Source organism: Triticum urartu, chromosome 2A (assembly GCF_056163025.1).
Source record: "Triticum urartu cultivar PI428250 chromosome 2A, HENAU_Tu73, whole genome shotgun sequence".
Classification (NCBI taxonomy): Eukaryota; Viridiplantae; Streptophyta; class Magnoliopsida; order Poales; family Poaceae; genus Triticum; species Triticum urartu.
The window spans coordinates 494,659,451-494,803,629 of NC_141874.1; positions in this window are offsets into that span (position 1 = coordinate 494,659,451).

Genomic DNA, 144,179 nt, shown 5'->3' on the forward strand with positions numbered 1-144,179 from the left:
TACGGGTCCATAGTTAGTACCTAGATGCCTTCTTCTCTCTTTTTGGATCTCAATACAATGTTCTCCCCCTCTCTTGTGGAGATCTATTCGATGTAATCTTCTTTTAACGGTGTGTTTGTTGAGATCGATGAATTGTGGGTTTATGATCAAGTCTATCTATCAATAATATTTGAATCTTCCCTGAATTCTTTTATGTATGATTGGTTATCTTTGCAAGTCTCTTCGAATTATCAGTTTGGTTTGGCCTACTAGATTGATCTTTCTTGCAATGGGAGAAGTGCTTAGCTTTGGGTTCAATCTTGCGGTGTCCTTTCCCGGTGACAGTAAGGGCAGCAAGGCACGTATTGTATTATTGCCATCAAGGATAACAAGATGGGGTTTTCTTCAAATTGCATGAGCCTATCCCTCTACATCATGTCATCTTGCTTAAGGCGTTACTCTGTTTTAACTTAATACTCTAGATGCATGCTGGATAGCAGTCGATGAGTGGAGTAATAGTAGTAGATGCAGGCAGGAGTCGGTCTACTTGTCTCGGACGTGATGCCTATATACACGATCATGCCTAGATATTCTCATAATTATGCTCAATTCTGTCAATTGCTCAACAGTAATTTGTTCACCCACCGTAGAATACTTATGCTCTCGAGAGAAGCCACTAGTGAAACCTATGGCCCCCAGGTCTATCTTCATCATATTATTCTCCTACTACTTTGCTATTTACTTTGTCTTCATTTTACTTTGAATATTTATCATAAAAATACCAAAAATATTATCTGTATCATATCTATCAGATCTCACTCTCGTAACCTAGGGCAATATGACACTAGCTCTAGTTCATAAATATAATGTAGGCATGTATTCCGTAAATAGTCGTACGTGCTTATGCAAAGAACTTCGATGACATCTTTTGTCCTACCCTCCTGTGGCAGCGGGGTCCAATTGGAAACTATGGGGTATTAAGGCCGCCTATTAATAGAGAACCGGAACAAAGCATTAACACACAGTGAATACATGAACTCCTCAAACTACGGTCATCACCGGGAGTGGTCCCGACTATTGTCACTCCGGGGTTGCCGGATCATAACACGTAGTAGGTGATTATAACTTGCAAGATCAGATCTAGAACATAGATATAATGGTGATAACATAAACGGTTCAGATCTGAAATCATGGCACCCGGGCCCAAAGTGACAAGCATTAAGCATGGCAAAGTCATAGCAACATCAATATCAGAACATAGTGGATACTAGGGATCAAGCCCTAACAAAAATAACTAGATTACATGATGAATCTCATCCAACTCCTCACCGACCAGCGAGCCTACAAAGGAATTACTCACTCCCGATGGGGAGCATCATGGAATTGGCGATGGAGAATGGTTGGTGATGACGAAGAACGAAGACCCCCCCTCTCCGGAGCCCCAAACGGACTCCAGATCTGGCCTCCCGATGAAGAACAGGAGGTTACGGCGGCTCCGTCTCGTGGATCACAATAATTCTTTCTCCTTGATTTTTTCTGTAAAAATAGGATTTTATAGCGTAGGTTTTAGGGTCTGCGGGGGCACCAGGTGGGGACAACCCACCTGGGCGTGCCTGGGGGGCAGGAGCGCCCTGTTGGGTTGTGCCCACCCAGGTGCCCCCTCTGATGGTTCTCAGCTCCAGAAATACTCTTTTATTGTATAAAAAATCCTCGCAAAGTTTCATTCCATTCCGAGAACTTTTATTTCTACAAAAAAACAACACCATGTTATTTCTGCTGAAAACAGCGTCAGTCTGGGGTTAGTTTCATTCAAATCATGCAAATTAGAGTCCAAAACAAGAGGAAAAGCATTAGGAAAAGTACATACATAGGAGACGCATCAACTCCCCCAAGCTTAAAACTTTGCGTGTCCTCAAGCAATTCAGTTGATAAACTGAAAGTGAAAAAGAAAAACTTTTACGAACTCTTTTGCTCTTGTTTGCATAAGTAAGCTTAAACAGCACCCAAGTTTTCAGCCAATATTATAACTAACCATGGCGACAATAACTCTTAAAAAGTATACTAACTCATATCAATGACATAATCAGCTAGCGAGCAATAATAAGATCTCTCAAACAGCAACACGTTGTCAAAACAACCATGATATAATATGACAATAGTGGTATCTCGCAAGCCCTTTCTGAGACCGCAAAACATAAATGTAGAGCACCTCCAAAGTTCAAGCAGCGACTAAACATTGTAATTCATGGTAGAAAAGATCCAGTCATGATGCACCCAACTTTAGGTACACACAATGCATCACCATGACAACAATGCTCTCAGGTTCTGGCGCTTATTTTAGAGGGTGATGACCCAACATAAAAGTAAATAGATAGTCCCTTCGCAGAGGGAAGCAGTGATTTGTAGAGGTGCCAGTGCTCAAGTTTTTAAAATAGAGGTAAATGAAATTTTAAGACATGCACCCTTCTTGTTTACTTCATGACCATCAGTTATCAATATCTTCGATGCTAAGCATGCTAGTGGCGGTTTCCAAGCGATAATAGCAAAGGTTTACTCCCCCTCGACCAACAATCACACTCCACGGCTTGTCCGAAACAATGGGTGCCGTCCATACCAACAGCAGTCCCGGGGGAGTTTTGTTTAATTATTTGCATTTTTGAGTTCGGGACTGGGAATCTCTATTGCCGCCATTTTCTCATGCGATGGTGAGTGAATAAACACTCAACCTGAGAATAACCCGCTTAGCATGGAAGATACGGACCACCTCCTGTCATTCCATGAACGATCTAGACACACAAAAGGGATATTTATTTGAAGTTTTTAGAGGTGGCACATGCAAATTTACTTAGGACGGCAGGGTAATACCGCATATAGGTAGGTATGGTGGACTCATCTGGAATAACTTGGGTTCAAGGTTTTTGATGTACAAGCAGAATTCCCATTTAGTACAGGCGAAGACTAGCAATTAGGTTGAGAAGCGGCCAGCTAGAGAGCAACAACGGTCATGAACATGCATTATGCATAAGTAACATTGGGCACTAGCATGAGTAGGATATGAACACCATGAACATAAATATCATACAGGCTATGTTGGTTTTGATTCAACTACATGCATGAACATGTGCCAAGTCAAGCCACTCGAACATTCAGAGGAGGATACCATATCATCATACTACATCACAATCATTTTAATGTAATGTTGATATCCAAGATAAATCATTATCCACCCCTAGCTACTTATGCATGGCATGAGAAACTATAATCTCTAATTGTCATTGCAAACATGTTTAGTCATAATGGGCTGAATCATGGATACTAGGTTAAACATATTTACAAAAACAGAACAAGTCAAGTTCATACCAGTTTCTCTCTGCCACGGCCAGTTCATCGAATATCGTCATTATTGGCTTTCACTTGCACGACCCAACAATAGGAAAATAATAATAGTGCAAGAGTGTCATGGACTAAGCTGGAATCTGCAAACATTTTATTCAACAGGAGAAGACAAGGTAATATGGGCTCTTTGTTAGATCAACAATAATGCATATAAGAGCCACTCAACATTTTCATCATGGTCTTCTCCTCGGTACGACTCAATAAAAGAAAGAAAAGAAACTCAGAAAAACACACTGAAATATTTTTGGAGTTTTTGGTTTTCTTGAACAAGCAAATAAAAGGGAAAGGCAAAAAACGAGAAAAACTATTTACACGGGAAAGCTCCCAACAAGCAAAAGAAGAACAAGGAAATCTTTTTGGGGTTTTGATACGTCTCCAATGTATCTATAATTTTTGATTGCTCCATGCTATATTATCTACTGTTTTAGACATTATTAGGCTTTATTACCCACTTTTATATTATTTTTGGGACTAACCTATTACCGGAGGCCCAACCCAGAATTGCTGTTTTTTTGCCTGTTTTAGGGTTTCGAAGAAAAGGAATATCAAACGTAGTCCAAACGGAATGAAACCTTCGGGAACGTGATTTTCTCAACAGATAAGACCCGTGAGACTTGGACCCTACGCCAAGGCACATAACAGGAGGCCACGAGGTAGGGGGGCGCGCCCTACCCTACCAGGCGCGTCCCCACCCTCGTGGGCCCCCTGTTGCTCCACCGACGTACTTCTTCCTCCTATATATATCCACGTACCCCCAAACAATCAGAACATGAGCCAAAACCCTAATTCCATCGCCGTAACTTTCTGTATCCATGAGATCCCATCTTGGGGCCTGTTACGGAGCTCCGCCGGAGGGGGCATCGATCACGGAGGGCTTCTACATCAACACCATAGCCCCTCCGATGAAGTGTGAGTAGTTTATCTCAGACCTACGGGTCCATAGTTAGTACCTAGATGCCTTCTTCTCTCTTTTTGGATCTCAATACAATGTTCTCCCCCTCTCTTGTGGAGATCTATTCGATGTAATCTTCTTTTAACGGTGTGTTTGTTGAGATCGATGAATTGTGGGTTTATGATCAAGTCTATCTATCAATAATATTTGAATCTTCCCTGAATTCTTTTATGTATGATTGGTTATCTTTGCAAGTCTCTTCGAATTATCAGTTTGGTTTGGCCTACTAGATTGATCTTTCTTGCAATGGGAGAAGTGCTTAGCTTTGGGTTCAATCTTGCGGTGTCCTTTCCCGGTGACAGTAAGGGCAGCAAGGCACATATTGTATTATTGCCATCAAGGATAACAAGATGGGGTTTTCTTCAAATTGCATGAGCCTATCCCTCTACATCATGTCATCTTGCTTAAGGCGTTACTCTGTTTTAACTTAATACTCTAGATGCATGCTGGATAGCAGTCGATGAGTGGAGTAATAGTAGTAGATGCAGGCAGGAGTCGGTCTACTTGTCTCGGACGTGATGCCTATATACACGATCATGCCTAGATATTCTCATAATTATGCTCAATTCTGTCAATTGCTCAACAGTAATTTGTTCACCCACCGTAGAATACTTATGCTCTCGAGAGAAGCCACTAGTGAAACCTATGGCCCCCAGGTCTATCTTCATCATATTATTCTCCTACTACTTTGCTATTTACTTTGCCTTCATTTTACTTTGCATCTTTATCATAAAAATACCAAAAATATTATCTGTATCATATCTATCAGATCTCACTCTCGTAACCTAGGGCAATATGACACTAGCTCTAGTTCATAAATATAATGTAGGCATGTATTCCGTAAATAGTCGTACGTGCTTATGCAAAGAACTTCGATGACATCTTTTGTCCTACCCTCCTGTGGCAGCGGGGTCCAATTGGAAACTATGGGGTATTAAGGCCGCCTATTAATAGAGAACCGGAACAAAGCATTAACACACAGTGAATACATGAACTCCTCAAACTACGGTCATCACCGGGAGTGGTCCCGACTATTGTCACTCCGGGGTTGCCGGATCATAACACGTAGTAGGTGATTATAACTTGCAAGATCAGATCTAGAACATAGATATAATGGTGATAACATAAACGGTTCAGATCTGAAATCATGGCACCCGGGCCCAAAGTGACAAGCATTAAGCATGGCAAAGTCATAGCAACATCAATATCAGAACATAGTGGATACTAGGGATCAAGCCCTAACAAAAATAACTAGATTACATGATGAATCTCATCCAACTCCTCACCGACCAGCGAGCCTACAAAGGAATTACTCACTCCCGATGGGGAGCATCATGGAATTGGCGATGGAGAATGGTTGGTGATGACGAAGAACGAAGACCCCCCCTCTCCGGAGCCCCAAACGGACTCCAGATCTGGCCTCCCGATGAAGAACAGGAGGTTACGGCGGCTCCGTCTCGTGGATCACAATAATTCTTTCTCCTTGATTTTTTCTGTAAAAATAGGATTTTATAGCGTAGGTTTTAGGGTCTGCGGGGGCACCAGGTGGGGACAACCCACCTGGGCGTGCCTGGGGGACAGGAGCGCCCTGTTGGGTTGTGCCCACCCAGGTGTCCCCTCTGATGGTTCTCAGCTCCAGAAATACTCTTTTATTGTATAAAAAATCCTCGCAAAGTTTCATTCCATTCCGAGAACTTTTATTTCTACAAAAAAACAACACCATGTTATTTCTGCTGAAAACAGCGTCAGTCTGGGGTTAGTTTCATTCAAATTATGCAAATTAGAGTCCAAAACAAGAGGAAAAGCATTAGGAAAAGTACATACATAGGAGACGCATCAACTCCCCGAAGCTTAAAACTTTGCGTGTCCTCAAGCAATTCAGTTGATAAACTGAAAGTGAAAAAGAAAAACTTTTACGAACTCTTTTGCTCTTGTTTGCATAAGTAAGCTTAAACATCACCCAAGTTTTCAGCCAATATTATAACTAACCATGGCGACAATAACTCTTAAAAAGTATACTAACTCATATCAATGACATAATCAGCTAGCGAGCAATAATAAGATCTCTCAAACAGCAACACGTTGTCAAAACAACCATGATATAATATGACAATAGTGGTATCTCGCAAGCCCTTTCTGAGACCGCAAAACATAAATGTAGAGCACCTCCAAAGTTCAAGCAGCGACTAAACATTGTAATTCATGGTAGAAAAGATCCAGTCATGATGCACCCAACTTTAGGTACACACAATGCATCACCATGACAACAATGCTCTCAGGTTCTGGCGCTTATTTTAGAGGGTGATGACCCAACATAAAAGTAAATAGATAGTCCCTTCGCAGAGGGAAGCAGTGATTTGTAGAGGTGCCAGTGCTCAAGTTTTTAAAATAGACGTAAATGAAATTTTAAGACATGCACCCTTCTTGTTTACTTCATGACCATCAGTTATCAATATCTTCGATGCTAAGCACGCTAGTGGCGGTTCCCAAGCGATAATAGCAAAGGTTTACTCCCCCTCGACCAACAATCACACTCCACGGCTTGTCCGAAACAATGGGTGTCCGGGGGAGTTTTGTTTAATTATTTGCATTTTTGAGTTCGGGACTGGGAATCTCTATTGCCGCCATTTTCTCATGCGATGGTGAGTGAATAAACACTCAACCTGAGAATAACCCGCTTAGCATGGAAGATACGGACCACCTCCTGTCGTTCCATGAACGATCCAGACACACAAAAGGGATATTTATTTGAAGTTTTTAGAGGTGGCACATGCAAATTTACTTAGGACGGCAGGGTAATACCGCATATAGGTAGGTATGGTGGACTCATCTGGAATAACTTGGGTTCAAGGTTTTTGATGTACAAGCAGAATTCCCATTTAGTACAGGCGAAGACTAGCAATTAGGTTGAGAAGCGGCCAGCTAGAGAGCAACAACGGTCATGAACATGCATTATGCATAAGTAACATTGGGCACTAGCATGAGTAGGATATGAACACCATGAACATAAATATCATATAGGCTATGTTGGTTTTGATTCAACTACATGCATGAACATGTGCCAAGTCAAGCCACTCGAACATTCAGAGGAGGATACCATATCATCATACTACATCACAATCATTTTAATGTAATGTTGATATCCAAGATAAATCATTATCCACCCCTAGCTACTTATGCATGGCATGAGAAACTATAATCTCTAATTGTCATTGCAAACATGTTTAATCATAATGGGCTGAATCATGGATACTAGGTTAAACATATTTACAAAAACAGAACAAGTCAAGTTCATACCAGTTTCTCTCTGCCACGGCCAGTTCATCGAATATCGTCATTATTGGCTTTCACTTGCACGACCCAACAATAGGAAAATAATAATAGTGCAAGAGTGTCGTGGACTAAGCTGGAATCTGCAAACATTTTATTCAACAGGAGAAGACAAGGTAATATGGGCTCTTGGTTAGATCAACAATAATGCATATAAGAGCCACTCAACATTTTCATCATGGTCTTCTCCTCGGTACGACTCAATAAAAGAAAGAAAAGAAACTCAGAAAAACACACTGAAATATTTTTGGAGTTTTTGGTTTTCTTGAAAAAGCAAATAAAAGGGAAAGGCAAAAAACGAGAAAAACTATTTACACGGGAAAGCTCCCAACAAGCAAAAGAAGAACAAGGAAATCTTTTTGGGGTTTTGATACGTCTCCAATGTATCTATAATTTTTGATTGCTCCATGCTATATTATCTACTGTTTTAGACATTATTGGGCTTTATTACCCACTTTTATATTATTTTTGGGACTAACCTATTACCGGAGGCCCAACCCAGAATTGCTGTTTTTTTGCCTGTTTTAGGGTTTCGAAGAAAAGGAATATCAAACGTAGCCCAAACGGAATGAAACCTTCGGGAACGTGATTTTCTCAACAGATAAGACCCGTGAGACTTGGACCCTACGCCAAGGCACATAACAGGAGGCCACGAGGTAGGGGGGCGCGCCCTACCCTACCAGGCGCGTCCCCACCCTCGTGGGCCCCCTGTTGCTCCACCGACGTACTTCTTCCTCCTATATATATCCACGTACCCCCAAACAATCAGAACATGAGCCAAAACCCTAATTCCATCGCCGTAACTTTCTGTATCCATGAGATCCCATCTTGGGGCCTGTTACGGAGCTCCGCCGGAGGGGGCATCGATCACGGAGGGCTTCTACATCAACACCATAGCCCCTCCGATGAAGTGTGAGTAGTTTATCTCAGACCTACGGGTCCATAGTTAGTACCTAGATGCCTTCTTCTCTCTTTTTGGATCTCAATACAATGTTCTCCCCCTCTCTTGTGGAGATCTATTCGATGTAATCTTCTTTTAACGGTGTGTTTGTTGAGATCGATGAATTGTGGATTTATGATCAAGTCTATCTATCAATAATATTTGAATCTTCTCTGAATTCTTTTATGTATGATTGGTTATCTTTGCAAGTCTCTTCGAATTATCAGTTTGGTTTGGCCTACTAGATTGATCTTTCTTGCAATGGGGGAAGTGCTTAGCTTTGGGTTCAATCTTGCGGTGTCCTTTCCTGGTGACAGTAAGGGCAGCAAGGCACGTATTGTATTATTGCCATCGAGGATAACAAGATGGGGTTTTCTTCAAATTGCATGAGCCTATCCCTCTACATCATGTCATCTTGCTTAAGGCGTTACTCCGTTTTAACTTAATACTCTAGATGCATGCTGGATAGCAGTCGATGAGTGGAGTAATAGTAGTAGATGCAGGCAGGAGTCGGTCTACATGTCTCGGACGTGATGCCTATATACACGATCATGCCTAGATATTCTCATAATTATGCTCAATTCTGTCAATTGCTCAACAGTAATTTGTTCACCCACCGTAGAATACTTATGCTCTCGAGAGAAGCCACTAGTGAAACCTATGGCCCCCAGGTCTATCTTCATCATATTATTCTCCTACTACTTTGCTATTTACTTTGACTTCATTTTACTTTGCATCTTTATCATAAAAATACCAAAAATATTATCTGTATCATATCTATCAGATCTCACTCTCGTAACCTAGGGCAATATGACACTAGCTCTAGTTCATAAATATAATGTAGGCATGTATTCCGTAAATAGTTGTACGTGCTTATGCAAAGAACTTCGATGACATCTTTTGTCCTACCCTCCTGTGGCAGCGGGGTCCAATTGGAAACTATGGGGTATTAAGGCCGCCTATTAATAGAGAACCGGAACAAAGCATTAACACATAGTGAATACATGAACTCCTCAAACTACGGTCATCACCGGGAGTGGTCCCGACTATTGTCACTCCGGGGTTGCCGGATCATAACACGTAGTAGGTGATTATAACTTGCAAGATTAGATCTAGAACATAGATATAATGGTGATAACATAAACGGTTCAGATCTGAAATCATGGCACCCGGGCCCAAAGTGACAAGCATTAAGCATGGCAAAGTCATAGCAACATCAATATCAGAACATAGTGGATACTAGGGATCAAGCCCTAACAAAACTAACTAGATTACATGATGAATCTCATCCAACTCCTCACCGACCAGCGAGCCTACGAAGGAATTACTCACTCCCGATGGGGAGCATCATGGAATTGGCGATGGAGAATGGTTGGTGATGACGAAGAACGAAGACCCCCCCTCTCCGGAGCCCCAAACGGACTCCAGATCTGGCCTCCCGATGAAGAACAGGAGGTTAGGACGGCTCCGTCTCGTGGATCACAATAATTCTTTCTCCTTGATTTTTTCTGTAAAAATAGGATTTTATAGCGTAGGTTTTAGGGTCTGCGGGGGCACCAGGTGGGGACAACCCACCTGGGCGTGCCTGGGGGGCATGAGCGCCCTGTTGGGTTGTGCCCACCCAGGTGCCCCCTCTGATGGTTCTCAGCTCCAGAAATACTCTTTTATTGTATAAAAAATCCTCGCAAAGTTTCATTCCATTCCGAGAACTTTTATTTCTACAAAAAAACAACACCATGTTATTTCTGCTGAAAACAGCGTCAGTCTGGGGTTAGTTTCATTCAAATCATGCAAATTAGAGTCCAAAACAAGAGGAAAAGCATTAGGAAAAGTACATACATTGGAGACGCATCAACCCCCCCAAGCTTAAAACTTTGCGTGTCCTCAAGCAATTCAGTTGATAAACTGAAAGTGAAAAAGAAAAACTTTTACGAACTCTTTTGCTCTTGTTTGCATAAGTAAGCTTAAACAGCACCCAAGTTTTTAGCCAATATTATAACTAACCATGGCGACAATAACTCTTAAAAAGTATACTAACTCATATCAATGACATAATCAGCTAGCGAGCAATAATAAGATCTCTCAAACAGCAACACGCTGTCAAAACAACCATGATATAATATGACAATAGTGGTATCTCGCAAGCCCTTTCTGAGACCGCAAAACATAAATGTAGAGCACCTCCAAAGTTCAAGCAGCGACTAAACATTGTAATTCATGGTAGAAAAGATCCAGTCATGATGCACCCAACTTTAGGTACACACAATGCATCACCATGACAACAATGCTCTCAGGTTCTGGCGCTTATTTTAGAGGGTGATGACCCAACATAAAAGTAAATAGATAGTCCCTTCGCAGAGGGAAGCAGTGATTTGTAGAGGTGCCAGTGCTCAAGTTTTTAAAATAGACGTAAATGAAATTTTAAGACATGCACCCTTCTTGTTTACTTCATGACCATCAGTTATCAATATCTTCGATGCTAAGCACGCTAGTGGCGGTTCCCAAGCGATAATAGCAAAGGTTTACTCCCCCTCGACCAACAATCACACTCCACGGCTTGTCCGAAACAATGGGTGCCGTCCATACCAACAGCAGTCCCGGGGGAGTTTTGTTTAATTATTTCATTTTTGAGTTCGGGACTGGGAATCTCTATTGCCGCCATTTTCTCATGCGATGGTGAGTGAATAAACACTCAACCTGAGAATAACCCGCTTAGCATGGAAGATACGGACCACCTCCTGTCATTCCATTAACGATCCAGACACACAAAAGGGATATTTATTTGAAGTTTTTAGAGGTGGCACATGCAAATTTACATAGGACGGCAGGGTAATACCGCATATAGGTAGGTATGGTGGACTCATCTGGAATAACTTGGGTTCAAGGTTTTTGATGTACAAGCAGAATTCCCATTTAGTACAGGCGAAGACTAGCAATTAGGTTGAGAAGCGGCCAGCTAGAGAGCAACAACGGTCATGAACATGCATTATGCATAAGTAACATTGGGCACTAGCATGAGTAGGATATGAACACCATGAACATAAATATCATATAGGCTATGTTGGTTTTGATTCAACTACATGCATGAACATGTGCCAAGTCAAGCCACTCAAACATTCAGAGGAGGATACCATATCATCATACTACATCACAATCATTTTAATGTAATGTTGATATCCAAGATAAATCATTATCCACCCCTAGCTACTTATGCATGGCATGAGAAACTATAATCTCTAATTGTCATTGCAAACATGTTTAATCATAATGGGCTGAATCATGGATACTAGGTTAAACATATTTACAAAAACAGAACAAGTCAAGTTCATACCAGTTTCTCTCTGCCACGGCCAGTTCATCGAATATCGTCATTATTGGCTTTCACTTGCACGACCCAACAATAGGAAAATAATAATAGTGCAAGAGTGTCGTGGACTAAGCTGGAATCTGCAAACATTTTATTCAACAGGAGAAGACAAGGTAATATGGGCTCTTTGTTAGATTAACAATAATGCATATGAGAGCCACTCAACATTTCCATCATGGTCTTCTCCTCGGTACGACTCAATAAAAGAAAGAAAAGAAACTCAGAAAAACACACTGAAATATTTTTGGAGTTTTTGGTTTTATTGAACAAGCAAATAAAAGGGAAAGGCAAAAAACGAGAAAAACTATTTACACGGGAAAGCTCCCAACAAGCAAAAGAAGAACAAGGAAATCTTTTTGGGGTTTTGATACGTCTCCAACGTATCTATAATTTTTGATTGCTCCATGCTATATTATCTACTGTTTTAGACATTATTGGGCTTTATTACCCACTTTTATATTATTTTTGGGACTAACCTATTACCGGAGGCCCAACCCAGAATTGCTGTTTTTTTGCCTGTTTTAGGGTTTCGAAGAAAAGGAATATCAAACGTAGTCCAAACGGAATGAAACCTTCGGGAACGTGATTTTCTCAACAGATAAGACCCGGGAGACTTGGACCCTACGCCAAGGCACATAACAGGAGGCCACGAGGTAGGGGGGCGCGCCCTACCCTACCAGGCGCGTCCCCACCCTTGTGGGCCCCCTGTTGCTCCACCGACGTACTTCTTCCTCCTATATATATCCACGTACCCCCAAACAATCAGAACATGAGCCAAAACCCTAATTCCATCGCCGTAACTTTCTGTATCCACGAGATCCCATCTTGGGGCCTGTTACGGAGCTCCGTCGGAGGGGGCATCGATCACGGAGGGCTTCTACATCAACACCATAGCCCCTCCGATGAAGTGTGAGTAGTTTATCTCAGACCTACGGGTCCATAGTTAGTACCTAGATGGCTTCTTCTCTCTTTTTGGATCTCAATACAACGTTCTCCCCTTCTCTTGTGGAGATCTATTCGATGTAATCTTCTTTTAACGGTGTGTTTGTTGAGATCGATGAATTGTGGGTTTATGATCAAGTCTATCTATCAATAATATTTGAATCTTCTCTGAATTCTTTTATGTATGATTGGTTATCTTTGCAAGTCTCTTCGAATTATCAGTTTGGTTTGGCCTACTAGATTGATCTTTCTTGCAATGGGAGAAGTGCTTAGCTTTGGGTTCAATCTTGCGGTGTCCTTTCCCGGTGACAGTAAGGGCAGCAAGGCACGTATTGTATTATTGCCATCAAGGATAACAAGATGGGGTTTTCTTCAAATTGCATGAGACTATCCCTCTACATCATGTCATCTTGCTTAAGGCGTTACTCTGTTTTAACTTAATACTCTAGATGCATGCTGGATAGCAGTCGATGAGTGGAGTAATAGTAGTAGATGCAGGCAGGAGTCGGTCTACTTGTCTCGGACGATGCCTATATACACGATCATGCCTAGATATTCTCATAATTATGCTCAATTCTGTCAATTGCTCAACAGTAATTTGTTCACCCACCGTAGAATACTTATGCTCTCGAGAGAAGCCACTAGTGAAACCTATGGCCCCCAGGTCTATCTTCATCATATTATTCTCCTACTACTTTGCTATTTACTTTGCCTTTATTTTACTTTGCATCTTTATCATAAAAATACCAAAAATATTATCTTTATCATATCTATCAGATCTCACTCTCGTAAGTGGCCTCATAGGGATTGACAACCCCTATTTGTGTTGGTTGCGAGGATTTATTTGTTTTGTGCAGGTACGAGGGACTTGCGCTTAGCCTCCTACTGGATTGATACCTTGGTTCTCAAAAACTGAGGGAAATACTTACGCTACTTTGCTGCATCATCCCTTCCTCTTTGGGGAAAACCAACGCAGTGCTCAAGAGGTAGCAATTTTATTTTTAGTGCTACAGCTAACAACTCTAGAAAGAAAAATAAAAAAGAAGCAGGAAATATTTTTGGATTTTCTCAAAGTTTTTCAAACACACAGGAAGAAAGCGAGAAAATGAATTTAACATGGATAATACAATAAAAGAGTGTGGACACCGACAAACGAAATATGTGAACATGAATATAATGTCGGTGGAAATATGTACTCCCCCTGATAACCCACAAGTATAGGGGATCGCAACAGTTTTAGAAGGTAAAGTATTCAACCCAAATTTATTGATTCGACACAAGGGGAGCCAAAGAATACTCTCAAGTATTAGCAGCTGAGTTGTCAATTCAACCACACCTGGAAACTTAATATCTGCAACAAAGTGTTTAATAGCAAAGTAATATGATAGTAGTGGTAACGGTAACAAAAGGTAACAGTAGTAAAACCAATGTTTTTGGTATTTTGTAGTGATGATAGCAATAGCAACGGGAAAGTAAATAAGTGAAGAACAATATATGGAAAGCTCGTAGGCAATGGATCGGTGATGGAGAATTATGCCGGATGCGGCTCATCATGTAACAGTCATAACCTAGGGTGACACTGAACTAGCTCCAGTTCATTGATATAATGTAGGCATGTATTACGAATATAGTCATAAGTGCTTATGGAAAAGAACTTGCATGACATCTTTTTCCTACCCTCCCGTGGCAGCGGGGTCCTTACGGAAACTAAGGGATATTAAGGCCTCCTTTTAATAGAGAACCGGAACAAAGCATTAACACATAGTGAATACATGAACTCCTCAAACTACGGTCATCACCGATAAGTATCCCGATTATTGTCACCTCGGGGTTAACGGATCATAACACATAATAGGTGACTATAGACTTGCAAGATAGGATCAAGAACACTCATATATTGATAAAAACATAATAGGTTCAGATCTGAAATCATGGCACTCGGGCCCTTGTGACAAGCATTAAGCATAGCAAAGTCATAGCAACATCAATATCAGAACATAGTGGATACTAGGGATCAAACCCTAACAAAACTAACTCGATTACATGATAGATCCCATCCAACCCATCACCGTCCAGCAAGCCAACGATGGAATTACTCACGCACAGCGGTGAGCATCATGAAATTGGTGATGGAGGATGGTTGATGATGATGATGGCCACGGATTCCCCTCTCCGGAGCCCCGAACGGACTCCACATCAGCCCTCCCGAGAGGTTTTAGGGCTTGGCGCGGCTCCGTATCATAAAACATGATGATTTCTTCTCCCTGATTTTTTTCTCCCCGAAACTCAATATATGGAGTTGGAGTCAGAGAGGCAACAGGGGGCCCACGAGGTAGGGGGCGCCCTAGGGGGCCAGGCACGCCCCCCACCCTTGTGGAGAGGTGGTGGCCCCCTGGCCTTCATCTTTTGCAGGTATTTTTCTTAATTTCTGAAAAGTGGCTCCGTGAAGTTTCAGGTCATTCTGAGAACGTTTGCTCCTGCACATAAATAACACCATGGTAATTCTGCTGAAAACAATGTTAGTCCGCGTTAGTTCCATTCAAATCATGCAAGTTAGAGTCCAAAACGAGGGCAAAAGTGTTTGGAAAAGTAGATATGTTGGAGACGTATCAACTCTCCCAAGCTTAAACCTTTGCTTGTCCTCAAGCAATTCAGTTGACAAACTGAAAGTGATAAAGAAAAACTTTACAAACTCTGTTTGCTCTTGTTGTTGTAAATATGTAAAGCCAACATTCAAGTTTTCAGCAAAGATTATAACTAACGACATTCAGAATAACGCATAGGTCTCAAGTTTACTCATATCAATAGCATAATCAACTAGCGAGCCATAATAATAAATCTCGGATGACAACACTTTCTCGAAACAATCATAATATGATATAACAAGGTGGTATCTCGCTAGCCCTTTCTGAGACCGCAAAACATAAATGCAGAGCACCTTTAAAGACCAAGGACTGACAAGACATTGTAATTCATGGTAAAAGAGATCCAGTCAAGTCATACTCAATGTAAACTAACAATAATGAATGCAAATGACAGCGGTGCTCTCTAACTGGTGCTTTTTAATAAGAGGATGATGACTCAGCATAAAAGTAAATAGATAGGCCCTTCGCAAAGGGAAGCAGAGATTTGTAGAGGTGCCAGAGCTTGGTTTTGAAACATAGATGAATAATATTTTGAGCTAATCAAGAGATGGCGATATCTTCCATGCTACACACATTATAGGCGGTTCCCAAACAGAAGGGTAAAGTTTATACTCCCCCTTCCACCAACAAGCATCAATCCATGGCTTGCTCGAAACAATGAGTGCCTCCAACTAACAAGAGTCCCAGGGGGAGTTTTGTTTGCAATTATTTTGATTTAGTTTGCATAAAGCATGGGACTGGACATCCCGGTGACCAGCCATTTATCTCGTGAGTGAGGAGCGGAGTCCACTCCTCTTGAGAATGACCCGCCTAACATGGAAGATACAGACAACCCTAGTTGATACATGAGCTATTCGAGCATACAAAACAGGATATTTATTTGAAGGTTTAGAGTTTGGCACATACAAATTTACTTGGAACGGCTGGTAGATACCGTATATAGGTAGGTATAGTGGACTCATGTGGAATAACTTTGGGGTTTAGGGGATTGGATGCACAAGCAGTATTCCCGCTTAGTACAAGTGAAGGCTAGCAAAAGACTGGGAAGCGACCAACTAGAGAGCGACAATAGTCATGAACATGCATTAAAATTAATCAACACCGAATGCAAGCATGAGTAGGATATAATCCACCATGAACATAAATATCATGAAGGCTATGTTGATTTTGTTTCAACTACATGCGTGAACATGCGCCAAGTCAAGTCACTTAAATCATTCAGAGGAGGATACCACCCTATCATACCACATCATAACCATCTCAATCGCATGTTGGCACGCAAGGTAAACCATTATAACTCATAGCTAATCAAGCATGGCACAAGAAACTATGATCTCTAGTTGTCATTGCAAACATGTTTATTCATAATAGGCTGAATCAGGAACGATGAACTAATCATATTTACAAAAACAAAAGAGGTCGAGTTCATACCAGCTTCTCTCATCTCAGCCAGTCCATCATATATCATCATAATTGCCTTTCACTTGCATGTCCGAATAGTGTGAATAATAATAATAGTGCACGTGCATTGGACTAAGCTGGAATCTGCAAGCATTCAATAAACAGGAGAAGACAAGGCAATATGGGCTCTTTTGTCAGATCAACAATAATGCATATAAGAGCCACTTCAACAATTTAATTACGGTCTTCTCCTATCGACCCCCAAAGAAAAGAAATAAAACTATTTACACGGGAAAGCTCCCAACAAACAAAAGAAGAACAGGAAATATTTTTGGGTTTTCTTTTTAATTACTACTACAAGCATGGAAACTAAAACTAGCTAAAAGCTGCAACTATTTTTTTTGTTTTTCTTAAGGTTTATTAAACACACAAGAAGAAAGCATAAAAGGGAAATTAAACTAGCATGGATGATACAATGAAAAAGTATGAGAACCGACATCTAGCAATGAGTGTGTGAACATAAATGTAATGTCGGTGGGAAATACGTACTCCCCCAAGCTTAGGCTTTTGGCCTAAGTTGGTCTATGGCCACGGCTGGCCTGGCGGGTATCCATAATAATAGTTTTGGTTGTACTGAGATGAAGAAGAGGAAGATTTCAATTGCCACTGGCTGACAATCATCTCCGGATCCCACTGGTAATTAGACTTAGGATCAACTTGTGGTTCCGGCTCTGGCTCCTCGGCTGGTGCATGGTTCCGGTAGGTGTGAATAGCCTTCAATGGAACAAGGTACGTGCCTGAAGATAAATCAAACAAAGAAGGAGCAGGCAGGGTAATAGTCTTAGGATGATGTTTATTAAAGAACAATTGATATTTAAGCTCTCCTTCCCTATTCTTAACAATAAAATCATGTGCCACCACACTTCTATAATCTAGATAAACACGAGGCAGCACCTTTTCTTCCTTCTCAAAATGCCTAATAGGTATGTTAAAATGTGCAGCTAGGCGTGAAGCATAGATGCCTCCAAAGATGGGGCCCTTGGTACGGTTCAGGCTTAACCGTTTGGCAATAATACCGCCCATACTAAAAGTGTTATCACTGTATAAACTGTGGAGCAGAATAATAATATCAGGGATACTAAGGTTTCCACAGTTTCTGCGACCAATTAAGCAACGACTAGCAAATAATGCAAAGTAACGTAAAACAGGAAAATGTATGCTAGTGATTCGTGCGTCGGAAACCTTCCTTCTTTCCCCTACAGTGATAGTATCAATAAACCCCTCCACATCATCATGATGTGGTTCGTCTATCTTGCCCTCAAAAGGGACTAAACAAATCCACAAAAATCATAAAGTGACATCTTCTTATGCTCATCATATAAATGAAACTCCACCGTAGGTGGCGAGTTCCTAGAATGGAAATGAAAGTTTTGCACAAAGGTATTTGTGAGTAAGAGATACTGATCGCGTTGGTCGTGGAGGAAAGCGATGCAGCCTGCATTCTAAGCCAATTCATGAAAATCTTCATAAATACCGGCTGCTCTCAAGAAATCATCGGAAGGCCATTCACACGCCCGAATCTCCGCGGTGCGCGGCAAATTATACTTAGGCTTTGGTGCCTTTTCCTTCGAGCTTTGGCTCGATGAGCCCCTCAATAGTCTCCTCATCATTTTCTAAAAAATTCTGAAATTTTTAGTGACTTCAAAATAAAAGTAAACCAAACTCAATAATATTGATAGCAACTACTCCTACAAGTGCCTATGGCCTATATCATGCATCAAAACTACTTTTGACCATATAAATTTGACATGCAAGCTCAAGAATAGGGTCACCTAAGCAGCAAAAATTTGCAATGAATAAAACACTAGAACAAAAACTATTGGACCAATGGAGGAGTCACATACTAAGGAACAATCTCCCCAAGCAGTTTTGTGAGAGGTGCTTTGATCAAGGAGATCGAAAATGGCAGCAAGATGAGCTAGAACTCGTGCTTAAGCTGGATATTCGTGTTTGTGGGAGGAAGGAGAAGTGTATGGGTGAAAGAATAAGTGGAGGAGGGCCACCGTGGGCCCACGAGGCAGGGGCGCGCCCAGGGGTTAGGGCGCGCCCTCCACCCTCGTGGGCAGGTGGTTGGCCCCCCTGTTGTGTTCTCAGTGCCAAATATTCTCAAATATTATAGAAAAAAATCATATTTAAATTTCAGGGCATTTGGAGAACTTTTATTTTCGAGGTATTTTTATATTGCACGGATAAGATAACAGACATAAAAATATTTATTTTTATTTTATTTAATATAAATAACAGAAAGTAAAAGTGGGGTACAGAGGGTTGTGCCTTCTAGTTTCATCCATCTCATGGTCATCAAAAGGAATCCACTAACAAGGTTGATCAAGTCTTGTTAACGAACTCATTCCGAATAACATGGAACCAGAGAAATTTTGAGTAACACTATGTTACCTCAACGGGGATATGCACATCCCCAATAATAAGAATATCATATTTCTTCTTGACAGTACGAAGAGGAAATTCAAAACCTCCGAATATAATCGATGGAATTTTTCCAATAGAGTTGATACTATGAACTTGAGGTTGTTTCCTCAGAAAGTGTACCGTATGCTCATTACCATTAACATGAAAAGTGACATTGCCTTTAGTGCAATCAATAACAGCCCCCGCAGTATTCAAAAAGGGTCTTCCAAGAATAATAGACATACTATCGTCCTCGGGAATATCAAGAATAACAAAGTCCGTTAAAATAGTAACGTTTGCAACTACAACAGGCACATCCTCACAAATACCGACAGGTATAGCAGTTGATTTATCAGCCATTTGCAAAGATATTTCAGTAGTTGTCAACTTATTCAAATCAAGTCTACGATATAAAGAGAGAGGCATAACACTAGCACCGGCTCCAAGATCACATAAAGCAGTTTTAACATAGTTTCTTTTAATGGAGCATGGTATAGTTGGTACACCTGGATCTCCAAGTTTCTTTGGTATTCCACCCTTAAATGTATAATTAGCAAGCATGGTGGAAATTTTAGCTTCCGGTATCTTTCTTTTATTTGTAATGATATCTTTCATGTACTTAGCATAAGGATTGGTTTTGAGCATATCAGTTAATCGCATACGCAAAAAGATAGGTCTAATCATTTCAGCAAAGCGCTCAAAATCCTCATCATCCTTTTTCTTGGATGGTTTGGGAGGAAAAGGCATGGGTTTCTGAACCCAAGGATCTCTTTCTTTACCATGTTTCCTAGCAACAAAGTCCTTTTTATCATAACGTTGATTCTTTGATTGTGGGTTATCAAGATCAACAGCAGGTTCAATTTCTATATCATTATCATTACTAGGTCGAGCATCATTATGAACATTATTATTAACATTATCACTAGTTTCAGGTTCATTACCAGATTGTGTTTCAGCATCAGAAATAGAAATATCATTTGGATTCTCAGGTGTTTCAACAATAGGATCACTAGAAGCATGCAAAGTCCTATCAATTTTCTTTTTCTTCTTTTTAGAAGAACTAGGTACATCTATATTATTTCTCTGAGAATCTTGCTCAATTCTCTTAGGATGGCCTTCAGGATACAAAGGTTCGTGAGTCATTCTACCAGTTCTAGTAGCCACTCTAACAGCATAATCATTATCCTTACTATTCAATTCATTGAGAAAATAATTTTGAGCTTTAAGTACTTGTTCTACTTGAGTGGTAAGCATAGATGCATGTTTACTAATAAGTTTAAGTTCACCTTTGACATTGGCCATATAATCACCCAAATGTTCAAGCATATTTGAATTGTATTTCAATTGTCTACCAAAATAAGCATTAAAGTCTTCTTGCTTAGCCATAAATTTATCAAACTCAACTAAGCATGGGATAGCAAATTTAGTAAATGGGATTTCAGCTTTATCATATCTATAGAGAGAATTTACCTTTACTACCTGTGTCGGGTTATCAGGACCATGAGTTTCTTCAATAGGAGGAGGATTTGGATTATATGTTTCTTCAACAGGCGGTAAATTAAGACCATGTATTTCTTCAATAGGAGGTAAATTCTTAACATCTTCAGCTTTAATACCTTTTTCTTTCATAGATTTCTTTGCCTCTTGCATATCTTCAGGATTGAGAAATAGAATACCCCTCTTCTTCAGAGTTGGTCTAGGAATAGGCTCAGGAATTGGCTCCGGAGGTGTCCAATTATTTTCATTTGTCAACATATTGTTCAATAAAATTTTAGCTTCATCCTGTGTTCTTTCCCTGAAAACAGAACCAGCACAACTATCAAGGTAATCTCTGGAGGCATCGGTTAGTCCATTATAAAAGATATCAAGTATTTCATTTTTCTTAAGAGGATGATCAGGCAAAGCATTAAGTAATTGGAGAAGCCTCCCCCAAGCTTGTGGGAGACTCTCTTCTTCAATTTGCACAAAATTATATATATCCCTTAAAGCAGCTTGTTTCTTATGAGCAGGGAAATATTTAGCAGAGAAGTAATAAATCATATCCTGGGGACTACGCACACAACCAGGATCAAGAGAATTAAACCATATCTTAGCATCACCCTTTAATGAGAACGGAAATATTTTGAGGACGTAAAAGTAACGAGTTCTCTCATCTTTAGTGAACAGGGTGGCTACATCATTCAACTTAGTAAGATGTGCCACAACGGTTTTAGATTCATAACCATGAAAGGATCAGATTCAACCAACGTAATTATATCAGGATCAACAGAGAATTCATAATCCTTATCAATAACACAGATAGGTGAAGTAGCAAAAGCAGGGTCAGGTTTCATTCTAGCACTTAGAGATTGCTTACTCCATTTAGCTAATAACCTTTTTAGTTCATTTCTATTTTTGCAAGCTAAAATAGCGAAAGAAGCTTCTTGATCAAAAACATAACCCTTAGGAATAACAAGTGATTCTTCATCATCACTTTCATCTGTATCATCAGATTCAATATTTTCAATTTCTCTAGCCCTAGCAATTTGTTCATCGAGAAAATCACTAAGTGGCACAGTAGTATCAGGCATAGAGGTAGTTTCATCATAAGTATCATGCATAGCATAAGTGGCATCATCAATAACATGCGACATATCAGAACGAATAGCAGAAGAAGGTGTAGGTGTCGCAAACTTACTCATAACAGAAGTTGAATCAAGTGCAGAGCTAGATGGCAGTTCCTTACCTCCCCTCGTAGTTGAGGGATAGATCTTGGTTTTTGGATCTCTTAAGTTCTTCATAATGATAAGCAGATATATATCCCAAGTGACTCAAAGAATAGAGCTATGCTCCCCGGCAACGGCGCCAGAAAATAGTCTTGATAACCCACAAGCATAGGGGATCGCAACAGTTTTCGAGGGTAAAGTATTCAACCCAAATATATTGATTCGACACAAGGGGAGCTAAAGAATACTCTCAAGTATTAGCAGCTGAGCTGTCATTTCAACCACACCTGGAAACTTAATATCTGCAGAAAAGTGTTTAATAGCAAAGTAATATGATAGTAGTGGTAACGGTAACAAAAGGTAACAGTAGTAAAACCAATGTTTTTGGTATTTTGTAGTGATGATAGCAATAGCAACGGGAAAGTAAATAAGCGAAGAACAGTATATGGAAAGCTCGTAGGCAATGGATCGGTGATGGAGAATTATGCCGGATGCGGTTCATCATGTAACAGTCATAACCTAGGGTGACACAGAACTAGCTCCAGTTCATTGATATAATGTAGGCATGTATTCCAAATATAGTCATACGTGCTTATGGAAAAGAACTTGCATGACATCTTTTGTCCTACCCTCCCGTGGCAGTGGGGTCCTTACGGAAACTAAGGGATATTAAGGCCTCCTTTTAATAGAGAACCGGAACAAAGCATTAACACATAGTGAATACATGAACTCCTCAAACTACGGTCATCACCAGTAAGTATCCTGATTATTGTCACTTCGGGGTTAACGGGTCATAACACATAATAGGTGACTATAGACTTGCAAGATAGGATCAAGAACACTCATATATTGATGAAAACATAATAGGTTCAGATCTGAAATCATGGCACTCGGGCCCTAATGACAAGCATTAAGCATAGCAAAGTCATAGCAACATCAATCTCAGAACATAGTGGATACTAGGGATCAAACCCTAACAAAACTAACTCGATTACATGATAGATCCCGTCCAACCCATCACCGTCTAGCAAGCCTACGATGGAATTACTCACACACGGTGGTGAGCATCATGAAATTGGTGATGGGGGATGGTTGATGATGACGATGGCGATAGATTCCCTCTCCGGAGCCCCGTACGGACTCCACATCAGCCCTCCCAAGAGGTTTTAGGGCTTGGCGGCGGCTCCGTATCGTAAAACGCGATGATTTCTTCTCCCTGATTTTTTCCCCGAAACTCAATACATGGAGTTGGAGTCGGAGAGGCAACAGGGGGCCCACGAGGTAGGGGGCGCGCCCTAGGGGGGCAGACGCGCCCCCACCCTCGTGGAGAGGTGGTGGGCCCCCTGGCCTTCATCTTTTGCAGGTATTTTTCTTATTTTCTGAAAAGTGGCTCCGTGAAGTTTCAGGTGATTCCGAGAACATTTGCTCCTGCACATAAATAACACCATGGTAATTCTGCTGAAAACAGCGTCAGTCCGGGTTAGTTCCATTCAAATCATGCAAGTTCGAGTCCAAAACAAGGGAAAAAGTGTTTGGAAAAGTAGATACGTTGGAGACGTATCACCCCAAGCTTAGACTTTTGGCCTAGCTTGGTAACCAGTCAGTAGCCTGGATAATAGTCGGTGTGGTAGCTCACAGAGGCTCTCGGTGCGGTTGCCTCAGCCTGCCATGCGGCCACAACCGTCGTGTTGTGAGCTCAGGCCTCGCTCTCAAGAACGAAATATCTCCCCCTATTGTGATAATCAAAGAGAGCAGGTGCAGGAAAATATGTGTGCACAACAGAGTCTTGATTAAACAACAATTTATAAGTGAAATTATGGGGTTCACCTTTAAGGATCTTATGGCGTTTCATAACATCAAAGCCTAAGTACTATGCGGGTAAAATAGGGTCATAGGGCAAAGGTGTAACACCCAACTCTCATGCTAAATGTGTGTCATAAATGCCACCATAGAAAAACCACTATTAGCGTTGTGTTGCAACCTGCGTGCAACGACCTGTGAGAGCGGTGCATATGAGGCTCAAGTCTGGAGCACAAAGTGTACTACAATCTTGTTTGCCTACAATACACTTTCCATTAAATAATGTGAAGTACTAAATTGCGGGAAAATGAATGCTCTTTATTCTACCTTGCGTCACTCCCCTCGTCTCACCGTACCAAAGACTAGTCAAAAATGATTGGTACTCGACTCTTGGTGGTTCATCAAGCGAACCCCAGAATGGGATTTTGCAGTGGTAAGAAAATATCTCTAGTGATATGGTAAAGGGATTTTTATACAATTTAAATGACACCCTAGACTCGCGGGGATGGAATCTAAATCCTTTGACAAATGATTCAGTGAGAGTGTGGTGTTGGTTGCACTTATCTGAAATGTAGGGACCAAGAATGGCATTGTGAACATATTGCTCAAATTCCTCATTAATTCCCACATGCACCATTAATCATCGCATGGCCATAGGCATGTTTTGGTGGCGGCATCTCGTATGGAACTTTCACTCGGTTCAACATAAGACCGACGAACGGAACTGTCACTAGAAGATGCCCTCGAGGATCTTCTCCTCGAAGAACTCCTTCCAAAGAGGTTTATCATATTCGCGTACAATTTTCTGGGAAAAAAATTTGGGGGTGACAAAAATTTATCCACAAAACTTTACAAGATTGATAGCAAGTACTCATAGGGATACATAGAGGCCATATCAAGCATTCAAACTACTTAAAAATCTAAGAATTCAACATGCAAGCTCATCTATAGCAGCGCCAAGAGTAGCTAATTATTCAACATATAAACCACTAAAACAAAAACTAATTGGACAAACGGAGGAGTCACATACCAAGTGAGGGAGTCCTGGATTAGGGGGTGTTCGGGTAGCCGGACTATACCTTCAGCCGGACTCCTGGACTATGAAGATACAAGATTGAAGACTTCGTCCCGTGTCCGTATGGGACTTTCCTTGGCGTGGAAGGAAAGCTTGGCGATGCGGATATTCAAGATCTCCTACCATTGTAACCGACTCTGTGTAACCCTAACCCTATCCGGTGTCTATATAAACCGGAGGGTAGTAGTCCGTAGGACATCAACTCCATATACAACAATCATACCATAGGCTAGCTTCTAGGGTTTAGCCTCCTTGATCTCGTGGTAGATCTACTCTTGTACTACCCATATCATCAATATTAATCAAGCAGGAGTAGGGTATTACCTCCATCGAGAGGGCCCGAACCTGGGTAAAAACATCGTGTCCCTTGTCTCCTGTTACCATCCGGCCTTGACGCACAGTTCGGGACCCCCTACCCGAGATCCGCCGGTTTTGACACCGACATTGGTGCTTTCATTGAGAGTTCCTCTGTGGCATCGCAATCAGGAAGGATGCCTCCTCCCGTCTTTAAAGACGGCGCCGTTGCTAAGGGAGCTTTGGCTGTCGGCCAAACTCTTCGGCTAGGTGGTTTCCTCATGACCGCCTGTTCGGCTGTTGCGCCGATGGTGACCTCTCGGGTCATCGAAAGCAACCTACACGTCAGCTCGGAGCTCGTCGAGCAGCTAGATCCAATGGAGCTCTCTTCCGTAAACGAGCTCTTGGATCGCATCGCCGCCCCGGGGGTCGCTACGGGTTACGACCAGGTTGGGCTTAAACCCGATCTAAGAGAAATTAACTCTCCCCAAGTCACCCACCACGTTGCCGTGGTAGAGGCGCAGTGCGGCGACCCTTCATCTATTTTAAGGACTAGCTACGTCCGAATTCCCGACCCCTCCAAGCCGGATACCCGCGGAGGGGAGGATGTAACTCAAGGCCTGAGCTTAGGATTAGGCAACGAGCCAGATTCATTGGACAACATCCAAGAATCCGAACTTCAGAGTTCGGAAACTCTTCGGCCTCCGAATCTTGGATTGGGTGAGGTTTCAGATTCAATGACACCCGCCCACCCGAACATAAGTGATCTCTCCCAAATCAGGCAGAGGCCCGAGGAAACAGTACATCATTACTGGGCCAGATTCCTCCTGGTTATGAACAGAATAAAGGATTGCCGCGAGGGAGACGCAATCTCAATTTTCTGCAGTAATTGCATGGACGAGGGAATCCTTAACGTCGTAAGTCATCGTGATATTACACGCTTCGCTGACTTGGCGTCCATAGTACAAAAATACTGTGCGATGGAAAGCGCCTGGAAAACCGAAATAAAATTTTGGGATAATCCGGCCTTGAATAGTAATCCCGTCCGAACTAAGAGGGTGCACCATCATAGGACGCCCGGGATAAACACGAAAAAGCCAAAACCCTCTACAGGGCATGGAACCATACTGGAAAGGTGGCTTGATGGACCCTGTAGAATTCACAGTACAGAGGACGCCACACCAACTCACATCCTTAGAGCATGTTGGATACTCCGGCAGGTGGCCAAAATTGGCGAGGACCTCTTAATTCTGGAGGCCGTAGAAAGCCAGCCCGAGGACACCAGTACCGTTCTCACAGTCTTCGAGACTTTCGCATCAAACAATATGCGAAACAGAACACTCCGCAGCCTCGCTGAAGTCTATCAAGTTGCAACAATAAATCCATGGAGCGACACTGCTATTACCTTCAACGCAAGTGATGAACCTAGATTCCGAACAGCCCGAGCGCCAGCCGCATTGGTCCTCAGTCCCATAGTGGACGGCTTTCGCCTCACCAAGGTGCTCATGGATGGAGGCAGCGGACTGAACCTCATTTATGAGGAAACCCTTCAAAAAATGGAAATAGACTGGAACCGCATCGAGCCAAGCAACACAAACTTTAGAGGAATAATCCCCAGTCAGGAAGCGCGTTGCACAGGAAAAATCACACTAGATGTGGTGTTCGGCACGCCGGATAATTACAGGTCCGAAGAAGTCACGTTTCAGGTGGCCCCGTTCAAAAGCGGATATCACGCTTTACTGGGGCGGGAAGCATTCACAATCTTCCAAGCAATACCCCATTACGGGTACATGAAGCTTAAGATGCTCGGGCCGAACGGAATTATCACTCTAGCTAGTGATCCGGACATAGCACTCCGCGCCGAAAACAAGACGGCCGCATTAGCCCTTGAGGCACTATCCGAAGCCTTAGCGGTCGAGGAACTGACTGCGCTGCGCTCCACGGTTAACAGGGATGATGTGATACTCGACAAGAGATCCAAATCCACATCCTTCAAGCCAGCTGATGAAATAGTCAAATTCCAGGTCCATCCAACGGACCCCAATAAAACAGCTTCCATCGGGGCACGACTGAACCCTGATGTAGACGCCGCACTGCGAGAGTTCCTATGAGAGAACTGGGACATTTTCGCCTGGCACCCTTCAGACATGCCAGGGATCCCACATAGGCTGGCCGAACACAGCTTAAATATCCTAAAAGGATTCAAACCTGTCAAACAAGCCCTTCGGTGTTTTTCCGAACCCAAGAGACAGGCTATGGGAGAGGAGCTAGCCAAGCTATTGGAGGCCGGATTCATCAGAGACATAAAACATCTGGACTGGCTAGCAAACCTGGTGATGGTACCAAAGAAGGACAAATCCTGGCGCATGTGTGTCGATTTTAAAGACCTTAACAAGGCTTGCCCAAAGGATCCCTTCCCCCTCCCTCGTATCGATCAAATTATCAATGCCACCGCAGGACACGATTCGTTGTGTTTCCTTGACGCATACTCCGGTTACCATCAAATCAAGATGGCAGAATCAGACCAAGCCGCAACAGCATTCATCACACCATACGGCCCATTCTGCTTCAACACAATGCCCTTCTGGCTGAAAAACGTCGGCGCAACATATCAGCGCATGATCCAGACATGTCTGGCAAACCAGATCAGCAAAACAGTGGAGGCGTATGTGGATGATGTGGTCGTCAAATCAAGACATGTCGAATCTCTAGTAGACGACTTGAGGCTTGCATTCGATAACCTCCGAAAATATGACATCAAGCTCAACCCGGAAAAATGTGTCTTCGGCGTTCCAGCCGGAAAGCTCTTGGGCTGCATTGTATCCGGTAGAGGAATTGAAGAAAATCCAGCCAAGATCCAAGCTTTGTCACAATTGGATATCCCAAAGGACCTCAAACAAATACAAAAATTAACCGGATGCGTGGCGGCGTTAAGCCGCTTCATCTCCCGCTTGGGAGAAAAGGCACTACCCCTCTATCGCCTCCTTCGGCGCACCGAACACTTCGAATGGACGGATGCCGCCACGGCCGAACTTGATGAAATAAAAGTCATATTGGCAACAAACCCAGTCCTGGCCACGCCGAACACCAGCGAACCAATGTTATTGTACATTGCAGCAACACATCAAATTGTCAGCTCAGTGCTCGTTGTCGAGCGAGAAACGGATGGACACAAATTCCCCCTTCAAAGGCCGGTCTACTATGTATCCACTGTCCTCACTCCATGCAAATCACGGTACCCGCATTATCAAAAGATTGCATACGCGGTATTCATGGCATCCTGGAAGCTATGACACTACTTTCAAGAGTGTTCCATAACAGTAGCCTCGGAAGTACCACTCAACGATATTATCAACAACTGCGATGCAACGGGCCGGATTGCAAAATGGGCCATCGAGCTTCTCCCGTTCGATATAACCTATAAGCCACGACGAGCTATTAAATCGCAAGTTTTGGCCGACTTCGTCGCAGAATGGACGAAGGCCGAGCTCCCTAAAGAGTACGGCACATATTCAAACTGGATTATGCATTTCGACGGCTCCAAAATGTTGGCCGGACTGGGGGCTGGCGTCGCCCTGACGTCCCCCACAGGAGACACAGTCCAATATGTGCTCCAGATCATGTACACGGATTCCAACAATGCAGCCGAATATGAGGCCCTCCTACATGGTCTCCGGATAGCAGTATCCATGGGTATCCAGCGCCTAGAGGTACGCGGGGATTCAAACCTCGCGATATCCCAAATAAATGGAGACTTCGATGCCAAGGACCCAAAAATGGCAGCTTACCACAACGTCGTCCTAAAAATGTCAGCTCGGTTCGACGGGCTGGAGTTTCACCATATAGCCCGAGAAAACAATCAAGCAGCGGACGTCCTGGCACACATCGGAGCAAAACGCGATGCAGTCCCCCCCAACATCTTTCTGGAAAGATTGTTCAAGCCATCCGTAGCATGGGAGAGGGAACCTGCAAATAACAGCCCGGACCCAGCCGCACCACTCGACGCCGAACAATCTGAGACAATTGGAGGCTCTGCCAATGAAATTACACCTTCAGCCCACGTAATAATGGCGGTTATCGCCCCGTGGACAGAACCATTCCTAGCCTACCTTATTAGGCATGAACTCCCGGAGGACCAAAACGAGGCCCGCTGCATAGTGCGGCGATCTAAAGCCTATAGAGTCCATGAGGGAGAGCTTTATAAGAAAAGCACTACCAGAGTCCTTCAAAGGTGCATCTCCGAAGAGGAAGGGTGGAACCTTCTGGCTGAAATTCATGCCGGACTCGGTGGTCACCACGCCGCTGCTCGGTCCCTTGTTAGCAAGGCTTTCCGTACAGGCTTTTATTGGCCGACGGCCCGGGCAGACGCTCAGGACCTAGTCCAACGATGCGCTGGTTGCCAACTTTTTGCCAACCAAAGCCATATGCCACCCACCGCACTCCAAACTATACCCATCACTTGGCCTTTTGTGGTCTGGGGGCTTGACATGGTCGGACCCCTTAAAGGTGGGACCTATAGGAAAAAATACTTACTGGTCATGGTGGATAAGATCACCAAATGGATAGAAGCTAAGCCTGTTAAAACGGCCGAATCCGGACCTGTGATAGACTTCATATCCGGGGTCATACACCGTTATGGCGTCCCCCACAGCATCATAACCGATAATGGTACAAACTTTACCGCCGACGAGGTAAAACTCTGGTGCAAAAACATGGGCATCAAGCTCGATTATGCTTCCGTCTATCACCCACAAACCAACGGCCAGGTCGAATGCGCAAATGGTCTTATCATGAGCGGCATTAAACCCAGACTGGTGCGGTCCCTCAAGGAATCTAACACGCACTGGGTAGAGGAGCTCGACTCCGTGCTATGGGGGCTGCGGACCACGCCAAATCGCACCACCGGATACACACCATTTTTTATGGTGTACGACGCAGAGGCAGTTCTGCCTTGCAACATAATTCATGACTCACCTAGAGTGCGCATGTACGAAGACAGAGAAGCCGAGCTCAATCGGCAGGACAACTTGGACGCCTTGGAGGAGGAGCGTGACGTGGCAAAAGCCCGTTCCGCATTTTATCAACAGCAGGCCCGAAGATATCAAAGCAGAGAAGTACGGGCCAAAAATTACAATGTTGGCGAACTAGTTCTACGCCTGCTGGATAAGAAAAAGGACAAACTCAAGCCCAAGTCGGAAGGTCCATTCATAATCGACCAAGCCCTGACTGGTGGGGCGTACCGCCTGCGAGATGCGTCGGATAACCGACTCGAGCCGAACCCGTGGAACGCCACCCGTCTCCGAAGATTCTATGCCTAGTGCCGGACTCTGTGTTCGTCTCCTTCCTCTGTCCATTTTTTGCATTTTTTTGTCTTACATTTCTCTCCTTCCCCTATTTTCTTTTATAGCCCTTAAAAGGCTCATCTAGTGATGCGCCACTCGCGCTCATTAAACCTGGGGGCTTCTTTAACAGAAGCTTATTTATACGGGCTTCACGCCCAACACATGCGTCAAACTTCTGCATGTACCTTTTTCTTCACCATTATATGCATCGATATGACTTAAGTTTTGGCCAAGCTGGGTTGCCTGGCTCCTGTGCTTACCCCTACGTTCCCGATTGTTCGGCTAGGCGGTAAAGGGAGCACCTCTGTGATTGTTGCTGCCGGGTCAGCCGGATGTGTACCTCAGACTGGGTGAAGCCGAAAGCTAACGTTCTTAAGAGAATATTCGGTCGGTGAAATAAAAGATGATCTTTTTACTCATTTTATGGGCCCAGATGCTTTTTCTGCGTCTTTTCACGCAGTTCGGACATGCACTTTAGGGCATGCCTCCCAGCGAAAGGAACCCTTAACGGCACTATTCTATCTGTAAGATGTTTCTTACTAACCATGTAATATAACATAACTAGTTGGGCACTTGTCTGATAAAGCACTAATGACCCCTACGCCTGGTCTCCACGCATACCCTGGTTCTTATATAACCGCTATGGTATTCTGACACACTCCGGCCCGTCAGGTCCCGAGGTTGAAGCGAAAAGGTCGGCAACGACAAACGATCTACAATCCGGCTAGAAGGCATTACACATGTCAATTCAAAATTACATAGTCATTCTGACTGATTGTATTCCTCTTCTATACCATCTAACAGGCTGTCTAATTTACAATCCTGCTGGGAATACTTCGCGGCTAACTCTACTTGGCCGTATACTAAGCTTACAGGGATCTCTTTCCCGTTAGGCCCCACTAGTCCGACCTCGGCCATGTGGTTTGGGTCAGACTTCGTAAAACGGGTCTTCACCATGGCCCATGCCTCCCTAGCGCCTTGTCGGCAGGCCAATATCTTCCACAACCGGAAGCACCGCCAAACTCCCTTCAGCTTCTCCGCAAGCTCTCCAAGGCCCTCGGGCATGGAGTGGGTAGGCCATAAGGCTTGAGCAACGCCTCGCATCGCCTGCCGAATTCGCTCGTGCAGTTGCATGAGTTCGGGAAGAAGGTCACCCGTAGAACCGGGCATCTCCTCTGCAGGACGACCTGTGAGCATACCTACAGACATTACTCTGTTAGTTGACTTCCTCGCCGAACTCTTTTTTCAAAGTTCGTTCAAGCACTTACTAAATATGCCGCGTCGAAGCCGCTGATTCTCCTTCATGGAGTCCGACAGCTGGCCACGAACATCTTTAAGTTCGACGTCCAGCTTGGTGTTGGCATCCTGAAGATCATTCTTCTCTCGCCTCACCTTTGTCAACGTACTCTCACCGGCCTTTAGCCGATGTAAGAGTTGTTGCTTTTTCGGATCGAGTCCGGCGCCATCTACAACTTGATTTGTCAGATTTGCACCCACACCGCACAATACTAATCTTTCAAAGTGTATCTTACCTGAGGGGGTCTCTTTGGGCTCCCCTGCTGCGGCTAGTGCGGCCTCTAGTTGGGCCTTGCACTTTTCCAGCTCATGGGACAATACGGTATTCTTCTCTGTAAGAACCTGCATATTAAATGATCCTTAAATCAGTTGCTCTAACTGTTTCAAGTCTCGGGGGCTACTGGTATATATATATTTGACCAAAATTTTCTTACCCGTATGTCTTTTACATACTGCTCCGTGGCTCTGGCTAAACCATTTTGAGCGGCACGGAGGTACGCATCTCCCGAATTAAAGGCATCTAAAGCCTCTTGGGAGAAACAAGCATCGCGTAGAACTGTCTAGCGACACCTGTGGTTCATGGCACTCTCCACTTCAGAATTTGTGGCAGACAGCCTGTCCGCATCCTCTGTCGGAGGAGCGTCCGATGCGCGCCTTGTGCTCGCCTCCGCTTCCTGGCCAGACGTTGGAGCCTGGCTGGTGGAGGCGCGATTGGCAACCTCTCCGGATGTAGTCCGGCGAGGTCTCTTCGTTCTGAAGATAACACGAACGTTAATATGCCCTGACAGAATAACACCAGGGAAACAGAGGGTGCGCTATACCTTTGCACCGGCATCTCAGTCCGGACTACATTCCTTTTTTCCCCATGGGGCCCTGCGGCCCCTCGTTGGCTAGCCGCCGCAGGTTCGGCCTCCTGCCTCGGAAATCTCCCGTGCAAAACACGGTTGTCGTCAGAAACACCGGAATACGTGAGAGTGGAATCTCTCTCAAGGGAATGAGACTCCGGTTTCTGTCACCTGGGAGGCCGGGATTAACCCTGGGTAATCAGCCGTGATGGCTACCAAGGTATTGTCCTAGCTTAGCTGATGGAACACCCCGTCGATAAGCTCCACCGATATGTCCGAATCCTCTTCGGAGTCCGGATCGAGGGACCGTTCTGGGTCCTCGGGCTGTGGAGGGCGGCCGTTTATATCCTTTACCACCTGTCGCAGTTCCTGCATTGAAGTCGTTAGACTACATATCTAACCGTGGGAGTATAAAAAAAATGGGCAAGCGCAGTTGTTCACTTACCCAACTTGGAGGATTGTACATAGTAAATCCGGCCTGCGGGTTGACGCGGAGGAATTCCTCCTTTTCTCCCTTGTACAAAGAGGATAAGATCTTTACTAGAGCGGCAGCTGAGGCCGGCCCCTTACGACCGTAACGGGTGGTGTCATCCTCCCCGTTGAAATCCCACATGGGGTGGCCTCTATATTGAAGCGGCTGCACCCGCCGCATAATGCATGCGGCCATGACTCCAATCATGGTTAGTCCGGAATGAGCCAACAGTCTTATCCGGCCCATCAGGTAAAGGACGTCTCTGTCGCTTTCTCTCTGAGAGCTCCGCGGACGCCAGCTCAAGCGTTTCCTCAATGGAGCACTGTTGAACTCAGGGAGACCGACCCGGATAGGGTCTGGTAGCAGGATGTCATCTATGTAAAACCATTCCGAAGGCCAGTCCTCGGACGCCTTCTTTGGGGTTCCAGATAGGTATCCGGTCCCGGCGATGCGCCATACTTCGGCTCTGCCCACTTGGTATATAGACCCCTCTCGAGAACGGGGCACCAGGCAGAATAACCTCTTCCACAGCGCGAAATGAGCCTCAACGCCTAAAAATAGCTCGCAAAGGGCGATGAAACCTACAAAATATGTAATACGGAGGCGGGCGTGAGATTGTGCAGCTGGAGGCCGTAGAACTCCAGAAGCCCGTGGAGAAATGGATGAATTGGAAACCCCAGTCCCCTTATTAAATAGGGGACGAGGCACACCCGCTCTCCTTTAGAAGGATCGGGGGTGCTCTCCGCTTGTTTTTTGCCATTGTAGGTGGCGAGACCGGCTCGGACCGGGACCATGTATGCTTGAGGGAGAAATCCCTTGGCCTGAAGCGACACTAACTCGCTATGCGGGATGGTGTAACTCTCCCAGTCCCCGGGTTTGGGACCGGAGGGGCGAGGGGAGGAGCTGCGACGACTGGTCATGTTGGAATGGACCTTTGCTGGAAGCACTCTGATGATAACTCGCGGAGAGGAGAAGATGTGGTTTGGACCTAAATCCCCATCCCGTTAAATAGGCGGCTCGTTTATACGGGTAGGGGTGTGGATGTAAAAACGCCCTGGCTTTTCGCATTCGTTTGACATGTGGAAGACGGCCATTATTGGGCGTGGGAGCCGAGGAGCGCTACATTACGAAAATCGGACATTATTCCTACAGGTACACAGGATTTGGAGAAGAACCCGCCTTGCAATGCCGAACAATCTGCGCGCCAGACTCGTCGTCATTGAAGCCTGGTTTGGGGGCTACTGAGGGAGTCCTGGATTAGGGGGTGTTCGGGTAGCCGGACTATACCTTCAGCCGGACTCCTGGACTATGAAGATACAAGATTGAAGACTTCGTCCCGTGTCCGGATGGGACTTTCCTTGGCGTGGAAGGAAAGCTTGGCGATGCGGATATTCAAGATCTCCTACCATTGTAACCGACTCTGTGTAACCCTAACCCTATCCGGTGTCTATATAAACCGGAGGGTAGTAGTCCGTAGGACATCAACTCCATATACAACAATCATACCATAGGCTAGCTTCTAGGGTTTAGCCTCCTTGATCTCGTGGTAGATCTACTCTTGTACTACCCATATCATCAATATTAATCAAGCAGGAGTAGGGTATTACCTCCATCGAGAGGGCCCGAACCTAGGTAAAAACATCGTGTCCCTTGTCTCCTGTTACCATCCGGCCTTGACGCACAGTTCGGGACCCCCTACCCGAGATCCGCCGGTTTTGACACCAACACCAAGCAACAATCCCTTAAAATAGTTTCAAAAACGGAGCTTCGAGCAAAGAGATCAAAATCCGCGGGTTAGAGAGCAAGAACACGAGAGAGAGCAATGGAGAGTTTTTTTTTTGGAGGTAGGTGATGATGTGGTATGAAGAGATAAGTGAGCATGCCCACATGGGGACCACAACCCACCAGGGCGTGCTTGGGGGTCCTGGCATGCCCAGGTGGGTTGTGCCCACCTGGTGCACCTCCCTCTGATGTTATTTGCACCAAAAATTCTTAAATATTTAGCAAAAAATCGTATTAAATTTTCAGGGCATTATGAGAACTTTTATTTTTGGGTCATTTTTTATTGCACGGGAAATTTAGAAAACGGATAAAATATGGCATTTTATTTTATTCAACTAATAAAAATAGAAAACAAATGGTAGGGGCAGAAGGTAGTGCTCACTAAATTCATCAACTTCATACCTCTCAAAAAATGATCCACTCATAATGTAACATCCCAAATTCCCAATTTGGAATGTTATACACTAGATCATCATGCATATCATATTTTCTTGCATTTTGGTTGATCCTAGAAATTTCACGCAACTCAAGGACCTTCGGAGAGAGTTGGAGATTTCGTTATTTTCATATTTGAGAGTCTTCTCGAATTTGAAAAGAGGATCATTTGATTTAATTATTTCATCTTCAATTATTTTCCGGTGTCAAAATATATAAGAGAGGGAATAATATGACTTTCCCAAATTTAGGAAAAATGAATATTTAATAAATAGATCAATTTTGGTTTTGCCGGAGTTTTATTTGTATTTTATTTGGATAGGGAAAACGCGCATTTTCAAAAATTGCATTTTAGGCCCGGAGTAAAGTTCATTTTGTTCGACTCATTTTTAGGAGTCGGGGAAAATTTACTTTAGAAATTTTGGAGCCCATTTAGATTTTCTTTTCTGTGTTTTTCTGCGCGCGAAACCGTTTAAAAAAAACTCCCGCCAGGCCAGCCGGGCCAAGGCCCAGCCAGCCGGCCGCCCCAACCCCCAGCTGCGCGCGCGCCAGGCAGGCAGCGCCGCCGCCTCGCCTCTAGGCCGAGTCCTAGTAGGACTTAGGTCGGTAGCCCCTCCCCTTTCCTTTGTTCTGTTTTCCTTTTTCTTCTAGGACTCTTTTTCCTACTCTATTTCTTGTCCCCTACCCCAAGAAATCCTCTCCCCTCACCTATATAAATACCGCAACACCCCCCCTCTAAACCCATCAAATCAAACCCCAAGCTCTCCACCGCACCCCGCGCCCCTCACCCGCCGCCGCCGCCCTTTAGCCGCGCCGCCGCACCTTGCCCACGCCGCCGCCCTACGCCACGTCGCCGGAGCCCCTCGTCGGAGGTTGCCCCGCGTCTCTTTTCCTCAGATCGTTTTTCTTCTAATCGTTCTGATTCTTTTCTTCTCTTCTGATTCGTTTTCTAGATCGGTTTTTCGTTTCGGTTTTCTTCTCTGAAACCCTAGATCGGATTCGTTTTCTTTTCCGTTTAGTTGCCTTTGGACCGTTCGCCGGACCGTTCGTCCTAACGAACGTGATCACCGGATTCTTCTAGGTTAACGAACGCCCGTTCGTTTAACCGTTCTTCTTTTTCTTTTCGTCGGATTTATTCCGCGATCGTGATCTCAGATCCGATCTTCTTTCTAGTCTTTTTTCTCGCTCGTTTATCGGAATCAGGTGATTCAAGCGCCTGGAGTTTCGTTGCGAAACCGCCGTTCCGTCTAATCAACTTAAACAAGTTTTTGCCCCGGTAAAATTTGACCTAGTTTCAACTTGCTAGAACCGAGTTGTTTTCTTCCGCCGTTTGTTTTACCATCGTCTATTCGGTTCGTTCTTTCTTTGCAACCGGAGTTCTTAAATTGAACTTTCTGGTTCGTTCTCTTGTTCGAGTTTTACCTGTGCATTAGATGAGTACTTATTGTATGCTTGTTGTTTGTCTGCGATAGATCACCCGGATTGCGCCGCTTGTTACTTCAAAACCCTAGGTCTCGCGGATCATCAGCAAGGCAAGTAACACTTTGATCATACCTTTTCTACAACCCAGTTTTATTGCATTAGATCAATCCTCACACATTGCATGATTAGGATCTAATTAAACTGTGGAATGGGAAGTAGATGAGGTAGTACCTATTACCTGTATTATTATGAAACCTTTGGGAGTTACTTCTACGTTTGCTTATTATGCCATGGTATGCTAGTAGACGTGGATTGGGTGAGTGATATCCATGACAGATGTGAGATTTATAATTAAGGGTTTATTTAAGGTGGCAACCTAACACACATTTGGGTGGATTGAGGCACCTGATGTCTATCAGGACTTGCTTGTTTTATTTTGGACCGCCACCCAGGCTCAAAGGGATCATAAGATCTTTCATGCTAGAAACTTCCGTGTGCAGCCACAAGCCATTATGGGCTCTCGCATAGTTGACTAAGTTGTGCGAACTCTTACAGTGGTAGACTAGCAGATGTAGGGGATGTAGGTGTACCGGTCTACCCGATCGTAAGGTGCTAGCGCTTCTCAAAGACTATGTCTCAGTCATCCATTTCTCAAACACCTTGTAGTGCGAGAAACCAAATGGAGGCGATCAAGTCTTGTGGGGAAAAGTGCGCAAACCTCTGCAGAGTGTACAAACTAATCATGATTATCCGTGTCCCCGGTTATGGACAACTTGAGTATCTAGTACTTGAATATCATGTGAATCTCATCATGTTACTCTAAATTAATGTTGTTGGGTTTAAATGATGTTACTTAATTGGGATTGAGAATGCTGTCAACCATTCTCGATGTTTCACAACCACCATGATAGTTAAATAAATTTATTCCTTTGCAGTAGGGAAAAACTGGCTTTACGCAAAAACTGTAACCATAGAGCTTTCCACCAGCCATATATGCATATAGTATAGCTGTTTCATTCCATTACTCTCTATGTGTTACTTTGCCAGCATATTCCATGTGCTGACCCGTTTTCGGGCTGCAACTTCTCATGTTGCAGACTTTTCAGACGACGATTGAGGTGTTTTAGGTCGTGGTTCTATACTCAGTGATGCCGTTGGAGTTGATGGACCCATTTATCTTCTGAGTCTTCCGCTGTTATCGACACTAGATGGCCTTAAGCCCTGTTCATTGTAATAAGTTCTCTTTTGAGACAACGATGTAATAAGTGTGTGATTGCCACTCTGCTATAAATCCTTCGATGTACTCTGTGGTGTCAGCATTACTGATCCAGGGATGACACCTGAGCACAGAGCGCTTGATCCATTTGGGTCGGGTCGCGACAGAGAATGGTATCAGAGCACATGCTGACTGTAGGACACGACCACTAAGTTAAAGCCATAGAACACCATTCTCTTCTCATTTTCTAACTCCTCATCTTTTCTACTCTATTAGGATGACGAACGCGAAGATTAAGTATGCTCAACCGGATGAAGGCACACCATTTGGATTTCACTTGAAGGAAGTCACCAAGTACCTGAACATTGGATTACCAAGCTTCACGGGAACCTTCAACGCCACTCTGCCTGAAGAGGAGCGCTGGAAGATTCAAGCTCACGTTCCTGGAAGGACATTCGCACCAATCACGAAGCCTAGAGATAGTGTTTTCAATGCACCAACCTGGAGTCTGGGAAGGAGCATGGCAGCTCATATCACCATAGGACGCATTGGAGAAGTTTATCAAGAAGACCTCAAGGACACTATCTACCAGATTTGCAGACGCCGAGATGAACAATGGGAGTTAGTCAGCACCAAGAAGGATAGATCCATTGCATCTTTCGTCCAGGAGTTAAACCAGCACATTCGACGCCACGAGAACCAGATGTGCAATGATATGATAGAGTTGAAGAATGCGAAGGCAAGGATCATCGAGCTAGAAGGAGAACAGAAGTCTACACGCAAGGACTACATGGACGAGATCGTAGCTCTAGCAAGACACAATGGCGATCTTAAGTAGGAGATTGAAGAACTCAAGAGGAAGTTAGCATCCAAAGAGGAAGGCGAGTACGTCACATGTCCGGACAACTACATCATCATCGACGACACCGATTTGGATCCAAGTGAACCCGACTTTGAAGACGAAGCTGGAGCAGATATCATGGAGTCTTCCACCGGTTCAAATTTCTAGATGACCACCAGATAGTAGTAGTATTTCCCCCATGTAAACACAATAGTTCGAGCACTTTTGTGATAGTTAGACCGTTTGTAAGCCCTTGTTTGATTGATTGAATTGAATTATGTGCTTTTGCCTCATGTGCATATGGGTAGTGTTTTCCCTTTAGACCACCTCTATTCTTATATCTCATCTTTTCTAAACCCTTAGATGCCTCCGAGACGTGACAATGGATTTCCACCGGAGCTCACTCAGTTGATCCAACAGCAGAATCAATTGATGCAGATGTTAGTCCAGAACCAGCAGAACAACAACAACAACCCACCACCACCACCTGTTGACCACTTAGCCCGTTTCCTTAGGCTAAATCCGCCGGTGTTTTCTAGTAGCACCGAGCCGATAGTAGCAGACGATTGGCTCCGCAAGATAGGAAGGGAGTTGACCACTGTAGGATGCACGGATGGTGAGAAAGTGAAATTTGCCGCACATCAGCTTGACGGACCCGCGGCAGCATGGTGGGAGAATTTCACAGCCACTTACCCAGTTGACACTGTCACATGGGATCAGTTTCAGCAAGCTTTCCGCACTGCCCATGTTTCAGCTGGAGCTATGGCCATAAAGAAGCGTGAGTTTCGCAACTTACGCCAAGGAGGAAGGACAGTTGGCCAGTACGTTGACGATTTCAGCAAGTTAGCACGTTATGCCCCAGATGACGTTGCTACGGATGCAGCTAAGCAGGAGAAGTTTCTGGAAGGATGGAATGATGAGCTAAGCATGCAGTTGATGGTAGCCACTTTCAACAACTACCAGGAGTTGGTAGATCGCGCCATCATGATTGAAGGGAAGCAACAGCAGATTGAGAACCGTAAGAGGAAGTATGGACAGGGGAAGTATAACTTTGGAGCCCAGCAGAAGCCCCATTTTGCCCCTAAACCGGGATTTCAGGTTCAGCACACCCATGGAGGAGGTAGCTCGCACAACCATAATGTCCACAAGAATGGTAATGGGAATGGAGGAAGCAATGGCCAGAACTGGACCACCCCATCAACCCCAGCCAAAAAGGACTTGAGCCACGTCACTTGCTATAAGTGTTCGAAGCCAGGGCATTATGCAAATGAATGTCCTGAAGGCCAGAATGGAAATGGCAATGGAAGCTCTGGGAAGAAGCCGAACCCTTTCAACAGGGGACAGGTGAACCACGTTAATGTGGAGGAAATTGAAGATCAGCCCAATGCAGTAATAGGTAAGTTTTTGGTTAAGTCATTTACTGCACTCGTTCTTTTTGATACAGGTGCATCGCATTCATACATATCAAGGGGATTTGTGGAAAAGTATAGTCTGCCCACTAGGATTCTTAAAACACCTATGTTAGTAAGCTCACCAGGAGCAGAGTTTATGGCTAGACGATGGTGTGATCGGTTACCATTAAGGATTGGTAACTATGTGTTTCCCTCAGACCTAATAGTATTGGAATCTCAAGGATTGGATGTGATATTAGGCATGGATTGGTTGTCGATGTATGGAGGAAACATCGATTGCGCCAATAAGACAATTTTGCTTACCACACCAGAAGGAAGAAGGATCAAGTATGTATCCCGGCATGTGCCAAACAGGACACAAGTAAACTGCCTAACAGGAGTTGTCCAAGAAGAAGTACCAGTGGTGAAGGATTTTCCTGATGTATTTCCTGAGGAATTACCAGGCATGCCACCGGATAGAGACATTGAATTTTTGATTGAGTTATTGCCAGGTACAGGCCCAATATCGAAGCGACCGTACCGGATGCCAGCAAAGGATTTGGTGGAAATTAAGAATCAGATTAAGGAGTTATTGGATAAAGGTTACATTCGCCCAAGTTCTTTGCCTTGGGGATCACCCGTACTTCTAGTGGAAAAGAAGGATGGATCATTAAGGATGGTTGTAGATTATCGGGGATTGAATGAAGTAACCATTAAGAATAAGTACCCACTGCCAATGATCACGATCTGTTTGATCGGTTGCAAGGAGGTAAAGTGTTTTCCAAGATTGATTTGCGATCAGGGTACCATCAGTTGAAGATTCGAGAGCAGGACATACCTAAGACAGCATTCACCACGAGATATGGGTTGTATGAGTATACTGTTATGTCATTTGGATTGACTAACGCGCCTACCTATTTTATGAACCTGATGAACAAAGTGTTTATGGAGTTTTTGGATAAGTTCGTCGTAGTGTTCATTGATGACATCCTGGTTTATTCAAAGAATGAAGAGGAGCATAAGGAACATTTACGTTTGGTTTTGGAGAAACTAAGGGAACATCAGTTATACGCCAAATTCAGCAAATGTGAGTTTTGGTTGAAGGAAGTTGGATTCCTCGGACACGTTATATCCGGAGAAGGTATAGCAGTAGATCCCGCTAAAGTCGAAACCGTGACCAAGTGGGAAGTGCCAACGACAGTTGGAGAGATCCGGAGTTTTCTTGGACTCACAGGATACTACCGGAGATTCATTGAGAACTTTTCAAAGATTGCAAAGCCTATGACTGAATTGTTGAAGAAGGATACTAAGTTCAAATGGACTAAGGAGTGTGAGGCTAGTTTCCAGGAGTTGAAGAAACGCTTGGTCACCTCACCAGTATTGATTTTGCCAGATCAGACCAAGGATTATGAGGTGTATTGCGACGCTTCACGTCGAGGACTTGGAGCAGTGCTTATGCAGGAAGGGAGAGTTGTTTCGTATGCTTGACGACAACTGAAGCCTCATGAGTTGAATTATGCCACGCATGATTTGGAGTTAGCAGCCATAGTGCATGCATTGAAGACGTGGAGACATTTCCTCATTGGAAATCATTGTGAGGTGTACACGGACCACAAGAGTTTGAAGTACATTTTCACGCAGAAGGAGTTGAACCTCAGACAAAGGAGATGGTTGGAGCTCATCAAGGATTATGATATGAAACTGCATTATCATCCCGGGAAGGCTAATGTAGTAGCTGACGCATTGAGCCATAAGAGCCATGTCAACACCCTAGTGACGGGAGAAATACCAAAGGAGTTAGCAGAAAACCTTCGTGAGCTATGTTTGGAAATAGTTCCGAGAGGCTATGTAGCAGCATTGGAGATTCGGTCAACATTGATGGATAAGATCAGAGAAGCTCAGAAATCTGACAAGGAGATTGCTGCTATAAAAGAGAAATTGAGCGAAGGAAAAGCAAAGGGATTTCGTGAGGATGAGCACGATACCTTATGGTTTGAGGACCGTGTTTATGTGCCAAATGACCCAGAGATCAGGAAGTTGATTTTGCAAGAGGCACATGATTCACCATATTCGATTCACCCAGGGAATACCAAGATGTATTTGGATTTGAAGGAAACATTCTGGTGGACCGGAATGAAGAAGGACATTGCAGCATATGTAGCAGTTTGTGACGTATGCCAGAGAGTAAAGGCAGAGCATCAGAAGCCAGCAGGATTGTTACAACCATTGCCGATACCCGAATGGAAGTGGGATAAGATAGGCATGGATTTTATCACAGGACTACCCAGGACAAAATCAGGCTATGACTCAATATGGGTAGTAGTTGATCGTTTGACAAAGGTAGCACATTTTATTCCAGTCAAGACCACTTACACCAGTGCTAAGTTGGCAAAGATATACATGACTAGGATCATTTGTTTGCATGGAGTTCCGAGGAGTATCTTATCAAATAGAGGAACCCAATTTACCTCAAAGTTTTGGAATCAGTTGCATGAGACTTTAGGAACCAGACTAGAGTTCAGCACAGCTTTTCATCCGCAGACAGATGGACAGACCGAGAGAGTCAATCAGATTTTGGAAGATATGCTGAGAGCTTGTGCACTAGATTATGGATCTAGCTGGGACGATAACTTGCCGTATGCGGAGTTTTCTTATAACAACAGTTACCAAACCAGTTTGAAGATGGCACCTTTCGAAGCTTTATACGGAAGGAGGTGCAGGACACCGTTGTCATGGGACGAAGTTGGAGACCGTCAATTCTTTGGACCAGATTTGATTAAGGAGTCTGAACGGAAAGTTAAGTTGATTCGCGATAGGCTCAAGGTAGCCCAGTCCAGGCAGAAGAGCTACGTAGACTCTAAACGCAAGGAGACAGTTTACGAAACCGGAGACAGAGTTTATCTTCGAGTATCCCCACTTCGAGGAGTTAAGCGCTTTGGAGTTAAGGGAAAGTTAGCACCACGTTTCGTTGGACCGTATAAGATCTTGCAACGTATGGGAGAAGTCGCTTATAAGTTGGAATTACCAGAGGGACTGTCAGGAGTTCATGATGTATTCCATGTTTCTCAGCTGAAGAGATGTCATGCCGAGTTGGCGGAGGTACCGCTAAGAGATACAGTACCGCTTGAAGCGATTCAGTTGAAGGACGACTTAACATATGAGGAGAAGCCAGTCAAGATTCTCGAGTTTGCCAGTAGAGTTACTCGCAGCAAGGTTATCAAGTTTTGCAAAGTTCAGTGGAACCACCACTCAGAGGATGAAGCCACATGGGAGAGAGAAGAAGATTTTCTCAAAGACCACCCTCACCTATTTTCTAGCCAACCCGAATCTCGAGGGCGAGATTCATCTTAAGGGGGGCAGGTTTGTAACATCCCAAATTTCCAATTTGGAATGTTATACACTAGATCATCATGCATATCATATTTTCTTGCATTTTGGTTGATCCTAGAAATTTCACGCAACTCAAGGACCTTCGGAGAGAGTTGGAGATTTCGTTATTTTCATATTTGAGAGTCTTCTCGAATTTGAAAAGAGGATCATTTGATTTAATTATTTCATCTTCAATTATTTTCCGGTGTCAAAATATATAAGAGAGGGAATAATATGACTTTCCCAAATTTAGGAAAAATGAAGATTTAATAAATAGATCAATTTTGGTTTTGCCGGAGTTTTATTTGTATTTTATTTGGATAGGGAAAAACGCACGTTTTCAAAAATTGCATTTTAGGCCCGGAGTAAAGTTCATTTTGTTCGACTCATTTTTAGGAGTCGGGGAAAATTTACTTTAGAAATTTTGGAGCCCGTTTAGATTTTCTTTTCTGTGTTTTTCTGCGCGCGAAACCGTTTAAAAAAAACTCCCGCCAGGCCAGCCGGGCCAAGGCCCAGCCAGCCGGCCGCCCCAGCCCCCAGCTGCACGCGTGCGCCAGGCAGGCAGCGCCGCCGCCTCGCCTCTAGGCCGAGTCCTAGTAGGACTTAGGCCGGTAGCCCCTCCCCTTTCCTTTGTTCTGTTTTCCTTTTTCTTCTAGGACTCTTTTTCCTACTCTATTTCTTGTCCCCTACCCCAAGAAATCCTCTCCCCTCACCTATATAAATACCCCAACACCCCCCTCTAAACCCATCAAATCAAACCCCAAGCTCTCCACCGCACCCCGCGCCCCTCACCCGCCGCCGCCGCCCTTTAGCCGCGCCGCCGCACCTTGCCCACGCCGCCGCCCTACGCCACGTCACCGGATCCCCTCGCCGGAGGTTGCCCCGCGTCTCTTTTCCTCGGATCGTTTTTCTTCTAATCGTTCCGATTCTTTTCTTCTCTTCTGATTCGTTTTCTTGATCGGTTTTTCGTTTCGGTTTTCTTCTCCGAAACCCTAGATCGGATTCGTTTTCTTTTCCGATTTAGTTGCCTTTGGACCGTTCGCCGGACCGTTCGTCCTAACGAACGTGATCACCGGATTCTTCTAGGTTAACTAATGCCCATTCGTTTAACCGTTCTTCTTTTTCTTTTCGTCAGATTTATTCCGCGATCGTGATCTCAGATCCGATCTTCTTTCTAGTCTTTCTTCTCGCTCGTTTATCGGAATCAGGTGATTCAAGCGCCTGGAGTTTCATTGCGAAACCGGCGTTCCGTCTAATCAACTTAAACAAGTTTTTGCCCCGGTAAAATTTGACCTAGTTTCAACTTGCTAGAACCGAGTTGTTTTCTTCCGCCGTTTGTTTTACCGTCGTCTATTCGGTTCGTTCTTTCTTTGCAACCGGAGTTCTTAAATTGAACTTTCTGGTTCGTTCTCTTGTTTGAGTTTTACCTGTGCATTAGATGAGTACTTATTGTATGCTTGTTGTTTGTCTGTGATAGATCACCCGGATTGCGCCGCTTGTTACTTTGAAACCCTAGGTCTTGCGGATCATCAGCAAGGCAAGTAACACTTTGATCATACCTTTTCTACAACCCAGTTTTATTGCATTAGATCAATCCTCACACATTGCATGATTAGAATCTAATTAAACTGTGGGATGGGAAGTAGATGAGGTAGTACCTATTACCTGTATTATTATGAAACCTTTGGGAGTTACTTCTACGTTTGCTTATTATGCCATGCCATGCTAGTAGACGTGGATTGGGTGAGTGATATCCATGACAGATGTGAGATTTATAATTAAGGGTTTATTTAAGGTGGCAACCTAACACACATCTGGGTGGATTGAGGCACCTGATGTCTATCAGGACTTGCCTGTTTTATTTTGGACCGCCACCCAGGCTCAAAGGGATCATAAGATCTTTCATGCTAGAAACTTCCGTGTGCAGCCACAAGCCATTATGGGCTCTGGCATAGTTGACTAAGTTGTGCGAACTCTTGCAGTGGTAGACTAGCAGATGTAGGGGATGTAGGTGTACCGGTCTACCCGATCGTAAGGTGCTAGCGCTTCTGAAAGACTATGTCTCGGTCATCCGTTTCTCAAACACCTTGTAGTGCGAGAAACCAAACGGAGGCGATCGAGTCTTGTGGGGAAAAGTGCGCAAACCTCTGCAGAGTGTACAAACTAATCATGATTAGCCGTGTCCCCAGTTATGGACAACTTGAGTATCTAGTACTTGAATATCATGTGAATCTGATCATGTTACTCTAAATTAATGTTGTTGGGTTTAAATGATGTTACTTAATTGGGATTGAGAATGCTGTCAACCATTCTCGATGTTTCACAACCACCATGATAGTTAAATAAATTTATTCCTTTGCAGTAGGGAAAAACTGGCTTTATGCAAAAACTGTAACCATAGAGCTTTCCACCAGCCATATATGCATATAGTATAGCTGTTTCATTCCATTACTCTCTATGTGTTACTTTGCCAGCATATTCCATGTGCTGACCCGTTTTTGGGCTGCAACTTCTCATGTTGCAGACTTTTCAGACGACGATTGAGGTGTTTTAGGTCGTGGTTCTATACTCAGTGATGCCGTTGGAGTTGATGGACCCATTTATCTTCCGAGTCTTCCGCTGTTATCGACACTAGATGGCCTTAAGCCCTGTTCATTGTAATAAGTTCTCTTTTGAGACAACGATGTAATAAGTGTGTGATTGCCACTCTGCTATAAATCCTTCGATGTACTGTGTGGTGTCAGCATTACTGATCCAGGGATGACACCTGAGCACAGAGCGCTTGATCCATTCGGGTCGGGTCGCGACAAATAAGGTTGATCAGGTCTTATTAACAACCACTTTCAATTAGCATGAAACCGAAGAACTTTCGTAAATCACTAAGTTACCTCAACGGGGATATGAATTTCCACCACTATAAGCATTTCATATTTCTTTTTGACAGTAGGTAGAGGTAGTTGGAAACGTCCAATAGTGATTGTCAGAGATTTTTCAATAACATTAATACCATTCAATTGGAATTGTTTCTTCAGAAAGTGCACCGTATGTTCATTACCATTGGTATAAAAAGTGACCTTGCTTTTATTGCAACCAAATAACAGCCCCTGCAGTATTCAAAAAGGGTCTACCAAGGATAATCGACATGTTGTCGTCTTGGGGCATCTCAAGTATAACAAAGTCAGTCAAAATAGTAACATTAGCAACAACAACGGGCACATCCTCACAAATACCGATAGGTATGGAAATATATTTGTCAGCCATTTGCAATGATATTTCAGTAGGTGTGAACTTATTCAAATCAAGTCTTTTATATAAAGAGAAAGGCATAACACTAACACGAGCTCCTAAATCACATAAAACAGTTTTCACATAGTTCTTTTTGATGGAGCAAGGTATAGTTGGTATTCCCAGATCTCCAAGTTTCTTGGGTACTTCATCTTTAAAAGTATAATTAGCAAGCATGGTGGAGATTTCAGCTTCCGGTATTTTTCTCTTATTGGTGATGATGTCTTTCATGTCCTTTGCATAAGGAGGCATTTTAAGGATATCAGTCAAGCGAGTACGCAAAAAGACTGGCCTTAGCATTTCAGCAAAGCGTTCAATTTCTTCATCATCTTTCTTTTTAGTTAACTTAGGTGGAAATGGCATAAGTTTTTGAACCCACAGTTCTCTTTCTTTACTGTGTTTTCTAGCAACAAAGTATCTTTTATCGTATCTTTTATTTTTAGGTTGTGGGTTATCAAGATCAACTGCGGGTTCTATCTCAACATCATTTTCTGGTATTTCATTATTTGGTTGACTATCTTCACACACCTCATCATTAACTTTTTCATTATCAGAAGGCGAGTGTTCATTACCAGGTTGAGCTTTAGCATCAGAGATAGAGACTTCATTATCAGGAGGTCTTTCTACTTCAGGTTCACTAGAGGCATGCAAAGTCCTATCATTTTTCTTCTTCTTTTTCTTTTTAGGAAGACTACATGCATCAGTGTTAGATCTTTGAGAGTCTTGTTCAATTCTTTTTGGGTTTCCCTCGGGATAATGTGGTTCCTGGGTCATTTTACCTCCTCTAGTTGCTACTCTAACAGCAAAGTCATGTATGTTATTGTTCATTTCATCTAGCAACTCTCCTTGAGATTTAGCAACTTATTCTAACTGGATTTGAACCATAGAAGCATCTTTTACCACACCTCTAACATCATTTGAGATTCTAAATAACAAGTCACTCAAGCGAACAATCATATCAGAATTGTATTTCAATTGTTTCATAACATTTGCATTGAAGTGATCTTGCTTTCTAATGTAGCTTTCAAACTCATAAAGGCATTTGCTAGGGTGCATATTGTGAGGATTGTCATTATCATTGAATTTCATTAGAGACTTTACCTCTACTACCTTAGGTTGTGGTGGTGTATCAAGCCCATGTATTTCTTCAATAGGGGGTAATTTTTTGACATCCTCAGATTTAATACCTTTTTCCTCCATGGATTTCTTTGCCTCTTGCATATCTTCAGGACTGAGATTTAATATACCCCTCTTCTTCAGAGTGGGATTAGGCGGTGGTTCAGGAAGAGTCCAATCATCATAATTTTTTAATATGTTATTCAACAATTCTTCAGTTTGCCCAATAGTTTGTTCCCTGAAAACACAATCAGCACAACTATCTAGGAAATCCCTAGAAGCATCGGTTAGTCCATTATAGAAGATATCAAGTATTTCATTTTTCTTAAGAGGATGATCAGGCAAAGCATTAAGTAACTGGCGAAGCCTCCCCCAAGCTTGTGGGAGACTCTCTTCTTTAATTTGCACGAAGTTAAATATTTCCGGCAAGGCAGCTTGTTTCTTATGAGAAGGGAAATATTTTTCAGAGAAGTAATAAATCATATCCTGGGGACTACGCACACAACCAGGAGCAAGAGCAAGCCTTAGCATCACCCTTTAATGAGAACGGGAATAATTTTAGAATATAGTAATAACGAGTTTTCTCATCATGAGTAAAAAGGGTGGTTGTGTCATTCAACTTAGTAAGATGTGCCACAACAGTTTCAGTTTCATAACCATGGAAAGGATCGGATTCAACCAAAGTAATTAACTCTGGGTCGACAGAGAATTCATAATCCTTATCTTCGATAAAGATAGGTGAGGTAGCAAACTTAGGATCATATTGCATTCTAGCATTCACAGATTTTTCTTTATACTTGCATAATAATTTCTCTAGATCATCTCTATCCTTACAAGCAAGAATGTATCTAGTTGTATCCTCATTAATAACATAACCTTCCGGTACCTTAGGCAATTCATATCTAGGAGGAATAGTTCTAGTAGGTGTTTCAAGATTTTCAGTTTCAAGCTCATCATCAGTTTCAACAACATCATGTTGTCTTACTCTAGCAATTTGTTCATCAAGAAGGTCACCAAGTGGCTCATCATCATCATCAAACAAGGTACTAGCATCATTATAAGTATCATTCATAGCAGAAGTAGCATCATCAACAACTTGCGACATATCAGGATTAATAACATGTGGTGGTGTTGCAAGTTTACTTATAACAAAAGGTGAATCTAAAGCAAAGCTAGATGGCAGTTCCTTACCTCCCCTCATCTTAGAGGGAAATATCTTGGTCTTAGCGTCCTTCAGATTCTTCATAGTGATAAATTGATAATAATCCCAAGTGACTCAACAACTATAGCTATGCTCCCCGGCAACGGCGCCAGAAAAAGGTCTTGATAACCCACAAGTATAGGGGATCGCAACAGTTTTCGAGGGTAGAGTATTCAACCCGAATTTATAGATTCGACACAAGGGGAGCCAAATAATATTTGTAAGTATTAGCAACTGAGTTGTCAATTCAGTCACACCTGGAGATTAATTATCTGTAGCAAAGTGATTAGTAGCACAGTAATATGATAGTTTTGATAGTAGTAGCAATAACAATAGCAGCGGTAATAGTGATAGCAGTAGTTTTGTAGCAAGTGCAACATAACGATAGCAGTAGTAACTTAGCAAGAACAATATAGGATAAATTCGTAGGCATTGGATCGGTGATTTGTTGGATGATATTCATCATGTGACAGTCATAACCTAGGGCGATACGGCACTAGCTCCAGTTCATAAATATAATGTAGGCATGTATTCCGTAAATAGTCATACGTGCTTATGGAAAGAATTTGCATGACATCTTTTGTCCTACCCTCCCGTAGTAGCAGGGTCCAATTGGAAACTAAGGGATATTAAGGCCTCATTTTAATAGAGAACCAGAACAAAGCATTAACACACGGTGAATACATGAACTCCTCAAACTACGGTCATCACTGGGAGTGGTCCTGACTATTGTCACTCCGGGGTTGCCGGATCATAACACGTAGTAGGTGACTATAATTTGCAAGATCGGTTCTAGAACATAGATATAATGGTGATAACATAAATGGTTCAGATTTGAAATCATTGCACCCGGGCCCAAAGTGACAAGCATTAAGCATGGCAAAGTCATAGCAACATCAATCTCAGAACATAGTGGATACTAGGGATCAAGCCCTAACAAAACTAACTATATTACATGATGAATCTCATCCAACTCCTCACGAACTAGCGAGCCTACAAAGGAATTACTCACTCCCGGCGGGGAGCATCAGGGAATTGGCGATGGAGAAGGGTTGGTGATGACGAAGAACGAAGATGCCCCCTCTCCGAAGCCCCAAACGGACTCCAGATCTGGCCTCCCGATGAAGAACAGGAGGTGAGGGCGGCTCCGTCTCGTGGATCATGATAATTCTTTCTCCCTGAATTTTCTAGAAAAATAGGATTTTATAACGTAGGTTTTAGGGTCTGCGGGGCCACTAGGTGGGGACAACCCACACGGGCGCACCTGGGGGGCAGGTGCGCCCTAGTGGGTTGTGCCCACCCAGGTGCCCCCCTCTGGTGGTTCTCAGCTCCATAAATCCTCTTTTATTGTATAAAAAATCCTAGCAAAGTTTCGTTCCATTCCAAGAACTTTTATTTCTGCACAAAAACAACACCATGGTAGTTCTGCTAAAAACAGCGTCAGTCCGGGGTTAGTTTCATTCAAATCATGCAAATTAGAGTCCAAAAAAAGAGGAAAAGCATTAGGAAAAGTAGATACGTTGGAGACGTATCAGGTATCAACAAGGTAACTCCCAACATCAAAACCACCATCATTACTACTCCTTCATTATTAGATTGTGTTGATGATAGTGAGGTGGAGAAAGTTGATGAGAATGAGTTCACCAAGTTTGTGAGCAAACTCAAGGGTGAGTACAAGAAGCACTTTGTTTCTCTCTTGGAACAACTTGGTGAGGCCAATGGTATCATTGAGTCACATGAGGATACTATCTCCAAGTTGGAGGGGCATAGTCGTGACTATGCCAATGAGATTGCGAATCTTTCCTTTGCTCTAGAGGAAGAGCGTGATTTTCGTTTGACTCTTGAGGAGTCGCACAATGTTGATCATGCTAAATTACAAAAAGATCTTGATCATGCTATTGTTCTTACTCGTGTGCTTAAATCCGAGAAAGTTGCACTTGGGGTTGGCCATGAAAGACTCAAGAAAGAATTTGATACACTTGACAAGGCTCACAAGGTCTTCAAAGGTGCCCATGCTTCTCTCAAAGAGTCTCATGATCAACTCCAAGTGAAACTAACCAAGATATACATGGGTATATTTCTTGGTGGAATAAAGTATTGCTTGGTGATTGTGGATGACTACTCAAGATATACATGGGTATATTTCTTCAAGAGGAAGAGCGAGACTCAACAAACCATCATCAACTTTGCAAATGAAGCTCAACGTCAACATGAAGCAAAGATTTTGATGATTACAAGTGACAATGGCACCGAGTTCAAGAACTACACCTTGGATGAGTTCCTTAGTGATGAGGGGGTCAAGCACCAATATGCCACACCCTATACCCCTCAACAAAACAGTGTGGCGGAGAGGAAGAACCGGACGTTCATGAATGCAGCAAGGACCATGATGGCGGAATTCAAATCTCCGTACAACTTTTGGGCCGAAGGCATCAACACCGCATGTCATGCATCCAATAGGCTCTACCTCCACAAAGGCTTGAACAAGACTCCATATAAGATACTTAACCAGTAACAAGCCCAACCTCAAGTACTTTCGTGTGTCAGTTGTAAGTGTTTCATTCTCAAGAAAGGCGTTCGTTTTTCTAAATTCGAACCTATAGCTCAAGAGGGCATATTTGTTGATTATGCAACAAATTCTCATGCTTACTGTGTCCTCAACAAGTCCACCGGACTCATTGAACAGACGTGTAATGTGGAGTTTGATGGAAATAATGGCTCCCAAGTGGAGCAAAGTGGTCTCTATGATGTAGGTGATGAAATTCCTTCCCAAGCCATGAGAAGAATGTTCAAATACTCCCCAATGAAGAACCCCTTGTGGCCAAAGGAGAAGGACAATCACTGGTACGCGTCGGTGCTATACACACGTTTTTTAACCCCTTTCCACGCCGGCATTTGGAACCGTCGCCAAGTGAGTGTGGGCAATAGGGGGTCCTTCCCACACAACCCAGAAACCATCAGGGATATATAGCCATGATCCAGAGGCCTTGCAAAGTGTAATCGTGTGCGATGCAGCACACACTAAATTCTTCCGCATGTGTGGGACCGGTGATTAAACGTTTCTAATGATGCAGTGAAACCAAACGGTGTGTCATAATGAGCCGCTTGGGAAATAGTATGTAAGGCACACGGGGCAACATATGAACTGTGTGCGATATGTGCCCCATTGCACACATGTTTTCTGCGGAACCCGTCTGCCATGCAAGATTCCATCGCACATGTTTCCCAACAATTACCGTGTGCGATAATGTTCTATCACAAACGGTTTAGGAGCCCCTTCGCACACATACAAGTGATGCAGACCGTTTGTGATTTGTTGTGTATCGCAGACGGTTGTGGCAAGAGTGACGTGTGCTTTTCGTTTGGGATCTCACACGTTTCCTGAAAAAACTACGACTGTGATTGTATTTTACATCGGGCACGGTTTACTCCGAGCTCTCGTGTGCAATACTGTGATACCACAAACGGTTCCGGAGACCCTACGCACACGTAGTAGCGCTGCAAATCGTTTTTTGATCTGTTGTGTATCACCGACGGTTCAGCTACGATTGACGTATGCTTTCCAATGTGGGTCGCACACACTCATTTAGTTGAACCGTGTGCGGACCAATTGCTAGGTTAAAACAAAAATATCCCATTTTGAATCGGCATGCAAAAAGCAAATTCACCACAATATTCAATTGAACAAATAGTGTCCACGGGAAGAACATTCATCAGATCTCGCAACAATTGCAATTGAACATATGGTAGCTAAATCCCAATGATTTGTCCACACATATATGCATTACATAATTAATCATAGTGTATGAAATATGAAGACCTCATCAGATGGAAAACAATGGTTCTATGCGCATATGTTTAGAGACTAACTCTTACTCAATGTTTCAGGAGAACGCATGCTGAAATCTTCATTTTCACTAGTGGGATTGATGTAGTGATTCGGGAAGAACTCGCTGATAAATCTCCAAACCATCAGCAATTCACCAGCCGGGAGCGGTTCAGGGGTCTTCAGTTCTAAGACGAGCTATAGTATTTTGATGATCAGAATGTGCCATATGAGTGGAGTAGAAGATATTAATTAAGATAGACTTACTGGTACTAATTCACGAGGATCGTCACAACTATCAGTAGATTTGCAGATGGAGACCATGCATGTGTCTACAAACATACTATCCATAAAGGTTGGTCCCTACTTGTTGCTGAGGACACTGATTTTTTTTGTACAGAATTAGTCATGTATTTGTCCTGTTAGGAGCAAACTAACTGGTGTTAGATGTATTATTTTTCTTTGGACAAAAATAGAAACATGTTTATTTAGAAGCTTGAACATTTGACTAGCATAAGAAAAGGTATTTGCAGACTATTGGATAAATTTTCCAAAATAATGAATTTCGGTGTTTTACCAGAGAAATGATATCGTGCTACAGAGGTAGTTCCCTCTTGAACAGGTTCCCTGGTTTAGTTTTCCACAATGCGAGCACACTGCAAATGAAGATGGATTTTGACAACATCAATTATTGAACTAGGTATGAATGCAAATTAATTTCAACATCATAGAATTCAATACCTATACATGAATTGTCGAAGATGCGTTAGATCCTAAGCGTTTGTTGACTCTCTGAGAGAATCCTTGTAGTAAACCGTGTTCTTGTTTGGAATAATGAATACCAATATCCAGTGATCGCTACATAGTAAGAAAGCCATGAACTTACGGATTATGTCGAAATCTAAAACACAATTAGTGCATGCATGGTTGTTTACTTGACTTGCCGTTCATGATATGGCCAGAGAAATGATTCTGCATGGGACGTGTTTTCAAAGAGATAGACAACCGTGTTAATGGCCCAGTCCCATAGGTCCTTACCATCTAATGTTGTGCCATTTGCTAATGCAGGATCTATGAAATACACACATTCCCTTTTTCTTCTCTGCACGTTCAATCCCCTAAGAGGAATAAAATGCAGTTAGCTATTTATCATTTGCAACCTTGTATGGTGAATTTGATCAAAGTTTGTTAAGTACTTACAAAATCAGGCATCTAATAAGAGTGGCGTCGAGCTCATTGAAGTTGAAAAATATATGTAAGTCCTCGAAACTCACATTGATGGCACCAACATCGTGTTAGAAATGATCTCTATTGTAGTAGACTAGCAAACCATGATGGCCTACTAACATTAGATCCATGCAATATTCATGTAACTCGCGACAACTGGAGCTGCACTCATCAAAGTATTCGCCAACAAGAAATGGTTGGCCATGGACGTAATTGCATGCTTCAAGTATGGCTGCTTTACTTTTAGCAAGCAACAACACTACTTCATCGTTCATGTCATCGGAAATAATATTACTCCCCTATTCGAACAACCTGGTGTTAATTTGGTTTTGGGCGATGAGTGATTTAAGTAAGAGGCGGTCGTTCTCTTTCCTCTTTGCTCTCCCGCCGCGCTTCCTCTTGGGTGCAGCCTTTTTGGCCGCTTCCTTCTTGGTACTTGAAGTATTTCTGGCAGAACATTTGGTTGGCTGCAAGGTAGACTGCTGAGCAGACAGTGAAACTTCAACGAACTGCTTAGCAGACGGTTTATCTATGCAGGACCGCTGAGCTGGCGGTGCTGCTGTGATGGACTGCTGGGTTGTAGGAGCAGAGGCATCAGACTGCTGACCATGCATTGAAGCTATGTCGGGTTTCTGCGTGGGCGGTGCTAACTTGTTGATGTGCTGAGGAGGCCGTGCCAACGCATTGGTTTGCTAAGCAGGAAGTGCTGACGCATTGGTATGCTGATCACGCGACTGCGGACCGACGGACTGATGAGCAGTCGGTTCTGGACCTACAGACTACTTAGCAGGCGGTTCTGAAGCATCAGACTGCTTAACAGTCCGTTCCACCAGGTTGGTCTGCTGAGCATGTGCTGCAGCGAGGTCTCCCCTTGCTTCTTCAGCGGACGGCATCGGTGGAGCATCTTTAGCAGTTGTAGGCCTAGCCACTGGCTGCTCTGGGGCAGAGGATGACATGGCCTATACGACACAAAGTCGGGCCGGCTGATCACAGGTTGATGCATCAGCCATCGGATTACGAGTATTAGATTCTTTGGGGGAAGCACGTGAGAGCTGCTATGGCAAGGAGAGCGTCACCGGTTGAGGGGCAACATTGGTTGCTCTTGGCGGGGCTTCAGGGATCTCATCGATGAACTCTATTTACTTTCGTGGCCACTGGATGTGATGTAACAGTGTTTCTCCCAAGGTCCTTTGCTCATCAAAGTCTCCTAGGACATTCTTCAGGGCAAATTCATTGAATACAGGCTTTACTTCACTCACGTAGCACTTCACACAACCCGGCTTCAATGGCACATTGTCCAACAAGAGGCCCTCTTACAAGAAGGGTGGGAAAACCTAAGTTGTTGCACATTTTAATGTACCTTCATAATGTGTAAGCATGCCCTTCAGTCTATCTTCCATTCCAGATAATCAGATATAATATCATCATGAGCAGCTGCAGTCTCAGTGTCACTCGGGTCAGCTGATGCACAGCTACTCTTGTGCGGTGTTGTCACGCAATAAGCAGCATCCTCCATGCCCGCCTCCCCTCCCATCTGCTGGCTATCTGTCAGTGTTAGAGTCTTCTGCATCCTCATTGACTCCTTAATATCCTTTCGAACTGCCGGATACATGTTCTTCCTCAACCTTTCATACAATTCATTCTGCTTCATTTCACTCCTCGCTTTTTTCATCATGAGCCTCTCTTCTTTGCTGACTGTGAAAGCCCTCTTGTGTGGGACATTAACACCTATCCCCCTTGCACGCCCAGGGGGGGCTCTCTTGTTTCCAGAGCATCGAACAGAATGTCACATGGCCCTGAGTTCCTGAAGAACCTTCTAGGGATCTTGGAAGCCTCTAACATCACTTGATACCATTCTTCATCACGTGAGTTTTCAAAGTAATAAGTTCCATCATCATGCCTCTTTGCTCGTGCCCGCAAGTAGTCTCTGGCACGTTCGCCCCTGATTTCACTAAAGGTCGGTTGCCCACCCGCCGATACTGCTTCTTTGTCCTCCTGGTCCCATATTGGTTTCATGTTGTAGTATCCTGCCACACCCATACGGTGGGGGCGTATGTTCTTCTTCTAAAGTTCCAATTGCTTGGCACTCCTCTCAGCAAACTCTGTAGTTGCCCTGACCCTTTTGAATTATTCCAAGTCTGCCTTTGTAATTTGGGGGTATGCGGGGATTGGGTCCTTGCCTTCACTCAAGTACTTCTTGTACAACACATGCTTCCAGTTTCTCCAAGCATCCCTAGCCTTCTTCAGAGCTGTGTGTTCCACCTGCATTCTCCATTGCTCTGGAACATTGAAGTGATCCATGATCTCCTGGACTATCCTTCACCGTGTTTCTGTGTCAGCCTTCCGAAACCCCAGTAGATTAATGTTGAGCCTTCCCTGCCAACAAATCCACACACACTCCTGAACCTCATGCGTGCTTTATCTGGTATAGTTGGAGCCCAAGACATTAAATCAATCTTGGTTACTTCATATACACCTTTAGGCTGGTGTGTGGGCTTCCTTGGGGCATTCCTCCATGTCTTGACCGGAAGGGTAATTGCTGCAGCTCTATCTCGTTCAAGATTACTTGATCTCTCACAATCTGCTGAAGACCTAGGGTTGTTAGAATCAGATGAAGATACATCGTCTGAAGCATGAGTGTTGTCGCTGCTACTCGGCATCTACAAAGAACACATGCGAAACTCAGGAAAGCAGGATAAGCATAAAACTAACAACTTGGTATAAAGTTGTCTAAACATGTCATGCAATAATTTAGAAAATGTACGGCTAATTTGATAAGTTTTCTAAACATGTAAATCAGCAGTAACTTATTGGAACAAATACAACTTATATGTATTAGTTAGGAAGGTAGATATGAACATATATACACTCTCCGTTATTTTATAGCCAATTTGGGAACATACGGAACGAAATAGGAGGAGGGATTGCGAGGAAATATGCCTCATCGCGACGAAGAGCAGCAACTAACAGGCTTCTTAATGCAAACCCGACCGGACCACAGGAGAGGCGAGTATTACAGGATCGATATGCTCGAGGGTGGCTGGCGAGCAAACGAAGACGGTGAGGCGCGGGCAGCCGCATGTTGGGAATGGTAGTGGAGGTAGGCTTGATGCTGAAGAGCGGGCACACGACCGGGGTGAGCACGCCGGTGCCGGAGAGGGTTCTGCTGTGGATCTGGGGGAGGGGGAGCTGGCGATGCAGATTGGGTGGACTAGTTGAGTGAAAGCGGGCGGGCGATGGGGGTGTTGGCAGCCTAGGTGAAAAGGGTAAAAAATATCCCCAGTCGTCGCGCGGAAAGGCCTATGCAAGCGGTTTCCTATAAATTTTCGTTTGAAATGAAGACGTGAGTTCATCGTCTCGCCTCTAAATTTTTCCCATGTTAAGCAATCACCATTATACCACGGGTTTGATTTGCAGGCGATTTTCAGGTCTTGTGTGCTATATTTATGATATTTTTTTGGCATTTACCATGCATTTTGGCATATAAATCAAATCCTAGCCGGACTAAATTTCCTGTCGAAAGGGATGAGGATTGTCGTTTGATCTGGGAGCATCCAACGGTGCAGACGTACGATCCGTGGGGTTTGGGTTCTGGCCGATCAGAACACACGACTCAGATCGCGCGCGCGGCAAGGGGGGCATTGAGCACAGTTTGGTAGGCACACGGCTTGTGTGAGTGAACCGTGTGCTATTTGAAAACATTTACATGAACAGGAACTGCATGTGCTATCGAAAGGGATGAGGATCGTCATTCGATCAAGGAGCATCCAATGGTGCATACGTATGATCCATGGGGTTTGGGTTTTGGCCAATCAGAATGCACAACAAATATCGCGCGCGTGGCAGGAGGGTCGGGGGGTATCGGCCACGGTTTAGTGGACAAACGTCTTTTGTGAGTGAACCATGTGCTATTTGAAAACATTTACATTAACTAACATCATATTTTTGTTTGAATGAAAACATGAGTTCATCATTGTGTGTCGTTTTGCGAGTTTTCATTCATTGTCTGAGAACGGGGAAAAACTTCAAATAGTTCAGACGCAGGGTGCGGCCAGAGGCGTAGGCCTTGTTGGTATTTTAATTTCAGGAAATGCATATAGAGTCCAGAAAATAACGAAAATCATTGTGTCACTGTGGAGTGCTCTCACGATCGCATGGAAAAATTTTGGTAAAGTTTGGCAAAAAGTTATGGTGCTCACACCTTCCATATGAGAGCATCTCACAAGAAGGATCATAGTTTCCAAAAGGAGAATCGGCACTTCGGACTCCAAATGGTCAGTTACTACATTGTTCCGCCTTGGAAAAAAATTATGGTGAACAATTGCGGATATACCCTTGGTTTGATTTTCCGGCCCATTTTCAGGTCTCGTCTGCTAAGTTTAAGTCATTCTTTGCACTTACCTTGCATTTTAGTGCATATAAAGTCAAAAAACCTACTACAACTACATGTGGGTGTTTTAGTTATAGGCTATACTTAGGCTACTCATAGTGGAGAGTGTCATACACTAGTATCATGCATATATATATATATATGATACTACCTTTAATTATAGTGCATAGTATAATAGAGTAGTATCATAGATGATCATATTTATTGCCATCCATGACATAAATTAGCATCACGTTTAACATGATACGGTATCTACCTATATGTTACTCTAACCCTCTCTATCTTATTTAATTCTTTGCCACACAAGCATACTTGCTATTTCTGATTGCATGATATCGGCTATGATACCACCACTATGACTAGCCTTATAGTGGTGAGTATCATATAACTATAGTATCATGCATATGATACTAGTGTATGATACTATGTACGTACCTTCATAGTGCATAGTATCATAGATGACCGTATTTATGGCCATGCATGACACAAAGTAGTATACCATATTTATTATGTTACGGTATCTACCTATGTTACTTCTTTGCCGCATCATCATCTTTGCTATTCCCGAGTGCGTGATATCGGCTATGATACCCCCATTATGGCCACCCTAAGGCAGGTCGTAATGGGAGTATCATAAGCGGTATCATGCATGCCAACTACTAGACTTTTTGGATGATGTAGTGGCACATAGTTAAATGAGGAAAGAGAGGGTTGATAACCCACAAGTATAGGGGATCAATTATAGCCTCTTTCGATAAGTAAGAGTGTCGAACCCAACGAGAATCTAAAGGTAGAACAAATATTCCCTCAAGTTCTATCGACCACCGATACAATTCTACGCACGCTTGACATTTGCTTTACCTAGAACAAGTATAAAACTAGAAGTACTTTGTAGGTGTAACGGGATAGGTTTGCAAGAATATAAAGAGCACGTAAATAAAAACTAGGGGCTGTTTTAGGTAAAGAAGCAATAAAGTTAGTATAGCGAGTGTGGAAAAGTGGTGGTAGGAGTTGCGAAATTGTCCCTAAGCAATTGACTACTTTACTAGACCGATAGCAAGTTTTATGTGGGAGAGGCCACTGCTAGCATGTCATCCCTAACTTGGAATTCTATGCACTTATGATTGGAACTATTAGCAAGCATCCGCAACTACTAACATTCATTAAGGTAAAACCCAACCATAGCATTAAGATATATTGGTCCCCCCTCAATCCCATATGCATCAATTTCTATGCTAGGTTGAAGATTCTGTCACTCTTGCCTCCAATAGATAGTCCTATCAACATACAACTAACCCTATGGTGTGACCCACGCGCGCGTTCATATCGTGGGCACCAAAGGACAACAACATAACCACAAGCAAATTAAACCAATCATAGCAATTCACTGATAACCCACAAGTATAGGGGATCAATTGTAGACTCTTTCGATAAGTAAGAGTGTCGAACCCAACAAGGATCTAAAGGTAGAACAAATATTCCCTCAAGTTCTATCGACCACCGATACAACTCTACGCACGCTTAACGTTCGCTTTACCTAGAACATGTATAAAACTAGAAGTACTTTGTAGGTGTTTTTAGATAGGTTTGCAAGATAATAAAGAGCACGTAAATAAAAAGTAGGGGCTGTTTAGATAAAGAAGCGAATAAATTAGTATAGCGAGTGTGGAAAAGTGGTGGTGGGAGTTGCGAAATTGTCCCTAAGCAATTGACTACGTTACTAGACCGATAGAAAGTTTTATGTGGGAGAGGCCACTGCTAGCATGTCATCCCTGACTTGGAATTCTATGCACTTATTATTGGAACTATTAGCAAGCATCTGCAACTACTAATGTTCATTAAGGTAAAACCCAACCATAGCATTAAGATATATTGGTCTCCCTTCAATCACTGCAAAGAAAAGACACATCCGTGACATTTTGGGCCGAACGAAAAAAAATTATGTCATACATATGACAATTCTATGACGACAATTGTGACAAAAACCGGTATCATCATAGATGTGGTGGGCTCCTACTTCTATGACAAAAAATCATTACAGAAAATGGGCTTTTCGTCCTGGGCGGGCCGGAGACACAGCTGCATGACATTCTTTGGGCCGTCCATGACAGAAAAAACCGTGGTAGAAGCGAGGGGGAGGAAAATTTCGGGGAGTTCCCGGTTACGGTGGGAGGTCGGGGGCCGAGCGATGCGCGTTTCTCTCGTACACGTATGCGCGTGTGTGCGAGGCGTCGGCTCTAACTGAACCCGAGCGAGGCGTTGGGCTCTAACTGAACCCGAGCGATTGCACTGCAGGCTACGCGTTACTGAACCCGAGCGATCGATCGATGGCTGTTAACTGAACCCGATCGAGCGATTCCTTGGCTACTGCTGCTAACTGAAGCCGATCGATGGGATGAACAGTGAGCATTGTGGGGGGGGGGGGGGGGGTTGGATGAACAGTGAGCGGTGGCGTTGCCTCTGGATGAACATGACCCCATCGTGTGGTGGTGGGCTGGGTGAACAGTAGACGGTGGAGGGGTGCCCGTGGAGGGGTGGATGAATAGGACCCCGTGGTGTGGAGGGCAGGATGAATAGTAGACGATGGAGGGGTGCCCGTGGAGGGGTGGTTGAACAGGACCCCGTGGTGTGGAGGGCTGGATGAACAGTAGACGGTGGAGGGGTGGTTGAACAGTAGCCGGTGGAGTAGCGCGCGGTGGAGGCTGGATGAACATGAGCCCGTGGAGGCTGGAGGAGGTCGACGGTGGATGAACAGTAGCTCGTGGAGGCTGGAGGGGGTCGATGATGGAGATGAACAGTATCCCGTGGAGTCCTATTTTGCGGTATGCCACACCCCTCCCGATGAACAGGACCCCCGTTTCGACCGTAGCGCTCCAACACAAGTCCGTTTCCTCTGTTTTGCGGTATGCCACACCCCTCCCGATCAACTGGACCCCATTTCGACCGTAGGAGGTCCGTTTCCTCCGTTTTGCAGTACGCCACACCCCTCCCGATCAACAGGACCCCCATTTTGACCGTAGGAGGTCCGTTTCCTCCGTTTTGCGGTACGCCACACCCCTCCCGATCAACAGGATCCCCGTTTCGACCGTAGGAGGTCCCTTTCCTCCATTGTGCGGTACGCCAGGCCTCATTTCCATAGCCTCTTCCGTCTAAGCCCTCCCGATGAACATGACCACGCATTCCGTTCCGACCCATGAACACGAGACGACGTTGTTTCTCCGTTCCGACCCAGCCATGTACACGAGACCTCGCCGTACGTATGCGCGAGTAGGCGTTCGAGACCCCGCCCGTATGTACACATACGTGGCTGTATTTTCTTTCTTGCACCCTGGCCGCTGTACGTACGTGTACATGCTACGTGCGCGCCTCTACTACGACACGTGCGCGCCTCTACTACGACACGTGCACACCTCTACATCCACCAGTATATATGTATGTACACGTTCACGACCAGAATGACAATGCTACGTACGCTTCGACCAGGTGGGTCCCGACTGTCAGGCACTTCCTTGCGTGCGAAGGTGTAGCTGGTGGGTCCCAGCAGGGGGGAAACGTTTTTTCGCGAAATACGGTGGCCCGTCCGGTGGGTCCCTGCTGTCAGGTGGAGGAAACATTATTTTTCGCGTAATAAGGAGGCACTTCCTTGATGCGGCCGTGGACCCAGCTGTCAGCCTCTCCACGTACAGTCCACGTCCAATGGAAGTCGTTCCTTGACCACGTTAACCACGCCGCGCCGAGAGCACCAGGGCAGTGGACGACGGCGAGGCCTAGGAAGGGGACGACGCGGAGCCGGGGAAGACGCAGCAATGGAAGCCCGCGCGGAGAGGAGTACGAGGGTTCACTGGTTCAGCTGCGGTGTGAGGCTGCCGTCGCCGCAGAATAACAGGGGGTGTGGGTGAGTAGAGGGATGGCCTGGCCAGCGGTGGGAGTAGTACGGGGCGGTGAGGCCTCCGCGGCATCACAGCCGGCCACGGGAGGCAGGAGCATGCAGCACGACCGGCGCTGCTTTGGGCGGCTGGAGCAAGAAGACTAGAGGTTGAAGAAGCACTACGGCCGTTGGATGCACATCGTACGGTCACTGGAGCTAGAATCGTTCATATTGACTAAAGTTGACAAAGGCCCCCGTCCCAGTCAACTTAGTAGGCCCACAAGTCAGCCTCCCACCATGGTGGGTCCCAGCTAGCAAGGGGAGTATTCATTTTTTTGTGCGTAATAAGGAGGCACTTCCGGTGGGTCCGAGCTGACAGCGGGGGGACGTTTTTTCGTGAAATATGCTGGCCTGTCCGGTGGGTCCGAGCAGTCAGGGGGCAACGTTTTTTCGTGAAATAAGGTGGCCCGTCCGGTGGGTCCCTGCTGTAAGGTGGAGGAATAATTATTTTGCGCGTAATAAGGAGGCACTTCCTTGCGGCCGCCTGGACCCAGCTGTCAGCCTCTCCACGTACAGTACTCTTCCGATGGAAGTCGGTCGTTGACCACGTTGACCACGCCGTGCCGAGAGCACCAGGTCGGTGGTCTGGACGATGGCGAGGCCTAGGAAGGGGACAACGCGGAGCCGGGGAAGACGCAGCAGTGGAAGCCCGCGCGGAGAGGAGTATGAGGGTTCACTGGTTCGGCTGCTGTGTGAGGCTGCTGTCGCCATAGAATAACAGGGGGTGTGGGTGAGTGGAGGGATGGCCTGGCCAGCGGTGGGAGTAGTATGGGGTGGTGAGGCCTCCGCGGCAGCAGAGCCGGCCACGGGAGGCAGGAGTAGGCGGCACGACCGGCGCTGCTTTGGGAGGCTGGACCAAGAAGACCAGAGGTTGAGGAAGCACTACGACCGTTGGATGGACATCGTACGGTCACTGAAGCTAGAAACGTTTATTATTGACTAAGTTGACAAAGCCCTTGGTACGCTCCAACTTAGTAGGCCCACAGGTCAGCCTCCGAAATGGTGCGCCCCAGATGTCAGGGGGAGGAGTCATTTTTTGGGTGGCCGACGCTAAGAATATCTGAAATTGAAGAAGAAGCACGACATCCGTTGGATAGAAATCCAACGGCCACTGCTGCTAGAACCGTGTGTTGACTATAATAAGTTGGCAAAGCCTTGCATACTCGTCAACTTATTTTTTTTAGGGGACGCGTGTGTGGCAGAGAACTTATAGCCCATTTATGTTTTGTAAGAATGTACAACCCATTTTGGAATTCTAATGGAATTTACAACAGCCCATTTACAGTTTGTTAAAAGTACGGCCCATTTTCTAGCTAGGACAATGATTGATAATTTCAACCAACCATTGAAGACAGAATTCAATAAAATTTCCCACATTTTGATGGGCTCCGAAATATTTTTATCCTGAAATTTCTAGTCAGATTAAATATAAATTTGTATTACGTAAAAATCTAACGAAACATTGCGCGCGCAACAATGAAAATTTAAGATTTTCAAAATCCATAAATAATATTTTATAAACTAATTTCGTGTTTGCTGCATTTTTTATAGTTACTGACCAGTTTTTATAATTACATCCCATTTATTATTTTTTAAAGCCCATTTTCCTGTTAAGCCTAATGCATCCCTCCTAGGAAAGATTTGCAGCCCAGCGGGTATTCCTCAAAAAGACGTATAGCTAGGCTAGCCATTTTCATCTTGAAAAAATTAGTATGTGGGCTGGATATCTGGCCTGGGCTAAACGGGCCACAGCCCGCCCAGTTAATACCCTGCTCTCCTCAATACTGCTCGAGCTGCTTGGTCCCAGCTGTCGGCCGCACCTTGTGCAATTCTCTCATTTATATTGACTACATAGGTTGACAATGGTGTGGGACCATGATGTCAGGAAACCAGGAGAAAGCAAAAAAATATAGTTGTACATAATAAGGAGGCACTTGCGTACGTACGGCTATGGCCCTAGTGGGTCCCTAGTGTCATCCAGTCAAAATAAAGTCATCTCCTGAATCCTCATGTTCGTTGACGATGTTAACAATGCTCGGCGCCACGGCGAGCGCAACAATTCGAAGGACAACAGAGAGGGCCTCGCGGGCCCTACGGATGGTCTGATACAGCGCCCGCTACTCATTCAGGAAGCCAGGATCATCGGACACCTATGAGCACCTTCGAGAAACTGAGACGGCATGAAATGGTAAGGCCGCGCTTGGGAGCTCTGGTTTATATCAAACCTGTATTAACATACAAGTGTAATTTACTCGTCATCGAAAACAGCGCGTAAAATACAGGCGTAATGAAACCGAGGGCCCGAGGTCTGTAAGTAAAACCGGCGGGTTATGCGTGTAATTTGAGAGACCAGTGTATATTTTATGAGCACTACTATATGGACGACAAAACCAGATGATACATGCACGACGTGCGTATCATGCCATCCATGGGCAAGGCTGAAACAGCAGCTAACGGCTGGATTAGCAATCGTCTGAGTGTCGTTCAGCGTTTTTATCATGTGTCAAGTACTTCCGATATTTTACTAGTCGAAATTGACCAACCAAGCGCCTTCGCCCGAGACCATCTTCTTTAATTTACAAGCGTCAGTTTTACAAGCGGTTTTGGTTGGAAAACGACAATCCAATCACGGCCTAATATCATGAGTTGGTCGGAAGATCATATGGTTTCACGTCTAACCAACCCGACTTGCCGCATAGGCTATGAATGAAACATCAGACGATGAACTTCTTAAGCACGGAAACAACAGAAGAGGATGATCTTCTTAACAAGCAAATCACTGGCATTAGATCGACATGCAAAACAATACGAAGCATTATTCTCAGGAGGCACGGTGAACAGCTCGTGATGCCGCATGCCACAATATTCCAAGCTCAACTTTGCAATCAAACACAAGGCCTGGCATTACATAGACAATATTCAAAACAAACTCTTAACACAGGAATATCTCAACAGAGTAACTATCTACTTCTAAAATGAACACAGGAATAGGAAAAAACACTCGACGCTTCTGGCTAACATCAATGAGCAAATTTTGACAAGGTTTTCCAATTCCAAGATATTAAACTAGCGTCTTCTTGCTAACATCAATGATTAAACTTTGACAAGCTTTTCCCATTCAAAATATGTAATGCCTATGATCGTGGAGTCCTGTCGCTTCTTGCTAATATCAATGATTAAACTTTGACAAGCTTTTCCCATTCAAAATATGTAATGCCTATGATCGTGGAGTCCTGTAGCTTCTTGCTAACATCAATGATTAAACTTTGACAAGCTTTTCCCATTCAAAATATGTAATGCCTATGATCATGGAGGCACTCCACGTGTTGTTAAATTGCCAATGGTCTCTGCAGACTAGTCATGTCACCGGTGTCTAATAATACTGTGTAAAGCTTCTCAGTCATTCCTTCTGTAATGTAGCACAAACAGTGACTGCTTCTTTCTGCAAAGTGGAACGACCAACTGGACCCAGTAATGCAGCAGTTTGCCTTGGACACATTGGCTCCTTTTGTGCAGTTGAACTAAAATCGAAGTCGGAATAAAACTGAGCTTTAATTTTGATATCCCTGTAAGCAACAAAAGGTATAAGGGAAACAATTACTGAGAAATAATGGTTGATGACTTGTACTCCCAGAAGAAAAACATCTACTGATCTACCTTATCTTAATGGGAAACAAAACAGGAGAGTAGAAATTCTCAATCAGTGTGATTCATTCATATTAACTGAGACATTATCTTAACAATGCCTTGTTTCAAGATGTATAAAGAACGAAAAAGCAGAAAAGTATCATTCCTAAAACAATGCGACTGATTCATTTTAACAGAGACATTATCTTAACAATACCTTGGTTAAACATGTAGAAAGAACTACAAAGCAGGATAGTACCATTTTTAAAACACTGTAAGTATGTAACTGATATATAATAACAGAGACATTATCTGAACAATACATTTCTTAAACATGTACTCCGGCCGATCCCTAACAAGTGTTTGCAGTTTTGAACTAAGATTCAGTAGTTAATTCGGAGGAAGGTCTGTACTGACCATTCAAGACCAAGATTTGAAACAACTCATGAGGAAGATCTCACAGAGATCTCAACACATATATGGGAATCTGGTCTCATTTTGTGCAGTTCCACCAAAATTAAGCGAAGCAAAATGTCGCAATAGCAACAAGTTGAAAAGATATCCCTGTTTTAACAGAGGCAAAAAAGGAATCAATTACTGGCCAATAAAGGAGGATGAAACATGCGTCCACAAAAATGGTATTCCAGCCAATCCCTAACAAGTGTTGCAGTTTTGAAATAAGATTCAGTTGTTAATTCTGAGAGTGGTGTCAATTACTGGCTTATAAAGGGGGTGATGCTGAATTTGTTGTAACAAAGCAACAAGCATCATGTTTGGGTTGGTCCCATTTTTGTTCACTACTTAATGGGAAAAGACAGCAATACAATAGCTTCAATTCAACATTTATTTAAAACAGTACCAATACAAGTAGCACAACATCTCAAAGCACACTGCACAATCATGTGGATGAAGGCCTGTACTGACCTTTCATGAGACCAACAATGATAAAATACGAATCTGCCAACACGGATAGGAAATCCAATCTCGTTTTGTGCAATTGCACTAAAATCAAGAAAAGTGTTTCGCGTAGCGAAGCAAAATGTCGCAATAGCAACAAGTTGAATAGATATCCCTGTTTAAACAGATGCAAAAAAGGAATCAATTACTGGCTAATAAAGGAGGATGAAACATGCGGCCACAAAAATGGTAATCCCGCCAATCCCTAACAAGTGTTGTAGTTTTGAAATAAGATTCAGTAGTTAATTCTGAGAGTGGCATCAATTACTTGCTTATAAAGGGGGTGATGCTGAATTTGTTGTAACAAAGCAACAAGCATCATGTCTGGGTTGGTCCCATATTTGTTCACTACTTAATGGGAAAAGACAGCAATACAATAGCTTCAATTCATCATTTATTTAAAACAGTGCCAATACAAGTAGCACAGCATCTCAAAGCACACTTCACAATCATGTGGATGAAGGCCTGTACTGACCTTTCATGAGACGACCAAGATAAAATATGAATCTACCAACACGAATAGGAAATCCAATCAAGTTTTGTGCAGTTGCACTGAAATCAAGCAAAGTTGCCGGTGTGACATTTAAGTTTTCTATAGCAACAAATTGAATAGATATCCCTGTTTTAAGAGGCAAAAAAGAAAACAATTACTGGCCAATAAAGGAGGATGAAACATGCGGCCACAAAAAGAAGCATCTACCTTATCTTGATGGAAGTATAGGACAGTAGCATTTCTAAAACGGTTGCATTGATTCATATTAATAGAGAAATTCTCTTAAAACAGATCAGTAGTTAATTCTGAGAGTGGCATCAATTACTGGCTTATAAAGGGGGTGATGCTGAATTTGTTGTAACAAAGCAACAAGCATCATGTCTGGGTTGGTCCCATTTTTGTTCACTACTTAATGGGAAAAGACAGCAATACAATAGCTTCAATTCATCATTTATTTAAAATGGTTGCATTGATTCATATTAACAGAGACATTCCCTTGAAAAAACATTCTTTAAAAATGTAATTTACTTTTAACAGTGGCATTGCTTCAATTTTCCGGCGGCATTCTTAGATTACCAACAGCAAAATAGCTGCATGGGACATTCCAGCACCATGTGCGTCCACACGTATAAATGGGTGATGCAGAGTATGTAGCCAAGCAGCATATATGCGCTGGTCCCATATTTGTTCTCTTTGAACCTTCTTCCTATGTGAGGGCAGCAAATCTAGTCGTGCACAAACTACCCGACCCCCCAGTTTATTTCCCTTTTCAACAAAGAGATCGGTTCCTTACAGATGTGTGTACTGGGTTACCCCCTTTTTCCCTTTTCGACCTACAAAGCGGCTGGATAGCCAGTCTATACTACTTTCTGCCCCTCCTTTCCTCATTGAACCACGTCCTAGATTCTTGCTCCAGCCCACCGCACCCTTCTTTCCTCTTTGAACCAAGACCTAGATTCGACTACAGATCGAAAAAGATCCACATGCAGCTAGAGCAATGACGGTTTCAAAGAAACTTATACCTTAGGGTCGTCGGGATGTGGCAAGGCGTGCGGCGGGAGGCCGGATCTGCCCACACTACGTATGGCAACGAGGAAGAAGGGGTCGGTGGCCCTCCCGCACAAGCGCTGGGTGAAAGAGAACAGCGCAGCCGGCAGTGGATTGCCTCCCTCGCCGAAGGCGATAGAGTGAACGCTGCACCTCCTCCCCTTCCCGGTGCGACGGGATACGGACGCCTCCTTCACCAGCTGTGAGGGGGGGAGAGAGACAAGAGACCAACGCAGTCTTGTTTAGATCTGGTGAAGAGAGGTTGAGAGACTGTGAATATAGCAAACCCTAGCAAATGAACGCTGAGCCTCCAGCGTGTAACATATATGTAGTGCGGCGAGCGTGTGGAGAGTGCAAACCCTAGCGAACAAGCGCTGAGGCTCCTGCTTATATATCTCCATCTCAAATCATATTTGTCCAACTAGCACATTATTTACGTTGTTAATTATATACACAGCAATATTAACGCACGTCATCTCTTGTTTGCGCACGTCTGGACCGCTGCCACGGCCAGTCCTGACCAACACGAACCCTCTTCATGACCCGCGTGTGCTTCCGCCCAAAACGGTCAGTGCCTCATTCATGCCCGGCCAGAGCGGACATGACCTCTCACTAGTGCCGACATTGAAGTGGCGCGCCGGCCGAGAGAGCGTCGCCCGCGCCGCTTCCGGGTGCACGCGGCTGCTCTGCTTTCAAAGGTCGCAATAGCCGGCTACAACATGCATGTAAAAAGTTCTTGGGAGTCCATGCTACAGCTAGCTATCCTCCCCCAACTTGTCAATCTCTTCTAGTAGTGCTAGTACTCCATGGCGCGATCCATCGACAAGCAGGCGGGAAAGTTATGGTATACTACTCGGTTTGCGGTGAGTGGCATGCCGAGCGACCGTGTGAGACACGAACACGACAGATGTGATTTAAACGTTGGTTTTGCTCGATGGCGCGATCCAACGAAACGAAACGTTGGTTTCTCTCCGTTTCCATTTTTTCTCCGGAAAAACAGAAACTTTTCCACTCCATTTTCATTCCTATTCCAAGGTTGCCCCGTTACAACATTCCATCAAATACAAAGGAAAACTAACACGCATGCTGATGCATCTCAATGATTCACAGATCATAGCCAATATTTACTTCACAACTAAAGAAAAAAGTTGTGAGAGCATGTATGAAAGAAAAACTACAGATGGGGTCACTATGACTTAAACCCTAAACCCTAAACATGATTTAATTTCATGGCCAGGTAGAACCTGTCGAAGGAAAGACGGCTAGCACCCTCGGATCATACGATGCTTTTGTGCAGTTCCACTAAAATCGACCTGAGCATCCCTGATGGCAAAGATATTGAAGAAGTGTGATTAGAATAATAGTACTGGCACTAGTTCATGAGACATAAACTCATCACAAGTAGAAGCCGGTAGATGTAGAGAAAGATCGACATGGAGATGGAGCTACGGCAGTGGAGCAAGACGGCTCCAAAAGGAAGATGGACTACCTGGGACGTTGGGCTGTAGCTAGAAGGGCGGTTGGGACGCGGCATCGGCCCATACCGCGGTGACCCCCGATTGGGACGCACCGACTGTGGGTTTTCTCCCTCGCCGATGTCGACCGCGTCTACGTAGAACATTGTTCCCTTCCCCCAGCTGCGGGATCAGGCCCGTCGTTCTATGCTTGTGAAGAGAGCAACCTAAGCAAGCAGACTTGTAGCTTAGGCTCCTGCTAGTGTATATATAGTGGTTTTCTTTTTCTCTCCATATCAACCATTTTATATTGCGTATGTGTCATTCAAGAGTGAAATGATGGTTGCTTCTTCCGACTAACTTACTGTGTGATTTGACTGCTCCTTAGTGGCCCCTACACGTACCCCCCCCCCCTATGTGTATGCAACAGTCACACGTACACATGGACGCAAAAACGTGCGCAACGCCCTAATGCATGCATGTCCGAGCACACGACGGAACACACACGGTGACGCTCAAGTGCTCAACCTACACGTGCATGCACACACATACTCAGTCAGGGTGAGCTAGTGACCGTATGAACACCAGAAAATATATATATTGAGCGCAATGAGCGTATTATGAAGTCCACTGACCGTATTTTTACAAATATACAGTGACAGACAGTGTATTTATCTCATTTAAGCCATGTTAACTGGAGAGGAGGCAGCATGGACTAGCATTACTTTGCTGTGTCCCGTCAACTTGCCGAACGAGGAGAAGGTTGCAGGACGGGAGAAGCTTGCGCATGGTGGCTCACAGGACAAGGAGAAACTTTTAACTAATGCAAGCTCTCCCTCGCTCAGGCGGTGGACGTGCAACAGTTAATTCGGTGTCAGATTGCCAGAAGCATGCTACACTATACTACTAGGAACCGGATGGAGGAGCGTCTGCACTCTTATTATAATTTTAAAATGTGATAAGGCAATCTTCAACACATTTGGTTCTCTTCGAGGGTTCTCGCATGTGATAATGGAAGTTGATTGCATGGAACACTTGCCACAATTCTCGCTTAATTCTGGCTCATATCCTGTTACAAATAGTAGTGCTCAGTAATATTTCCTCTATTTTGTTATTCAGCATGTAAACAGGTCAGCAAACCTTGCGGCGCATCTTCGTGCGAACCGTGCGTGCTGCACTTTGAATGTGGCCGAGAGCTGGCTTGATGAAACACCTCGCTTCCTACTTCTTTTTTTGGCTTCCTAGTGACCAGTGTCTTGGCTGATCATCCTAAGAATGCTTATATATGAATAAAGCTCTCTCATTTACCCGCAAAAAAGATTAAGCCATATTAACCGGAAAGGAGGGAGTATGGACTAGCACTACTTTTTGGTGTGTCCCGTCAACTCGCAGAACGAGGAGAAGCATGGAGGACAAGCTGAAGCTCGCTTACGCCTTTTGACTAATGCAACCTACCCTCGGTGGACATGCATCGGTCCATTCGGTGTCAGATTGTCAGAGGCATACACTGTAGTACCCAACATGCAGAGTACCATCATTGTTTGACTTCACGAAGGGGCGAAGAGCCAAGCGCAGTACTAGTATGCATACTTGGTTTTGCACCTTCATACTACTCCAACCTCCGTCACAGTTTACAGGGCGCGCTTCATTATGATGCATTTCTCTCAATGCATTTCCACCACCAGAGAGACTTTAAACACGTTTGGTTTAATGCTCAATTAATTAGGGCGTGGTAACCACAATCAAGTCCACAATTTTCTCTCCATGTACTGTACTACTACGGAGTGCATGCATGTGTGTACCCGGGGTGGAAGCACTGCATGCATGTGTGTACGCATTATTCCCTCTAGTAATAGACGCCGTGCTATAACTACCAATGCTATTTTTCAGGCCGATCGCTAGTCGACTTGGTCCCACATATTTTTTTTCTTTTTTCTGAAGCGCGCTGTACAAACAGTGACGAATGGAGTAGTATGAGCAGATTCAAAGAAGAGCATATTGATGGTTGCTTCTTCAGAGCAACTTACAGTGGGAAAGGTGGGGCTTATGATTTGACTGCTCATTACTCACTATTAATGCAGCGCAACGACCGGGCTGAGTCTCCCATGCGGTTGTGCACTACCCCCTCGGTTCTTAAATATACTCCAGAGTATTTGTCTTTCTAAAATATGTTGAAATCTCTGTTAAGACGAATAGAATATTTAGGAACGGAGGGAGTACACATATGAAGCAAAATGAGTGAATCTACACTCTAAAATATGCCCGTTTGAAATTTGTAAAAAGACAAATATTTAGGAACGAAGGAGTATAATTTTGTGCATGGCACATGGACCCGGATGATGAAGAGGCTTCTGGCAATGCTATCAAGCTTCCATCATCTGTTTACATAATTGACATACTATACAAATAATTTTCCAGCGACATGAAATTGTACAATGGTGTGAGCTTTCAGCTTTTGTTTCGCGTGTCTTGCCATCGATGCTCTTTCGGAAACAATAAAAAACTAACTTCCTTGCTAATGCATGTCAATTATTAGCAGATCAGAGCTAATAATTACATCACAACTGAAGACAAAGTTGTGAGAAGGTGTTAAATTAAAATTGATCCATGCTTTCATTGGCAGCAACATCCCCCCAGCTCTGTCTAAATCAACAAGGCATGTTGGGAAAAAAAGTAGCTGTCTGGAGCATGCAACATTCCGATCATTTTGTGCAGTTCCACTAAAATAGAGCTGAGCGTCCCTGTTCCAAACATATCAAGTGTGATTACGATAATAGAGGACTACTGATGAAACAATAAACACACAAATAGAAGCCGGTCACCTTTGCAGTCTCTCTTAAGACTAACTAGTTGGAGAAGATTAGGCTCGGAGTTGGATGAGGAGGATAGAGCAAAACCAATCTCCCTTTGTGCAATCGCACTGAAATGTAGAGACGTTGCCCGTGTGACATTTTAGTACAACTGCACAAAACACTCTTAAGAAAAAAGTGATTTGTGCAGTTCACCGAAAGGTCGCAATAGCAACGAGGTGAAATGGATAGCCCTGTTTGCAAAAAAGAGGTAGAAAGGAAACAATTACTGGCCAATAATAGTTGATGACACATGCGACGACAAAAAAGAAGCATATTCCTTGTCCTAAGGGAAGATAACAACACGGTTGTGTTTGTCTAAAACGGTGTGAGGACGAGAATGCAATATGGAAAGTACGCCGGACGAGCTACGTTTTGGGCAAAGAACTATGGAAGATCCACATGCAGCGACGTGGGAAAACGAGCAGTGGAGCAAGGCCGAAGGGGATACCTGGAGGTCGTCGGGATGTAACTAGGTGAGCGGCGGCGGGCGGAATCTGCGAGCAGGTGGCGTAGGCCCTACCACGCCGGAGCTTGGTCAGAGAGAACGATGTGTACCGCAGATCGAGACGTGCTGCCTCGGCGCCGTCGAATGGAGAAACGATGCACTTCCTTCCTTTCCCCGGGCGGACGGGATGCGGCCGAATCAGTGACCAACGGTGAGAGAGAGAGAGGCCATCGTACTCCCTTTCCCCCGGCGGACGGAATGCGGCCGGATCAGTGACCAACGGTGAGTGAGAGAGGCCACCGCACTCCCTTTCCCCCGACGGATGGGATGCGGCCAGATCAGTGACCAACGGTGAGAGAGAGAGAGGCCACCGGAGCCTTGTGTGAGATACTTTGAAGAGCGGACTATCTTTTCCTCCATAAAAATTGTTTTATATTCTGTGTACGTGCCATTGAGTGCTATAACTTTATTTAAAAATAACGTGGCAACGCATCAAGTCGAACTTTGTTTCGTGCACGCGTGGTACACGACCTCCCTAGGTAAACAACCGCTACAGGCATTCAAATTAGCACGTGGGCTGCCATTTCGTAAAGAAATGAGCACCACCGTGTACCCGCACGGGTGTGGCTGGGCACGAAGCGTGAGTACGTGCACGGTGCACCTATTCTCTTCTTGTATACGTACACCACCTACGTGGGGTTGTGTGAGAGAGATACAAACCTAGAGAGACATAGCGTGCGGGTTCTTGAGAGTTTTTTTTTGGGGGGGGGGTTAATCAAAAAATTTAACATATGCAATGTGTGTGAAATAGAGTCCTGGATATAACATATATATAGAGGGGGCGATCCATGAGAAGAGAGTGGAGGTATCATCGGCTTGAGGTGTCTATAGAATCGAAGAGAGGGATGATGTGTGTGTGTGTGCGCGCGCACGATCGATAAAGAGTGCCATCTAATATGTGTGTGCCCACGTCAAAGATATAGAGTGGCTGGCCTACTGGAATGTGAGATGGGACATGTGCAGTTTGTCTCTGTGGCATGGATACCTACCTGCAGCGCTCGACTATCGGTGTGTGGTGGGGGAAGAGGGAGGCCCAATTAACTATAGAGGTACAATGGCTGGTATATGTGTGGAGGAGGAGAGAGGCCTACCTCATGTATTAAGGAGATCGATCTGCCTCATGTATTAAGGGAGACCGATCGGCATCCATGCGTATATGCAGGAGATGAATAAGGTTGGGAGAGAGACAGAGCTAGAGTGTTGGAGGGGTGGTAGTGGAGTTGCTTCTAACAAATGGTGGGATAGGCTTGCTAGACAAACGGAGGGCATGCCCGCAATATCAATAAGAGAGGAGATGGCTGCTTGTTGTCTGTGCACGTGTGTGTGAGAGACGGGTCAGGAGGCATGCACGAATGATGAGGGGGGACGATGTGGCTGTGGTAAGCAGACGTAACTACATAGGAAGATCAATCACCCTTTGTAAGAGAAAGGAGAGACATAACTTGTGAGGTACGTCGATCGATGGGGGGGGTAGTTAAAGTCGATCTAGGTATATGTTGGGAGATCAATCAGTATACATGCATGTGTGTGTTAGAAGCAAATGAGGCACGAGGAGAAGGATAGAGAGAGAGGGATGCATGTAGAAGGTGGTACGAGAGGCATACTATATCGAGGGGGAGGAGTGTGCAAGTACAAGAACGATGAAAAGAGTGGTGGGAGTGAGGCATGGACGTTGACAAGAGAAGAGGGGAAGCTTGTGTTTGTGCCAGGCACACCTGGCTAGAGAGGCATATCAATCGATGTGTGCCATAAAGAAGGAGCTGGGGGGCCTACACACACTGTGGGTGAACGACCTAAAGTGAAAACACGAATTTGCGCGATGGAGCTAGAGAATGCTGAGGGAGGGTGAGAGGGATGCAGGCATGTGCATGCATAAGAGAAAGTTAGCGCTAGCTACAAAGATAAGAGGGTTGTGTGGGTGTAAAAGACGAATAGAGATCATATATACTTCATTGTAAAAATGCAAATTTGGATATTTGAAGAATTTATCATAGTGTTTAAAACCGACGAATGTGTGAATATATATAACGGTGATAAACATGGTGTGGTTATGAACATGGTATACTACATTTAATATATTTTATCTCTACTCTTATAAAAAAACGGAGTTGTTGATGATGGTGTGCCCGCCATCGTGCATTATAGGCCGTCTGATTTATATCTGGCGGATAGCAAGGAAACTTTGATGGTTGAAGTTGGCAACAATCATGATTGTAGATTCTTATTGAAATAGAGAAACGAATTCAAATTTAGTTTGAATTGCAGCGGTAGTATAGACATTTGGAATGCACTAAAATGTTGGTATGAGTAGGTTACATGCATTATACAGCAAGCGAAAAAATTTAATCGGACATAACATGGATTCATACTCCCTCCTTCCATCTACATAGGGCGTAATGAGATTTTTAAGACCGCCTTTGACTATTGACAAGATTAATAGTACATGACATGCACAATGTGAAAATTATATCATTGAAAGAACCTTTCTCAGACGAATTTAACGGTGTGCTTTGTGTAAGTTGCATGTCATATATCATTGCTCTAATATTTGGTCAAAGTTAGCATCGAAAAACGCATTAGGCCCTATATAGATGGAAGGAGGGAGTAGCTTCGAATAGCATTTGTATAGTAAAACGGGGCAAGACTCTCTCTTTGTGTGGTGTGAATAGTTTTATTTTTTTCGTTTTCTTTTTGGTTGAGGGAAGTGCGAATTGATTTGGTACGTACAAGTACAATATTAAGACACGTTAGGCTTGTCCCTGAAATTCAATCCGCGTCTTGTTATATCCCGAAAATTCAGATATCGTGCTCCCAAAACTGGCGCCTTCACAACCCGCGCCTTGCTATCCCGAAATTACAGCGCGCGCAAAAACTCCCTCCAGCTGCCAAATCCCGACACGCGAAATCCCCCTTCTAAACCTGAGCCGAAAGCGCCGCTAGTTCAAATCGGTGGGGGTACTTTTGTAACACACCCTACATTTTGGACAAGCGCGTTCCTAAGTCATGCTTCACCCCCTCCCATCACCCCCTTTTCGCCAATCGAAATCCCAGGCCGCCATAACCTCTCCGCTCCAACCGCGAAACCCCACCCTCCTCCGTCCGCCACGTCACCGCTGCCCAGCCGGAGCCTCTTCCTCGACAACGTCGTCCACTACAACAGCTCGACGTCTCTCATCCACCTCCCCGGATGAGGATCTGTCGTCCATCTCGCCGTCCCGCCAGTTCAGCCGCCCCATCCTCCACCTCCAAGGAGCTGCTCCGACGATCTCCTCATCTATCACGGCTGCTCCATCCCCACAGCGCCGCCTTAAACCTGCTCCACCGGAACCGCAGCATCCTCACCGACTCCTCGGACGAAGTCGAGGCCTACTCGGCGCCACCAAAGAGGTTGTACACTCATCGCATCGCACCTACTCCTTAACTCGACCTCCCGGCGTCGACGGTGCTCCATCCCGCACACCCATGGAGCGGCTACCTTGAAACCAGCGCCGCGGGCGACATCTACACGGCGGCTCTCCCCCAGTGCGAGGCCCCTTCGGCGGCGGTGTCCATTCCAGCCGGATCTGTTGCTGCTGCTCCGGCTCTCGCTCGATCGCTCACTCGCCCAGCTGCTGCTGCTCTCCCCCTCGCTCGTGCTGCTGCTCTGCTCCGATTAAGCCAGACTTCAGTCGACTGAATCGACTTTTGGGTCAGTCGATTTTCAGGGGTTGGGGGGGGCTGAAGGAAATATGCCCTAGAGGCAATAATAATGTTATTATTTTATTTCCTTATATCATGATAAATGTTTATTATTCATGCTAGAATTGTATTATCCGGAAACATAATACTTGTGTGAATACATAGACAAACCAAACGTCACTAGTATGCCTCTACTTGACTAGCTCGTTAATCGAAGATGGTTATGTTTCCTAACCATAGACATGTGTTGTCATTTGATTAATGGGATCACATCATTAAGAGAATGATGTGATTTACATGACCCATTCCATTAGCTTAGCACCCGATCGTTTAGTATGTTGCTATTGCTTTCTTCATGACTTATACATGTTCCTAAGACTATGAGATTATGCAACTCCCATTTGCCGGAGGAACACTTTGTGTGCTACCAAACGTCACAACGTAACTGGGTGATTATAAAGGAGCTCTACAGGTGTCTCCAAAGGTACATGTTGGGTTGGCGTATTTCGAGATTAGGATTTGTCACTCCGATTGTCGGAGAGGTATCTCTGGGCCATCTCGGTAATGCACATCACATAAGCCTGGCAAGCATTACAACTAATGAGTTAGTTGCAAGATGATGTATTACGAAACGAGTAAAGAGACTTGCCGGTAACGAGATTGAACTAGGTATTGAGATACCGACGATCGAATCTCGGGCAAGTAACATACCGATGACAAAGGGAACAACGTATGTAGTTATGCGGTCTGACCGATAAAGATCTTCATAGAATATGTGGGAGCCAATATGAGCATCCAGGTTCCGCTATTGGTTATTTATCGGAGACGTGTCTCGGTCATGTCTACATTGTTCTCGAACCCGTAGGGTCCGCACGCTTAAGGTTTTGATGACAGTTATATTATGAGTTTATGCATTTTGATGTACCAAAGTTTGTTTGGAGTCCCAGATGTGATCACGGACATGACGAGGAGTCTCAAAATGGTCGAGACATAAAGATTGATATATTGGAAGCCTATATTTGGATATCGGAAGTGTTCCGAGTGAAATCGGGATTTTACCGGAGTACTGGGAGGTTACCGAAACCCCCCGGGAGGTATATGGGCCTTAGTGGGCTTTAGTGGAAGAGAGGAGAGGTGGCCAGGGCTGGGCCGCGCGCCCCTCCCCCCCTAGTCTGAATAGGACAAGGAGAGGGGGGCGGCGCCCCCCTTCCTTCTCTCTCTCCTCTTTTCCCCTCCCGAATCCTATTCCAACTAGGAAAGGGGGGAATCCTACTCCCGGTGGGAGTAGGACTCCTCCTGGCGTGCCCTCCTTCTGGCCGGCCGCACCTCCCCCTGTTCCTTTATGTACGGGGGCAGGGGGCACCCCTAGACACACAAGTTGATCCACGTGATCATATTCTTAGCTGTGTGCGGTGCCCCCTTCCACCATAATCCTCGATAATATTGTAGCGGTGCTTAGGCGAAGCCCTGCAACGGTAGTACATCAAGATCGTCACCACGCCGTCGTGCTGACGGAACTCTTCCCTGACACTTTGCTGGATCGGAGTCCGGGGATCGTCATCGAGCTGAACGTGTGCTAGAACTCGGAAGTGCCGTAGTTTCGGTGCTTGATCGGTCGGGCCGTGAAGACGTACGACTACATCAATTGCTTTGTGCTAATGCTTCCGCTGTCGGTCTACAAGGGTACGTAGATCACACTCTCCCCTCTCGTTGCTATGCATCACCATGATCTTGCGTGTGCGTAGGAAATTTTTTGAAATTACTACGTTCCCCAACAGGGGCTCGCCGGAGTTAAGGAAGAACCACTCGCAGCAGGGACGGGGGCTCACCGGAGAGGTACCCCACTATCTACCTTAGGGTTTAGGGTGGGGGGCGGGGGGCCTAGAGGGCTAGCCGGGGCAGCGGTGGCGAGTTGTTTCGGGGCGGCGAGGCGGCGCTGGGGCCGGCGGTTCGGCCGGTGGTGGCTGGCAGCTCAGGGGGGTGCAGGTTGAAGATGAACTGCAGGCTCTCCCTAAACTACATGTCAAGTGCCTCTCTGCTACCATTGCGTTTAGTTTCGACAGTAGCATTCAGATTCCACAGTAAATTTCAGTTTCGACAGTTAAGTTCAGAGTCAACAGTTTTTACCTCATCTGTTGTAGTCAGGTGGTTTTTGGTGATGTTAATTTTACATCCATTTTACATCATCTATTGGAGATGCTATTAGAATCCCACTTGAGATTGACGATGTCTGTCTTGTGTTGCTTCAGCCTTGACGTCTTACGGCTCACCGGAGCTGCTCCAACGACAGAACGATCCATCACAACAGAGCAATTCCCTGGACGCCGTCTACAGATTCCTTAGATCTTCCTCCACACCTCCGACAGCCACCTCTGCCTCAACTGCTTTAGCGACCAACCCAATGATGCTGAGGTCGACACGGCTACGACAAAGAGGTTGTACACTTGTTGCATCACTTATTACTATACATTCACGTCGATCCATTAGGGCTATTTTGGTTCAACGTAAAAACATCGATCCACTGGTTGTTACCATCACTCTAAATTTCTGCATGCTCTCCTTACATAATCTCACCATATTTATTCGTATGCATGTCAGATATTGTACACCGTCATGCTGAACATGTAGAGAAAAAGAGAAGAGTTTTGCGCGGCAATACAATGTCATGCAGACATCGCTCCATGGTGGGTTCAATGGCAAACGCTCCCCACCCCTCTCCAGATTGTAATCCAGAGGAAGATATCTGTTCTGAGGCGGATTCGGACGCCGCTGACCACTCCTATTTACCCCCAAAGGTGTTTGCTCTACCTTGGCATGATGATGTTAGTCATATCATGCATATGTTGCCTTGCAGTGCCTACTTTTGACATCATATATGTCATCTGCTTAGTTTAGACATGTTCTGTAATGCCACCTGTTTAGTTTCTATATCATATATGGGAATTATGTAGTCTCATGTTATTCATGGCAATTACTTTGCTTTGTCCCATACATCCTACCTCCATGATGGTTATAATACAGCAAATTTTCCCATTTTTCTCTATAGAGAAGGACCAATTTGGAAACTCAGGATGAGGTAACCTGTGCTAATACCTCTGCTATCTTCAAGAATGCTTGGTGGCAGTATCGGAATTACCTGAAGAAAATGTACTTCACCGGCAAAGAAACTCATCAAATTCCCTTACGTTCTCCTGAGACACATTTACTGGACGATGACTGGGAACGCCTTGTTCTGTACTGGTCCCGAACCAAGAATGTGGTAAGGTCTATGAGCTCATTTTCTATGTTTAAGTATTATATTCTTGCGTTTTACTGTACTCTGTTCATGTAGAACAAGTGCCTAAACCTGAAGAACAACTGTTCTAATTTAAGATTCCATTGCTACCATAGGACATAGATATATGTTTGTTTGATGCTTTTATTATGTACTAGTACTTGGCAATAGAAGACTTGGTAGTTTAATCACGTCCACCTTACTAATGAACTGGTTCACCGAAATGAGTTTCATATAGTAGTACATGCTAAACTTGTTATGTGTCTGCTTGTTTCTTCTTTTAGAATGCTGACAGAATATTGGGGAAGAGTGCCTTATTAAGCAACGGTAAAGGAAGTAATGCAGATAAGGTTCAGGATAGTGACACATCCTGTCTTGGTTTATTGTTGGAGTTACTTGCCACTACCGCTTGCACAAGCTATTCAAACTCACTGTCTGAATCAGTTCGGTTTCTTGAGTCTCAACTACAAGCTGAAAGACATTGATCAGCAGTGCTGCGACAAGAAGCGGAAGGACTGCGGAAGTCCCTGGAGCATTCAGATGCATACTTTCTGGTGCAACAGCAAGCGTTGGAGGATTTTAGCGCCAAACAGGACAAAGCTAATCAGCTTGCTAAGCTTATTGCCAGCATCGTGGATACCCAGGATAACGTTTCTTGAGCTCTTCTGAAGTTGTTTCAGTTATGCTCTTGTTTTGCTGCCGCGTTTATTTGCACTGGTGGCCAATTTTTACGGCCAGTGTATATGATATGCTGCTTTGTTCCCTATATTTGCACTGGTGGCGAACTTTGATGCCCAGTGGATGTAATTTGTGTAATAGCCGTGATAGCCTAGCGTTAGTTGCTTGCTTATTTATTTCCTTGTTGTCTTGTTTATTGGTTTGCTTGTAGTCATTGCAATTCTTTTTCCGCGGTTAACTAGTGGCTACAATAACCTATTTTTTAAAACTAGGCCACAATAACCATGGGCTAATATTTACTGTAGTGACACTGGACCTCCTACGGGCCGTGGAAACAGTGGGCCTTTTACGGGCCGTAGAAACAGTAGGCCTTCTATGGGCCGTATCATCAATGGGCCTTATACGGGCCGTATGATCGATTGGCCAAACATGGGCCAATAACAGGCCGCATTATGGCCGTAAACGGTCTAGAGTTGGAATCGTCCGTTCATGGGCCGACCGTAACGGGCCATCGTTAATAGGCCATATTTGATGACGCTATGAAAACCGCCCAACGTATTAACGGACCACAAACGGGCCGACTGTAACCACGGGCTAAATTTGGCCCACAAGCAGAAAATGACAGTAACGGGCCGTACATAAATGAATGCTGGAAATGAGCCTAAGAATAGATGGGCTCTGAGAAGGCCGAAAGATAACATGGGCTGGAAACGGCCCAACGGAATAACGGGCCAATAATGGGTATAAAGTGATATACTATTCATTCCGGGCCAGTTTCTCCACGGGTCGTTAATGGGTGTAAAGTGATACACTGTTCATTACGGGCCAGTTTCACCACGGGCCGTTAATAGGCCAAGATTTACATAGGGCCTCATATGGGCCGAAAGACGTCATGGGCCATACATGCGCCAGAAGTGAAAACAGGCTGGAATTAGCGGGCCCAGATGACGCTACTGGGCCTAATTCGGATAGGGCGTAACGGGCCTTGGGTTAGCGGGCTGTAAATGGGCTATATGCGAACAAGCCATTAACAGGCTTTCCATGGGCCGACCCGCCAGCTTTTGACCAAGTCAAACAGGTCGGCCTTTTCACAGGAATGGTCCTCTATTGGGCCGTGCCACGTGTCGACGTATCATGGGCGCCTATCTGACCCACTGACGAGCTGACACGTGTTTCGTCCGGCAAATAAGAATTTTACACGTGGAAATTTCCCATTGGTCGGGGCTGTTAACGGGTTATCAGATCCAAAACCCGACCCGATAGCTTAACGGCATTCCGTTATGGTGGATGCCATGGGTCGGTCACCCTCGACGAAAGCACTTCTGTGACGCGCGATTTATCATCATGGAAGTGGACACTTCCGTGATGATAATTTTGGTAATATCATGGAACACTTCTACGACAGCACAGGTATGACTATCTTGATTCTGTCATAAATTTGTCATGGATGTACATGCATGAAAAAAAGCGACCTACTATGACAAACACGTATCATCACGGAAGTGTATTTTTTTGTAGTGAATCCCGTTTGCATCAATTTCTGTACTAGGTTGAAGCTTCTGTCACTCTTGCCCTCCAATACATAGTCCTATCAACATACAACTAACCCTATGGTGTGATCCACACGCACGCTCATATGATGGTCACCAAAGGACAGCAACATAACCACAAGAAAATTAAATCAATCATAGTAATTCACCAACCACCGATAGGACAACAAAAATCTACTCAGACATCATAGGATGGGAACACATCATTGGATAATAATATGAAGCATAAAGCACCATGTTCAAGTAGAGGGTACAGTGGGTTGCGGGAGAGTGGACCGCTGTAGATAGAGGGGGGGAAGGTGATGGAGATGTTGGTGAAGATCGCGGTGATGATGATGGTGGCCACGGTAGTGCTCCGGCGCCACCAGAAGAGAAGGGGAGAGGGGGCCCCTTCTTCTTCTTCCTTGACCTCCTCCCTAGATGGGAGAAAGGGTTCCCCTCTGGTCCTTGGCCTCCATGGCATGGGAGGTGCGAGAGCCCCTCCGAGATTGGATCTATCTCTCTGTCTCTCTCTGTTTCTGTGTTCTCAGATTCTGCCCTTTCCCCGTTTCTTATATATACGGAGATCCGTAACTCCAATTGGATTGAAACCTTCGCTCCGATTTTTTTTCCGAAAATTAGCTTTCTTGCGGCCGAAGAAGAGCATTAACCGCCTTACGGGGGCCCACGAGGGTCAGGGGCGCGCCCCCTGCCTTGTGGCTCCCTCGGGCCCGTCTCGCGTTGATTTTCTTCCCATATTTCACATATATTCCGAAAATAATCTCCGTCTGTTTTATCCCGTTTGGACTCCATTTGATATGGATTTTCTGCGAAACAAAAAACATGCAACAAACAGGAACTGGCACTGGGCACAGGATCAATATGTTAGTCCCCAAAAATAGTATAAAAAGTTGCCAAAAGTATATGAAAGTTGTAGAATATTGGCATGGAACAATCAAAAATTATAGATACGACGGAGATGTATCAACATCCCCAAGCTTAATTCATGCTCGTCCTCGAGGAGGTAAATGATAAAAATATGATTTTTGATGTGGAATGCTACCTATCATAGTCTTGATTGCATATCTAATCATGGCATGAATATTAAGATACGAGCGATTCAAAGCAATAGTCTATCATTTGTCATAAAAACAATAATACTTCAAACCTACTAATAAAGCAATCATCTCTTTTCAAAATAACATGGCCAAAGAAAGTTATCCCTACAAAATCATATAGTACGGCTATGCTCCATCTTCACCACACAAAATATTCAAATCATGCACAACCCCGATGACAAGCCAAGCAATTGTTTCATCCTTTTGATGTTCTCAAACCTTTTCAACTTTCACGCAATACATGAGCGTGAGCCATGGATATAGCACTATAGGTGGAATAGAATATGATGGTGGAGGTTGTGTGGAGCTATGGAGATGCCCATCAATTGATGTCAATGTGAGGAGTAGGGATTGCCATGCAACGGATGCACTAAGAGCTATAAGTGTAGGGAAGCTCAAACTGGAAACTAAGTGGGTGTTCATCCAACTTTCTTTCTCATGAAGACCTCGGGCATTTGAGGAAGCCCATCATCGGAATATAGAAGCCAAGTTCTATAATGAAAATTCCCACTAGTATATGAAAGTGATAACTCAAGAGACTCTCTATATGAAGAACATGGTGCTGTAATGAAGCACAAGTGTGGTAAAAGGATAGTAACATTGTCCCTTCTCTCTTTTCTTTCATTTTTTTTTATTTTTTTCTCTTTTTTCTCTTTTTTTGGTGGGCTTCTTTGGCCTCTCTTTTTTGTGGGCTTATTTGGCCTGTTTTATTTTTTTGTAAAGTCTGGAGACTCATCCCAACTTGTGAGGGAATCATAGCTTCCATAATCCTTTCCTCACATGGGACAATGCTCTAATAATGATGATCATCACACTTTTATTTACTTACAACTCAATATTACAACTCGATACTAGAACAAAATATGACTCTATATTAATGCCTCCGGCAGTGTGCCGGGATGTGCAATGATCTAGCGTAGCAATGACATCAAAAAACGGACAAGCCATGAAAACATCATGCTAGCTATCTTACGATCATGCAAAGCAATATGGCAATGAATTCTCAAGTCATGTATATGATGATGATGGAAGTTGCTTGGCAATATATCTCGGAATGGCTATGGAAATGCCATGATAGGTAGGTATGGTGGCTGTTTTGAGGAAGATATAAGGAGGCTTATGTGTGATAGAGCGTATCGTATCACGGGGTTTGGATGCACCGACGAAGTTTGCACCAACTCTCGAGGTGAGAAAGGGCAATGCACGGTACCGAAGAGGCTAGCAATGATGGAAGGGTGAGAGTGTGTATAATCCATGGACTCAACATTAGTCATAAAGAACTCACATACTTATTGCAAAAATCTATTAGTCATAGAAACAAAGTACTACGTGCATGCTCCTAGGGGGGTAGATTGGTAGGAAAAGACCATCGCTCGTCCCCGACCGCCACTCATAAGGAAGACAGTCAATAAATACCTCATGCTCCGATTTCATCACATAACGGTTCACCATACGTGCATGCTACGGGAATCACAAACTTCAACACAAGTATTTCTACAATCCACAACTACCCACTAGCATGAATCTAATATCACCATCTTTATATCGCAAAACTATTGCAAGGAATCAAACATATCATATTCAGTGATCTACAAGTTTTATGTAGGATTTTATGACTAACCATGTGAATGACCAGTTCTTGTCATCTCTCTAAATAGATATAAGTGAAGCAAGAGAGTTTAGTTCTTTCTAAAAAAGATATGCCCACGCTCTAACAAATATAAGTAAAGCAAAAGAGCATTCTACAAATGGTGGTTTTCTATGTAAAGAGAAACAGGCAATCCAAACTTCAAATGATATAAGTGAAGCACATGAAGCATTCTATAAAGCCATACTCAAAAGATATAAGTGAAGTGCATAGATAATTCTATAAATCAACCAAGGATTATCTCATACCAGCATGGTTCATAAAAGAAAAATGAAAACTAAATGCAAAAGACGCTCCAAGATCTGCACATATCACATGAATGAAACGAATCCGAAAACATACTGATACTTGTTGAAGAAAGAGGGGATGCCTTCCGGGGCATCCCCAAGCTTAGATGCTTGAGTCTCCTTGAATATTTACTTGGGGTGCCTAGGGCATCCCCAAGCTTGAGCTCTTTCCTCTCTTCCTTCTTCTTATATCGAGACCTTCTCGATCATCGAACACTTCATCCACACAAAACTTCAACAGAAAACTCGGTAAGATCCGTTAGTATAATAAAGCAAATCACTACTCTAAGTACTATTGCAAACCAATTCATATTTTGTTTTTTCATTGTGTGCACTATAATATAACTTTTCCATGCTTAATCCACTGATATAAATCGATAGTTTCATCAAAACAAGCAAACTATGCATCAAAAACAGAATCTGTCAAAAACAGAACAGTCTGTAGCAATCTGAACATTCACCATACTTATGATACTTGAAAAATTCTACAAAAATTAGGAAAAATAAACAATTTGTACATAAAGACAGTGCAAAAAGTTTCAGAACAGTTCGACATTCCAGTAAAAAACGTAAAATCACGCACTACAGCCAAAGTTTCTATCGTGCACCGTACAAACCAACAAGCATCTAAAACATCCTAAAGGCAAACCTTGGCACATTATTTTTATTTTTGGACCTTATAAAAGCAGACAGCAGAAATAAATGACTCTCTAAAACTTCCGGGTTGTCTCCCTGGCAGCGCTTTCTTTAAAGCCATTAAGCTAGGCATATAGTGCTCAAGTAATGGATCCACCCGGATCCCAAGGTATATCAAAGCCAATTTTAATTAATAATGATTTGGCATTTAGTAGTGAGCACAAAGCAAAATATATCAAGCAATGACGAAGTCTAACTCTCTTTCTATGCATTGGCATGTCATAAAAGAACAATTCGTGCACACATAGTAAAGGCCAATGCATAGTATAAACAATTTCTTGCAATTTTATCGTGTTGGAAACATAGAGAGGTGGAGATGTAGTTCCTCTCTCATGATAATTGCAATTAGGAGCACCAAGCACATGCATATTATATTCATCAAAATCATCATGTGTAACAGTAAAACACAACCCATCAATATAATCCTTAATAAGTGCAAACTTCTCCAATATAGTGTAGTCGGGATAATTCAAAAAGATAATAGGACTATCATGCGTGGGTGAAATAGCAAAAATTTCAAGTTTAACATAAGGAACTATAGCAAGTTCATCTCCATGAGCATAATTTATATTGGCATCTTGGCCACAAACATAGCAAGCATCATCAAAAAGGGATATTTCAAGAGAATCAACGGGATCATAACAATCATCATAGCAATCATCCTTCGGTAAGCACGAAGGGAAATTAAACAATGTATGAGTTGAAGAGTTACTCTCATTAGAAGGTGGGCACAGGTAGCTAATATGCTCTTCCTCCTTTTGTTCTTCGCTCTACTCATCATCTTTTTCATCCAATGAGCTCAGAGTTTCATCAATTTCTTCTTCCATAGACTCTTGCAAAATATTATTCTTTTCTTGGACAGCGGAGGAGACCTCGATATATGGTTTAACATAGGCATTAGAAGCATAATTCTCATAACAATATTCAAGTATGGCAAAATTTCCAGATTTTTAAATAGTAGCATCATACCTTTCAATCAAAGAAGCAATTTCATAAGCACCCTTAAAAGCAACAAATTCTTCAATTTGTTGAACATCGTAGTAATTATAAACACCCTTAGCATAAGAAGATACGATTCCATTATCACTAAACAAACATTGGTAGGGAAGATGTTTCTTAGGGTCTTCAGAACAACAAGTAATATCATATATTTAGCATAAATTCCAAGCATAGCATTGCAAACGATGAATTTGATCTAGTAAACGTTTCCCTTTTTCAGATATGTGGTGTCGCACATAACAAGCATGCTCATCTAAAGATTTGCCCTCAACTAAGCTAGTTGGGGTTTCAGCACGAGCACATAGGGATCGAAGATGATCCAAGTAATAAGCTTCAGGAGCGTGATAGATTCTGAGTGGTTCTTCAACCATTGGTTCAGTAGGTACAACTAATTTTTTTTGGTATTTTGCGTTTCCTACCCATAACTAAAGATAGAAAACAACTAAGAACAACAAATAGAAATTACTTAGTGATAAAGCAAAGAAGCACACACGAGAATATTCACCCCACGCTATGGCTCCCCGGCAACAGCGCCAGAAAAAGGTCTTGATAACCCACAAGTATAGGGGATCAATTGTAGCCTCTTTCGATAAGTAAGAGTGTCGAACCCAACGAGGAGCTAAAGGTAGAACAAATATTCCCTCAAGTTCTATTGACCACTGATACAACTCTAGGAATGCTTGACGTTCGCTTTACCTAGAACAAGTATAAAACTAGAAGTACGTTGTAGGTGTTTTTGGATAGGTTTGCAAGATAATAAAGAGCACGTAAATAAAAAGTAGGGGCTGTTTAGATAAAGAAGCAAATAAATTAGTATAGTGAGTGTGCAAAAGTGGTGGTAGGAGTTGCGAAATTGTCCCTAAGCAATTGACTACGTTACTAGACCGATAGCAAGTTTTATGTGGGAGAGGCCACTGCTAGCATGTCATCCCTGACTTGGAATTCTATGCACTTATGATTGGAACTATTAGCAAGCATCCGCAACTACTAACGTTCATTAAGGTAAAACCCAACCATAGCATTAAGATATATTGGTCCCCCTTCAATCCCGTATGCATCAATTTCTATGCTAGGTTAAAGCTTCTGTCACTCTTGCCCTCCAATACATAGTCCTATAAACATACAACTAACCCTATGGTGTGATCCACGCGCGCGCTCATATGATGGGCACCAAAGGACAGCAACGTAACCACAAGCAAATTAAAATCAATCATAGTAATTCACCAACCACCGATAGGACAACAAAAATCTACTCAGACATCATAGGATGGCAACACATCATTGGATAATAATATGAAGCATAAAGCACCATGTTCAAGTAGAGGGTACAGCGGGTTGCGGGAGAGTGGACCGCTGTAGATAGAGGGGGGGAAGGTGATGGAGATGTTGGTGAAGACGGCGGAGGTGTTGGTGATGATCGCGGCGATGATGATGGTGGCCACGGCAGTGTTCCGGCGCCACCGGAAGAGAAGGGGAGAGGGGAGCCCTTCTTCTTCTTCCTTGACCTCCTCACTAGATGGAAGAAGGGTTTCCCCTCTGGTCCTTGGCCTCCATGGCATGGGAGGGGCGAGAGCCCCTCCGAGATTGGATCTGTCTCTCTGTCTCTCTCTGTTTCTACGTTCTCAGATTCTACCCTTTCACCGTTTCTTATATATCCGGAGATCTGTAACTCCGATTGGATTGAAACCTTCACTCCAATTTTTTCCCGAAAATTAGCTTTCTTGCGGCCGAAGAAGAGCATTGACCGCCTTACGGGAGGACCACGAGGGTCAGGGGCGCGCCCAGGGGTGGGGCACGCCCCCCTGCCTCGTGGCTCCCTCGGACACCGTCTTGCGTTGATTTTCTTCCCATATTTCACATATATTCCAAAAATAATCTCCATCCGTTTTTACCCCGTTTGGACTCCGTTTGATATGGATTTTCTGTGAAACAAAAAAATGCAACAAACAGGAACTGGCACTGGGCACTAGATCAATATGTTAGTCCCTAAAAATAGTATAAAAAGTTGCCAAAACTATATGAAAGTTGTAGAATATTGGCATGGAACAATCAAAAATTATAGATACAACGGAGACATATCATTCACCAATTACCGATAGGACAACGAAAATCTACTCAGACATCATAGGATGGCAACACATCATTGGATAATAATATTAAGCATAAAGCACCATGTTCAAGTAGAGGGTACATCGGGTTGCGGGAGAGTGGACCGCTGTAGATAGATGGGGGAAGGTGATGGAGATGTTGGTGAACATGACGGAGGTGTTGGTGTAGATTGCGGTGATGATGATGGCCCCGGCGGCGTTCCGGGGCCACCGAGAGAGAGGGGGAGAGGGCCCCCCTTCTTCTTCTTCTTCCTTGACCTTCTCCCTAGATGGGAGAAGGGTTTCCCCTCTGGTCCATGGCCTCCATGGTGGCGGAGGGGTGAGAGCCCCTCCGAGATTGGATCAGTCTCTCTATCTCTCTGTGTTTCTGCGTTCCAGATTCTGCCCTTTCACCGTTTCTTATATTCCCGGAGATCCGTAGCTCCGATTGGATTGAAATTTGAACACAAGTTTTATCCGGATATTAGCTTTCTTGCGGCAAAAGAAGGGCACCAACCGCCTTACGGGGTGGGCACGAGGGTCAGGGGAGCGCCCCCTGCCTCGCGGCCCCCTCGGGCATCGTTTCGCGTTGATTCCACTTCCTAAAATTCACATATATTCCAAAAAAAATCTCAGTCAGTTTTTATCCCGTTTAGACTCTGTTTCATATGGATTTTCTGCGAAACAAAAAACATGCAACAAACAGGAACTGGCACTGGATCAATATGTTAGTCCCAAAAATAGTATAAAAAGTTGCCAAAAGTATATGAAAGTTGTATAATATTGGCATCGAACAATAAAAAATTATTGATACGACGGAGATGTATCAAGTGTGTGGTATCATATCATGATACCCGTATCATATTAAATGGTGTACTACTTTGTGTCATGCATGGCAATTAATAAGGCAGCATAAGATACTAACTTATGATACTATGCACGCATTACGGAGGTAGTATCATATACTATAGTATCATATGCATGATACTAGTATAAGATAAGGCTGGTTGTAAGGCCCCTCCCAATGATCCACCTTGTACAGGTGCTAAGGCTGCCATGTAGGCAAAAAATATGATGTGGCAAGGTAATTAAGAGGAGAGAGATGAGTGTCGTGACCCTAGGAAGAAACAATGCTAAGCGCGAGAACCTAGGAAAAACACTTAAATGGAAGAATCCCACCAATGCATGAAGAACTTTAGTTGCAAAATCATTAAATGAAGGATACTTAGCAACAACAAGTTAAGCACCTATGCATTTGGGGTCTTTAGTTGCTAAAGTATTTAATATGCTTAGCACCTCATGTAAGCACCAATATGCATTGGAAGCAGCCTAATGGGGAGTATCATATACTAGTATCATGCATATGATACTAGTATATGACACTACCTCTATAATGCGCGCATAGTATCATAAGTTAGTATCATGTAGCATTTATTATGATATGGTATCATGATATGATACTTAACCCTCTCTTTCTTCATTTAATTCTATGACAACTCATCAAAATTGCCTAGTTGGCATGCATGATACTAGCCATGATACTCCCATTACGATCAGTCTAGCAATACAAATCATTTGTGCGTTGCTTTGTGAGTTTTCACCCGTTTGTTCGAGAAGCGGGGAGAAGTTTCAAACATTTTGGCCGCGAGGTCCGGCCACTGGCGTAGGCCGAGTTGGTATTTTAATCACAGGAAATTTAGATGGAGTCCGGACATCATCAAAATCGATGTGTGCCCATGGCGTGCTCTCACGACCCCGTTGAAATTTTTTGGTAAAGTTTGGCAGAAGTTTTGATGATCGCTCCTTCCAAACCGGAGCATCTCACATGAAGGATCATAGTTTCCAAAAGGAGACATGTCAATTCAAACTCCAGTGGTCGGTGACTTCATCGTTTGGCCTCATAAAAATTTGCACGGTACGCAATCACCATTATACCACGGATTTGATTTTCTGGCGCATTTCAGGTATCGTTAGCTATATTTAAGACATTTTTTGAGTTTAGCGTGCATTTTGTGCATAAAAAAATTACAACCGGAACTGCATGTGCTGTCGAAAGGGATGAGGATCGCCGTTCGATCTGGGAGCATCCAACGGTGCAAACGTATGATCCCTGGGGATTGGGTTCTGGCCAATCAGAAAGCACGACTCAGATAGCAGGTGGGGTTTGGTCGGCACACGGCTTTCATCAATGAACCGTGTGCTATTCGCAAACCAGATTGCATATTTTTTTCACACATACCGTAGTGAGATCAATTGATTGTGCTACCTCTATGATATAATAATAATAACAAAAAATAGTTCATATTCATTGCCTGAGCTGACAGCATATCAAGGTCAACATATTAACGGTTCTTACATCAACAGAAAACTAGGCATAACTCACAAATTCAGTACACGCGATAGTTCTAAATTGAACGAATTAAGTTGCAGGGTAGGCATAAAGACTAGTCTTATGGCTTAATTTCCATGTACATGGGGGAACTGGGATCATTGCATTGACCCCGAATGAACTTGGATTTTTTGATGATTTTACACTGCTCTATTACACGGGTGCGCGGTCCCTTGGCTGGCAACTCAGCAAATTCATCGTACTCGTCCTCATAGGAAACATCCTCGACACCCAGTACCCTCCTCTTTCCATGCATCACTACATGGCAGTTCTTATGCAAGGGGTCTTTCGCAAAGAAAATCTGGGTAGCATCACTGGAAAGAATGAACGGGTCTGCGTGATATGCCATCGTTGTCCCGTTAACACAGGTCCTCCTGTAATCATCAACCCTACATGACCAAGAGGGTGCGCACCTGAATAATGCCACCTTAACTTTCACGTAGTCAAGCTCCCAAATCTCTTTGATGGTTCCATAGTATACCCTTTGATCAGCTTCATATACAGTCATGCATTCTATTCAAACAACGTTGTTCTGATATGAGATCATCTGATCATGTTCCGTGGTGTAGAATGTGTATCCATTTATGTCATATGCTTGGTACATCAACACCGTAGGTGATGGCTTTTGTGCCAACCATGTAGCAATGTCATCGATGGATCCTTGTGCCAAACGATTCTTCATCCATTCAATGTAGTTCTTAGTGTGCTCCTTCATCTCCACATCTAATGAAGGCTCCACTGGTAAGAGGCTTTGGCGTATATCCGCCAAGTATTCTTCGGCATAAGCGCTGAGAACTGGGTTGTTAAGCAGTACCGTCAAATGGGCTTTCTCTGCCAATTCTTTGGGTGCAGCCATTTGCATGCCAGCAAGGACCAGCTTACCTTTCAGCCATCCCTCGTGGTGAGAGAGGGGCAAACCTATAGGTCTCTATTTCATGTATTCGGTGCAAAACTCAACCACCTCCTCCACGGTATAACCTTGTAGGATGCTTGCCTCTGGATGGTTTCGATTCTGACAAAAGCGCTTCAGTATTCCCATGAACTGCTCGAAGGGATACATGTTGCGAAGAAACACATGACCACAATACTTTATCTCGTCGACAAGGTGCACAGTGAGATGGGCCATGACATCAAAGAATGACGGTGGGAAAATCATCTCTAGGTTGGACAATATTCTTGCAATATCATCTTGCATATGATCCAACTCTTCAAGATATACAACTTTCTGCCATAGTTGGTTGAAGAAATCACAGAGATCAATGAGTGTGTTCCTTATATCTTTCTCCATCAGATTATTGATGGTCACTGGGAGGATTTGTGTCAACATTACGTAGCAATTATGTGACTTCATGTGTCCCAACTTCATTTTACCTGAGCTCACATCCACGAGACTTGGGATGTTTGCGGAGTAGGAAGAGGGTGTCTTAACTGACAACAAATAGGTGAAGAACCATGTTGCTTCTTTTGTACTAAAGTTATAACTCTGGTGAGCTTTGATGAATTTGTCATCATCTTCTGCTTCACTCTTGCGTTTTGATTGATCAGCAAGCATATCGAGCCGTGAACCGTCACCATCCTTTCTTTTACCTTTAGTCTTGAGCAGAGTACTAAGGATGCTTTCACATACATTCTTCTTTGCGTGCATGATATCGATGCAGTGACGTACACGTAGAATCTCCCAGTAAGGTGATTTCTAGAACACCGATTTCTTCTTAAACACTTGACCCTTGGGTGTTTGTTTCACCGTCAAAGGGTGGTTCTTGCAAAGCACAACATTAATTTTTTTAGACATGTTGTGGACCACCACCCCATCATAGGGTCTTGGGCCCACACCTGCCTCTGCCATACCATCAAATCTAGCTTTCATCTTTCGGTATGGGTGGTTTTTCCGTAAGAACCTGCGATGACGCAAATACACGGTTTTGTGCGACTTGGGAAGTCTTTTGCTAGCTGTCCTATCCATGCATGTGACACACCCTACATCTCCCTTGTTTTCTACCCCAATGTGTTGCCTAATGTCGGCATATATTGAATGGTGTGCACCAGCATCGCATGTAGATCGAAAATCTCCTCTCTGTAAGGACCATAACACTTTACAATAGGCGCATCTATCCACACTGTCAGCAGTTCTTCTACCAGTAGCTGAAAGTAAATGTTGATGTCATTTCCAGGTTGCTTCGGGCCTTGGATAATCATTGACATCATAATGTATTTTTTCTTCATACACAACCAAGGAGCTAGGTTATATATGCATAGAAGCACCGGCCATGTGCTGTTATTGGTGCTCATATCGCCAAAATGATTCATCCCATCAGTACACTCCCTGCGCCTTATACTTCTAGCATCCTTGGCAAAGTCTTCAAACTTGCTGTCAATTAATTCCCACTGATCCCCATCTTTTGGTTGCCACATAAACTTGTCTGCAATTCGTTCATCATGATGCCACCGCAACCTCTTTGCCTCTCTAGGGTTTGCAAACAAACGCCTCAACCTTGGAATTAAAGGCAAGTACCAAACAACCTTGAACAGGATTCCTGTCTTGATCTTGTCATCCAATTTGTACTTGTCCTTTGCTCTCCTGCGCTTGTATCGTGCATGCTTGCATGTGGGACATGCACGCAAATCTTTGTACTCACCACGGTACAATATACAATCATTCACACAAGCGCGTATCTTTTGTACTTCAAGTTACAATGGGCAAACAATTTTCTTCACTTCATTCATTCTTCTGGGGAGCACATTATCTTCTGGAAGAATTTCTTTGAAAAGACCTAACATCTCCGTGAAGCCCTTGTTTGATAGACCGTTTGCTTCTTTAAATCTAGGAAGCGCCAGGGTGGCACTCAACCTGGAATATTTCTTTTTGCAACTTGTATACAATTCTTTCTTGGAGTCTGCATCAATGGTTGGCAGATCCTTGTACCCAATCATATCCTTTTTTGGGCCCTCAAAATCTGCAATCATAGCAGCAAAATCTGGCATATCAAGATCGTCGTCATCTGCGTCGACATCTTGGTTTTCTAGTGGGTGTTTTGGCTTTCCGGTGTTCCATTGGTAGCTTGACGCCTATTCCCCGATGTTAGATTCAACATCCATGTGACATTGATCGGGGTTTGGCATCTTGCAGCCTTGGGTATCTTCATCCATGACCTCCTCTTCACCGTGTCTGGTCCAACATGTATATCCATCCATGAATCCCCGAGAGACTAAGTGCCACTAGACATCCGCAACTACATGTGACTCTGTATTGACACAATCAGCACATGGACACATGATGTAATCCGCATCACCAATTCTCCTCTTTGTACTTTCAGCCAAATTCATGAACTCTGTCACACCACTGATAAATTTTGCGGTTTTCTGATCATTCATCCATCAATATCGTTCCATCTCCACCACACGAATGGTAATTTAAAAAAACAACAACAACATTAATACACGGATTAACTGCTACCCGAAGATGCGTGCATAAATCACAAGGTTTTATTTTCATAATTGCTGAGGGCGCTCCATATTGTTATCCAGACGTGCAATGACAAAAATTAATGGCCAGTCAATTTACACGTAGAGTACTAGTACAACACTACCCTTAGGAATTGAATACCTTAATTAAGCCACTCACGAAAAGAATACCTTAATTAATTAGCCGCACGGTGACCTGCACCCAGCAAACAAAGAAGCGCGATGCGGCGGCACGCCGGGACAGCAGGGTCGAGTAGCAAAGCTTAGTGTGGTTGCCGCCTAAAATTCAACCTCCACTATCCCGCCATCGACCGTGATGGATCTGCTCGAATCATGTCGCCGCCGACCTTGATGGTTGAGCTCCTCCTATCTCCCGCCGCAGACCGAGGATTGACCTCTATGACGCCGCCACCGCCCACCGACCGAGGATTGACCTCTTCTCTGATAGCCGCTGCCTAGGCCGCCGCCACCATCTCTATATGCAGAGAAGCTGTTTTTTTATGGATATTCATAGAGCGGCTATTTACATGGTATCACTGTAACTCAATTATATGTATAGGGTAGTACATCGCATACGGTTATGTAACGGCAACCATGTCTCACCTACGTTATCTTCTCACACGGTTTGGTGCGGAAATCGTGTGTGACGTTGTAATACCTAACACAAAAGACATGTATAAACAGTGTGCCGTATACAACATATAGTGCCATAAGTAGTTCCCAACCATTAGCTTATCCCCATAGTTTCCCCATTTCCCCCAAATCCCTAGATAGCCTCCAAATTTCCTCACGTGGCGCAGACATTGGGGGAATGCGGACGAGTGGTGCTGATGGTTTTGGTGCGGCTGCTCCTGCTCGTATTGCCGCCATGATGGCGGTCGCCGCCGAGCACTTTCCTAAGGTCATCACAAGGTAGTTGTACTAAGGTCATCATTTTACTTGAGTTAATGCCACCACTCATCCTGAATACTATTTAACATTGGTAGGGATATGAGGCTTGTGCCTTTGTTAACTGGCTGGATGAAGAATGGCAGGGCAGGGCTCGGAGTGTTATCACCAAGCTCGCAGAAGATAACGTAAAGATGAAGAATAAACTGGCTGATCTGGAATGTACAATCAGTATGATGGAGCAAGAAAAAATCAATCGCAAGCAACAGATGAAAACAAGAGACAAGAAGGAACTAGCATGTGTAGTTGTGGTTGTCGCATTAGCCATGTTCTATGCGCTGTTTGCAATGATGATTAGGGGTTTTGTTTGATAGTATTGCTAAAGCACATCTAGATGTGCTCTAAGTAATGCACAGGTAGGTCCTATGCCATTGATGTTACCCGAAGATTCGTGTAGATATATTCCTTTGTCTTTTTTCTTTTTCTTTGTAGTTTGATTATTACTGGATTTATCAATAAGAAGAGCTTAATGTATTGCTTGCCAACTGTCCTACTCTGTTCGTACCGGTATCGGTGCATAATCCCAAAACTCGTTCCTTGTTTTTGTCTTGAAAAAAGAAAACTGCCAAATAGCCAATAGGAGTCCTGCGCAACCCCGGGAATTTGGAGCGACTGGGTACAAATAATTGCGGTTGATTATATCAGCGGTTAGATAATACGTCAACCCCCGCTTCAATTGGCATTTCCTCTTATCTGCATACCTCACTTAAGTGTCCACCATCTTCATCGTCCCTGGCAGGCCGTGCTACACATTGGCACAGACTCTACAGCCATGTCGAGCAACAGCGAGGATGACAGATCGGCCAGCAGTCTGGCGCCCGATGATAGGTCAACATCGGAATCATCCTGCTCGTCTTCCATGAGTCTGGCATCGAGCCCATACCTCGATTATATCTGGATCATGGAAGGGACGCTGATATGTCTCCAACGTATCTATAATTTTTGATTGCTCCATGCTATATTATCTAATGTTTTGGACATTATTGGGCTTTATTATACACTTTTATATTATTTTCGGGACTAACCTATTAACCGGAGGCCCAGCCCAGGATTGCTGTTTTTTTGCCTATTTTAGGGTTTTGAAGAAAAGGAATATCAAACGGAGTCCAAACGGAATGAAACCTTCGAGAACGTGATTTTTGGAACGAACAAGATCCAGGAGACTTGGACCCTACGTCAAGCAACCAATAGGGAAGCCATGAGGTAGGGGGCGCGCATCCCCCCCCAGGCGCGCCCTCCACCCTCGTGGGCCCCCTGTTGCTCCACCGACGTACTTCTTCCTCCTATATACCTACGTACCCCCAAACGATCAGATACGGAGCAAAAACCCTAATTCCACCGCCATAACTTTCTATATCCACGAGATCCCATCTTGGGGCCTGTTCTGGAGCTCCGCCGAAGGGGGCATCGATCACGGAGGGCTTCTACATCAACACCATAGCCCTTCCGATGAAGTGTGAGTAGTTTACCTCAGACCTTCGGGTCCATAGTTATTAGCTAGATGGCTTCTTCTCTCTTTTTGGATCTCAATACAAAGTTCTCCCCTCTCTTGTGGAGATCTATTCGATGCAATCTTCTTTTGCAGTGTGTTTGTTGAGACTGATGAGTTGTGGGTTTATGATCAATTTTATCTATGAACAATATTTGAATCTTCTCTGAATTCTTTTATGTATGATTGGTTATCTTTGCAAGTCTCTTCGAATTATTAGTTTGGTTTGGCCTACTAGATTGATCTTTCTTGCACTGGGGGAAGTGCTTAGCTTTGAGTTCAATCTTGCGGTGTCCTTTCCCAGTGACAGTAGGGGCAGCAAGGCACGTATTGTATTGTTGCCATCGAGGATAACAAGATGGTTTTTTTATCATATTGCATGAGTTTATCCCTCTACATCATGTCATCTTGCTTAAGGAGTTACTCTGTTCTTATGAACTTAATACTCTAGATGCATGCTGGATAGCGGTTGATGTGTGGAGTAATAGTAGTAGATGCAGGCAGGAGTCGGTCTACTTGTCTCGGACGTGATGCCTATATACATGATCATACCTAGATATTCTCATAACTGTCCTCAATTCTGTTAATTGCTCAACAGTAATTTGTTCACCCACCGTAAAATACTTATGCTCTTGAGAGAAGCCACTAGTGAAACCTATGGCCCCGGGGTCTATCTTCATCATATTAATCTTCCAACACTTAGTTATTTTCATTGCCTTTTATTTTACTTTGCATCTTTATCATAAAAATACCAAAAATATTATCTTATCATATCTATCAGATCTCACTCTCGTAAGTGACCGTGTAGGGATTGACAACCCCTTATCGCGTTGGTTGCGAGGATTTATTTGTTTTGTGCAGGTGCGAGGGACTCGCGCGTAGCCTCCTACTGGATTGATACCTTGGTTCTCAAAAACTGAGGGAAATACTTATGCTACTTTACTGCATCACCCTTTCCTCTTCAAGGGAAAACCAACGCAGTGCTCAAGAGGTAGCAGACGCCGACTCCGGAGTCGTCAGACGACAACCAGACGGACAAGGAGCCGTCGGAGGACGCAGAAGAGGACAACGATGATGATGAGGAGGAATGGTCGAACGAGGAGGACAACAACGACGATGATGGCGGCAGCGATGAAAATCCAACGGTCAGCGACAAGAAGCATCCTCGCCAAAACGATGTCGCGGGCCCATCCAACAACAACAACAAGAAGGACTAAATTAAGCAGACTGTGTATATCTCTGTTTCTGTTCGCTCATATTAATTTGTTATATCTGTTTATCCTATCAATCTCATCGCACACGGTTAGTAATACATATTCGATAGAGATCTACATTATCGCCCACGTGTTGGTTTGTTGAACTGTGTTCCCTGACGAGCACACAATTCACAAAAAAAGACCGTATGGGATGTCTATAATGATCACAAACAATTCTGATTGCTGATATGTCTCGAACGTATCTATAATTTTTGATTGTTCCATGCTATATATTATCTGTTTTGGATGTTTAATGGGCTTTAATATGCACTTTTATATTATTTTTGGGACTAACCCATTAATCGGAGGCCCAGTGCGAATTTCTGCTTTTTTGCCTATTTTAGTGTTTCGCAGAAAAGGAATATCAAATGGAATCCAAACGGAACGAAACCTTCGCGAGGATCTTTCTTGGAACAAACGCAAACCAGGAGACTTGAAGTTGAAGTCTGGAACTCCGTGAAGCTTCCACGAGGGAGGAGGGCGCGTCCAGGGGGTAGGCGCGCCCCCCCACCCTCATGGGCCCCACGAAGCTCCACCGACCTACTTCTTTCCCCTATATATACTCTTATACCCTAAAAACATCAGGGGGAGCCACGAAACCACTTTTCCACCGCCGCAACCTTCTGTGCCCGTGAGATCCCATCTGGGGCCTTTTCCGGCGATCTGCCAAAGGGGGATTCGATCACGGAGGGCTTCTACATCAACACCATAGCCTCTCCGATGATGTGTGAGTAGTTTACCATAGACCTTCGGGTCCATAGTTATTAGCTAGATGGCTTCCTCTCTCTCTCTCTCTTTGGTTCTCAATACAAAGTTCTCCTCAATGTTCTTGGAGATCTATTCGATGTAATACTTTTTGCGGTGTGTTTGCCGAGATCCGATGAATTGTGGATTTATGATCAAGTTTATCTATGAACAATATTTGGTTCTCCAGGTCAAAAAACAATATTTGGTTCTTCTCTAAATTCTTATATGCGTGATTTGATATCTTTGCACGTCTCTTCGAATTATCGGTTTAGTTTGGCCTACTAGATTGATCTTTCTTGCAATGGGAGAAGTGCTTAGCTTTGGGTTCAATCTTGCGGTGTCCTTTCCCAGTGACAGTAGGGGCAACAAGGCACGTATTGTATTGTTGCCATCGAGGATAAAAATATGGGGTTTATATCATATTGCTTGAGTGTATCCCTCTACATCATGTCATATTGCCTAAAGCATTACTCTGTTCTTATGAACTTAATACTCTAGATGCATGTTGGATAGCGGTCTATGTGTGGAGTAATAGTAGTAGATGCAGAATCGTTTCGGTCTACTTAACACGGACGTGATGCCTATATTTCATAATCATTGCTTAGATATTCTCATAACTATGCGCTCTTCTATCAATTGCTCGGCAGTAATTTGTTCACCCACCGTAATACATGCTATCATGAGAGAAGCCACTAGTGAAACCTATGGCCCCCGAGCCTCTTCCTTATCATTTTGCATCTCTTTTATTTTCATCGCATCTCATTTACTATTTTGCAATCTATACAACAAAAATACCAAAAATATTTACCTTATTATCTTTATGAGATCTCACTTTCGCAAGTGACCATGAAGGGATTGACAACCCCTTTATCACATTGGTTACGAGGTTCTTGATTGTTTGTGCAGGTACTAGGTGACTTGCGTGTTATCTCCTACTGGATTGATACCTTGGTTCTAAAAAACTGAGGGAAATACTTACGCTACTTTGCTGCATCACCCTTTCCTCTTCAAGGGAAAACCAACACATGCTCAAGAGGTAGCAAGAAGGATTTCTGGCGCCATTGCTGGGGAGATCTACGCTCAAGTCAAGACATACCAAGTACCCATCATAAACTCTTCTCCCTCGCATTACATTATTTTCCATTTGCCTCTCATTTTCCTCTCCCCCACTTCACCTTTGCCGATTTATTCGCCCCTTTTCCATTCGCCTCTTTTCGCTTGCTTCTTGTGTGATTGTGTGTTGGATTGATTGTTTGTCATGATGGCTCAAGATAATACTAAATTATGTGACTTTTCCAATACCAACAACAATGATTTTATTAGCACCCCGTTTGCTCCTATTACTGATGCCGAATCTTGTGAAATTATTGCTGCTTTGTTGAATCTTGTCATGAAAGACCAATTTTCTGGCCTTCCTAGTGAAGATGTCATGAAATACCAACTTTGTTGATTTGTGTGATATGCAAAAGAATAAAGATGTTGATAATGATATTGTTAAATTGAAGCTATTTCCGTTTTCCCTTAGAGATCATGCTAAAACTTGGTTCTCTTCTTTGCCTAAAAACAGTATTGATTCATGGAATAAGTGCAAAGATGCTTTTATCTCTAAGTTTTTTCCTCCCGCTAAGATCATCTCTCTTAGAAATGATATTATGAGTTTTAAGCAACTTGATCATGAGCATGTTGCACAAGCTTGGGAGAGGATGAAATTAATGATACGTAATTGCACTACACATGGTTTGAATTTATGGATGACTATACAAATTTTTTATGCCAGATTGAATTTTTATTCTAGAAATCTTTTAGATTCGGCCGCGGGAGGCACTTTTATGGAAATCACTTTAGGAGAAGCTACTAAACTCCTAGATAATATTATGGTTAATTATTCTTAGTGGCACACCGAAAGATCCACTAGTAAAAAGGTTCATGCGATTGAAGAGATTAATGTTTTGAGTGGAAAGATGCATGAACTTATGAAATTGATTGCTAATAAGAGTGTTTCTTCTGATCCTAATGATATGCCTTTGTCCACTTTGATTGAAAATAATAATGAATCTATGGATGTGAATTTTGTTGGTGGGAACAATTTTGGTAACAACGCGTATATAAGAAATTTTAATTCTAGGCAGTTTCCTAATAATTCCACTAATAATTATGGTAATTCCTACAACAACTCTTATGGAAATTTTAATAAGATTCCCTCTTATTTTGAGACTAGTGTTAAAGAATTTATGAGTTCGCAAAATAATTTCAATGCTTTGGTTGAAGAAAAATTGCTTAAGATTGATGAGTTGGCTAGGAACGTGGATAGAATTTCTCTTGATGTTGATTCTTTGAAACTTAGATCTATCCCACCTAAGCATGATATCAATGACTCTCTCAAAGCCATGAGAATTTCTATTGATGAATGCAAAGAAAGAACCGCTAGGATGCGTGCTAAAAAAGATTCCTTTGTGAAAGCGTGTTTTTCTAGTTTTCATGATAATAATGATGAAGATCTAAAAGTGATTGATGTTATCCTATTAAATCTTTGTTTTCCAATATGAATCTTGATAAAGATGGGACTGGAGATGAGTCAACTTTAGTTAAAAGGCGTCCCAATGATTCGGAGTTTTTAGATCTTGATAATAAAAATGGGATTGGAGAGGTCAAAACTTTACATAGCGATGAACCCACTATTCTAGATTTCAAGGAATTTAATTATGATAATTGCTCTTGGATAGATTGTATTTCCTTGTTGCAATCCATGTTAAATTCTCCTCATGCTTATAATCAAAATAAAGCTTTTACTAACCATATCGTTGATGCTTTAATGCAATCCTATGAAGAAAAGCTTGAACTAGAAGTTTCTATCCCTAGAAAACTTTATGATGAGTGGGAACCTACTATTAAAATTAAGATTAAATATTATGAATGATATTCTTTTTGTGATTTGGGTGCTAGTGTTTCCACAATTCCAAAAACTTTGTGTGATGTGTTAGTTTTCCGTAAATTTGATGATTGTTCTTTAAATTTGCAACTTGCGGATTCCACCATTAAGAAACGTATGGGAAGGATTAATGATGTTTTTATTGTTGAAAATAGGAATAATGTGCCCGTAGACTTCATCATTCTTGATATCGATTGCAATCCTACATGTCCTATTATTCTTGGTAGACCTTTCCTTAGAACGATTGGTGCAATTATTGACATGAAAGAAGGAAACATTATATTTCAATTTCCGTTAAGGAAATGCATGGAACACTTTCCTAGAAAGAAAATTAAATTGCCTTATGAATCAATAATGATAGCCACTTATGGATTGCATACGAAAGATGGCAATACCTAGATCTATTCTTGCCTTTATGCCTAGCTAGGGGCGTTAAACGATAGCGCTTGTTGGGAGGCAACCCAATTTTATTTTTGTTCTTTACTTTTTGTTCCTGTTTAGTAATAGATAATTTATCTATCCTATGTTATGATTGTGTTTCTTATGTTTTAATTAGTGTTTGTGCCAAGTAAAGCCTTTAGCTAGGATCTTCTTAGGTGATTGTTGTTTGATCTTGCTGGAAAAAAACAGAAAGTTTGTGCTCACGAGAATAATTTTAATTTTTTACCAGAGAGCGATAAAATACCAATTACAACTGCAGTAGAACAATATAAAAAATTATTTAGGTCGTCCTAAGTTTTCAGAATTTTTGGAGTTACAAAAGTATCTGAAACCTCCATATTTCTACAGACTGTTCTGTTTTGACAGATTATGTTCTTCGTGTGTTGTTTGCTTATTTTGATGAAACTATGGCTAGTATCGGGGGATATGAACCATAGAGAAGTTGTAATACAGTAGGTTTAACACCAATATAAATAAAGAATGAGTTAATTACAGTACATTAAAGTGGTGTTTGTTTTCTTATACTAACGGAGCTCATGAGATTTTCTGTTGAGTTTTGTGCTGTGAAGTTTTCAAGTTTGGGTAAAGATTTGATGAATTTTGGAACAGGGAGTGGCAAGAGCCTAAGCATGGGGATGCCCAAGTCACCCCAAGGTAAAATTCAAGGATAACCAAAATCCTAAGCTTGGGGATGCCCCGGAAGGCATCCCCTCTTTCGTCTTCATCTATCGGTAACTTTACTTGAGGCTATATTTTTATTCACCACATGATATGTGTTTTTCTTGGAGCGTCTTGTATGATTTGAGTCTTTGTTTTTAGTTTACCACAATAATCCTTGATTTACACACCTTTTGAGATAGACACACATGAATCGGAATTTATTAGAATACTCTATGTGCTTCACTTATATCTTTTGAGCTAGATAATTTTGCTCTAGTGCTTCGCTTATATCTTTTTAGAGCACGGTGGTGGTTTTATTTTATAAAAATTATTGATCTCTCATGCTTCACTTATATTATTTTGAGAGTCTTTTAGAACAGCATGGTATTTTTCTTTGGTTATAAAGTTAGTCATAATATGATGGGCATTCAAGATGGGTATAATAAAAAATTCATATAGAGTGCATTGAATAGTTTAATACTTGATAATTGTTTTGAGATATAAAGATGGTAATATTAGAGTCGTGCTACTTGAGTAATTTTGAAATTGAGAAATACTTGTGTTAAGGTTGGCAAGTCCCATAGCATGCACGTATGGTAACCGTTGTGTGACAAATTTGAAGCATGAGGTGTTCTTTGAGTGCCTTCCTTATGAGTGGCGGTCGGGGACGAGCGATGGTCTTTTCCTACCAATCTATCCCTCTAGGAGCATGCACGTAGTTCTTGGTTTTGATGACTTGTAGATTTTTGCAATAAGTATGTGAGTTCTTTATGACTAATGTTGAGTTCATGGATTATACGCACTATCGCCCTTCCACCATTTCTAGCCTCTCTTGTGCCTCGCAACTTTCGCCGGTACCATAAACCCATCATCTACCTTCCTCAAAACAGCCACCATACCTACCTATTATGGCATTTCCATAGCCATTCCGAGATATATTGCCATGCAACTTTCCACCGTTTCGTTTATTATGACATGCTTCATTATAGTCATATTGCTTTCATGATCATGTAGTTGACCTCGTATTTGTGGCATGGCCACCATTCATATTTTTTTTATACATGTCACTCTTGATTCATTGCACATCCCGGTACACCGTCGAAGGCATTCACATAGAGCCATATTCTGTTCTAAGTATCGAGTTGTAATTCTTGAGTTGTAAGTAAATAAAAGTGTGATGATCTTCATTATTAGAGCATTGTCCCATGTGAGGAAAGGATGATGGAGACTATGATTCCCCCACAAGTCGGGATGAGACTCCAGACAAAAAAAGAGGCCATAAAAAAGAAGAAGAAGGCCCAAACAAAAAAATGAGAGAAAAAGAGAGAAGGGGCAATGTTACTATCCTTTTTGCACACTTGTGCTTCAAAGTAGCACCATGATCTTCATGATAGAGAGTCTCTTATGTTGTCACTTTCATATACTAGTGGGAATTTTACATTATAGAACTTGGCTTGTATATTCCAATGATGGGCTTCCTCAAATTTCCATAGGTCTTCGTGAGCAAGCAAGTTGGATGCACACCCACTTAGTTTCTTTTGTTGAGCATTCATACACTTATAGCTCTAGTGCATATGTTGCATGGCAATCCCTACTCACTCACATTGATATCTATCGATGGGCATCTCCATAGCCCATTGATACGCCTAGTTGATGTGAGACTATCTTCCTCCTTTTTGTATTCTCCACAACCACCATTCTATTCCACCCATAGTGCTATGTCCACAGCTCATGCTCATATATTGCGTAAAAGTTGAAAAAGTTTGAAAAGGCTAAGTATGAAACAATTGCTTGGCTTGTCATCGGGGTTGTGCATGATGGGAGCATTTTGTGTGACGGAGATGAAGCATGGCCAAACTATATGATTTTGTAGGGATGAGCTTTCTTTGGCTATGTTATTTTGAGAAGACATAATTGCTTGGTTAGTATGCTTGAAGTATTATTATTTTTATGTCAATACTAAACTTTGGTGTTGAATCTTTTGGATCTGAACATTCATGCCACAATAAAGGAAATTACATTGATAATTATGTTAGGTAGCATTCCATATCAAAAATTCTGTTTTTATCATTTACCTACTCGAGGACGAGCAGGAATTAAGCTTGGGGATGCTTGATACGTCTCCAACGTATCTATAATTTTTGATTGTTCCATGCTATTATATTATCTGTTTTGGATGTTTAATGGGCTTTAATATGAACTTTTATATTATTTTTGGGACTAGCCTATTAACCGGAGGCCCAGTGCCAGTTTCTGTTTTTCCCCTATTTTAGTGTTTCGCAGAAAATGAATATCAAACGGAATCCAAACGGAACGAAACCTTCGCAAGGATCTTTCTTGGAACAAACGCAAACCAGGAGACTTGGAGTTGAAGTCTGGAACTCCGCAAAGCTTCCACGAGGCAAGAGGGCGCGCCCCCACCCTCGTGGGCCCCACGAAGCTCCATGGACCTACTTCTTTTGCCTATATATACTCTTATACCCTAAAAACATCAGGGGGAGCCATGAAACCACTTTTCCACCGCCACAACCTTCTGTACCCGTGAGATCCCATCTGGGGCCTTTTCCGGCGATCTGCCGGAGGGGGGTTCAGTCACGGAGGGCTTCTACATCAACACCATAGCCTCTCCGATGATGTGTGAGTACACTAGTACAACGAGCTCCTAAACAAACGGTTTAAAACCCCTTTTTGTGACGGCATTTGGAACCGTCGCCAAGTGAGTGTGGGCGATAGGGGGTCCTTCCCACACGACCCAGAAATCATCGGGGATAGGCCCTCGTGGGACCCAGGCTGGGGCCGTGTGTGATCGGGCGAGGCATGGAAACCCGATCATTTCCGTAGGTATGTACATCCCACATGGTGAATCCCAGAAATCATTTCCGAAGGTATGTACATCCCACACGGTGAATCCCAGAAATCATTTCCGTAGGTATGTACATCCCACACGGTGAATCCCAGAAGTCATTTTCATAGGTATGTTCATCCCACATGGTGAATCCCAGAAATCATTTCCGTCGGTATGTACATCCCACATGGTGAATCCCAGAAAATCATTTCCGTAGGTATGTACATTCCACACAGTTCTTTGTGTGGAAACATGTGTGCAAGGTGGCCTAACGCAAACAATTCGCTGCCGAAAGCCGTGCGTGATTGTTAGTTGATCGAACACGCCTACTTTCTAGAAACCGTGCAGGTTATTTGAGTTCATCGCCCACGGTGCTGTCTGAGTAACCGTTTGCAATAGAAAACCCCAATAAGCAGGGTAATTAGCCTATTATTGATAATCCATGTACTAATCAAACTGATATTTCTTATAAAACACGCCAGATATTTCATATCCGTATAAAAGCAACCAGGATTTCATAATCGAATTACATCAGATAGCTTCGGCACTCAGTTACGCCATTACACAATAGCACCAAGTTTCCCATGCAGCATCAAAAACCTTTGGAAAGTAGCATCATACATGGTAAATAGACAGATGAATCTCATCTGGGAAACTGCAGAAGCGGAAGGAAAATACCGAGCCTTCAGTGATGTTGAATGTCCTTGCAAATTTAGGCCAGTGGCTATGGATAATTGCCCGCCCAACCTTCGTCCTCTTTAGCAAGACTTCAATATTGTACCGTGGGTGTTGAATGAATACCTTCCTCGCCTCTTGACCATACAGGTGGTTTGAGAGGTAATCATCGGTGAACTGCTTTGAAAAGTACTAAAAACAAAGCTATGCATAAATTGCTATTGTAAATTTCGAAATGGCGCAAGGGGTAAAAACAAGGTAAAAGAATTGGTACCACCCTATAGTTGACTGATGTCTTCTTCATTGTGCAAACTATTGGAAATATGCCCTAAAGGCAATAATAAAATGGTTATTATTATATTTCCTTGTTCATGATAATTGTCTATTGTTCATGCTATAATTGTATTAACTAGAAACCGTAATACATGTGTGAATACATAGACCACAACATGTCCCTAGTAAACCTCTAGTTGACTAGCTCGTTGATCATTAGATGGTTGTGGTTTCCTGACCATGGACATTGGATGTCGTTGATCATGGGATCACATCATTAGGAGAATGATGTGATGGACAAGACCCAATCCTAAGCATAGCACAAGATCTTGTAGTTCGTTTGCTAAAGCTTTTCTAATGTCAAGTATCATTTCCTTAGACCATGAGATTGTGCAACTCCCGGATACTGTAGGAATTCTTTGGGTGTACCAAATGTCACAACGTAACTGGGTGGCTATAAAGGTGCACTACAGGTATCTCCGAAAGTGTCTGTTGGGTTGGCACGAATCGAGTCTGGGATTTGTCACTCCGTATGACGGAGAGGTATCTCTGGGCCCACTCTGTAATGCATCATCATAATGAGCTCAATGTGACTAAGGAGTTAGCCACGGGATCATGCATTACGGAACGAGTAAAGAGACTTGCCGGTAAGGAGATTGAACGAGGTATGGGGATACCGGAGATCGAATCTCAGGTAAGTAACATACTGATAGACAATGGGAATTGTATACGAGATTGATTGAATCCCCGATATCGTGGTTCATCCGATGAGATCATCGTGGAACATGTAGGAGCCAATATGGGTATCTAGATCCTGCTATTGGTTATTGGCTGGAGAGATGTCTCGGTCATGTCTGCATGGTTCCCGAACCCGTAGGGTCTACACACTTAAGGTTCGGTGACGCTAGAGTTGTTATGGGAAATAGTATGTGGTTACCGAAGGTTGTTCGGAGTCCCGGATGAGATCCCAGACGTGATGAGGACTTCCGGAATGGTCCGGAGGTGAAGATCGATATATTGGACGAAGGTTATTGGAGTCCGGAATTGTTCCGGGGGTACCGGGTGACGACCAGCGTGTTCGAAAGGGGTTTCGGAGGCCCCGGCAAGCGTTGGGGGGCCTTATGGGCAAAGGGGAGGGGGCACATCAGCCCACTAAGGGGATGAGCGCCCCTCCCACCCCATCTCACCTAACCTGGAGAGGTGGGGGCGCCTCCCCTAGGGAAGCCACCCCTCCCAGCTTGGGGGGCAAGTTTCCTAGGGGTGGGGGCGCCTCCCCTAGGGCAGCCACCCCTCCCAGCTTGGGGGGCAAGTTTCCTAGGGGTGGGGGCGCCCAAACCCATCTAGGGTTTCCCCTATGGTCGCCGCCTCTCCCCTAGGGAACCCTAGGGCACCTCCTCCAACCCCTTCCCCTATATATAGTGAGGGAGAGAGAGGGCAGCCACACACCCTTCCCCTGGCGCAGCCACTTCCCCTCTCCTACACCTCCTCCTCCTCCGTAGCGCTTGGCGAAGCCCTGCCGGAGAACCACGAGCTCCATCACCACCATGCCGTCATGTTGTCAAAGTTCTCCCTCAACTTCTCCTCTCCCCTTGCTGGATCAAGAAGGAGGAGACGTTCCCGGGTTGTACATGTGTTGAACGTGGAGGCGCTGTTGTTCGGCGCTTAGATCGGAGTCGACTGCAATCTGAATCGCTGCGTGTACAACTCCACCAACCGCGTTCTTGTAACGCTTCCGCTTAGCGATCTTCAAGGGTATGAAGATGAACTCCCTCTCTCTCTCTCTTTGCTAGTATCTCCTAGATTGATCTTGGTGACACGTAGGAATTTTTTTGAATTATTGCTACGTTCCCCAACAGTGGTATCATGAGCTAGGTCTATGCGTAGATTCTATGCACGAGTAGAACACAAAGCAGTTGTGGGCAATGATGTGTTCAATTTGCTTATCGTTACTAGTCTTATCTTGATCTAGCGACATTGTGGGATGAAGTGGCCCGGACCGACCTTACACGTACGCTTACGTGAGACTGGTTCCACCGACTGACATGCACTTGATGCATAAGGTGGCTGGCGGGTGTCTGTCTCTCCCACTTTAGTCAGATCGGATTCGATGAAAAGGGTCCTTATGAAGGGTAAATAGAAATTGGCATATCACCGTTGTGGCTTTTGCGTAGGTAAGAAACGTTCTTGCTAGAAACCCATAGCAGCCACGTAAAACTTGCAACAACAAATAGAGGACATCTAACTTGTTTTTGCAGGGTATGCTATGTGATGTGAAATGGCCAAAAGGATGTGATGAATGATATATGTGATGTATGAGATTGATCATGTTCTTGTAATAGGAATCACGACTTGCATGTCGATGAGTATGACAACCGGCAGGAGCCATAGGAGTTGTCTTAATTTATTTATGACCTACATGTCAATGAAAACGCCATGTAATTACTTTACTTTATTGCTAACCGTTACCCATAGTAGTAGAAGTAATAGTTGGTGAGGCAACTTCATGAAGACACGATGATGGAGATCATGGTGTCATGCCGGTGACGATGGTGTTCATACCATGCCTCGAAGATGGAGATCAAAGGCGCAAGATGATATTGGCCATATCATGTCACTTTATGATTTGCATGTGATGTTTGTCATGTTTACATCTTATTTGCTTAGAACGACGGTAGCATAAATAAGATGATCCCACACTAAAATTTCAAGAAAGTGTTCCCCCTAACTGTGCAGCGTTGCAAAGGTTCGTTGTTTCGAAGCACCACGTGATGATTGGGTGCGATAGATTCTAACGTTCAAATACAACGAGTGTAAGCCATATTTACACATGCAAAACACATAGGTTGGCTTGACGAGCCTAGCATGTACAGACATGGCCTCGGAACATGGAAGACCGAAAGGTCGAACATGAGTCGTATAGAAGATACGATCAACATGGAGATGTTTACCGTTGATGACTAGTCCGTCTCACGTGATGATCGTACACGGCCTAGTCAATTCGGATCATGTATCACTTAGATGACTAGAGGGATGTCTATCTGAGTGGGAGTTCATTGAATAATTTGATTAGATGAACTTACTTATCATGAACATAGTCTAAATTGTCTTTGCAAATTATGTTGTGGATTAATAGCTCGCGCTTTAGCTCTTTGTTTTAATACGTTCCTAGAGAAAGACTAAGTTGAAAGATGTTGTAAGGAATTGTGCGGACTAGGGCCGTAGTTTGAGGATTGTACTCATTGCTACACAAAAGGCTTATGTCCTTGATGCACCGCTCGGTGTGCCAACCCCTCTGCATCGTCTGTGGATGTTGTGAACATCTGGTAGACACGTTTTGATGACTACTTGATAGTTTAGTGCGCCATGCTTTACGTCTTAGAGTGGGGGCTCCAAAAGCATTTTGAACTCCATAGAACATATGAGATGTTCGAAGAGCTGAAATTGGTATTCAGGCTCATGCCCGTGTTGAGAGGTTGAGACCTCTGACAAGACCTTTGCCTACAAGATGGAGGAGAATAGCTCAGCCAGTGAGCATGTGCTTAGAATGTCTGGGTACTCCAATCACTTGAATCAAGTGGGAGTTAATCTTCAAGATAAGAGAGTGATTGACAAAAGTTCTCCAGTCGCTATCACCAAGCTACCAGAGTTTTGTGATGAACTATAACATGAAAGGGAAGATAATCCCGGAGCTGTTCGTCGTGCTTAAGGCCGCAAAGGTAGAAATCAAGAAGGAGCATCAAGTGTTGATGGTTAACAAGAGAACTGGTTTCAAAGAAGGGCAAGGGAAAGAAGGGAAACTTCTTGAATGGCAAGCCAGTTGGGGCTCTAGTGAAGAAACCCAAGAACCCGAACCCGAGACAAAGTGCTTCTATTAGGGGAACGTTCACTGGTAGCGGAACTGCCTCAAATACTTGGTAGATAAGAAGGTTGTCAACTTCAACAAAAGTATATTTGATATATGTGTGTTATTGATGTGTACCTTACTAGTACTCCTGGTAGCACCTGGGTATTAGATACTGGTTCAGTTGCTAATATTGGTAACTCGAAACAAAATCTACGGAATTAATGGAGACTAGCTAAGGGCGAGGTGACGATGTGTGTTGGAAGTGTTTCCAAGGTTGATGTGATCACCATCGCACGCTCCCTCTACCTTCGGGATTAGTGTTGAGCCTAGATAAATGTTGTTTGCATTGGTGTCTGCGTTGAGCATGAACATGATTAGATCATGTTTATTGCAACACAGTTATTCATTTGAGTCAGAGAATAATGGTTATTCTGATTACATGAATAATACCTTATATGGTCATGCACACAATTTGAATGGTTTATTGAATCTTGGTTGTAGTTATACACATGTTCATAACATTGATGCCAAAAGATGTAGAGTTGATAATGATAGTACCACTTTCATGTGGCACTGCCGCTTAGGTCATATTGGTGTAAAGCGCATGAAGGAACCTCCATGCTAATGGACTTTTCAAGTCACTTGATTTTGAATCACTTGACACATGCGAACCATGCCTCTTTGGCAAGATGACTAAAACCCCGTTCTTTGGAACAATGGAACGGGCAAGTGACTTGTTGGAAATCATACATGCTGATGTGTGCGGTCCGATGAGTGTTGGCGCGCAGTGGATATTGTTATTTTCTCACCTTCACTGGTAAATTGAGTAGATATGGGTATATTTACTTAATGAAGCATAAGTCTGAAATGTTTAAAAAGTTCAAGCAATTTCAGAGTTAAGTTGAGAATCATCGTAACAAGAAGATCAAGTTCCTTCGATCTGATCAAAGGGAAAGTATCTGAGTTATGAGTTTGGCAATCACTAAAGACAAGGTGGAATCGTTTCACAGTTGACGCCGCCTGGAACACCATAGCATGATGGTGTGTCCGAACATCGTAATCGAACCTTATTGGATATGGTGTATGATGTCTCTTACCAATCTACCGCCGTTTTGGGGGTTATGCATTAAAGACAATTACATTCAGTTTAAATAGGGCACCATCTAAGTCCGTGGAGACGACACCGTATGAACTATGGTTTGGCAACAAACCAAAGTTGTTGTTTCTTAAGGTTTGGGGCTACGATGCTTATGTCGATAGGCTTCGGTCAGAAAAGCTCGAACCCAAAGCGGAAAATTGTATCTTCATAGAATACCCAAACAAGACGATTGGGTATACCTTCTATCTCATATCTGAGGGCAAAGTGTTTGTCGCTAAGAACAAGTCCTTTCTCGAGAAAGAGTTTCTCTCAAAAGAATTGAGTGGGAGGAAGATATAACTTGATGGTTGTTGAACCTTCACTTCAACCAGAGAGTAGCGCAGCACAGAAAGATGTTTCTGTGGCAACTACGTCAGTTGAAGAGAAAGCTAATGATGATGATCATGAAGCTTCAGATCAAATTACTATCGAACCTCGTAGGTCGACAAGGGTGTGTACAACTTCTCATTGGTAACCCTGTCTTAAAGGTCATGTTGTTGGACAACGATGAACCTATGAGCTATGAAGAAGCGATGGTGGGCCCGGATTCCAATAAATGGCTAGAAGCCATGAAATCTGAGATAGGATCCATGTATGAGAACAAAGTATGGACTTTGGTGGACTTGCCCGATGAACGGCAAGCCATTGAGAATAAATGGATCTTTAAGAAGAAGACAGACGTTGATGGTAATGTCACCATTTGTGAAGCTCAACTTGTCTCAAAGAAGTTTCCGACAAGTTCAAGGAGTTGACTATGATGAGACTCTCTCAATCATAGCGATGCTAAAGTTTGTTAGATCTATGTTAGCAGTTGCTGCATTTTCATTTACGAAATCAGGCAGATGGATGTCAAAACAAAGTTTCCTTGACAGTTTCCGTGAGGAAAGGTTGTATGTGATGCACCCGAAAGGTTTTTGTCAATCCTAAGGATGCTAAAAGGTATGCAAACTCCAGCGATCCTTCTATGGACTGGAGCAAGCATCTCAGAGTTGGAACATAAGCTTTGATGAGGCGATCAAAGCATTTGGGTTTATACAAAGTTTGCAAGAAACTTGTATTTGCAAGAAAGTGAGTGGGAGCTCTACAACATTTCTGATAGGTATATATGGATGACATATTGTTGATCGGAAATGATGTAGAATTTCTAGAAAGCATGAAGGGTTGTTTGAATGGAGTTTTTCAAAGGAAGACCTGTGTAAAATTTCTTACATGTTGGGTATCAAGATCTATAGAGATAGATCAATACGCATGATAAGACTTTCACAGAGCACATACCTTGACATGATCTCGAAGGAGTTCAAGATGGATCAGTCAAAGAAGGAGTTCTTGCCTGATTTGTGAGGTGTGAAGTTAAGACTTGAAGCTCGACCACGGTAGAAGAAAGAGAAAGGACGAAAGTTGTCCCCTAAGCCTTAGCCATAGGCTCTAGACGATATGCCATGATGTGTTTCGCGATGTGCCTTGCCACATGTTTGTCAAGGCAGTACAAGAGTGATCCAGGAATGGATCATTGGATAGCGGTCAAAATTGTCCTTAGGAATAAGGAAAATTTCTCAGTTATGGAGGTGATAAAGAGTTCGGCGTAAAGGGTTATGTCGATGCAAGATTTAACACCTATCCAGATGACTCTGAGTAGCAAACCGGATACATACAGTGGAGCAACCATTTGGAATAGCTCCAAGTGGAGCATAGTAGCAACATCTGCAATATGAAATAGAGATTTGCGAAGAACACACGGATCTGAATGTTGCAGACCCGTTGACTGACACCTCTCTCATAAGTATAACATGATCAGACCCTAGAACTCATTGAGTGTTAATCACATGGTGATGTGAACTAGATTATTGACTCTAGTGAACTCTTTGGGTGTTAGTCACATGGCGATGTGAACTATAAGTGTTGATCACATGGAGATGTGAACTAGATTATTGACTCTAGTGCAACTGGGAGACTATGGGAAATATGCCCTAGAGGCAATAATAAAATGGTTATTATTATATTTCCTTGTTCATGATAATTGTCTATTGTTCATGCTATAATTGTATTAACCGGAAACCGTAATACATGTGTGAATACATAGACCACAACATGTCCCTAGTAAGCCTCTAGTTGACTAGCTCGTTGATCAATAGATGGTCATGGTTTCCTGACCATGGACATTGGATGTCGTTGATAACGGGATCACATCATTAGGAGAATGATGTGATGGACAAGACCCAATCCTAAGCATAGCACAAGACTGTGTAGTTCGTTGGCTAAAGCTTTTCTAATGTCAAGTATCATTTCCTTAGACCATGCGATTGTGCAACTCCTGAATACCGTAGGAATGCTTTGGGTGTACCAAACGTCACAACGTAACTGGGTGGCTATAAAGGTGCACTACAGGTATCTCCGAAAGTGTCTGTTGGGTTGGCACGAATCAAGACTGGGATTTGTCTCTCTGTATGACGGAGAGGTATCTCTAGGCCCACTCGGTAATGCATCTTCATAATGAGCTCAATGTGACTAAAGAGTTAGCCATGGGATCATGCGTTACAGAACGAGTAAAGAGACTTGCCGGTAACGAGATTGAACGAGGTATGGGGATACCGGCGATCGAATCTCGGGCAAGTAACATACCGATAGACAAAGGGAATTGTATACGGGATTGATTGAATCCCCGATATCGTGGTGCATCCGATGAGATCATCGTGGAACATGTAGGAGCCAATATGGGTATCCAGATCCCGCTATTGGTTATTGGCCGGAGAGATGTCTCGGTCATGTCTGCATGGTTCCCAAACCCGTAGGGTCTACACACTTAAGGTTCGGTGACGCTAGAGTTGTTATGGGAAATAGTATGTGGTTACCGAAGGTTGTTCGGAGTCCCGAATGAGATCCCGGATGTGATGAGGAGTTCCGGAATGGTCCGGAGGTGAAGATCGATATATTGGACGAAGGATATTGGAGTCCGGAATTGTTCCGGGGGTACCGGGTGACGACCAGCGTGTTCGAAAGGGGTTTCGGAGGCCCCGACAAGCGTTGGGGGCCTTATGGGCCAAGGGGATGGGGCACATCAGCCCACTAAGGGGCTGAGCGCCCCTCCCACCCCATCTCACATAACCTGGAGAGGTGGGGGCGCCTCCCCTAGGGCAGCCACCCCTCCCAGCTTGGGGGGCAAGTTTCCTAGGGGTGGGGGCGCCCAAACCCATCTAGGGTTTCCCCTGTGGCCGCTGCCTCTCCCTAGGGAACCCTAGGGTGCCTCCTCCAACCCCTTCCCCTATATATAGTGAGGGAGAGAGAGGGCAGCCACACACCCTTCCCCTGGCGCAGCCCCTTCCCCTCTCCTACACCTCCTTCTCCGTAGCGCTTGGCGAAGCCCTGCCGGAGAACCACGAGCTCCATCACCACCACGTCGTCGTGCTATCGGAGTTCTCCCTCAAATTATCCTCTCCCCTTGATGGATCAAGAAGGAGGAGGAGACGTTCCCGGGTTGTACGTGTGTTGAACGCGGAGGCGCCGTTGTTCGGCGCTTAGATCGGAATCGACCGCGATCTGAATCGCTGCGTGTACGACTCCACCAACCGTGTTCTTGTAACGCTTACGCTTAGCGATGTTCAAGGGTATGAAGATGCACTCCCTCTCTCTCGTTGCTAGTATCTCCTAGATTGATCTTGGTGACACGTAGGAAATTTTTTGAATTATTGCTATGTTCCCCAACACAAACAAAGATCTTGCTATTATTCATCGCAAGTTTCTTCATCCTATCAATCTTTCTGAGTTTCTTGACTTGACTGATATTCATGGACATCTCATTTCCCCATATGCAAAATGGGTCGAACAATGGGTCTAAGCCTCTGACAGCAGGACCTACATGTGCAAGACCAAATTGTAAGAAACCTAAGTATTAGAATGATTCCTGCAACTGCACAATAATGTGCTATTAGCCAAAGGACCCTGCTTGAACAAACCTCGATGGTAAACCGTGGTGTCTCCCATTGTTTCCCTGCAACACACATAAGGAAGATCTTGATCAGGTTAACTGAGAGTTGCCACACTATCAATAGAATATGTATTGAGTACAGCCAAATTCGATTGGTGCCACATGCATAACAATACAAAATTGTACCCACAGCAAATGAAAATCAAATTGCAGAACTGAACCAAATAGCTAAATGGACAGCAGACCAAATGAACTAAAATAGTTAACTGAGCACGACATTGCAGAATAGAAACATGTACCAGAAGATGAGATAGTTAACAAAACAAAGAATGCTTGAGAACAGTACTACGAAATGTAGCAATTGTTGGACCAAAGTGTTAACTGAACATTACATTTCAGAGGACCAAACTGTTAACTGAACATCAGATTGCATATTAACATTACAGAGGACAAATCACTAGAAGGCACTAGCGGTGGCCTCGAGAAAACATCACGGACTATATTTTAAAGTAGATAACCATGCGGCGGTGTCGACGGTGGCCTTGAAGACGAGGTGCTCCTCCATGATCTGGTGGTCGACACGCATGTCAGCCATAGCCACCTCGTTCGCGCGTGCAGCCGCATGCTACTCAGCTCCATGTTATACTACATGTAAAATGGTTGTGGGAGGCGCATAATTGGAGGAGGGGGCAGTGATTTCGGTGGAAGGTGTCGCTTGATACGTCCATTTTGCATCATGCTTTTATATCAATATTTATTGCCTTATGGGCTGTTATTACACATTATGTCACAATACTTATGCCTATTCTCTCTTATTTTACAAGGTTTACATAAAGAGGGAGAATGCCGGCAGCTGGGATTCTGGCTGGAAAAGAAGCAAATATTAGAGACCTATTCTGCACAGCTCCAAAAGTCCTGAAACTTCACAGATTATGTTTTCCAAATATATAAAAAACATTGAGCGCAAGAACTTCACCAGGGGGGCCACACCCTGCCCACGAGGGTGGGGGGCACGCCGTACCCCCTGGGCGCGCCCCCTACCCCGTGGGCCCCCTGGTGGCCCCCGGTGACCATCTTCTGCTATATGGACTCTTTCGATGGAAAAAAATCATAAGCCATCTTCTCGGACGAAACTCCGCTGCCACAAGGCAGAACCTTGGCGGAACCAATCTAGGGTTCTGGCGGGGTTGTTCTGCCGGGGAAACTTCCCTCCCGGAGGGGGAAATCATCGCCATCATCATCACCAACGCTCCTCTCATCGCGAGAGGGCAATCTCCATCAACATCTTCATCAGCACCATCTCATCTCAAAACCCTAGTTCATCTCTTGTATCCAATTCTTGTCTCCAAGTCCGGGATTGGAGCTAGTAGGTTGCTAGTAGTGTTAATTACTCCTTGTAGTTGATGCTAGTTGGTTTAATTGGTGGAAGATCATATGTTCAGATCCTATATGCACATTAATACCCCTCTGATTATGAACATGTTTATGCTTTGTGAGTAGTTACTTTTGTTCCTGAGGACATGTGAGAAGTCTTGCTATTAGTAGTCATGTGAATTTGGTCTTCGTTCGATATTTTGATGAGATGTATGTTGTCATCCCTCTAGTGGTGTCATGTGAACGTCGACTACATGACACTTCACCATTGTTTGGGCCTAGAGGAAGGCATTGGGGAGTAATAAGTAGATGATGGGTTGCTAGAGTGACAGAAGCTTAAACCCTAGTTTATGCGTTGCTTCGTAAGGGGCTGATTTGGATCCATATGTTTCATGCTATGGTTAGGTTTACCTTAATACTTTTGTTGTAGTTGTGGATGCTTGCAATAGAGGTTAATCATAAGTGGGATGCTTGTCCAAGTAAGGACAGTACCCAAGCACCGGTTCACCCACATATCAGATTATCAAAGTACCAAACGCGAATCATATGAGCGTGATGAAAACTAGCTTGACGATATTCCCATGTGTCCTCGGGAGCGCTTTTCTCTATATAAGAGTTTGTCCAGGCTTGTCCTTTGCTACAAAAAGAATTGGGCCACCTTGCTGCACTTTATTTACTTTTGTTACTTGTTGCTCGTTACAAATTATCCTATCACAAAACTATCTGTTACCACTTATTTCAGTACTTGCAGAGAATACCTTGCTGGAAACCGCTTATCATTTCCTTCTGCTCCTTGTTGGGTTTGACACTCTTTGTCGGTGTCAAAATCGGCGGATCTTGGGTAGGGGGTCCCGAACTGTGCGTCTAGGATCGATGGTATCAGGAGGTAGGGGACACGATGTTTATCCAGGTTCGGGCCCTCTTGATGCAGGTAATACCCTACGTCCTGCTTGATTGATATTGATGATATGAGTATTACAAGAGTTGATCTACCACGAGATCATAGAGGCTAAAACCATAGAAGCTAGCCTATGGTATGATTGTTGTATATGATCTATCGACTAGCCTGGCCTCGGTTTATATAATGCATCAGAGGCCTAGGATAACAAGAGTCCTAGCCGAATACGCCGGTGGGGAGGAGTCCTTGTCTTGATCACCAAGTCTTGTGGAATCTTCCATGTATGCGGCAGTTGTCCGAACTGGCCCATGAGTATACGGCCATGGGGGTCCTCGGCCCAATCTAACAGATCGGGAGACGACGTGGTGAGTACCCCCTAGTCCAGGACACTGTCAGTAGCCCCCTAAACCGGTCTTCAAGTTAGGGACGCTCGTTGATTCTTTCGAACTATTCTTCATCTTCGGTTGTCGGTCTTGAAAACTGGTTCAACAAATCTTCTCATCTTCGATCTTGAGGATCGCCGAAATGCATTCGACGAGTTTACACGTAGGGTATCCGAGGAGCCCCTTTAAGTCTCCGGCCTTTATCAATGCCTTGTTATTTTTATGCCACACCTCAGGTTTGAAGTTGTTCCCAGGAGGCAGTGTCCTCTTGCGTCCGAGCTCTAACGCCAGACTGCATTCGAGGTATCTTTTGTAGCTGAGCACCAATGTCGGACTGCTTCCGATCTCCAACGCCGATATGTATCCGAGCTCCAACGCCGGACTGTGTCCAAGCTCCAACGCCAGACTATACCCAAGATGTCATAGATCATCTTGGTCCAAAAAAGTTGAAGGAGTTTAGCCGAGCTTAATGCTGGAAATGCCCTCTATGGATCCAGCCACTAGTGCCCGAGCTTTATGCCGGACTGCTTCCAAGGTGGTGCACCACCCCGACTGTGGGCCAATTTTTTGTCAATATTTTTGATTGGTGCAATTTATTCTCTACCGAGATATATAGCCAGTAGCCCTCAAGGTGTGTATCGGTCTAAAACCCGAGATGCACCTGAAGGATGATGTAAGACCGCTGATCCCAGTAGCCGCTGAGACTCAGGTTGATTTGCAAAATCGGCCTGAGGATCAAGTCCTAGCTCGGCAGAATACTTTGGGACACAAAAAGCGGCGTGCTCAGTCCTCGAGACTCAGGTTGGGTGCGGCCAACCAACCTGGGGACCAAAATCTCCTCGGAAATTGTATTGCACTTAAAATTTTATGCATTGGACAGGCAATGCAGTAGCCCCCGAGACACTGGTCGGGTGGCAACATCAGATCAGGGGATCGATGTGCCCCTTTAATATTTGTAAATAATAAGCCCGAAGCCCAGTAGCCCCCGAGCCTTAGTGCGGGCACGGGTGGCCAAATTAAGGATCGATATCCATAGTAAAATCACAAATTATGTGTAATGGCTCTATGTATCCAAGTACTTTACATCATTAATGCTCGGATCCGCATTGTACAAAACTTTGTTGACCGACCATCGGCTTCAACCTCCTCGGCCAGTAGCCGAGGAGTGTTTGTCCTACTTTATAAAGCCTTTATGAGGGCAAAGATTTACGACAAACAAGGCAAACTGGCCATACGGTTTTATAAACAAAGGTACGTAGAGAGATATGTTATATTACTGTTTAACATAAGAAATGTCTTCCAAAGAAAATAGTCCCGATAGCGGTTCCTTTCTTTGGGTTGTCATGCTAAGCATGATCATGAAACCTCAGCTCTAATGTAAGAGCAAAATATCGAGGATTTAGTTTGGGAGGCCAGTTAATAGCCCCAGGTAGTGTTCGGCGATAGTCGAGGTCAAGTCGTAAACACTTCGGCTAATGTTATGAATGGCCCATCATATAACACAGTCATCAGATCGCTGACCAGTTTACGCTTATTGTGACAGTCAGTTTTTGGCTTTCTCCACTGAGGTGCTTAACCATGTGATCTGGAAGCACAATCTCAGTGGTTCCCCCTTTGCACACCTAGACGAACAAAGCGGAATGTAGGAGGCAAACGCAGGAGCCGGGCAACCCAAATATTGACCGAAGACACAATTCGAAACCAATGCATATATAGCAATATCCGAGAATGTTTTTTGCCGAATCTCTAAAGGTGTCCGGCGTTGCACTGCAAGACTTGTGCTGAAAACACACAAATAGTTTAAAAGTGCCAAAAGCTTGGAAAACCCAAAAAACGTTAGTAAAAACATGACGTCCGAACAAGATCAAGTGTTCGGTGCCAATCCGAAAATTGTTCTTAGAAAAAAAGAGTTCTTCTATCGTGCTTTAACATGACACATCCTATCTCAAGACTCCAAGCGGGTCAGCCTACGGCTTCAACCTCCTATCCTGAAGGTGGAGTACTTCTCATTAGGCCAGTTTAGCAAACTAAACTCTAGCGGCTTTGAGAGAGAAATTAGGCTCCCCGGCTAGTGACCACACACTCGTGTCGAAAAAAAGGAGTGATGAATAATAATAGCAATAAAAACTTTGCAACAACTAAGAAGAAGAACACTTATTATAAAATGGCTCATATAAATTTAAGAGCCCCCAAGTGACTTGGGTAAAAGAATTTTATGTATAATGATGGTATGTAATGAAGTACTAATATCATATCTTTGTTCACCCAAACTTTAAACGCGTCTTAACCGACCGTCAGCTTCTCCCTCTTCGGTCAAGGATCGAAAAGTGTTATGTACTCCACCTGTCGAGAATATCGACAGTGTTTCCGATAACCAGGCAACCGGGCCATAAGGCTGTAACAGAAAAAGCGCGCTCAGGGAACTTATGCTATATTACAGACGAAGTGTAAGAAGCATTTTCGAAGAAAATAGTACCCCCACCGATACCTTTCTTCGGTGCTCATTATTACTATGAGACTTGTGCAATAGATTTTTTGTACTCACGAGTCTCGTTGTGTGCCGACCATGATTGAAAACAATAAGAGCGCTAGCTTTCGGCTTCACCCAGTCTGAGGTCAGAGCTCAGAGGACCCGGTCGTGACAATCACAGAGGTGCTCCCTTTACTCCCTAGCCGAACAATCGGGAACGTAGGGGTAAACACAGGAGCCAGGCAACCTAGCTTGCAAATCGCTTAGGTCAATATGGTGCATATTGTGGCGTAATACACGAACAAGGAACGAAGCCGTACAAGTATAATCATATGCAAGAGGAAAATCTCCATCAAGGGAGCCCCCCAAGTAAATGGGGTATTTGAATTTGTGTGTCACAAACAAAGTTTTGACAAGGAGATTCTCTACAAGCAACTTTTTTCAAAAAGGTATAATGCTTGGTTGAACCGAACACAAGTTAAAAATTTAAAGTTTTGAGCATGAAGGCAACTTAGCTGGTTAATGTGTTCGGTATTGATGACGCGACCCGAGCTTGATGAGGGGCAAGGTTCCATCCCCCAAGCCGGTCCCAAGGTGGCGGAGCAAAGATCTCGGCACTCCGAAGTGGTGACATAGCACGGTCAATGCGGGCTGACAGACTGATGCTGAAGTCCCTGGCATGGGGTAATGAAGTGTTGACGAAGCCCCCCATCCAGCCGAGGTAACGTGGTATGTCAGTACGCCGAGTTGACGATACTGCCCAACCCAGATCATTTTCCTGTGCACAAAAAATAGTGCAAACCGGAGATAATAGTAATAATAATAATTTAAAAAATGTTGCATAATAAATAATTTATGCAAAGTGAGTAATAAAAGAAATATGCCTGGCGCCGAAGTCAATGTCGATGCAGGGCGTCGGCGTGATGCGGTAAAGGCGTGGCAAAGCCTGAATTCACAGGTCGGTCCGAGTTCCGGATGCGGCGTTTGCCGGACCATGTACGGAAACTGACCGAACCACCATGCGACCGTCGTTAGTGCGGCCATCATTTGATAGACCTATGTACATATGATGAACAAACCAGAGTAATAATTCCTTGGGAAAAATGAACCCGAACAAGCAAAAAAATACTAGGATTAATAGCACCTGGTTTATTTGTTGTAGCAATCCGAAGAAAGGTGATTCCGAAAATTGGGACTCGATCCGCACACCCATTGCCTGATGGGCGATAAAGCGACGGTATGACGATGCTGGAAAAGGTTGGCTCGCCGAGGCAAAGCCCTCGGTCCAGCTAACGTGACGGAGCTGGTCGGCTAGTGACGCCGAAGTCTCCGGAGTAGGTTGATGAAGAGATGGTGAAGCCCCCGGTCCAGCCGAGATGTCGAAGCCTCGATGTCAACCGATGAGTCGAAGTAGGTCGGCGTGATGGACACCAGCTTGAAGAAGCTATAGTGCAGCCCTGCCGATGCAGGTCGTGATGTGGTTGGTGCCGGCTTGATGAAGTGACCGTACGACGATGCCGGTATGCCCGCTCCGTGTAATCCATGGGGCGGCGATGTTGGTGATGATTTATCCTTCGCGATGCTGGACTCTTTTTCGGCTTGCCGAGATGATGATCCAAAGAAGTTGAGCTCGGCTCAACAAAGTGACGACGTGTCTAGCGCAGGTCGGCAGCCTTGCAGCAATATTGCTAGACTGGTTTGACACCAGCATGATGATGAAGATGACCTCAAGGGAGGTTCAAAAATTTACGGGCACGTGTTTAAAAACAACGCGCAATACCCTAGAAGAGAATTCCTCTAAAAAGGTTGCCCAATATCACGTTCATAAAGAAATATGAATTCGGGTCGGATCCGTATTCGCGCAGAAAACGGGTCCGAAAATTGGTCCACTCATCGGCAGGTTCCCGGAGTTTGAACCGTCGGATCAAGCTGAAATTTGGAGGGGTGGTAGATATGGGAATTCCGCATTAGGTGAACGGTTGGATCTTCCAAAGGACCTCCGAGCTGGGCTCTGGAGACCACGACCTAAACTCGTCCAGATTCCCGTCCAGATTTGATAGGGCTCCGGTATATCGTAGATTGTCGGATATTCCTCCATCGGAACTCGACCAAATTTTGCATGGCTGTTGTAGACGTAATTCCGCACTGTTCCACCAAAGCAATCATGAAACCGACACCCGAGGAGGTGGTGATGGCGAATACAAGTTCGCTGTCCATGAAAACAGCACGGCCGCCCGAGGGCAATGTTGACGTTGAGCCCTCGAGCTCCATGGATGACTCCTCTATGATCATGATAGAGATCGGAGTTGATGTTGAAGAAGGCCCCCGTCTGAACATGACGTGGAGATGGAGCACGGTCCTCGGTCGAGCCAAGGTGACCAGTCGAGCCAGCGACGAAGATGCCGGCGTCGCAGTTGACCCGCGGGCGAGCCATTGATCCTTTTGCCGATCACACAGCGGAACTCTCAATGAAAGCACCAATGTCGGTGTCAAAACCGGCGGATCTCGGATAGGGGGTCCTGAACTGTGCGTCTAGGATCGATGGTATTAGGAGGCAGGGGACACGATGTTTACCCAGGTTCGCGCCCTCTTGATGGAGGTAATACCCTACGTCTTGCTTGATTGATATTGATGATATGAGCATTACAAGAATTGATCTACCACAAGATCATAGAGGCTAAAACCCTAGAAGCTAGCCTATGGTATGATTGTTGTATATGATATATCGACTAGCCTGGTCCCGGTTTATATAATGCACCAGAGGCCTAGGAGAACAAGAGTCCTAGCCGAATACGCCGATGGGGAGGAGTCCTTGTCTTGATCACCAAGTCTTGTGGAATCTTCCATGTATGCGGCAGTTGTCCAAACTGGCCCATGAGTATACGGCCATGGGGGTCCTCGGCCCAATCTAACAGATCGGGAGACGACGTGGTGAGTACCCCCTAGTCTAGGACACCGTCACTCTTACTTATCGAAAGGACTATGATAGATCCCCTATACTTGTGGGTCATCAAGACTCTTTTCTGGCGCCGTTGCCGGGGAGTGAAGCGCCTTTGGTAGGTGGAATTTGGTAAGGAAAAATTTATATAGTGTGCTGAAATTTACTGTCACTTGTTACTATGGAAAGTAATCCTCTGAGGGGCTTGTTCGGGGTATCTTCACCCCGACCAGTAGAGCAAAGAGTTGCTCCTCAACCTACTGAACCTACTGAAAATGAAAATGCTTGCTTTGAAATTCCTTTGGGTATGGTAGAAAAACTGCTAGCTAAACCTTTTTTAGGATATGGAACAAAACATCCTGATGAGCATCTAATATATGTGGATGAAGTTTGTGGATTATTTAAGCTTGCAGGTGTACCCGGAGATGTTGTTAAGAAGAAGCTCTTCCCTTTATCTTTGAGGGGATATGCATCGACATGGTATAGGCTATGTGAAGATATGGAGTCTTGGAACTACAAACGGTTGAAATTGAGATTTCATCAAAAGTTTTATCCTATGCATCTTGTTCATCGTGATCGCAATTATATATGTAATTTTTGGCCTCGCGAAGGAGAAAGCATTGCTCAAGCTTTGGGGAGGCTTAAATCAATGTTATATTCATTCCCCAATCATGAGCTCTCAAGAAAAATGATTATTCAAAATTTTTATGCTCGGCTTTCTGATAACAATCGCACCATGCTTGATACTTCTTGTGCTGGCTCTTTTATGATGAAGACTGTTGAATTCAAATGGGATTTATTGGAAATAATTAAACACAACTCTGGAGATTGGGACCTCGACAATGATAAGGAGTTAGGTATGACACCTAGTTTTGATTGTGTTAAATCTTTTATGGATACCGATATTTTTCGTAAATTTAGCACTAAATATGGACTTGACTCTGAGATAGTAGCTTCTTTCTATGAATCTTTTGCTGCTTATGTTGATCTCCCCAAGGAGAAGTGGTTTAAATATCATCCTCCCATAGAAGTAAAAGTAGCTGCACCAATTAAAATTGAAGAAAAGACTATTACTTATAATGATCCTTTTGTAGCTACTCCTTATGTTGAGAAACCACCTTTCCCTGTTAAGATAAAGGATCATGCTAAAGCTTCAATTGTGGTTCATAAAAGCAATATTAAAACATATATACGTCCTGAGCAAGTTAAAGTTGAACCTAATATTGCTATTGTTAAAGATCTCTTGTCTAATAATATAGATGGGCATGTTATTTATTTCTGTGATGAAACTGCTAGAATTGCTAAACCCCGTGATACAGATAAACCTAGACCTGTGATAGGCATGCCTGTTATTTCTGTTAAAATAGGATATCATTGTTATCATGGCTTATGTGATATGGGTGCTAGTGCTAGTGCAATACCTATTGACTTATACAACGAAATTATGCATGACATTGCACCTATTGAGTTAGAAGATATTGATGTCACAATTAAAGTTGCTAATAGAGATATTTCACCAATGGGAATTGTTAGAGATGTTGAAGTCTTGTGTGGGAAAACTAAATATCCTGTTGATTTTCTTATTCTTGGTTCCCCACAAGATAGCTTCTGTCCCATTATATTTGGTAGACCCTTCTTAAATACTGTTAATGCTACCATAGATTGTAAAAGAGATGTTGTTACTGTCGGTTTAGATGATATGACTCATGAATTTAATTTTTCTAAATTTAGTAGACAACATCGTGAAGAAGAATTACCCAGTAAAGATGAAATTAATGGTCTTGCCTCTATTGTCGTACCTCTTAGTGATCCTTTAGAACAATATTTGCTAGACCATGAAAATGATATGTTTATGAATGAAAGAAGGGAATTTGATGAAGTATTCTTTAAACAGGAACCTATTCTGAAACACAATTTACCTGTTGAAATCCTAGGAGTCCTCCTCCACCCAAGGGTGATCCCGTGTTTGAGCTTAAACCGTTACCGGATACTCTTAAATATGCTTATCTTGATGAGAAAAAGATATACCCTGTTATTATTAGTGCTAACCTTTTAGAACATGAAGAAGAGAGATTATTGAAAATTCTGAAGAAGCACCGTGCTACTATTGGGTATACTCTTGATGATCTTAAGGGCATTAGTCCCACTCCATGCCAACATAAAATTAATTTGGAAGAAGATGCTAAACCAGTTCGTGATCATCAATGCTGACTGAATCCTAAAATGAAAGAAGTGGTAAGAAAGGAGATACTAAAGCTCCCTGAGGCAGGTATAATTTACCCCGTTGCTGATAGTCAGTGGGTAAGCCTTGTCCATTGTGTCCCTAAGAAGGGAGGTATTAGTGTTGTTCCTAATGATAAAGATGAATTGATTCCTCAAAGAATTATTACTAGTTAAAGGATGGTAATTGATTTCCGCAAATTAAATAAGGCTACTAAAAATGATTATTACCCCTTACCTTTTATCGATCAAATGCTAGAAAGATTATCCAAACATACACATTTTTGCTTTCTAGATGGTTATTCTGGTTTCTCTCAAATACCTGTGTCAGCCAAAGATCAATCAAATACTACCTTTACATGCCCTTTTGGTACTTTTTCTTCTAGACATATGCCTTTTGGTTTATGTAATGCACCTGCTACCTTTCAAAGATGCATGATGGCTATATTCTCTGACTTTTGTGAAAAGATTTGTGAGGTTTTCATGGATGACTTTTCCTTCTATGGATCTTCTTTTGATGATTGCTTGAGCAACCTTGATCGAGTTTTGCAGAGATGTGAAGAAACTAATCTTGTCCTGAATTGGGAAAAGTGCCACTTTATGGTTAATGAAGGTATTGTCTTGGGGCATAAAGTTTCTGAAAGAGGTATTGAAGTTGATAAAGCCAAGGTTGATGCTATTGAAAAGATGCCATGTCCCAAGGACATCAAAGGTATAAGAAGTTTCCTTGGTCATGCTGAGTTTTATAGGAGGTTCATTAAGGACTTCTCAAAAATTTCTCGGCCCCTGACTAATTTATTACAAAAAGATATACCATTTGTCTTTGATGATGATTGTGTAGAAGCATTTGAAATACTTAAGAAAGCATTGATATCTGCACCTATTGTTCAGCCACCTGATTGGAATTTACCCTTTGAAATTATGTGTGATGCTAGTGATTATGCTGTAGGTGCTGTTCTAGGACAAAGAGTTGATAAGAAACTAAATGTTATTCAATATGCTAGTAAAACTCTAGACAATGCTCAAAGAAATTATGCTACTACTGAAAAAGAATTCTTAGCAGTTGTATTTGCTTGTGATAAGTTTAGACCCTATATTGTTGATTCTAAAGTAACTATTCACACTGATCATGCTGCTATTAAATATCTTATGGAAAAGAAAGATGCTAAACCTAGACTTATTAGATGGGTTCTCTTGCTTCAAGAATTTGATTTACATATTGTTGATAGAAAAGGAGCTGAGAACCCCGTTGCAGACAACTTGTCTAGGTTAGAAAATGTGCTTGATGACCCACTACCTCTTGATGATAGCTTTCCTGATGAGGAATTAAATGTCATAAATGCTTCTCATACTGCTCCATGGTATGCTGATTATGCTAATTACATTGTTGCTAAGTTTATACCACCTAGTTTCACATACCAGCAAAAGAAAAAGTTCTTTTATGATTTGAGGCATTACTTATGGGATGACCCACATCTTTATAAAGGAGTAGATGGTGTTATTAGATGTTGTGTACCTGAACATGAACAAGAACAGATCCTACGCAAGTGTCACTCCGAAGCTTATGGAGGGCACCACGCTGGAGATAGAACTGCACATAAGGTACTACAATCTGCTTTTTATTGGCCTACTCTCTTCAAGGATTCCCGTAAGTTTGTCTTATCTTGTGATGAATGTCAAAGAATTGGTAATATTAGTAGACGTCAAGAAATGCGTATGAATTATTCACTTGTTATTGAACCATTTGATGTTTGTGGCTTTGACTATATGGGACCTTTGCCTTCCTCTAATGGTTATACACATATTTTAGTTGTTGTTGATTACGTTACCAAGTGGGTAGAAGCTATTCCAACTAGTAGTGCGGATCATAACACTTCTATTAAAATGCTTAAAGAAGTTATATTTCCAAGGTTTGGAGTCCCTAGATATCTAATGACTGATGGTGGTTCACATTTTATTCATGGTGCTTTCCGTAAAATGCTTGCTACATATGATGTTAATTATAGAATTGCATCTCCTTATCATCCTCAGTCTAGTGGTCAAGTAGAATTGAGTAATAGAGAACTCAAATTAATTTTGCAAAAGACTGTTAATAGGTCTAGAAAGAATTGGTCCAAGAAACTTGATGATGCATTATGGGCCTATAGAACTGCATATAAAAATCCTATGGGTATGTCTCCGTATAAAATGGTCTATGTAAAAGCATGTCACTTACCTCTCGAACTAGAACACAAGGCTTATTGGGCTATTAAAGAACTAAATTATGATTTTAAACTTGTTGGTGACAAGAGGTTATTTGATATTAACTCACTTGATGAATGGAGAACCCAAGCCTACGAAAATGCCAAGTTGTTTAAAGAAAAGGTTAAAAGGTGGCATGATAAAAGAATACAAAAGCGTGAGTTTAATGTAGGTGATTATGTATTGCTATACAACTCTCGTTTAAGATTTTTTGCAGGAAAACTTCTCTCTAAATGGGAAGGTCCCTACGTTATCGAGGAGCTCTATCGTTCCGGTGCCATAAAAATCAACAACTTCGCAGGCACAAATCCGAAGGTGGTAAATGGTCAAAGAATCAAACACTATATCTCAGGTAATCCCATAAATGTTGAAAGCAATGTTATTGAGACCATAACCCCGGAGGAGTACATAAAGGACACTTTCCAGAACGTTTCAGACTCCGAAAAGGAATAGCTATGCGGTACGGTAAGTAAACCGACTCCAAAACAGTTTTTATGGCAATATTTCTCTGTTTTGGAATATTTAGAAAAATAGAAAAATAAGAAACAGTTCGGAAAGGACAAAAGGGCCCCACGAGGGTGGAGGGCGCGCCCCCTACCTCGTGGGAACCTCGTGTGCTCTCTGGACTCCGTTTTCTTGCAGGACACGTATTTTGGTCGGTAAAAATTCATTATGTAACTTCCCGGGAGTTTTGACTCCCGTATCACGCAAAAATCTCTTGTCTTTGTTTCGAGTTGTTTTTCTGACAGATCTAGATTATCATGACGTCTCCAAGTGCACCCAAGGACAAGTTCTTCGAGAAGGTCATCAACCCTTACCTAGCGGAGGTGCAGCGACACCATCAAACGATTGAGATGCATGATGGGTTGCTGCACATCCATGATGCTGAGGGGCCGAAGGGGACCTGAAGCGTGGAGACGAGGCTCGAAGCAATGGAGCAACAAGTTTTCAAGTGTTAGGGGATGGTGGAGCATAGACTCAACTCCAACTACATGATGATCGCAGAGTTCACCAACAAACACAAGCTGTATGCCGACAACATCGGGGAGACGATCTTCAAGCTTCACGAGAAAATTGAGCACCTCCAAGCTCAAATCTATGACCTGCAAAACAAAAACTGTGAGTATGAATATAGATTCAATGAGTTTGGCTGCAGATTTGAGGATCCTGGAGACTCGGTCATCCTTCTATAATGGTGAGCCTATGCCTTGGAAGAAGGACGACAAGCCTACACCATCAACAACATCACCACCGTCTCCTCCAACAAAGAAGAATTGAGTATCTGGTATGGGCACTCCACTTGGAAACCGCCAAGCTTGGGGGAGTGCCCCGGTATCGTATCACCATCACTTTTATCTTTACCGTTTTTCTTAGTTCGATCCTTTTGGTAATATTTTGATCTAGTAGAATAAAAGTTCTTAGTATGATCTAGATGTGAGTTTTGCTTTATTATCCTTCTATGTAATCGAGTCCGTGAGCTATATAATAAAGATTACTATTGAGTCAAGGGCTTGATTATTTTGCCATGATCCTAAGTGAATAAAGGAATAGAGAAAGAAATAAAAAGAAACAAAGAGATCATGTGACTCTTATGGAGAGTAATGAGCTCACATAGAAAGAGTATGATGAATAAAAGTTATTGAGGTTGACAAACATAGTTTTGGTCATCGTTGCAATTAATAGGAAGTAATAAAGAAAGAGAGGTCTTCACATATAAATATACTATCTTGGACATATTTTATGATTGTGAGCACTCATTAAAATATGACATGCTAAAGAGTTGACACTGGACAAGGAAGACAACATAATGGGTTATGTTTTCTTACATCTGAGATAAATTATATTGTGTTGGATCCTCCAACATGTTGAGCTTGCCTTTCTCCCTCATGCTAGCCAAATTCATTGCACCAAGTAGAGATACTACTTGTGCTTCCAAATACCCTTAAACCAGTTTTGCCATGAGAGTCCACCATACCTACCTAGGGATTGAGTAAGATCCATCAAGTAAGTTGTCATCGGTGCAAGCAATAAAAATTGCTCTCTAAATATGTATGATTGATTGATGTGGAGGAAATAAGCTTTATATGATCGTGCGATATGGAAGTAAAGCGATAGACTGCATAATAAAGGACCATATCACAAGTGGCAATATGAAGTGATGTTCTTTCACATTAGGATTTTGTGCATCCAACCATAAAAGTGCATGACAACCTCTGCTTCCCTTTGTGAAGGGCCTATCTTTTACTTTTATCTCCTAAGCTGCAAAAGAGTCATGGTGATCTTCACCCTTCCTTTTTACATTTTATCCTTTGGCAAGCACAATATGTTGGAAAGATCCCAGTATATATGGCTAATTGGATGTGGGTTTTCATGAACTATTACTGTTGACATTACCCTTGAGGTAAAACGTTGGGAGGCAAAACTATAAGCCCCTATCTTTCTCTGTATCCGATTAAAACTCCCTACCCATAAGTATTGCGTGAGTGTCAGCAATTGTGAAAGACTATATGATAGTTGAGTATGTGGACTTGCTGAAAAGCTCTTATACATTGACTCTTTCCTACGTTATGATAAATTGCAATTGCGTCAATGACTGAGATTATAGTTTGTCAGTTTTCAATGAAGTTTACGATTCATACTTGATATTGTGATTGAATTATTACTCTAGCATAAGATGTCATATGACAAGAATTATATAAGTTGATGTTCTAAGAATGATCATGATGCCCTCATGTCCGTATTTTATTTTTATCGACACCTTCATCTCTAAACATGTGGACATATTTTTCGATTTCGGCTTTTCGCTTGAGGACAAGCAAGGTCTAAGCTTGGGGGAGTTGATACGTCCATTTTACATCATGCTTTTATATCAATATTAGAGACCTATTTTGCACAGCTCCAAAAGTCCTGAAACTTCACGGATGATGTTTTCCAAATATATAGAAAACATTGAGCGCAAGAACTTCACCAGGGGGGCCACACCCTGCCCACGAGGGTGGGGGCGCGCCCTACCCCCTGGGCGCGCCCCCCTACCTCATGGGCCCCCTGGTGGCCCCCCGGTGACCATCTTCTGCTATATGGACTCTTTCGATTGAAAAAAAATCATAAGCCATCTTCTCGGACAAAACTCCGCCGCCATGAGGCGGAACCTTGGCGGAACCAATCTAGGGTTCTGGCGGGGCTGTTCTGCCGGGGAAACTTCCCTCCCGGAGGGGGAAATCATCGCCATCGTCATCACTAATGCTCCTCTCATCGGGAGAGGGCAATCTCCATCAACATCTTCATCAGCACCAAATCATCTCAAAACCCTAGTTCATCTCTTGTATCCAATTCTTGTCTCCAAGTCCGGGATTGGTGCTAGTAGGTTGCTAGTAGTGTTAATTACTCCTTTTAGTTGATGCTAGTTGGTTTAATTGGTGGAAGATCATATGTTCAGATCCTATATGCACATTAATACGCCATCTTTTGTTCCTGAGGACATGAGAGAAGTCTTGCTATTAGTAGTCATGTGAATTTGGTATTCGTTCGATATTTTGATGAGATGTATGTGGTCTCTCCTCTAGTGGTGTTATGTGAACATCGATTACATGACACTTCACCATTGTTTGGGCCTAGAGGAAGGCATTGGGAAGTAATAAGTAGATGATGGGTTGCTAGAGTGACAGAAGCTTAAACCCTAGTTTATGCGTTGCTTCGTAAGGGGCTGATTTGGATCCATATGTTTCATGCTATGGTTAGGTTTACCTTAATACTTTTGTTGTATTTGCGGAAGCTTGCAATAGAGGTTAATCATAAGTGGGATGTTGTCCAAGTAAGCGTAGTACCCAAGCACCGGTCCATCCACATACCAAATTATCAAAGTACTGAACGCGAGTCATATGAGCGTGATGAAAACTAGCTTGACGATATTCCCATGTGTCCTCGGGAGCGCTTTACACCATATAAGAGTTTGTCCAGGCTTGTCCTTTGCTACAAAAAGGATTGGGCCACCTTGCTGCACCTTCTTTACTTTTGGTACTTGTAGCTCGTTACAATTATCTTATCACAAAACTATCTGTTACCACTTATTTCAGTACTTGCACAGAATACCTTGCTGGAAACCGCTTATCATTTCCTTCTGCTCCTCATTGGGTTCGACACTCGTACTTATCGAAAGGACTACGATAGATCCCCTATACTTGTGGGTCATCATCGCTCCGTCAGTCGGGGCATGTGGGACGAGAAAGGAGGACGATGGTGTGGGTGGGGTGTGGATTACCTGACCATATCGACGAGGCCGCGCAATAAGAAGAAGGGCCGGCGACGAGGAGGCCGCGCAGCAAGAAGAAGGGTCGCTGGCAAGGAGGCGGCGCTGCAAGAAGAAGGGTCGCCGACGGGGAGGCAACGCTGCAAGAAGAAGGGTAGCCGGCGAGGAGGCGGCACTGCAAGGAGAAGGGTCGCCGGCGAGGAGGCTGAGCTGCCAGTAAGCAGTAGTGAAGGTTTGAAATTGGAAAGCATGGAGGAATGGTGGAAATGTGGCTTTTGGTAGGAGGGAGGGGGCGGGGAGATAGATATTTCCACGGTGGCCAAAAAATTTCGCTCGGTGCCATGAGAAACTGGCGCGCAAGTGTGGTTCAAGCGGGGGCGGTGGACTGTAGAGGACAAAGCTTCCTGCGTAAGCCAGACAAGACGGTGCGCCAAGATATTTTATATCGTATCCCAGACGATTCTTTCTAGTAAACTGTTTGTGGTATACCTGATTTTTTCATTATGTTTTGAAAGACAAAATGGTGTTACGGAGGGAAAGGATGGTGTTTGAATTGCTAGAACATTTACGTATAGTGAACATGCAACTAGTACATGAGTGTCGTGTATAAATTTGGAATTATTCCGGGTTTGTTTGGCATTTTTATGCATTAATTGAGTTTTTGGGCATTTAATGTGCATAATTCAAATTTGAACTACAAGCACATGCTCCAATGCACCAAAGTTTGCTGAAAAATCACATGTGTGTCTTTGGGTGAATTTATAGGTCCCATGCAAGAAATGGGAATACAATTCAAACATCTGGGTGTCGTGGCTCGGCCGGAAAGATTGAGAAACTTGGTTTTTTAGTTCCTGTAAATCCAAAACACGGCTGAAAATCATGAAACTTGGCATGGTCTCATGACATGGCACCAACATGCTGCGGTAATTTATTTGGCCGAATTGGGACAAGCTTTGGTGTAAGCTTCTTGCAAACCGGAGCTTCCCTCAAGAAGGCTCCTAGTTCCGAGAAGGAACGTGTCACCTCCGTGTGCGAAACGACATACCTACACCGCCTTCTCCCGCCTTAATTTTTTGCACAGGCAGATTAGACCAAATAGAAGTATCATGCTAAATTTTGGAATTATTTCGTGTTCATTTCACCTTTTTTATACATTAATTGAGTTTCTGGGCATTTAATGTGCATAATTCAAATTTGAACTACAAGCACGTGCTCCAGTGCACCATAGTTGTTTGAAAAATCACATGTGTGTCCTTGGGTGAATTTCTAGGTCCCATGCAAGAGATGAGAGTGAAATTTGAACATCTGGGCGTCGTGGCTCGGCCGGAAAGATTGAGAAATTTGGTTTTTTAATTACTGTAATTCCAAAACATGCCTAAAAAACATGAAACTTGGCATGGTCTCAAGACATGGCACGAACATGCTGCGTTAATTTTTTTTGCCGAATTGGGACAAGCTTTGGTGTAATCTTCTTGCAAACCGGAGCTTCCCTCAAGAAGGCTCGTGGTTCCGAGAGGGAACGTGTGACCTCCGTGTGCGAAACGATATACGTACACTGCCTTCTCCCACCTTAATTTTTTTGCACAACCAGATTAGACCAAATAGAAGTATCGTGCTAAATTTTGGAATTATTCCAGGCTTGTTTCGACTTTTTATACATTAATTGAGTTTCTGGGCATTTGATGTGCATAATTCAAATTTGAACTACAAGCACAGGCTCCAGTGCACCAAAGTTGTTTGAAAAATCACATGTGTGTGCTTGGGAGAATTTCTAGGTCCCATGCAAGGGATTGGAGTGAAATTCAAACATCTGGGCATCGTGGCTCGGCTGGAAGATTGAGAAACTTGGTTTTTAAATTCCTGTAATTCCGAAACACGCCTGAAAATCATGAAACTTAGCATGGTGTCATGACATGGCACGAACATGCTGCGGTAATTTTTTTGGCCGAATTGGGACAAACTTTGGTGTAAGCTTCTTGCAAACCGGAGCTTCCCTCAAGAAGGCTCCTGGTTCCGAGAGGGAACGTGTCACCTCCATGTGCGAAACGACATCCATACACTGCCTTCTCCCACCTTATTTTTTTACACAACCAGATTAGAACAAATAGAAGTACCGTGCTAAATTGTGGAATTATTTCGGGCTCGTTTTGCCTTTTTTTATACATTAATTGAGTTTCTGGGCATTTAATGTGACTAATTCAAATTTGAACTACAAGCACATGCTCCAATGCACCAAAGTTGTTTGGAAAATCACATGTGTGTCCTTGGGTGAATTTCTAGGTCCCATACAAGAGATGGGAGTGAAATTCAAACATCTGCATGTCGTGGCTCGGCCGGAAAGATTGAGAAACTTGGTTTTTTAATTCTTGTAATTCCAAAACACGCCTGAAAATTATGAAACTTGGCATGGTGTCATGACATGGCACCGACATGCCGCGATAATATTTTTGACCGAATTGGGACAAGCTTTGGTGTAAGCTTCTTGCAAACCGGAGCTTCCCTCAAGAAGGCTCGTGGGTCCGAGAGGGAATGTGTCACCTCCGTGTGCGAAACGACATACGTACACTGCCTTCTCCTGCCTTATTTTTTTACACAGCCAGAATAGACCAAATAGAAGTGTCGTGCTAAATTTTGGAATTATTCCGGGCTCGTTTTGCCTTTTTTATACATTAATTGAGTTTCTAGGCATTTAATGTGCATAATTCAAATTTGAACTACAAGCACAGGCTCCAGTGCACCAAAGTTGTTTGAAAAATCACATGTGTGTCCTTGGGTGAATTTCTAGGTCCCATGCAAGAGATGGGAGTAAAATTCAAACATCTGGGCGTCGTGGCGCGGCCGGAAATATTGAGAAACTTGGTTTTTTAATTCCTGTAATTCCAAAACACGCCTGAAATGAGGAAACTTGGCATGGTGTCATGACATGGCACCATCATGCTGCGGTAATATTTTTGGACGAATTGGGACAAGCTTTGGTGTAAGCTTCTTGTAAACCGGAGCTTCCCTCAAGAAGGCTTGTGGTTCCGAGAGGGAACGTGGCACCTCCGTGTGCAAAACAACATACGTACATTGCCTTCTCCCACCTTATTTTTTTACACAACTAGATTAGACCAAATAGAAGTACCATGCTAAATTTTGGAATTATTCCGGGTTCGTTTGGCCTTTTTTATACATTAATTGACTTTCTAGGCATTTAATGTACATAATTAACTACAAGCACATGCTCTAGTGCACCAAAGTTGTTTGAAAAATCTCATGTGTGTCCTTGGGTGAATTTCTAGGTCCCATGCAAGAGATGGGAGTGAAATTCAAACATCTGGGCGTCGTGACACGGCCGGAAATATTGATAAACTTGGTTTTTTAATTCCTATAATTCCAAAACACGCCTGAAAATGACGAAGCTTGGCATGGTCTCATGACATGGCACCAACATGCTACGGTAATATTTTTGGCCGAATTGGGACAAGCTTTGGTGTAAGCTTCTTGCAAACCGGAGCTTCCCTCAAGAAGGCTCGTGGTTCCGAGAGGGAACGTGTCGCCTCTATCGGGGATATACCCTGCAATATGATCCAGCCAGAGTTATAACCCGGCTGGGACTTAGTAAACCGGCAGACAGTTACCCCAGACGGTAAACCGACAGGATGATAAACCGGCTGACAGTTAAGTCAGGTGTTAAGTCAGATGATAAACCGGTTGACATTTAAGTCAGGTGTTAAGTCAGATGATAAACCGGCTGACAGTTAAGTCAGATGATAACCCGGCAGGAGTTAAGTCAGATGATAACTCAACAGACAATCATAAACCGGCAGACCATCATAAACCGGCACCAGTCATAACCCGGTAGACAGTGATAACTGGGTTGCCAGGGGTTATGAAGCCCGAGACGTTATGAAGCTCGAGACGTTATGAAGCCCAAGATGTTAAGAAGACCATGAAGAGAAGTCATAATAGTTAAGTCTTAAGTCCGAGTTGGACTCATATGTAACCCGCCCCTTCAACTTATATAAGGAGGGGCAGGGCTCCCCAAAGAGGGACAAGTAAGAAGAAACAATCTTAAGGGTTAGGGATAAGGGGGAGAGCCAGTTTACGGCGACTTCCTCATGATCATAATGAGATCTAACCACAAACTGCATGTAGGGCTATTACCGGATGATGTTTCCCGGGGCCCGAAGCTACCTAAATCCCTGTCTTGTGTTGCGTCTCTCGATTCCGCTCAACCCCTCTCAAGCTACTACAAAGATGCGTTGGCCTCACGAATAAGTCCTGACACTAGGACATCTGCCATGACGTTTCCACGACAGTTGGCTACTGTTGCTATCGTTCAAGTGATTCATGCTAAAATTGGAGACAATGTAAGGAGTTATCAATAGTGTCAGATAAGTGGAGCTGATGAGAAACAATGGATTTCTAGCAGTGCAGGTTTCCATGTTAAGCAGCGCACTGAGCGCCGCTTCACCGCTCTGTGTTGAGCTATGGTACTATTCCATGGAGGTAACCAGTGCAAGTGGCAGGGCCTGGTGATTCAAGTACGAGGCTGGAGCTGGGGAGGCCACTAGCAAGCTGTGTGTGTATGTGCCATATCAAAAAGCAAATCAGGCCAAACGGAAAAGGGAGCAAGCTCTCACACAGAAACAAGCTAAAGGACTCACGGTCTGAACTAAGTATGCTACTGGTTGATGGGAACGGCCCATTTCAAAATTTGTTGGATAGGTGATTAATTGATTGGATGTGAAGGCCTTCACTCGGTCAACAGTTACTATCTCTGAAAAATAGATTAAAGACGACAAGATCATCTGTCATCCACCAGGTGATATATGTCTAATCTATTTTTATAAACATATTTATTCTGTCAAGAACAATACTCTGGCCTACATCTTTTTATACAGGACAAGTGCTCGCCGTGAAGGTGATGCCCTACTGTGGACGGTGCACGCTAGCTGTTCTACACCGGCGTCTGCGCATATCACACTGATGAACTGGAACACAAACGGCAGCCCCCGCAGTCCGGGTTACATCAACAATGCCACGGCCGACTCTCTTGTCCGCGCTGGCTTATAACACTACAGCCGACTCGGCCATGATTAATTTTAGCTTCACCATGGTGATCATCAACCCCGCGGTGGATATTAACTGACCTGACATATCAGGTGAAATCCATCTAGTATACCTCTTATATACCTCTTATTGCTTTATTTAAAAAGAGCAATTACTCCAGCTTGCAAAGTTATCTAATGCAGGACCCTAAACCGCCATATTGGTGCAAATTTAAAAGCCGTCAGAAAATTTCCGGCTTAAAAATAAGGATTCCGGTTTAAAATCTGGCTCAAGGGAAAGCTATCTCCCACGAAGCTTTGAAGCTCTCAGTATCCGGTTTAACAATTTCTGGTTCAAAAAGAATTCATCTCTCGCAAGTTCTAGTTCTCAGAAAAAAGGTTGCCAAAGAGAACTTGCTGCCATGATGCGCGGTTCAAACATGGGTATCCTACCTTATTGGTTTATCATATTATTGATCATTTGGGGGTTTTCCTGTTCAAACATAGGTGTATTCACCAAAGAGAACATAGCGTTACTACCCTATTGATCCGGCTATCAAGCCAATATTATCATAAGAGCACAGCTCTGGTTACTTCGGTAATCCGGCCATCAAGCCAATATTATCATAAGGGGCCAAAGAGAGTCTGTTGTACATCACAGCTCAAACATGGGTATCCCTTGAGCACATCTCACAATATCACTTGGGGGCTATATTCGAACCATAGTCACACCTCTTGATAGGCTTAAGGCCACTAGGGAAATCATTTGGGGGCTCTGGTCGTATCCGAACCATAGCTTATACCCTCTTGATCAGCATAAGGGCACCAGGGAAATCACTTGGGGGCTTGGTTGTATCCGGACCATAGCTACACCTCTTGATAGGCATAAGGCCACCAGGGAACTCACTTGGGGGCTATGGGTTCAAACCATAGTTACACCTCTTGATAGGCATAAGGGCACTAGGGAAATCACTTGGGGGCTTGGTCGTATTCGAACCATAGCTACACCTCTTGATCGGCGCAATGCCACAATTATGACTACTTGGGGACTCTGGTCGTATCTGAACCATAGCTTAAACCCTCTTGACCATACATATACATCATCATGTATTGCATCATCATTACATCATCATAGCATATATCATATGAACACGGATATATCAGTTTATATGGCAGGAATCGGTTGTCAAACCAGGTTATATTATTCAAAACTTTAAATAGCCAACATGGCTGGATTTTTATTATTGTTATCAAATAACCAATATTATGATTGAGGTTTTCAAAGTCGCTTCAGGGCAATGGATATAATTTGTTCTACAATGGAAGGAATAGTCCCGAGTTGATGTAGGCTTACGACCCAGCACTTGGGGGCTACATTATTCAAATTGGGATTACATCAAATACACAAGTCTCATGTTGCTGCAAGCATGCACCATGATACTTGGGGGCTAATGCAAAGTCATTGTTTGCTCATCTTATTGAAGACCCGACTCATCACATCGTAATGAGCCGGCCCTTGGGGGCTACCAATTGCTCCTATCAACAATTCAAGATACATAAATTTTCATCTATTATTGAAGGATCCACTGCTCAGTTGGTAAAGCACAAAGCTCTCAACCTTGTGGACGTGGATTCAAGCCCCATGATGGGGGTTACATCGTATAATGTTATTCTCAATGAAGTATATATAAAGTCCCAGCTCAAAATTATCTTACTGAGCCGGCCCTTGGGGGCTACACGTTGCTGTTGAAGTCTACATGATCATATCTATAAAGTCCCTTGCTCCTTATTGCATAATGACCCGACCCTTGGGGGCTACACTGGTTAAAGATTTTATGAGCATCAGGCAATTACAAGTCCCAAGTTGCTGCAAGCATGACAACCCGGCACTTGGGGGCTACATATATGGAATACTCAGTTTATGAATAATGACTGGGATGAACAAATCGGATTTCTTCAATATTGTGATATTTATATTGAAGCAAGTCTTAAGTTGTTGCTATGCTACCTTCTTAAGACTTGGGGGCTACAAGTGATAGGCATATAAGAGGTTTATTTTCAAGCTTGATGTTAACTACAATTATGACCCGGTGCCATCAATATTTGTAAATTGGCAATGATAAACTGGTAAATTTCTACATTCTTAAACCGGCAAGGTTCTACATTCTTAAACCGACAAGTTCTACATTCTTAAACTGGCAAGGTTCTACATTCTTAAACCGGCAAGTTCTACATTCTTAAATCGGTTGAAGATCAGATGAATATTTCAAAGACCAATATTTTTGTTAAAGCATTGGGAGTTGAGCCAAATGAGTTATTCTTCACAATATTTATCTATGACAAACCAATGTCAGCAAATTGATTATGAAGCTGGCCTATTGACCCGGATTTTCTAGAAGAAGGAAGTGATAGGGACTTAAGGATGATCAGGATCAGTTTAACATGGATAAATCCAAATTAATCTGGGGGCTAATGTCGGCGATATACCCCGCAGTATGATCCAGCCAGAGTTATAACCCGACTGGGACTTAGTAAACCTGCAGACAGTTAAGGTAGACAGTTAAGACAGATAGTTACCCCAGACGATAAACCAGCACATTGATAAACCGGCTGATAGTTAAGTCAGGTGTTAAGTCAGATGATAAACCGGCTGACAGTTAAGTTAGGTGTTAAGTCAGATGATAAACCGGCTGACAGTTAAGTCAGGTGTTAAGTCAGATGATAACCCAGTAGGAGTTAAGTCAGATGATAACTCAGCAGACAATCCTAAACCGATAGACCATCATAAACCGGCACCAGCCATAACCCGGCAAACAGTGATAATTGGGTTGCCGTGGGTTATGAAGCCCGAGACGTTATGAAGCCCATGAAGAGAAGTCATAATAGTTAAGTCTTAAGTCCGAGTTGGACTCTATATGTAACCCGCCCCTTCAACTTATATAAGGAGGGGCAGGGCTCCCCAAAGAGGGACAAGTAAGAAGAAACAATCTTAAGGGTTAGGGATAAGGGGGAGAGCCGGTTTACGGCGACTTCCTCATGATCATAATGAGATCTAACCACAAACAACATGTAGGGCTATTACCGGATGATGTTTCCCGGGGCCCGAAGCTGTCTAAATCCTTGTCTTGTTGCGTCTCTCGATAACGCTCAACCCCTCTCAAGCTACTAAAAATATGCGTTGGCCTCAGGACTAAGTCATGACACTAGGACATCTGCCGTGACGTTTCCACGACAACCTCCGTGTGCGAAACGACATACGTACACTACCTTCTCCCACCTTATTTTTTACACAGCCATATTAGACCAAATAGAAGTACCGTGCTAAATTTTGGAATTATTCCAGGTTCGTTTGGCCTTTTTTATACATTAATTGAGTTTCTAGGCATTTAATGTGCATAATTCAAATTTGAACTACAAGCACATGCTCGAGTGCACCAAAGTTGTTTGAAAATCACATGTGTGTCCTTGGGTGATTTTCTAGGTCCCATGCAAGAGATGGGAGTGAAATTCAAACATCTGGGAGTCGTGGCTCGGCCGGAAAGATTAAGAAACTTGGTTTTTTAATTCCAGTAATTCCAAAACACGCCTGAAAATCATGAAACTTGGCATGGTCTCATGACATGGCACCAACATGTTGTGGTAATTTTTCTATCCGATTTGCGAAGGCCCACACATTAACAATCAACAGTCATTTTGGAACAAGTGTTGTCACGTTACAAATCGGAAACACAAGTATTATTGAAACCGTGGGTGTTCGACTTACCAATTACGTGCGGCCATGCGTCCCCCTTTTTTATTGACTAGGAGGTGCCGTGCGGGATAGCTATTTGAGTACGGGAGGAATGCGATCAAACCCCTGTGCCTACTCATAGGGAGGAGAGCCCTTTGACCGCTTCCCGTCATGCACCTCCCTCCCAACGTCTCCATTAATGGCGCCCGAGCACATGTTCTATGGTGTGGCTATATGTCTCACTGGACTGTGATTTAAGAGAGAAAAATGAAAATATGAAAAGAAATTTTTGCGCGGATCTTGATGTAAGATCTGACGGACCTATATAGCATCGACTGCGACTTATAGCAAGCATGATGGATATAAGGACGATGATAGTGGATAATAATTGTCTTACATATTTAGAAACATAATTATAAAAAGCCACATGCGGCAACGCCCGAAATACAAGGGCAAAAGAAGAAGGAAGAGAACGATCTGGCTCGCTGATCTCTACTTTCTTGATGCATTGCTGTAGGCCACGGGAACTAGTGTCCGCGGCGAGTGGCGACGAGCTCTTTCTTGTCCTCAAGATGCTGCTTGAGAGCATCCATGGATTCCTCCACCAGCCTTTTGCGCTCGATGCACATCTTGTTATTCTCGTCCATAAGTTTCTCTATGATGACATCGGTCCTCTTCAACAAGGCAGTGGTCTGCTCCTGCTGCTCCGCACTTCCGATGATCTTCGCCCTCAGCAGGCCGCGCTCGGCCCGGAGCTTTGTGTTGCTCTCATTTAGTTGCCAGATGACATCGGTAGACTATTCAAATGAGGCTTGCAGGTCATCCTGCAACCTCGCCCACCTGGAGATCTGACCCATCTGCCTATGGACGAGGGCACGCATGCGCTTGTAAGAGTCCTCGCCTGCCCGCGAGGCATTTTTTAGGCCACCGTGGCAAGTGAGGACATCTCTGCTGCATTCACGGTGCGGCGGGACATCTCTTCTGCTTCCGCGGCGCGGCCGGACCAGTCTGCTGCATTGACAGCGCGACAGGTCCTCCGTGATGCGTCGGCGGCGCGGCGGGACCTCTCTGCTGCTACGGTCATGCGGCGGGACATGTTGGCTGCTATCGCAGCGAGGCAGGACATCTCTCGTGCTCCCACTTCCAGGATCGCCTCTCCCTGGTCGCAATCTCTCGACCTAGAACTCACGCTGTCCATGGTGGACGCAAGGGAACGACGATGAATGACTTGTTTGTTTTTTACTTTTTGTGGATGAGGAGTTGAGGAGGAATGTGCAGTCATCTTGGAGTAGTAGTAGTTATAACCGCGGGAAACCATTTAGGTTTTGATCGGTGTGAACACGTTTGCAATTTGGAATGTGACGGGACGCATGCTCAAAATTTACTGATGGTTATAAGTGCGGCACTGTTCCCGGAAGGCGTAACGTGGGCACGTACGCCTTCTCGGCCGCGTATGTGGCATTTTCACCATAGGGTGCACCGCAATAGGCAATGTCAGCACACGTCTTTTAATTAGAATGGGTGTGCCCGTCTAGCGCACACACGTTGATCTATCTAACTGTTTCAGTTTGTTGTGGCTAATCGCAAACAGTTCATCCATGTGAAGTGTATGCCATCAATTGCAGACACTTTGATCTGGCTTACCCGTTTCTGTTCTGTTGCCTAATCGCAAATAGTTAATCCTTCTGAAGCGTATGCCCTCAATCACACACACTTGGATCTGGCTGACCATTTCTTTTGTGTTGCCTAATCACAAACAGTTCATCCGAGTGAACCGTATGTTGTATAGCGCACACAGCTTCATCTGGCTGCCCGTTTCTTTTGTGTTGCCTAATCACAAACAGTTAATCCGAGTGAACCGTATGCTCTATATCGCACACGCCTTCATCAGGCTGCCCGTTTCTTTTGTTCCGCCTCATCACAAACAATTCGTTGGACTGAACCATATGCCCTGGATCACACACGCAACTAAAATCTGAACCGTGTTTGATGCATCCTCCATCGCAAACGTTTTTTCCTT